Source organism: Gallinula chloropus (genome assembly GCF_964237585.1).
Source record: "Gallinula chloropus genome assembly, chromosome: 10".
NCBI classification, from domain to species: domain Eukaryota; kingdom Metazoa; phylum Chordata; class Aves; order Gruiformes; family Rallidae; genus Gallinula; species Gallinula chloropus.
In genome coordinates, this window is record NC_140095.1 from 11,452,651 (window position 1) to 11,596,829 (window position 144,179).

Consider the following 144,179-nt stretch of genomic DNA (forward strand, 5'->3'; position numbering starts at 1 on the left):
TTGGCTTTTCAGGCAATACTGGTGTTCTTTCTCCTCCTTTTCTCTAAAATTATCCTACTCAAACTTGGAAAACACTGTATTATGAGAGGAAGGGAAACCCCATGTGCTCTGCTAGGGCTTCCTATGCCTACAGTCTAATAGAATAAAGCATAAATTCACAGAGAGGTTTTCCAGCTGGATTTGCCCAAGTTAATAGTTTAGTACTGAAGCCCCTGCTAGTTGTGGAGGTGTGTTTGATTCCTCTCAATGGGCATGCTCAGTGGGATGGCTTTCAGCAGTGTTTACTGCCTGAGCCGCGAGACATCGGCACAAGGTCTGTCCAGCTGCGGAACGCTGGGAGGGTCTTGTTGGCTACTGCCACTGCGTCATGTTTCCTGACCTCACTCCTCAAACCTCCAGCAAAAAGCTTTCTGCAGGGAACATCCCTCCCCCATAGCACACAGCTTCACAGAGCCTGTGAGGGCTGAGCATCCACCCTGCCGTGCTGTGCGCCTCGCATAGGGACCACCTGCACATCCCAAAAAGCTTCAGCTCAGAGAAATATCACCTGGAACACAGTTTGTCCACTACACACCTAACCTGCATAAGTAAACTTTGTGCTAAAATGCAGCCTGAAGCAATAGCAATCATGTTAGTTATTTATTTTCCCAAATGCAATTTTTATTAACCATGAAATCAAGGCCAAGCTGGAAGTCTGTGAGCAACCCTCATGTATAGGAAAGATTATAGTGGTATGGCAGAAAAATAAAACTATTGGAAGCTCTTGAGGAATAAATTCAAGCCCTCATTAATCTCTGTGGGCTGAGATTCTCAAATCTGAATCTTTATAGAACGTGGGTGGTATTTTCAAAGTGAGTTGCTGGAATTGGTTGGCTTAGAGGGTTGACTTAGATGATAAGGATGTGTTTTTGAACCTCGGTCCTCTGCCTGAACAAGATGCAGAAGTTTATGCTGTGTATGTCACTGATACATAGATGTGGGGGTGGCTCCAGGTCCCCTCAGTTCTAGTGCTGGGGAGCAGAAGGGCTGTGGGGAAGCATTTGAAGGAGTGGAGCTGACACACAGAGTTGTTGATAGACTGGTTTTGGTTTTTCTGATATTCACTAATTCAGTTACAGCAGGTGTTTTATGTGTCTTTGCTTTATCCATTTTTTTTATTCCCCCAAGAACAGTTGAACTTTCTTATCTGGGACAACTCAGCATTTTTCACTGTGAAACCCCAATTAAAACTGAAGACTGTGGTGGATGTGTCATCCCTGTGATTCTGACAGGGTATCACTGGAGACCCAGATGTCAGGAATGAGGTTGCACTGGCTTCGGCACAGGAGAGGTGCACTTGACTCTCGAGCCTTTCCCTGTCTCTTAATTGCATCCAGGAGCATCAAATTCATCAGTTTAAGCTGTCATAATGCAAAGATTTCTGTCTGGCCCCTGCAAGAAGAATAGCAGGAAATAAACTATTGTACTCATGGAAGTTTAGGTTGGGGCTGAAGTGTTGTCTTCAATCAAAACCAGACAGACCTTGTGCCTAGAAAGAATGAAGGCTAAAGGGTAAATTCCAGCTTCAGGAAGGATGCATGCTGAGGGATTCCCCTGAAAAGCTCTCCTCATTTTGCTATCAAAAGTACCTTGGTACCTCAGATCCAGGTATTTTCCACATTTTGTTAGTGATGCTTCTGAAACTGGAACAACGGATCATAAAACCCTTTCTTGTGATGTGAGAGGGTAGCAGAAATATGGTTTTGTTTTCCAAACGGTTTGGTTTTGGCTTAAGTTTGGATTGGAGGAGAACATAAGCTTCATGTGTTTTATTGTTTAAAATAAGGGTAAGTAGCTGAATCCCCACTTTGGGGAAGCAGCAAGTGACAATGTGGCTACAGTAGGTCCTAAACATAAAATCCACCTGAAGGCAAAAATTTTTCTTATGGGTTTTTTTAACCTTTATTTTTTGCAGGTGTGGATGAGTGTGGGACACTGACAGGACATGGTCCCCTGGGGGCAAGGTACAGGTTAAATAATTAAAAAAATTAAAGCAAGCCAGACGTTACAAAGAAAAAAACCCTTATGTGAGTGCGTCAAGGTCAGCTGAAGAAATATTGTCCTTTTTTCTATCAAGAAAGCAACAGTTCAACATTACATTTGCTTTAATAACACAGTTTAATGTGGCTTTATGTGGAGGTAAAGCATGTAGGCAGGGCTCTGTAATGAGATGAAGAAAAACCCCGCAGAAAGAGGATTCTTTTCTCTCATTTTTCTTTTTCTTTCTTTCTTTTTCCCCCCTTTTTCTGCTCTGGCTTTGGTTTTACTTGGAGCATGAGAGGCAGAGCTGCGCATTGCTGGTTCGTGAGCACAGCCTGCTGGCTCCCGCCGCAGCAGCAGCCACGGGCTGGGTCCTCCTCCCCCCGCACCACCCACGCCGTGTGCGGGGTCGGGAATTCCTCCTCCTCTTTCCCTTTGGGAACGGACGTGGCCACAAGACACGCAGGCTTTTTACTCCTTAGCGTGAAGAATATACACGGAAACGCCGCGCAGCTCTCTGCAGGGACAAGAGGTTTGAACTTTTATAGAGCCAGGGAAATACTTTCTGAGCAGTGGGAAATGATTCCTCTCCTCTCAGACTGACAGGCTACTTGGGGTCTGTCTTAGGGACGGTGGGGTTATTGCAGGCTGAGGCATCAATTGACATAGCCAGCACTGAGAATCACAGAGTCACCAGGTTGGAAAAGACCTTTGAGATTACTGAGTCCAACTGTTCCTGTCCTGTGCTAAACAGGATCCCTAAGTACCTCATCTACCCATCTTTTAAACACATCCAGGGATGGTGACTCAACCCCCTCCCTGGGCAGCCTGTTCCATACCCTATAGGTATGTATATACCACGTTTAAATCCCTGAGCTATCTCTGAGCTAGCTAGTGTGCCTGCACAGCTTGGGGGGGGGGGGGGAGGTGTTCAGAGACTGCAGGTCATGCTATTTGGCTTTAACTCCAGCCAAGGAAGTGCTAACATTTTAATAATATAATTTAATTTTAATTAGTATAATTCATGCTGCTGGCATCCATCTGTAATGCTTTTCCTCTCGTTTCATTGTACTTCAAGTCACACCTTTTCCTCCTCCTCATTCTCCCCTTAGGATGGCTGAACAACAGGAACCCCACAATATTTTTTCACAAGTTTAAAAAAAACAAAAGCAAAAGAAGTGCAGGGGTTATAATTTATACAAAAGGGTGGTCAGGCACAGCCAGGTGATGTACACTGCAGTCTCTGTGCTGCCATGGGTGCAAATCTCCTGCCCTCATTCCCTTCACTTTCCTGTCTGCAGACTCCAGCTCTCCCTCCCCTGCTCTGAAAGCAAAACCTGCTGAAGGTTTGTGTTTCAGGTCCATAACACCATCTCCTCCTTCCTCTCCCATAGGAAAGCCATGGCTGATTTGCTCCAGGACCACATTCCTCTGCGATGAGCTACCTCTGCTGTTACGCCCGTTTCCAGCCACGATACCTATCGCAGCGTAAGCAGCAACTGTGCAGCACCATGAAAGGTGTGTGATGCCTGGATGATGTCAAGGATGGAGTTGGGTGTTATCAGGTACACAACATATGGTTAAGAGTGTTTAATAAGTATATTAAAGTATATTAAGTTAATAACTTATTAATAACATTAATTAAAACCTCATTAATAACTTTAATAAGTATATTAAAGACAAAAGTCTCCCTCAAGTTGTGTGTTACTCTGCAGTGGATGTTGCTTCTGATGAGGTGTCTGTTATTTGCTCACTGTTGTACTTCAATCTCAGTGACATTGCTTTGCAGAAATCAGATACTGCCAGAAAGCCATGATCTGCAGTCACTGCTCTTGGGTGTGCTCAGTGACTGCCCCTCAAACCAAATTGGTGGCTTCCCTTTAGCTAGAGGCTTGCCTAATGTTACTTCAACAGGCTTCAGGTTCATCTGGTGAATACGGTGTCACTGTGGATTTGGGGCAGGGGAAAAATGTCACTAAGCTGTGAGCTGCCTCGGCTGGCTGCACATGCAGAGCTGGGAGGGCGAGTGTGGTCTCGTGAGGAGCTTGCTGAAGGAGTGTCTGTTTGTCCTGGCAGGCTGCTGATAAAATCATTCAGTGTTGTTTCTAACCACATGTGCCCAACGACCTCCTGTATGGGGGGGATGCACCTTTGTTATTTGTGCTTGGGAAACAGTTTTGCATAAAATCAGCACTTCTTGCAGACAATCAGCTTTTTAAGTTGGCAGAAGGTCTCATTTTCAAATGAAAACTTGGGAATGAATTATCACAACCTCTGTTCCACAGTGATCAGAACTGATGCTGCATACCAGTATAACAAGACTGGGATACCCACTCTGATGAGAGAGCATGGGGGCAGTGCTCCATGCTGTGAGCTGCTGGGGTACAGGCAGATGTTTCCTTTGGGGATTTATTCTCTTGTTTTCAAAAGCAACTTGCTAGGGAGTCAGTGAGCTGCCTGAGGAAGATCTTGGCTGTTGGTCTTCTGCTTCCTGGTCAGCTGTGCACACTGTGACACCTGAAGCTGTGCCTGCTGCAGGGGTAGCTGCTGGAGAGCGTCTGGAGTCCGGGCCAGCAACTGCAGCAAGGAAATTCATCTCAGCACCAGTTCCCCCTGCACTCCTGCTGTGTAAGCCCTAATTAAACCCTTGCAGCAGAATAATTAATCATTAGTAAGGGAATTAAATATTAGTCTGTATGATAGTAAACATTAGTTATATATTAAACAAGCTCATTAGCTATTCATTAACCTTTTAATCCTTTTCAAATCCCCTTTACCATGCTGCAGGTTTGTGCTCAATATCCATCTCCAACGACCTTGCATGAGTGCCCTTTTCTTGCTATTAAAGGCATTGCAACTTCCAGAACCCCTTCAGTTATTTTGCCCCTTTGGTTATTATCTCCCTTTCTATTTGGCTTCATTTAAATTCAACTATAGCAGAGACATCTCATTATTGATATGGAGCCATTAAAAGCTCCTGGAGATTGAGGGAATCACTTCCCAAAATGATATATGATAAGTGAGGCAATGATTCTTTTTTTCCTGTTGTTGCCCTTGTGCTGCTTGCATCAGGCATTGGCAGATCTTACCCCTCACGTCAGACTATGTGCCTGTGAAGATGCAGAACAGGGACCAGGAGAGGGTGAAGTTAATGGGTCTATATAGACCTCAAAAATATTCAGAGCCACAGTTCCAGTTTTGGCCCCTGATTTCCATCTCATCTGAGGGGTGACCTTATTAATGTTTATAAATATTTAAAGGGTGAGAGTAAGGAGGATGGAGCCAGGCTCTTCTCAGAGGTGGCAGCAATAGGACAAGGGGCAGCAGGTGCAAGCTGGAGCAGAGGAAGTTCCATGGGAATGTAAGGAGGAACTTTGTCCCTGTGAGGGTGACAGAGCCCTGGGATAGGCTGCCCAGAGGGGCTGGGGAGTCTCCTTATCTGGAGACATTGAAACCCGCCTGGATGCACTCCTGTGGGATTGAGTCTGAGTGATCCTGCTCTGGCAGTGGGCTTTTGAGGTCCCTTCCAACTCCTAATGTTCTGTGGTTCTGTGATTCATTGAGGCAAGTAAATCTCTGAATTTCTCTGTGCCTCCTTTCCCTCACTGGAAGCTGGGACTATTTCTCCTGTGCCATCTCAGCCCTTTCACTAAAAATCCAAGTTCCTTAATGCTGTGGTTTGGGCAGGCTGGTGTCCAGCATCAGGTCTCCCACTCGCAGGGTTGAGTCCAGGCACTGGCCAGGTAAAATGGTGGGCGTGAACCAAGTGGGTGAAGGAGAGAGCAAGGGGACCTACTGATGGTAACATCTCTACCTCCATAGTGGTGGGAATTTTCTGGCCAAAGCAAGGGCAGAGCTGCTGTTAGGGGTTAGGCTGGGTCACAAGGAATGTATTTATAGTGTCTGGGTGGAGGAAACCTCTATCACCTCCCCATCTGAAAGCCATATTGCAGGACAGTCCTGGAAGCCTTGGCTGGGAAGTCCTGGCTGTTGTTTCCCTGCCTGTTTCCCTACCTGTTAGTGAAGGAGGCAAAGGCAGACCAAATTAGGAATGGAAAACTTGTTTGCCAGGTCCCTGCTCAGGACATGAGAGGCAGCAGAGGTGCTCATTGGGGTGGTGCTGCCCAGGATGCGGGACTCATGCTGCCTCCTCCCTCCCTACCTGCAGCACAGACCTGGCCCCTCATGCAGGCAGAGATCTGCTGTCGGCTGGAGATGTGATTGAAAACCTGTCCATGCTGCTCAGGTCTCCTGCTTTTGTGGTGATGGACTGTGTCCTGCCTTGTCCTTACTGAGTGATCCTTAATCTCTTATATCTTTTAATTAGGGCAATTTCTTTTGGCCTGCTGGAAATGCTTTTCTCATACAGATTAATTAAAAAAAAGCCTAGCTTTGCCAATTTAATGTGCTGTGAGCTCTGGTCAGGATGCAGGCAGTCTGCTAAGCCATTATTCATGACACAGTTCTTGCTTCTTATTTACCTTTAAACTATGTTTTGTGGGACCTGAGGACAGTTGTCGTTAGTCATCAGCTGTAAAGTTTCAGGCAGGATGAGTCCAGCGGTGAGAGCAAGGCTGTGTATGAAGTATCACCTCCACCCTGTGGGCTGCAAAGCCCATCCCTTGCTGCTGAAAGCAGTGAACATGATGCCAGGTACCCTGGGGAAGCCCCTTTGTGTCAGGATTTGCACCTCTGGTCAGCAGGGGTTCCTGCCTTAAAACCTTGCAGTCTGGCTTTTAAAAGGCATGTTAATGGTTTCTGCTGTTTGCTCCCTTTCTGTTAGCAGCAGCTGCCAGGTTTGGTCCTTGCCAGGAGTGAAACAGTTGCCTGAAGACTTGTGCAGTCAACAAATCAATATTGGCCAGTTAATGGCTTTGTTCTGACCTTCCTCAGGGTGTCTATTTATGTTCTAGTTTGAGTTCCCTGCGGGATTTGCAAAATTAGGACTGTCTCTTGGAGAATATTCATACTTGTGTGGATGAGTTTGGGTTTGTTTCATCTTTCCCTAACGTCTTTCCCATAAAGTAATCATAAATCTCTATTTACAAAGTGTTTGGGCAAAATTCCATTCCTTTGCACTATGAATTCATCAAAGGGATATTGAATTGTACATTTCAAAGCCAAAAGTGCAAACTCTTACAGGCTGATCCAGTCTAACCTATCAATCATGTGTGTTGAAGTGACCTGCCCTGCCATGGGGTGATGGGTGATGGGACAGGGGACCTGCACATCTCAGGTCTACTGTGATCTAGGACCTGGCTATTTTCAGTTTTCCTCTTTGAACTGCCTAAATCCTCTCAGGGAGCTTTTAGCAAGGCTTCTTAATTTTAATTTCTTATAAACAGAGCTTGGAGAATAAACCATGAATTTAACATTGTTTCTGCTGGTAGCACATTAATACATAGTGTGCAGCTTCCTCACATGTGTTCCTGAGGCCAGATGAGAAAAGCACTCTGATGAAGTGGGATTTTGCTGGTCATGAATATTTATATAAGAAACCTCAGTGCCTTGATAGTTCCCTGGAATGTAAATGCAAAAGGGGAGGAAGACTATTTTTTTTAACACTATTTTTTTAAAAAATACATCTTTTATTCTCTTTTAGAAGCCCTAGAAAATATTATGCTCCTTCACAGCAAATACCAGAAGGCAGAGCAGCGTGGTAACTATCTGTGGCAGGATGGCACAGATGCTGTAAGGGCAGCAGGCAGTAGCTGATGGGGCAGAGATGTTCCTTCCCCCAGGGCCCACAGAATTCAACAAGCCTGGTGTTATTTGTGCTGACCAGGACATGACTGCGATATTCAGTGGTAGGAGAACATACCCTTTGGAGCTGCTGGACTTTGGGATGGGCCTTTTGTTAAGTTGCACCTCAATATACAAAATGAAAAGGTATCATAGAGTTTCCCCTTTCTTGTGCCACATGACATGAGATGCCATAAGAAATGGGAAATCTGGTGGTTAGTGTATGTTCTGCCTAGAATAATTCTGCTTAAATTCCTAGGGGATGCTGGAAGACTGAATGGGAAGAGCAAAGCAATGAGGAGCCAGGAAATCAGGAGCCAGGTATAGAGCTGTCACGGAACATGTGCTGTGGCAACAGAGCTGGTTTGCCAAGGCTGAAGAAAGTTTTACGTGGTGACTGGGAAGACAGGTGAGAAAAAAAGGCAGTATTATGATGAAAGATATTCTTTTCTCTTATGGGGAGAACTGAATATGTGAAATCAGCAACATTTTCTGGTTTAAGCAGCCAGAGACAGCCCAAAGCCATGACTTATGCTTGCCACTATTATTTCTTGCAGTGTCTGCCTTACCTTGGCATTTGATACTCTCTGCTGAACATTGACATTTAAGTGAAGTGTTTTATCAATGATGCTACATTGCAGGAGCTATTGGATTTATTTCCCAGGTTTGCAAACAGCAGCTGTGGGAAGTGCTACCCTGTGCTGGAGCACTGTGAAGTACCACTTATCCAGGGGATAGTCCAGGGGCAAATACTACTTCAGTTGTCTGACCACCTAAAGCCTGTAAACTTCAATTTCACCCATTTCACTTTTGATTGAACACCAGTACGATGCTTGTCTGAAGCTAGCTGACATGAATTTCAGTTCTTAGAATGTAATTTTACAAACACCTTAATAAGGATGGACTGAAATTAAGTGCCACAAATAAGTAGTCATTTTTGCAGGCTATAGTTGGCCACGGAGACTTTAATTCCTTAGTTTTGCTCCTTTTAAATGTATCATAGTTTAAGTTTTGCTTTTTGACTCTTTCAGGCTTCAGAATTCCCATGGCAAAATTCCTTCATATAGTTTGTTGTCCACACGCCTCAGAAAAGTGAAAAAATTGTTCATGTATTGGCTAGTCAAAAGATCAGGCAAATATTTCACTCAATGTACAACAAAATATTATGAGGTAATTTTATTTTTCCCGACTGGTAGGTAAAAATATTACAGTATACAAGATAATCTTATTAAAGGTAAAAATACAGTATTTTGCTTTTTCTCTAAACAGATCTACGTACAGTACACTTTTTTATTTTATTTTTTTTTTTTTTTTACAAATATAACTATTATCTATTAGGCTATCTGTGTTCTCATCTGGCACTTAAGAACTGATCACAGGTCACCTTCTGGTTCTGCTTGTTTTTCTTAGCTGATACCTAAATGCAATATTCATCTTATAGGTGTCTCTTGTAAACAAACAGTACAGTTCAGTGGTTCCCAAGTAGTAAGGTGTGCTTTAAGTAGTTGAAATCATATAGCTAAATGTAAAAACCCAAGCAATCCAATTTTGCTGCTGTGTTGCACATACTCATCACTTCCCAGATGTAAAAGTGCAATCCAAGTACTTGTGTTAGACTTTAAATCAGCTTTATTCCCTTCCTCATCCTCTGTAAGAACCAAAGACATAAACCAATAATTTCTACAATGATTTTTTACCCCTTTTTTTGTTTGTCAGAACATTCTCACTGAAATTGAAGCCTTTTCATATTGATTTGGAGGTTTGAAACTACTGGGCTGTGTTCTTTGTGATTTATCTCACCTTATGGCTTGCTGTTTGGAATCCAAAATATCAGTCACATCACTGTCACTGGATTAAGGTTGTTCCTTGAACTGAACACATTAGCACAATATATATTACTTCTGGGTATTCCTAGGAAGTGAGTCTCACATCATTATCAATATTTCAGTACACTGTTGTTGAAGCTGGGGTCATCTAAGGATTGAAGAGAGGCTAGGTGCGTAACAAAGAGACCATATCCATCAGTGGACTAGCTAATACAGTCGGAAAAGGCGGAGAGAAGGTTTTGTCTGGGAATCCCTTTATCAGGTTTTAGGATAGAGGTGAAAAGATGCTTTACCCAACAACCTTGGTCCATGTTTTCCAACGCTGCCCTCCAGTCTAAAAGGAGATGACCTCTACCTGCCATACTTTGCCTTGTCATTTCAGCAGATGATTTCTCATTTGCTTAGTATCTCATTTACCACAGTGCTGCTCCAAGTTATCTTCGTGGATGCCCATGTAAACATAAAAGGAGAGTACACACCCAAGGATAGAAATCTTTAAAAAATTTTCAAGGAATATGCTTGGCACATTTTGCCTTCAGACTTCACCCCATTCTGATCAGAACAGTCCCAGTTGGTATAAACGAGCACAGTTGCATTGTCTTCTCTGGAGTCAGATGGGCGAGGAATCTGGCTTTTTTGCCTTTAATTAGAGGTGCCTTCCCTGTGGTGCATCTATTTCTGATGCCAAAGGGCATATAGTTTTACCAGTAAGTCACTTTTGTATCATAAAAGATTTAACTGGTAAGTCACCAAGCACTGGAGTAACACAAAGTGCTCCTACAATACTTACTAGTGGGCAAAAGATGAGTGTGCAGTACCCATCTTTTGCATGGTTTTTGCCCTCCTAAGATGCTGGTTGAGACTGAATAGTATTTAGAAAACCGGTTGCCTTTCTCTGTGCTCACCATCAAATGTCTTTATTTAAGTTCTTCCCAAATTTGTCACTCAGCTGTTGTATTAGTCTTGCCAGCTCACCAGTAGCTTGTGACTTTTCCTCTAAGAGTTCATAGCGGAGACTAGAAATATCTTGCTTAATCTCTTTAAGTTCTCCTAAAAAAGAGAAAAAGGCTCTTGTGAGCAATATTGAACCAAGTATTTAATGGCTGTGGTGTTAAGACCTGAGAAAGCATTAACTTTAATGTCCTTGGTAGTGAATGTCCATATGATGTCGTTGCATTTATGCACTTAATATTTGGCTTGTGAGAAACAACCTGTAGTAGCAGTGGTGGTACTGACAACAATAGCAAGTATGTACAGAAAGCTCATCTTTTCTCTTGAGCCTGTTCTCTCTCCATGTATCGATCTCCACCTACACAGGGTATGTGCAGGAGGGTAGCAGTTAAGAAGTGTTAGAATGAGGTTCTTTTCCATCTACATATAAATCCTACATCACAGCATGGCCTTAAAAATCCTCAAACAGCTCAAAAAAGGCTGTTGGGACAGGCATAGGCAGGACAGTGAGAATTTGCTTTACGTAGACCCCAAGGCAAGGTCAGGTGTTGGCAATGTCGTGGGTATTTTAAAGTGAGGAGAGGCAGAACTACAGGGCAGAGTAGGATAATGTTAAAAGACAGATCCTGTGATATATGTGTTCTGCTAAGGAAAATTAAGGACCCAGAATCTCAAGAGTATAAATTGGCTCAGTCACCACTGCTCACCTTATTGTGAGCATGAGCACGCTCTCCCTCCAGAGGATGTTATCTAAGCTCAGCCCTCTTAGTGGCTGTATCAATAACAATAACATGACATGCTCTAATCTGTGCCAATTATAAAAATCCACTTACCTTCATTGACCTCATCATTTTCTCGGTCAACCTGAGCCTTCAGCACGTATCTCTTAATCAGACGTTTCATTATTTTCTGAAAAGAGAACAGAAACACTTATCTTAACATGGCCTTGTCCCCACTGCCTTAATTCTAGACTCACACAAGTAATTCAAACCCCTGCTTTCACTATGGATAAGACCTGGCTTCAGAGAATGCAAAGAGAATCTTTTATTGATTTCCCATTTATTTTGTACTTTATATTATGAACTTTGTCCTATGATAGTTAATTGATTGACAGCCATTCCATAATAAGCCCACATATGAGGCACTTTGGTGTATTCTGTGGCATGCACATGAAAGTAGAGTATGTCCCATGGACAGAAAGAAAACACGGATGATCCAATAGCAAGGTAAGAAATGGGATCCAGAGCCTTCCTTTAGCATGATGCTGCTGAATGTATCAAGACAAAATACTTTACAGGAGAAAAAAGTGGTTATTTAATGACCATTTAATGTTACGACAAATTTAATGTTAGCAAATGACAAATTCAATGTTAGCAAACTCACTCATGATGATGAACTGAGTGTCTGACCCAAGGTTAATAGAAAAGACTCTGTTTGCTTTGGAATTGGGGTTTTAGGAGAGAAAATGAATTTGTTGAAGGACAAAGAGAATAGAGTTTGAACAGCAGTGCAGAACTTGTCTTAAGGGAGAGAAGGTTCTTAGGGAAATGGCAGACTTTAAGGGACAAGCACAGGGAAAGAAACAGAGCCATACAGACTTATAAAATGGGAGATGATTGTTATTGAACAGTGTATATGGTAATTGTAGAAGATGGCCATGGATAGGAGCGTGCAATGTGATATTGTTCCAAAAATGCTTTTAGTTACATTTAACTAGAAAGAAAGTAACTTTAGCTGCCTTGGACTACACATTGGATTACAGCTGAAGGCCCTCATCATTGTCAGTTCTTCACTACAGAGACACACTACTCAACAGGAAAGAAAAATCTCAACTATGATAAACATAAACAGGATTCCTCTACCAGGGATGATGGTCTAGGTGCATCCTCTGCAAACAGAGGAGAGCTCAGTGAGCACCCAAGAACAGATACACAAATGTCTTTCAGTGACCAGATGGTACTGTAAAGGGAGAAGCCTCTCCCAGCATGGGTCACCTGTTCACAGAGCAATCAGTCTCTGCTTTGAACATCACATCAATATGAATGAAGACATCAGTACACCTGCTCTCTTTTTTCAGAAGCCAAATACCGATTATAGCCATGCAAAAGGCAAGTGAACATCAAAGAAGTATCCAGTCATTTGTATATGTCATGCAGCCATGGAATATGGGATGTCTAAGACTGTCCTTGTTTCAAAGAGGCATCTGGCTAACCGGGTGAGTCATTAAGGCAACAGAGATGAGGCACAGCGCACGTACGGTGTGTTGAAGATGGCCAAGGTAGTAGAATCCAGAGGGAGGTAGGGTTGTCACCTGAGAAAACATAAATGAAGTAATGTTTGGGGAAAGTAGGGAAATCCTGGACCCAAAAATATTTTTTTTTTTTTTTCAGAACAGATGACAGAGGAAATTGAGACTAAGACAAGGAATCAAGCACATGGTGAACACTCTCATTACCTGGAAAATTATGGCAACATAACAGCTACCTACTCCAGTTTCCCTACAGCTTCTATTTTTGATGGACACTACTCAAATGCTATCCTGTATTAACTACTATGTGTGACAGAAGTCCAAAGCTTAAGGCTGCCTACTCCATCAAACTCGTGTTATAGTCAGATTTGTCTACAGCATCTGTACATTTATAAAAATGCGATCATGCTTTAACAAGAGTCTACTTTGCTATTTAGTAGATATTTCTGCCAATAGCTATGGGAAAGTAATTAATTTTTGCACCAATATTGCACTTTGTAAGCTTTGTTTCTCTCCTCCTCCCCAGTACTGTTCTTTGTAGCTGCAATGAGTGATGTTGCCTCTGATGGTATCAAGGCAACTAACTCCAGATGCCAGAGTATCTCATTTCTAACATCAATTTTTAGACACACCTCCACTCCTGGCACAAAAGCCTGTAAAACTTTTAAAACCAGTAAAAATTTATTATTGGCCTGCTGTACAGCCTGGGAGCCCATTGTTCCAGATGTGCCATTGCATTTCTGGTCCAATTTAACTATTACTTTCCTCAACTTTCTTTAATGTATCACTTGCCATTGGATTCCTTTTCACTTCATGTTAAAAAATAAGGAAAAAAATACTTGGGGAATGGCACATTTTCTTATTGTGTTACCCTTGGGTATTTCCTGTGCACGTGTTTGCATGAGAAATAATATATCTGCTGGTACGAACACTCCAGCTGAGACAGTTCCTGTGATGGCTGGGGTACCCTGTGCCACCACTGCAGCCACAGGTATTTTTGGACCATATCACATTGCGGATTGAGCTCAGGAAGACAGGTTGCTGCTGGAGAAAGCACATGCAAATGTTAATGCAAAGGCTGGAGAAATGGTGCTGTGTCATGAGAAATGAAACGCTGTCAATGCAAGACTGGAAGGTTAAAGAGTGAGTGATACTTCTGGTATTGAACTAAATCACAGAATCGTAGGGGTTGGAAGGGACCTCAAGAGATCATTGGGTCCAACCCCCTGCCAAAGCAGGGTCCCTAGGACAGGTCTTAAACATCTCCAGAGAAGGAGACTCCAAAACCCCCCTGGGCAGCCTGTCCCCGGGCTCTGTCACCCTAAAGTGGAGTTAATTCATGTGACAAACACTAAACCCATGGGTATTTCTAGGGTGACAGGCTGTGCTTGTCTCTGCAGTGCCCCAGCCCAATCCCATGCCTGTGCTAAGCCACAGCCTGGTACATCACAGGATGGCATCTACTGGAAAAAAGCAACCATGACCCTTGGAGATAAAAGTTGTTCACTGAGCCATCTCTTCCCCAGCTCCTGCTTTCATGCTGCCATTACCTGATATCTTGTGGGCTTATTATACGCATTCTTCCCAGAAAAATTTTCTATATTTCGAGTGCTCGAGTGAAAACGAACTTTCTGAAAGCATAAAACATGATATAGTTAAGCAATGATCACCCCAAGCTAAACAGAGCTTTATAGAAACAGTAGGAAATAGGTCAATGTATGAATAGACTAAAATGCTGCACATTCAGGCCTAAAAAAAGTAAACTTTTGAAAGGCTGAAAAAACACAAATTATTCAAAAATGTTGGAATCAGAATTATCTATGAAAAAATAGTGTTCACGCACAGGTTTGAGATAAGAAGGTGTTAGGAGGCACAAAGTATGTGCCTCTTAAACATTAATTTATAAATGTGATTTATAATCACATTGGTGATTATAAATTTTGACCACAATTTAAGAAAGGAAGAAAAATAAAAATTTGTGCTTAAAGAGAAGAAATCGATGTGGTATGAAAAATTTTGAAACAGAATTGATTTTCAGCAGTTGTTTTAAAAGAGTCACACCATTTGCTAACTTTTTAGCTCAATAAAAATATGGATTTTGTTTTTTTAAAAAAAACCCCAAAACATGATCCCAGCTGCTAATTTGGTGCTTTAGAAGCTTTGAAGGAGACTTTTCACAAAGAGATTACACAAAATATTTGTAAGGTATTTCTTTGACTCTATTTTCCACCTCTGAACATTTTGGTCCAAGTTCTAATGATAAAGAAATCACTTTTTCAAAGAAATTAATTCACATCACAGACTGAAAGGAACCAATATAAATCACAGACCTCTGAACTTATACGCAAGTGTATGTACAGGGAAGGCCCTGGGAAAGGAGTTTTTCTTCCCTGAATGGACTAGGGATGTGAGAAATAGATTATTTTGTTCAAATCAGGATGCTAAAATATGATTGGAGTAAATGCCTGAAGTAATCCTTTCATATTTTTTTTTATTTTTTAATTTCTCATTTATCAGGCATGCCATGGTCTTACAGAGGCTGTTTTGAAGATGATCCATGAACAAAATCAACAGGCAAGCAAGAAAGGGCTGATAGGCCTAATTGTTTATATCAAAGCCATGGAAACTAAATTTTGCATAAATTCCACAGAAAAGGGCAAACCAGACACTTTCACTCTTGTGGCCTGGGGAAGGAGAAGCTTAAAGAAAATGTTATCACTTTGTTTATGCTTTGAAGCAGAAATCCAATGTGGAATAAAGCAAGTTTCATGTGGTTAGGTTCAAATAAAGCTTTAACAATACTTTTTTAATCACTATTTGAGATAGTTAATGGACAAGCATTTCTTCCAAGACTCTGCTGTTCTAGTGAGTCTGTCAGTAATCAGTAGTAGTATTAAAGGCATTTGTAAAGTGCCCCCAAATGCTTGTCTATCTTGGTGGTGATTGCTATGTGGTGCAGGTTGGTTGATAATATGGAAGGCACCCCATGGATTTACATCTCACTCAATTAGGCTCTGGCAGAGACTGAATAAACATCAGCCCAGAGCAGCTCTCATAAATTCATGGTACCATGATGTCCTCCAAGTCTGTGGGCTTTGCTTGGGACTGGATGGCTCACCATGAGTTGCATTGGTCAGCTGTTTGCTGCTTCAGGGAGACCCAAGAGATCCAGGCAAAGCCCCAAAAGCAGGCTGCACGTCACAAAGGGAAACTCTGCAAAGCCTCCTCCAGTTTTCGTGTCCTTCTCCTCAGTGTCTCTTAAAACACCTTCTCCCTTCCTTGTGGTGGGGAAACATCTCTGCTGCCCTAGAGAGGCTGGCCAAGCTTGCCATGACCCACCTCAGCCTCTCACATGCAGTGACTGTATGAAATAATGACACATTTAAAGGGCTTTGCTTTTCCCCCAGAAATAGGTTCCTGGTGTTCTTCTGATTCAAACCCAGCCTGAGATGAGAAAATTAAATAAACAAATAAAACAAAGCTGCCTCCTTGCATCTTTGAATCCTCTGAATTTTGAATTTTGAATCCACAGCTCCTGTGACTGGTTTGGGCATTTTCTTCTCTGGTGTAAAGCAGGTGGACTTGCCCTCTGAGTGGGACTGTGTTTGTAGTAAATTTATGTGCTGGGAATGCTTCATCCCAGTGACACTCTGCACAGTGTTACAGTAAATAATTACTACGGGCAACACAATTTTCTCTCAATTTCTCTGGCATTTTCCCAAGGGAGAACAAAGCTGATTCTGTTGGGAAGGGTCTGGATGCTCACCATATTCCTGCATCCCTCTTGCTTTGTCATGTGAACACTCACTAGTGCTTAGAAGAGCATGCTGCTGTGTAACCAGTATTTCCAAAACAAATTTCTATTTCAAATGCCCAAAGGAGCTGTGGCTGGGGCAGGATCTGCCCATTAGTGGCTACACATTGCTGGGCAGATGTAAGTGGAGAGGTTCATAATCACAGCTGTAAGCATTTAGGAAGTGTTGTTAAACCCTGCTTGGAAATTTGTTCCCAAACTGGGAATGGTAGAAAATGTAATGATAGTAAAATTCATTTAGAAATCACTTAAAGGAAGGTGGATGTTTTGAAGAGCCATAAAGGCTTGAGGAATCAGACTAGCTGGGGGCCTATTTGTGCCTCTGCTTCTGCCCTTCATCTTTGACCTTATTTATTTGGACTTGGGAAACCCCCTTATAAAAATACCTGCTTTTATAAACATTGCTCTTTTCCCTGTGTCCTGACAGTGTCCTGTACAATGAGGCCACTGGGAGGACCCTCCAGGTGCAATGTGGTACAGCTAATACACGATGATGAAGCTAAGTAAGAGGCTGTGCTGTCCGTGGTCTACCTGTGCACCATGCAGCCCAAGGTCTCTGGCATAAATCCTTTCGACAAAGAGGGTGAAAAGATGCAACATACCCGTTGTTTGGAGTTCAGCATCCCCATCTCAAGATCATTTTCACAGTTTTTGGCCTTAGATTTGCAGAGTTTTATGAGGCACATTTTTATTCTCAGTATGAGATAATAAAATGATTTAGGGCTTGGCACTAGGTTAAAAGGAGCAGGTAAAGTCCTTCCTTCATCAAAGTAGGAGAGCCAGAGCTTGGCACGGGCAAACTTCCACTCCACATCTGCATCCTCCTTGGGAAGGGAAGAGAAAAGAAAACAAACACGACCCAAATACATAACAAGTAAGTAGGAAGCAATTTAGCTGTGACAAGGACAAACATGCAGGTAAGTAACTAGAACTGAATTTCAGTTTGCCAGCCCAAGGCCCCTGCAAACAATGTGTCTTTGTGGGCTTCTCTGTGGTGATCTCAAACTTAGGTAAATTTCAACAAAGCAATGGATTAACACAGAGTATAAATCCTCCAAATACTAGATTATTTCCTATTTCCTTGGACAGCAAAGGGTTTTCTTTCAGTAACAATCTGGTGCTTGTGCTACAATGATAAATGAATGTGTCAGAACATATACAAAATCATGGAAAGCAGAATAAACTTACATGCACAACAACAACAAAGACTGTCCCTGTTAAACTGCAATGCTATCTAGCTGCCAGCCAGCTGTTATCACTGAGTTTTGCCAGGAATACCCCACAGAAGAGGCTAGGCCACCAGTTTCTTCTACTATGGGCTGATTTTCTCGTTGATCCTGTTTGCATTCACCATTATGCATCCCCAGATCAATACACCTTAATTCTCTTACTGTTCACCTCTTGCCACTGATGGAGGTGCAGGATAAGTCCATTGCTCAGTGTCTGTGAATCTCCTGTGTGAACTGTCAAGGTTGGCCATGATCACTTCCAAGTACAAGGGCAAAGTTAACATGTACTCTATGGATCTTCCTGGCATTTGTATAGGAGGATGGTCAGGTCCATGTAGCAGAACCATTTATCAGGCAAAAGAAAGGATGAGATGCAGCTGCTCTACAGCTGTTTTCATTGTGGCTTACATGGATACCAGCAGCATCAACAGAATCAGGGGTGTGCCAACACCCTGTACTCATGTGCATCTGTGTTCTGCTGAAATTAATAACCTCTGATTACCCCATACCTCTGAAACCCAGTCAAAAAACAGGCATAACAGGAGTGAGATTAATTCTGTCAGTTACAGCAATATGTCTTCACCAATGAAGCAGCATTCACTTCTGCTGTTTGGCCTTCTCATTGCCTGGGGTTGAGCCTCACAGAAGCCTTAAGCTGAATTACAGTGCAAATCTCTTGAGAACTGTTTTAATGATTTTCTGTTAAGCAGCTCTTGTTTCTGTCTGGCAAAAGGATTCTTTCTTTCTATAAATGTGAAGTTGGCAGAAAACACTAATACTAGAGACATAAACAGAAGAAAAACAGAAGTAACTGAAGAGAGATACTCAATGGAAAGCACAAGAATATGGTCTTGTCAGCCCAGCTAACAGTCAAATACGTCCCCACTGACAACCATAATGAAATTAAATTCCCAAGTAATGACCATCCTCTGTCATTACTGACATTGCTGACATCAGATAAACATGTTGGCAAAGAGGACTTTCTCTGCAGTCAGTAGGATGACTCTGACTTTAATCTCCCTGCTACTGAGGAGTGCAAGGAACTGGTATGAGATTTACCAGTTTTTCCCAGTCCTCAGCTTGGAGGGTCTGGGCCAAATAGCTCAACTTGCTTTGCTTGCTGATAGTTACAAGTAGCCTGGAACAAATTTTGAAAATTTCTGTGCAATCTAGAACTCTGACAAAACATTTTGCCAAGAAAATAGTCACCTACAAAGTTTACACTAGATACTATAGGCCACCTATTCAGGTATTTTAAGAGATTTTTCCTCAGAAACTTCCAAGAATATCTCTACCTACCACAATAAACTATAAAAATGCAGTAAGAAGCTGAGACCCCTTCAGAAGTAAATATTGCTTAGAAGAGGATTCAGGAAGATGCTTGATCTTAAATGATTATAAATCTTTGGGGAAATAACTCTGCCTTCTGCATGCAGGAAAGCTTCTGGGGCAGAGAACATACATAAGGTCTCTCTGACATTTAGACTTAGTTACAGCACACACAAAATAGAGTTATATTTGCACTACAGTACATGGATGAATCAGACATTACAGCAAGAAATATTTTCAGCTCTGGCCTTTTGCAGTGTCAGGATCTGAGGTGGAGATTAAAACAAATAATTAATACAAGCCCAACTACAGAAACCTGACATTTAACAAGTCAGAAGAAAGAGGTGACTCAGCATTAACATTATCCAAATATATATATTCTTTTCTGTCTTTATTTACATTAGCAGGGAGTTGTTTACGTCCAAAGCATTTAAAATCCATCCTGCTAATAACAATACTACTGAGCAAGGTTGGGTAAACCCTGGGAACACCTCTCCATAGAAACCTATTCATATTCCTTGAGGGCTGTGCTTATATTCTTTAGAAGTTGCTTTTTGTTCAGACAATTATGTTTTGCAGACCTAGACACTCCTCAAAAACATCTGTATCAAGTTTGCATAACTTATACTTGGAAAATATAGAATTATTAAATATACACACATGAGTTTTAGATCTAGATGGGCTTGGGCTTTTAAGCAGTAGAGAAAAGAGCAAAAAGCCAGGTGAAATATTACTCAATCTATCATAATCAAACAATGCAGCTAAAGTAATGTGTGGATAAATTGTCTTAATCCAAGTAGTAAAAAAAATAATCAGAAACTGCTTTCATTAAATACATGTAAAGGAAATTGGGTTTGCTCACAGATGGTAACTACAAACAAGGAAGTTGAAGTTGTTATAGAAATGATTAATCGTCAATCATTAATTCAATCCTAATTTGGGGAGGACAGACCCAGGCTTAACCATTACAAAGTGAAACACCTTTCTTTCAACAGCACACTAACCTTGCATATAGAAAAAGCTACAACCTCCTTGGTATTTTTTTAACATTTTCATTATCAGTCATAATTAAGTGCATTGAGTTTGTGATCTAATTTCTTATCTTACCTCAATTTCCTGATAGGAGTTGTTGATCATGGCTATTAGCATATTAAGCAGCACCACCACCATAGTCACGTTATATACTCCATAGAGTACATATCCAATATTCTCAATGAATTTATGATCGTACTTCAGCACCACAGATATCACTTCAGATAAGCCAAATATTGACCAGAATAAGGTTTTAAAACTTTCTTCTACCCTAAAAAGAAAGCAAACAATCACATTATAGATTTAACATCAGGTTAGCCAGGCCAAATGCTAATAATAAAAGTATTGATCCACCAATGTAAATATGATGCCTTTGCACAGCCATTATCCATCACCCAGGGATGTGGCAAACCATATTTCCTGATTTGATAAAGAAATATAAATCCTGATTAATACTATAAAGTTACATGTCCTCTTATTTGCTCCATCTGCTCCTCTCAGCTGCAATATTTGTCACTTCGGTGTTTTGCCACAGAATGATAGGAGTTGGAAGGGACCTCTGGAGATTATCTAGTCCCCTATTAAGGGCATCTTGCAGTTTGAAACTTTTTGGTGCAGGACTTTTTACTTCTACTCTCTCACCCTTTCCTCATCCAAAGCAGACAGGCAGAGATTTTCTGGGAAGGGGAAGTAGTAACCTAGTTTGACCTCCTTATATGTGGCTTCCAAGGTAGAAGGGAAGCATCAGTTTTTACCCAAGAGGAGTGACTGAAAAACTCTGATTAGTGGCAGTGGTATATTGAGCACACAGTGCAAATATCCTCAGTCCATAGTCTGATTTTATTCCCATCCTGCTCTGGGACTGCAAAGAAGTCAGATGCTGAAACAAATGCAGCAAAAATATGAAGGTAAGGAATGGCAGAAGATGCTGCAGGGAGGCATTCTGATTTGACTATTTTTTTTTACCCTGGCCTGAAAGTAGAAAGGAATCAGAGGAAAATAAAAATGTTGAAGGACAGGAAAAATGAAGGGAATAAGCCAACACAAAGACAAGTGGGGCTGGACAGGGTGTGAATGGACTGTCAGGTCAAAAGGAGAATCTGATGCAGAGGAGTCAAAGCTGTGACAGGCAGAGGAAGAGCAGCCACAACTGAAAAGGAAGGAAGGAGGAGTATGGACACTGGTACATTTAGGAAACAGCTTACTTAATTTTTAATTTAGAAATAATTTTGCCTTCACTGAACAATCCATAGCATGTTAACCGTTAATAACCTCCCTTCTCCCCCTGCCTGCCAGGAGGTAAATGCCTTCTAAGAAAACAATGCCATTATTTTGATGAAATGTTTTTTTACTAGAGTGACAGCCTAATCCAGCTAAATCTGTTCATAAAAACAGAGTATAGACACAAGCTACGACATATCCTCAGGGAACAATAAGCTTTACATCAGCTCCAGTATCAATTACACTATGCATAAAAGCAAAAGGAATTCATTACAGCTCCTTGAAAGACTAATGCAGAGCACTGGGCAATTCCTTACAGCCACAGCAAACTGGTGTTTATCTCCCATTATAACTTCTGGCATTCCCTATTCCATTTACAAGTAGTAGCAGGACTGCAGCTAAGATTTAGGTTTTATTCTCAGCGTGTATAACAGCACTGACTTGTGGGGAGCGACCCTGAGTGGTGTTTCAAATAGTTGATGCACGATTTCATTTCAAACGTGGCTTTCTCTGATCTTCTTTGCGTGAGGTGGGGGCACCACACCAAGGTGCCTGTGTGGGATGAGCTGTGGCTGTGCTGCCAACAAGCACCATCACTTTTCCACTTGCTGGGTATTTCCCCTCCTCTAACACTCTGCTTCTGTCTCCCATCCTCATCTGCTGCAAAGGGTAGCTGGAATTAACCTGTCAGATGTGGTAGCAGTCTGGCTTATTCTATTAAATGTTGTATTTCCCACTTAAAGAACATCTAGAACATCAAAATTCTCTGGCTTTGAAACCTGCCACCTAAGTCACTTACCATACCAATAAACCCCATAACCCCCAGCCTTGATGTGAGCTGCACCCTGCTATTAACCTTCCTTTTTTAATTTGGAAAGGTTCCCTTAGTTTTCCACCCTGCCAGCAGATTTTAATACAACCTGTCAACTCTGCTCCTTTTCTCCAGCCTACCCATTAACCTTTGTTCTGGAGAGGTGCCAGATTTCCCTTCAAATGTTAATTAAGGATTTTGAGGGGCCCTGAGCGCTGCAGAGAAGGTGGGAAAGGGTCAGGGTGCCAGGCTCCAGTGCAAATGTCCAAAGTCCTTACTCCCAGGGTCATGTGAGGGACCAGTGCCCGCAGTGGTGGGACTGGGAGGGTGGTGTGAGAGGTGGCCCTGACCTATAACACCCCAAAACAGTGCTTGGCAATTCCCCCAGGCAAACACACATCTCCCTCTTGTAGACATAACATTTCTAGGGAGACCTCATACAAGTCCATCCCTACCTGCCAAAAAGGCTGGATGGCTCTTTCTCCCCTTTCAATTACTGCCAAACTGCACGAGATTTGGCATAGGTTGGTTTTTGGGTTCTTTTTTTTTTTTTTGAGAACATCTCACTAAAACACAAGCTGAGGATGTTTGGAGCCAAGTTCTCAAAGACTCCAGGATGCTGATGTGTCTCATTGTGCCAGCTAAGCTATTTACCCCCTTCCTGCAAGGTCAGCAGGTGTTTTATCCTTCTCAAAGGCAGACAAATGATGGAATGGAGGAAGATGGGAGTCCTGCCCAGACTGACAGATCCTGACAGCGGGAGGATCTGGCAGTGGCAGATTGAGTGATGCTCCTCGGGGAGGTGGGGATGCTGGGCTCTCTCTACTGTGGTAGAGCTGACTTGCAGTGGGAAGAGAGCTGAGAGATTTTTTTGTTTGTTTGTTTCAATACACACAGTCCTGTGAAAGTTAAGCAAAGATTTTGCATCAAGGAACAAACCAGACCAAAGGCAATCGTGTATTTGCAGATTTTCCTCCCTTTTGTAAACAGCAGTGTGCTGTTTATCAAAAAAGATCACGGCAAGGCTATGATTTCATGTCAGTCATGTGTCCTCCTCTCTAAGAAAGCTTAAGGCATCCTTTCACACTGAGTTATTTCCTGAAATTGATTGGCTGAGGTTTGACACTGCCAAAAAAAAAAAAAAAAAAAAAAGCAATGCAGTCAATAACCTACAAAACCATCAGATTTTGACAAAGCAAAATGAGAAGAAAAAAGCCTTCAAGCATGGAAGTAACATGGCACTGAACACTGAGTCATGCTTCCCTTTGGGGAGAAGGAGGCAGAGAACCTTGTGTGGCAGCCTTCGGCCTGATTTGTGATGCAGAAAGCAAGATGAACTCAATCAGTCTTGCTTCCATTTCGATTCTGTTTGCATAGCATGTTCTTAATTACAGGCTGTTTGGAGAGCTGTGTTCTGTACACAGCATACAATAAACAGATAAACATAGCTGGGGTCGGATGCAACTGCCGTGGAAATGGTCTGCTTTTCACATAGAAGAGCTTAAAGAAGGTTTTCAAAGGATACCATGGGTAGTTAAAAAATCTCTGTGTTTAACTGTGTGACATCCACTGCATCTGTATTTCTTTTGCACCCAGAACATTGAAATGGAAGAAATGACAGAAACTTTGCAATATACCTCAGCTCAGAGGCTACTGGGGTGCCACACGCTTGCTCTGGAGAAGGCAACACAAGCAAAACTGAGCATGAGCCCAAAAGTGAATTTTCAGTGAATGAACAGCTGAATTCTCTGCTACCAAAATCTTCCTTCTTTTCGGGAATAAGTTAATGGCAGCCAAAGTCCAGCATCTTCAGCAAGGCCCACAGGCAGCTCATGAAAAACAGTGAAGGAAACATTGCTGGAGCTGGTGGCTACCCAACTGCCAATATAACTTTGTCATCAGCTTACAAAAATTGTTTGAGACTGTATACCTCAGGGTTTCTAGCTTGCTGAATGAGATGTCTGAGAAGGATTTTCAGGCTGAGTGTTAATCTATTCTCTTTGTTTCATATGATGAAAGGGTTCATTTTCACTGATCATCATTTGACACTCCTGTATGTTTAAATAATCAGAGGAAAGTAAGTCTATTTGAAATCTCTCCCAAAATCTTAAAAGGAAAATTTATGCCTGTGGAAAATTTGCTTCATAAGAACAAGAGGTCCCACTAGGACAAGCAGTCACCTGGCTGAAGTTAAGGAGGACGAGCACTGCCTTTTAACAATACTTTCCCCAATCCAAACATCCCTTGAGCATTTAAGCAATCTTTACTCTGGTGAACAGTCATCATTTTTAGTCTATGTTTGCTCATTATTTCCATGAAAAGATAGTAAGTACTGAAAGATCCACTTAGCTAATGAGTGCTAATGAGACAATTACTGCACAGCATTGCATCAGAGACTAGAATTTGTCCGGTGACGTGCTCCAGTGACGTGCCTGGGGAAAAACCACAACTGAGGGTTATTGTGCCACTAGACAATCAAGGATGGTATTGACTCAACTTCTCATTAAGTCTTGTGCTTCAAGGGCATCTCCTTCTCTTCAAATAAGAAGCAAGTCACATCCCACACACTCAATTTTCTTCTACCCTTCTCCTAAGCACAGATAAATGTAATTGCATCTGGCCTCATGAATCCTTCCATTAAAATAGATCCTGAGGTTACAGGAGAGGTCTAGAAGGCATATGTGGCTCAATTATGGAAAGTAAACATTATGTTACAAGATCTATGTCACACGAGAGGGTCGTGTGTTAAAACTGGCTCCTGAGCATTTGGAAGGAAACAGCCACTTGCAGGACAGAAATGATGCTGTAAAGGTCATTTCTCCTTGGTGCAGCTACAGGCTAAGCCCCAGCTCACCGTGTATCACCTTAGAGAATGACATGTCAAATGCCAGCTGCTGCCTGCTCTGCCGTGGGCTCAGACATTACAAGTGTGGCATGATAGCCTGGAAATGAGATCACAGTGAGGGGACAACATTATGCCAAGCTTTCCCCTTCCCTCCCAGACAGGTGTGTGCGAAGGGACATCCCCACCGTGTCCCTAAGGCAAGTCAGGGTGGGTTTGAGACACAAAGCTGGATGCCACCGTGATGTGTGGGTGCCACATTGCAGTGCAAGAGAGGAGGCTTTCCTATGTGTGCATGGGACATGTCCCTCAGGGTGGGGTGCCAGACTGTCCCCTCCTCTGAAAGCTCTTTCAGGACCCCAGCTACTACCCATAGGGCTGGTGTTTAGGTTCCCAGGGTCCTGAAGAATCAAGACTGCATTTTGTCCTGCCTCCAAAGGGCTCTAAGCTTTCCCTTTTCCAAAGCAGCCTCAGTCTGAACCTCATCCCAGAAGCATTAGCGGTTGGACTTGATGATCTCTTGAGGTCCTTGCAACCCCTACAATTCTGTGATTTTGTGATTCCTGACATCCCTGACAAGGTAGAGACTGGGCCTGTGACAAAGTTTGGATATAACTGCCCCACATTGCTGGAGTAGAAACTATCTGAGCACACCTTGCAGCAACAGAATGGATTGAACACTACAAGAGGAGCCGCTTCTCCATAGGTACTCACGTTGTAAACGCAGGGTTGTATTTTGCACCAAGGTAGTAAGAGTAAAGGTTGAACATTCCAATCATGAAGGCCAGGAACACCATGATGAAGATGACCATGAACTTGAAGATATCCTTCACAGTCCTCCCCAGAGAGATCTGCAGGGGGCCGAAGCTTTCGTTGGCTGGAAGAATGTAAGCAATGCGGGAGAAGCTGAGTACCACAGCTATGGCATACAGTCCTTCTGAAATGATCTGAGGATCCGAGGGAAGCCACTTGTTCCTGGCTAAAACAATACACGTACAATAGGTATTAGTAATGAAAAGTGTTAGCTGGAAGTTATGATGATAAATGACCCCTTTTCAAGACTGAATCTTGGTTTTGGCCTGGAGTTTAAAAAAAAAAAAAAGGGAGGTGTTTTGAAAGAACTCATCACTGAAGTCCTCAGTATGCTCCTGACATATAGGTGAGAAGAAAGAGTTGTATTATTCATATGACAAAATTGAGAAATAAGGCAGTCACTGGGATTTACCAGAGTCACACAGCAAATAAAGATGTGGCTTTAAATAAATTTGATAATTTCAGTTTCCTTGTTGAACATCAGCTGTGCTGGGCCTTTTCCATCTGAAGACCTTCAGATGGAGAACCAAAACCACAGCACAGTGGAGGTTGGCTATGGATTTGGATACATGGCACTGTGTCAAAATTTGGAAAGGAAACATTAGGGACACAGATGTGTATCACTACCATTGGATAAGAAAGTTAGGATTTGTTCCAATAGACCAGATATAATCATCAAGTATATAATTTCATCTTTAAATTAAAACAAATTCTTGCAGTCTAGTCACTCTAGTATTTTTACTTTAGAAAGCTTCTTGTTGATACCAGATATGCATCATTTATTTAATGTACTGAAAATTTGAACATAATGTTTGAACATGTAAGTGTCCTTGCATCAAGTGAGATTCTTGATGAAAAGATTGTGACTCAGAACTAAAGCATGTGACATCTTTAAGGACACTACAGTAAATATAGTCGGTATTTCCAGTAATCTGAACCAAAGGAAAAGCAGCAGATGGAGGAATTCACAGGATCTGGTTGTGACATTCTGTTCAGGAACCTTTGCACCTTTATATCATGAACTCACTTTAAATGGGTCAGCGGTCAACCAGAGAGAGGAAAACCACAGCATCATCTGTGAGACCTCTGCTTGCCCCAGAAGGGAGAGGGAAGCTTACCTTCAGTGGGGGCACACAAGTGATAGGCTGAGCCAGTGTGATTAGCTCAAGGACCCTCCAGCAAGCCTGTGACTGTGCACCCTGGGATGGGCTCAGAGAACATGTCTGGTGCTGCATGGTGCATATCTGCTGCCCCACATCTTCCTCTCCAGCCCCAGCCCATTGCTGGAATTACAACCTTACAACCCCAGGGAGCAAGTGGTGCCCCTCTGTGCCCAGCTCTAGGTCCTCCAGATCATCCCTGAGCAAAAACACCCACAGATTTTACTCAGGGTTACAGCTAAAGCCTGCAGAGGCATGCAATGAACACAGTCCCCACGCTGGGGTGCAAAGCTCCGTTCATTTGTCAATATCAAAGCAAAACCATTTCAGCCATCAAAAATAAGATTGTCAAGGCTATGCTACCGTTTGCATTTCCAAACATTAGCACTTATGAATGATATAGGCTCTCCAAAATAAAGGTTATAGGTATAATTTGCATTTGTATTTCCATTATACAGGTGCTGGATGTAAGAGAGGTGCAGAGCACAGCACCAATTCCAAAGGCAGCTACAGATCCTGAGTGTGTTCACACACTTCCCCCCACTTTGCATTTGGAAAACCAAGCAAGTTCATTCATCTGTAATTTAAATTATACTCTGCTCACGCCTGGTTCCTGATTATTTGTTGCTCAAGCTATTTTGCTGGGATGTGATTGACCTGAATTTAGCCTTAGCACAAGATCAGAGACTGAATGAGGTTCAGACCTCAATTTCTTTCTGACTGTTCAGGAAGATGGCTGGAATGGGTAGATCCAAGAAGAATAACTTGATTTAATTAGAAAAAACCACCCTACATAAATATCACAAAAGAAAACCGCTTTCAGCACTGCCACATATTAGCCTGAAAGAACAGGAAGCATTAGGTAGCAAAAAGCATCTTACCATAAGTAAAGTAAGCAACTTCAGGGGGAAGGGTGACATTATTGAGGTCATCATCTTGAACGTACTGATCTACGTACTGTTGTGCTTCAGTCGCTTTGAGAAAAGCCATGAACCTGGCAGTGAACGATGCCACGAAGATGGACAGCATCCCGAAATCCAGCAGGTTCCAGAGATGCAGCACGTATTCGCGTGGACCCTCTTCCCAGATCTCCTTACACTCTGACCATATCATGCCTGTGGAAAGGCCAGGGCAAATTTAACCATCAAAGACAGAAGGTGTTTTTGATAGGCAGTCAGACCTGTTTCCTGGCTAACAGGAGCTTCTAAGACTGATGCAAGTAACTCTTCAGCCCTCCTGAATTTCTCAAGAGAATGCTTTGTGTCATTTCTTATTAAAAGCTTCAAGTTTTTGCATGACCCTTTGTGCACAAAGGAGAAGTTTTAATATGTGAGTCAATGTTAAAGTAGATTTCTGGTGATGCCAGAGAAAACACTGCTCAGAAATACTGAAGACACCAGAAAATCCAACAGCTGATTTATTTGGAAAAATCATGCATTTCCTCTTTTGCGCCCCAAATCTTCCTGCTAAACTCTGCAGGTGGCATCTTGTGATATTATCCTCCTTCTCTAATCCAATGGATGGGTCTTTCTTGAGAATGGAAACACACCTTTGTGAAAGGAAATCTGATCCAGGAGTAAACACAGTGTGGTGAGAGAAAAGGTGGGACAGAAGTTCTGCCCCTGCAGTACTTTTCATAAAATTTTATATATGAAATAATATGAATTTCAATACATTAAAGTCTGACCACTTTGAAAACCCTAGGGTTAGTCTGAATTTTTGACAGAGACTTAGAGATAAACCTAAATGCCAAACCCAGAAAACAGAAATGTTTTGACATCCACGTTCTACTAAGGAGTGCTGGGCAGGACAGGTGAATTCAGTGGGCAAACTGGCACCAAGAGCTTAGGTCAGATTCACCAACTTGCCCAATTTTCAATCACAGTGGGGTCCGGGGCCAAAATCTTGCTTCTGAATAGCTAAATTATTGGAATATTTAACCCACTGATAAATATTTCCTGCACTCTACCCAATTCTGTTTCCATAGCAGCAGCAAAATTCACGTTTAATCAAGCAGGAGCAGTGCCTGCCAAGTTCCATGTGGCCTCCTGCAACCTTGTCCTTTTTGTGAACTCTCCTTCATCCTCTTTGCTGGAAGCTTTCCTGGTGTGGCATGTCAATGTGTTTGCTCAGCTACTTCTGAGACTCCTGGAAGCTCGTGGTGTCCCAAGAGGTGCAGTGAAAGGCTGGGTTATAGGAAAGGAAACAAGGCAATGTGAATCTAGCTGGAGGCTGGAGGAATGAGGAGCTGTCACTGTCAGTCCTTGTTCATGGGGAAGGATCTGAGACAAAAAAGGAAAGCTAAGCTATCAATACCACTGGTGACCAAGGTACCACTATAGCCTGTAACCTCCATAGCCCTGGAATCTCCAGGCAGGTCCTGGGAGCCATATGCTGATATAGGTTATGCCTTGTATAAATCTATCTTGGGAGAGAGCCTGAGGTGTGCTGAGCACTCCCAGCTCATCTTCTTGAGTCTGCAGGTGCTCAGTGGACTAAAAGCAGGAGCTTCATCCCCAGCTGTCACTCATCATGAGTAAGATTAAATAATAAATAGCCTAAGGGAAAAGGTAGAAGAATTGTTTTCTCAGGAGCTGTCCTGGAGTGAGGATGAAATATTAAAGAAACATTTCTGGCTTAAAAAAAAAAAAAAGTATCCCAGAAGTGATAGACAGGAGGCATTAGCTCCATGCATTATGCATGTGTGTCATAGAAAGGTACTAAAGCACTTCAGGAAGTATCACATGCGTGGTAACTCTGCCCACCAGAGCACTTGTTCACTATGCCCAAAAATGTCTCTTCTAGTTTAAATATTAACTCTCCCATCCAAATTTATTTCTAATCTTGGTCACTTAATATACCTAAATCACAGATTAATGAAGTAAGAAATGTCTAAAACTGAGTAGACGGACTAAAATTAGAATCACTCTGTGAAAGTATCACACTATTGGCCTATAATTTAGATCATTCTTTTTGCCAACTGTATGGCAATCATTTTTTATCCATACATATGGAAAAGTGTCTATTCAGGACAAGTAGAATAGTTACAGTAATTATTCGGTCAGTACTGCAGGGTAATTGCATATACATTGTGAGAGAGTAATTCAAAGCTTCTCCTTAAGTAACAATACTGAGGAGAGAAAGAGCAGCTAAAATTCAGGGGATGGGAGTCAGGTGGGGTGTAAGAAGAGAAATAATGGCAGACAACTTGGGTAGAGCAGATTTGCCAAGAGGTGATTGCATTTCAATCTGGTGTTTCTAAGAGTCTGGGAGAGATTGTTTTCCTGAGTTCAATGCATGGAGAGGTGGGATAAGAGGAACTTCTGCTCTCCAGTTCCTGCAGATCTCTTGTGCCCATTCTCACACAGGAGGGATAACCAAAAATGTCACCTTGATGGTTGTTTCTGGTTTCAGCAGGGAAGGAGAGTCAAAGCTGCAGGCACAGGCTGTCCCACATGAAGAGACGCTTGCCAAAAAGGAGTAATTTGCCAGATTTCTATATCCACTGGCCTGGTACATAAACCATGAGCAACTGACATTGGAGAAATGTCTTTGAGCATTTCTGGGCCTGAAAAAAACTCTTGGATTAGGAGCACAGGTAGTGCTCAGATAACGTCTACCTAGAGTTTATCTGCTACCTTGTCTGCTTTTGCAGTGGGGATTTTATCTCCCTAAGTAAATCCTCCCTGCTTCTACTGCACACTTGTGTCCATACTGGTCATGAGGAAAATCCCAGCCTTGCTCACTTGATCCCTTGAAAGGAGATGGGAAGACCTGGCAGTGGGGGGAAAGATAGCCAAGGCATACAAAGTCACAGATGCACAAGCTGAAATAGCTGTGCCCTATGCATGAAGGGGCAAGTTCTCCTTTCAGAGCATTGCAGTACTTCTCTGTGCCAACAGGTTTATCACCTGCAGCCTTTGGATTCTCGTTCATAATAAAGAATAGTGAGACCAAAAAGCTGTTCTTCCACCTAAAACGCTCCTGTTTATCTAACTGTTCATGGGGATGTTAAATGGGCAACCAACACTACCTTAAAACATCTACACGTGGGACAATTTTCATATCTCTAGCAAGATTAATTGCAGAGTGCTGTTACAGACTGTGCTCACTCATGGCCACGCTATGCTATGCTAATGTAGCACATTAGCCTTGAAAAATGCTATTCTGAACATGCGTCATAATTTTACGGTTGACAGCCAGATAACTCAGCCAATTTTCTCCCCAAAAAAGAACCCAGATCAAGGACCTGTAAACTAATTTGTCAAAAATGGTCTGCTATGGTTGGAACAAGTAATGTGTCATCAGGATTCATCATTGGTGCCACGGTATGATGGAGAAAAGAGAAAGAACAGCAACAGAAAAAAGGGATTTACAATCTGAGGATAAGTAAAATTACACTTTCTGATTGTACTACAAATCAAAATGTAGGTAGCACACCTACACTGTTGAGTCTGAAGACAGCAACTGAATGTGTTGCCAAGCAGGATCAAATATAGTTATGTATAGTTAGTACATAAGAGTTAGAAGTTTTATACTTCAAGATATACTTCTGTCTACTTACATTTGGATCCTTAGAAAAACATGTCTTGGAAAATTTACCTGTGTTATTTCTATCTATAGCACTTTTAATTGATTATATTTCTACTTACATATACATATTTATAATACCTATGAGACTTTTGTGCCAAAAGGCTGGGCAGTCCATCACCCTCTGTGCTTTCCCAGTCCTTAAAGTTCAAGGTCACGTATGAGGCTTGGCAACTGCTCAAGGCCCCATGTCAGCTGTCTGCAGGCCACGTGCACCAAACTTTCACCTTGGTATTGCTGAAACATTATTTGAAGCTTTCTGTAGGCATACAGGTAAAATGGCCAGAGAAGGCTGTCAGTGCTGATGTAGGCAGTCATTAGAAAATCTCATTATATTCAGAACTCCGTACAATGAATCACTTTTCTTCTCCCAGAAAAGTGAAAACCTTCGCTTTAAATGAAATGTTTTCTTCTTCATCTCTCAGGAACTCACCAGGCAGACAGATACCTACTGCCTATAAGAAAAGAATACCTAGTCTCAAATCTAATCATCTTGTCCAACTGCTTTAATATCATTTTAAAAATATATCTTACAGGCTTACCCTATCCAGCCTGGCATCTATTCAGTTTTTTCTAGCCTAATATCCTGTATGGGATTCTGATTATTGAGGAGACAGGGAACAAAGAAATGGTGGCCAGGAAGTCATCAGATAGAGCAGCCCTATCCTATTTTTCAGGGGGGTTTAATGCCATCGGTACTTATGGAACTGTGGAATTATTTGCTGCAAGAAAGGAATCAAATTCATGATGACGAGTAAAAATAGATACAGAGGAGGTAGGCAAAGATTCTGTGGAGTTGATAAGCTCAATTTCCCAATAAATTCTTCTGAGCTTGTTTAGATTAATGGTTCAAGGTAGCTGACCTGCCAGGAATAAGTTGTGCCTACAGGAACAGTAATACATCTGAATTTGCCTAAAACTCCCTGGAAGTTTAACTTGCACACATGACATACTTTTGCACTTGAAGGGTTCACCCAGATGAAACCATACTTCATAACTGTTGGATAATTTAATGTCTTTTAAAAGATATGAGTGTTGTGCTGTCCTCCCACCACTAACAATTTCACAATATGAATTTTTGTAAAATCAAACTTCTATTTACTCTAGTTTTCATCACTAGAGCTCAGCATGCATTACAAGAACATAAATAACATTATACTCATTTTTTGGATCAAGAAACTGAGGTTCAGTGAATTATAATAAGATATACTAACAGGGTAATAAAATAGGCTGATGGCTACCCATGTCCCAGTGGACACAATTCTTTCTGCTCACTTTAAATGGAGTGAAGCTATAGGTTTCTATTATTAAGATACCTTTTTTTAAGATGCAATGATAAAGCAAGAGAGGCAAACAGACAACATCTATAGCATTCACTATGGAAAGCGGAAAATCAGAAAAGTGAGTACTTATTAAGCATCATTTAATATTTTGAAAAGGAGAGTCGAAAATAGAACTCTTTTTTGATCCTGTTTTAATCAAAATACTTCCATCTATTTCTAATTCAGACTCATAGTGGGGTTTTCTGGGTTTTTTGGTTGGTTTGGTCGATTTGTGGGTTTTTTTTCCTTTGTCTTGTCACTGCCTATCTTGCTATTCCTAGTCATGTTGAATTTCCCCAGAGGACTCATAGACATTTTGGTTTTGCTTACCCAATACCCACTTCATGATCAGCAATTCCGTCCACGAGAACTGAGTTGTTTTGACTCTAAATATTTGTTTTGGATGATCTATGATGGTCTCATTGGGGAGATTTTTTACTCCTTCAAATCGATCCGAAGCATTCACTACTAACAGCCCAAGGAAGATTGTGAAAGAGACTGCATGTGCCACAAACTTCATGAAAGGACTGCGGAGCGTCCGTCCCAACTGCAAGGAAACATACACAAAACATAAGAGATTTTCTTCCCCTTATCCACCTCCTGGAAGTTATTTTCCTATAAAAGTTTGAACAATTTGCTTAAGGTAAAAAGGATTCAGAACTTAAGTATAGATCATGAACTAAACGGGGGTTTGTTCAAGTTGTTCTTTGCTATTACTAGACATTAAGCATCGCTGTTCTAAGTATGCCCTTTGGATAATTTCCTAGGCATGGCAGTATCTTAGATTGCTCCTTTATACCCACATATAATATCTAACTGTCCTGGCCATATGGCAAGTGGAAAATGAAGAGATGGGACATTTATATGAGACATGCTTATATTTATAGGTGTTATATGAATGTACTCATGTGTGTCAATATAAGGCCCACTTCTCATCCTTACATCATTGTTATATATCAGAATCTTTTATTAATGGGGAATTCTTGGTTCCTTAATGATGCGTAGCATATAACCTTCTGTTTAAAGGTACTTCAATAATGCTTTTAATATGTTTTAGTGTGATAGTCTCCTCTCATAATTACTGCAAAAGCTGGAGATTCACTTCCCAGAACACAAGGATTCATTTCAGGCTGTTAAGCCAAGAATTGGAGCAGCAGATCTTTTTGCTATAGCTATTATTTGTTCAGTTCTTCTTGAAAAGCTTTGTTTGTGAATTAATTTAAATAACATCCTTCTCATTTCACATCATCTCTCATCCAAGAAAATATTAGTCCGGAGAGATGTCAGAGTAGGAACATTTTTAGGAGTGCAAGGACCGATGCCCGTAGCATTGGACACAACAGAGAGCAAGGCAAGTGCTGTCCTGTATGTGCCCTTTCCAAAACCCCCTCAGAGCAAATGGGATTTTCTTTGCAGTATATTACTCATCAATTAATTTCTCTGGATGACACTCTAGCCTCAAAATTTTCTTAATATCTACTAGCTTGACAATAATACTTTATAGGAAATAGGAAAAAGGACTAAACCAGAAAATTCCTTGTTTTCTTTCTTATCTGCAGTAGCAGCTTTGTTTGAAGGAGCCCAGGTCTCCAGTCATTGCAGAGCAAGAAATATTTTAATAGCAGGGCACTTTAGGTTTAGCAGAAATTCAAAGGAAGCTGTATGATTCTGGTTCTTATTTCTTTTTTCTCCTCTAAATTTTGAAAATGTCATATAAATCTTTTATGAAGTTGACAGAATAGTAAACCCTATTGGAAAATGTGCATGTCTCTAAACACCAGAAAGACTTCTAAATGAAGAAGATGAAAACAATCTGCTCTATCCGCAAGCCTTTAACATGCTTGCTTCTCTCTGAGGTCATTAAAGATCTGTTCAAGCAGGTAGATACTTCACTAAATCCAGATTCAGGTTTTCTTAATCTTGTCTAGGAATATTATGGCAGATCTGGGACTAAATGAAGCATGTTAAAACCAGTCCCAACACTTGTGATGCTAGTTCACCCCTCTGCTGTAAACGTGGTGTAGTGTTAGTTCTCAACAGCTTGTTATGGCTGGTAGCTTTCCATCTTGTAGCAGAATTTATATGGGTTGATGGGATGTTTGAGCAATGCCCCAAAAAGTAATAATCTCAGATGTTTTCCTCATGTGACCTGTCAGAGAGCTCAGAGAGCAAGACCAAAGTATAACAACAACTATGGGAATATGGGGCTTTACCAACAAGGTCTTAAGAAAGTGTATTTGCAGTCTGTAAAAGACTTAATTATACTCTGAATTCACTAAAAGAGAAAAAAGTACTTTCCATTGAACCATGAATTATCTCTGAATGATTAGCCTTTTTCTGCTGTCTATTGAAACTTAAAGAGACCTGAGATGAAAGTTGCACTGCCTTGGTTATCAGAGAAATAATCCCATGTATTACAGAACCAAATGAATTCTGTGGATAATTTAACTTAGCTCGCTACTGATTTAGCAGAAGTCTGCATTTACTCAGTGTTACATCAGCATTTTATCCCCCTTATTACTGTGGAAAGCTTACAGGTTTTTTTTCTTGAGCTGATGCTTTTCATATCTTCTCAAAAATCTGATTTTTAGCTAAAAAGCTATAGGAGGTGAAAGTGTTTGCTAGAATATTCTGCAGAAAATTAATGAAGTGTCAGTTCCTCCAGTCAGCATAATGCTTTATGACAAGATGATATGTTTTCCAAGCCACATGATACAGTTAAACTCAGGGTATGAAACTATTTGGATATATCAATTTCTCAATTACTATTTTAAATCAAAATATCATCTTTCATCAAATTGGGATATGGGGAAGTACATGGCTGACACTGTTAAGACAGAAACACTGACAGTGTGTGAATACAAAGGTTCATTCTTAAGGGAACAGCTCATTTCATGGCTTAGTATCCAGTCCATGTTACAGGAAAATAAAGAAGCATGAAGACATGTCAAAAATAAAAAAATATAAAATGTGATAGTGAAACAAAGTTTTCCAAATGCAAATTAATCTCTACTTTCTATTTGTTCTACCACTAACAAATAAAGATAGAAACATCATATATATATATATATAAATTCATTATTATTTTCAATCCTATGCTCACAGCAGAAACAAGTAGTATATTGTTGTAGAAATTTCATGCAGCTTAACAGGGGAGGAAAATAGGAAAAGACCCAGAGTAAAAAGGTACAGGTAGAGTAGTACTTTAAAGTTTCAGTCCTTAAAAGATGCTGAGTCTATCCCAGCAGGATCTATGCTTCATCAACTCCCAGCATGGCTACATGAAACCCAGAGAACAACCCTGGCAGAGAACTGTATAAATGATCTCTGTTAGTGTTGTAATACTTGAATGTGCATTTCAACTGACCAGAGAAGAAAGAAAATACTTCTTGAAGCTCTGCAGACAGTCCAAAGAGTCCTGCTTGCCCTTGTTATTATATTTTTGGGCAGTAGACTGTGCAGTTCCATTCTATCCCTTATCTTCTCTCTTCATCACCAGTGAAATAAGTTTTGGACAGCAACATATAAAGCAACAGTTCATTTCAGAGTCATGGCCTCCATGAGAGGGATGAGTCAACACAGATATTTCAGGATAGGATGGGCTTACAATCCAGGGGTCTCATAACAGGTTGCACATCCAGAGGTGAATGAATAACTGACACTAAAACTGATTTTAAGAAAGGCAGCTCTGCACAACTGAATGCAAAGGAAGACTCAGAAGAAGTTTGGCTGCAAACTCCAGTTAATACTATTTACTAACTTTCCAAGGGTGGTATTTGGTATGGTATATTCTAATTCCACAAAGCTTAATTAAAAAAAAACAACCTCTTTTAGAGAGTAAAGACTTGAGAACCCATTCCTTGTTAAGATACATCAGTGAAGGAATTATTTTGAGATATGAATTATTCTTTTACCCTATGTGAAATTAATTTGACTAATACTTCTTAAGAACGTGACACACAATAGCATCAGCCAGGACAGCCCCTCTAAGCAGTATTCCTCATAACAGGAATTTCATTCATTTTTCTCACTGTCTTAGCTCAGAAATGAGTTCCTGACTCATGCCTGGGCATCCATGTGTCTTTTAATTCAGGCCTGATTTGATTTAAGCTAATATCTTAGCTGATTGTTACTATGGAAAAATTCATTACCCAATTTTGTAACATTGTGTTTGCTTCTTAAAACCAAACACAACACCTGTAAAACTGACCAGAACAAAATTAGGCTGCTCACACATAAACCTTCTCTTAACACCACTGTCAGCAGGTATGCCGCCTATGTAAAACTGTCTGTGTTAACACTATGAGAGGATACAAGGTTTATGCATCACCCCTCAGCTCTTGAACCTGATAATGATGATTTTGAGCAAGGTACCAATTCATGGGAGAAAAAATGCATTCATTATTCAGTTATTTCTAGCCCAGATCCCAATCAAAAATCAAGACTACATTGTTCTGATCAATGCAAACCCATGCATTAAAAGACAATTCCTACCTGGAAGAACTTTCAATTTGACTTTATGATAGAAGCCTATGTATGGTTTTTCAGTCAAATGCACAAAAGTCTAATAAAATCTCAGTCAATGAAAAGTTGTCTGCCTCCATTTTTAAAATTTTAATATACTTAATATACTTCTGGAAATTAAAACCAAATAACTTTCTCAATTATTTTTATTTCTGCTGTAAAACTGACTTATTTAGATTTTTTTTTGCCTGTTTTTCCCCCTTAGTTTTTATGTTCTTTATTTCAAATCTCCACTGATTTCTAGCCTGATTGTTCTCCCCACCTATTGCTCTATTCAAACGCAACCTCTGTAATTCTGAGAACAGACTTCAAATATTGCTGTTGGCTGGTGTGCTGGCTTCCAGGACATTCAACAGAGGTGAAGGAAATTAAACAACTTTATAAAACCTCGCTTGATTGAGTTGTGACATAATGGAATCAACATGGTAATTCCCCACATGAATTCCCTCAACAACCTAACCAAAACCTCCTGCCACACAGAGTGGCTTTCACATGAACTTCTCTGGGTGAAACTTCAGAGTGCTGCCCAGTATTCATAATATCTGGGGAGTTTTGTGTTGATACAGACCTTGAGAGAATGTTAAGTTACATTCTCAATTACTCTAAGAGAAAGTCTTTTTCTTGGAAATATCTTGAAGGACACTAAGCTTTAAACATGTTTCATCAGATGATGTGGAAGGCTGTTTTTGGAAGGTTTGTCTGATTGTACCAACGGAAATCTTTTCAAATTGTAGTCTTCCCTTAATATCCATCCACGAAGCTATAATTTCTTGGGCTTGACAAATTTAGAAAGCCTCAATGACTTTTAAAGGAAATGGGAGAAGATGCTTTCAAGACAATTAATTACCAGTACCAGGGGTCATTTTATCAAATTTAGAGTACCTCTGATAAGCTTCCTGCTGAAGACCTCTAGCCTGTAATGGATGATGTTGCTGGCTATTGCTGAATGTGAAATTATCTTCTTCCATGCCACCCCATTCTTCTGTGGCAAGAGTAGTGAAAAAGCTATTTATCACTCAGCCACACACTTATTTATCTCCACTTGCTCAAGCAGACTCTTTCAGGATGGTAACCTCACTACAGATTTCATACCACAGGCAGTTCAAGCTTTCACCTGAGCTGATGGTTGGCTCTGGTCCTTTGACCTCTAGGTCTTGGCAAAGCTCTCCTCCTCTGATGCTGTGAGGCACAGCACAGACATATTTAGGTACACGGCAGTTTTCCAAGTTTCATCATCTGTTCCCTCAAAACCATAAAGATCATATGATAAAAATCTAGTCTTCTCTGCAACACTAAGCAGTTCTCTGGAGCTTGCCAGAGTTTCAGACCCATGTACCATAACACTCCACCCATTAAAAATACAGGATCACAGAGAAAGAAGAGGGGAGCCCTGACGAAGGAAGGAACCTGCTACTAAAAGTACATAAAAGGAATGAGAATTTAAACATCAGAGTTAACTAAAAGAGCAACAAAGATCTTCTCATTTAGTTATTCCCCATTTTGATGGTTCAATTCTTTCTTCGCCCCACTCCCATGTTATTATTTTCTATCCATTTCTTGTCCCTATGCTTTTCTTGTCACCCACCATCTCAGTGTTTCCTTTCCCCATCACCCCACTCCTATTACCTGTAAAGATAGAATCTCAAACCATTCCTATTAGCTTCATTTGTGTATATCAAGCCACACCTCACACTTGCTCTCCTCTGGGGCGATCTTAGAGGGTGGCATGAGTCACTTCCCAAAGGCATCACAGAAAAGTATGTGACCTCATTCCAGGCCCTGGATAGAAATGACCATAAAAAACATGCACCTTAATGAGTTTGTACCTTGCTGCAGGGAGCAATCCAGTAGGCTATGGCGAGGAACGGCAGGCCAATGGAGACCCCAAAGACAGCCAAGAACTTCACAGCTATAGATTGCTGCCGTAAGCCTGAGAGGTTTTCATACCACATAGTGAGCAATTGCTGCTGGCAGTTGGGGTGAGCAACAAACTGTAAGGGAAACAGAAATAGAATTATCAGCAGCATTGTCTGAGGAGGATGAGATTTCAGGGAATAACCTGCTGAACTTGTCAGTGGAACAAGACAGGGCACGTCTTCATTGTAGAACATAGCTTATGGTGTCACAACCAGAAAACTGCAAGCCAGACACCCCAAATCCCCAGGTACTGGCAGAACACGTTTCACTTCTGCTTCTTGTCTTCCCTACATACAAGTTTTGTTAGACAGCAGGCCATTGAGGCCAAAACCCAACAACCCTCTGTGGCCAGCACTGACTGAGCGCCTCTGTGGGGGTCAACATTTACATCTGACACAGCTTACAGTGAGATTCAGAAGAGATGCAGGGAAGGCACTTTGGTGCCAAGCTGAATAAAACCCACCTCAGGTAGCTTGGTGAAGACACAGGCTATTGATATCATAGCTCAACACAGCACTAATACTACATTGTTCTGCGTGCTACACGCAGACCCAAAGCAAACTATTCTGCACCGTTCTCCTTCTGCAAGCTACAAGAGGTCTGTCTGGTATTTTGCTACTTTAAATGCTTTATCTCAAATTAGCTTTTTACTTATAAAAAAAAATAACAGCTCATTCTTTACTGATGGGACAAAAAGACAAATTTAAAAGCAGAAGGAAAAGCTCTGGTGCTCTGGTACAGAAAGTACATGTTTTGTATCCTGTAACTGAAACTCTTCTTTCGTTTATTGTTCAGAGGAAAAAGAGAAGGCAAGCAGCAGACAACTGAAAAGGGCAATTTCTTAATGGTAAAATTACAACACCATTGGATCCCATGAAAGACTTTTATTATAAAAGATTAAATTTCTTTATTTCATATTGTTCTCCAGGATGATTGAATTTAGAATCTGACTATCTTTAATCACAAAGAGAGAAAATTAAAAGGCAAAATAATAAAAGAAAAGATGAAAAATAAATATGTTGCTAATGCAGCTGATTGTATTAGCAGAACAGAGCGTTTCATTTATGAGTTTTGTGGGTGAATAAATGTTCTTAGGAGGGAAATGTAAAAGGGTTTCAATAGGCAGAACTTTCTGGAGGTGATGAGGAGGATGAAGGGGGTAGAGTGGGAAAGAAAAGAGGAAAGCAACAGGTACTAGGGGGCTTCATGGCTGCTGTTGCCCCTGCCTGGCAGGGTGGACATGGACCATGTTTGGCAGCTCCTTTGTCACCCTACTTCAGCCCCTTTAGCTGCAACCAGCTGTGGGGATTTCAGTCTGGAGTTTTATTGGGACTGAAAAGTAAAGAAAAGTCTTGCTGTGCTTTCATCTTTACTATCTATGAAATGATGATCAAACTGGGAATTTAATGGGACTCTTTTCTAGATGTTTGCACAATAACAAAACCGTTACTGTGAGTTTAAGTGATCAGTTCATTACTAGTGCAGAATGAAATACAGTTGCACAGTAATTAGGATTGTTGTGGAATAGCACATTTCCTTCTTTAACAGCACATTAGCAGCTATTTAAAATGTGCTTCTTCAGATGAATCAGGCTTGGGGGCCTGCATTTCTCAAAAAGGAAAAGTAGAAAATAAGACTTTACCCCTTTCACTGAGTAAATCAGAGTGAAGAACTTTGAAAAGTACTTTTAAACTCCTTTTTCTTTAGATTTAATATTTCCAGGGGAGAAAAAAAAAATTAATATGCTTTCTTTTATGCTGCTTTCAAAAAAGAAAAAAAATTTCAGTCTTGATCATTCTGAGCATCTGAAGTTTAAGTTTTGGCTGATGACAACAGTATTGCAAGGAGGCATTTCCTAATAACACTCAGCCTTTACATTTGCACCTATGCTGCTAGGGCTTGTATCTTTCTGGCAAAGGGACAGAGAGATGGAATGGGAGGAAGTTCGACAGGGAGATGATTCCTTCTGTAAATTTTATTTTCAGATATGATGAATTCAACAGCAACTGTAGCAAATCGTGGAAAGGAAAATTACACTGGGAGATGGGCAGACTTCTGAGATGAAGAGCCAAAGCAAGAGCCAGGCTTCTTCCTGCTCTTGTAATTGTTCACTGCATTATGAGAATTGATTCAGACACAGAAACTCAGTTGTCCTTGGCAGTGAGACAGTCAAAGACTTTTGCTGGTTGGCATTTCAGAGAATTCATCAGACATTTTAATCTGTTCATTGTTTCACTCTGTCTGGGAACAGCTACAATGAAAATACAAATACAGGAAAATTGAGGAGGAATTGCCATAAAACCCAGTTCATTGGAACAGTTTATTTTGTACGAGGCAATAAAGATTGGCAGCACGCCATAGAGCCTTGATGGTTTCATCTGCCTCTGATTATTATAAAAATGAGGGAAAAATAGGATCAGGATAAGAAAAATAAGAGCACGAACGAGGTTTGAACTGTTATTTGCTTACAGCATGCACCAGCTTTTCATTATGTTTGCTCCATCAGATATTAATGAAACATGCGGTGACCCTTGGGCAGTGCCAGCCCTCACTCTGTCAAAACTTCAAAAATTGATCCTAGATCTCATCAGAGACGTTACAGAGGTGTTTGGCTTTCTCTCTTCTCTGGTAATGGGCGCTGACACCAAGTTAAAGGTTACACTAACGCTTTGCTTCGTGTCATAGGCCCAGAAAAGAACAAAGCTTGAGACAAGAGCTTCAGGGCAAGGTGCTTCAAAGTGTAGTGAAAAATAGTGCTATAGTATATTGAATTTCAGAGGTCTAAATTTGGCAAAGTGGATTTAAAGTTCCTGTTAAATGCTATTTCCCTTTCCTCAGTCCTGGGAAATGAGGATAGGAAGCTTTTAGGGACAATCTGTGGCTGTTCCTGTGCTGGTCACAGAAGAAGAGGAAGGCAGAAAGCTTTTGGAAAGGATCTGGGAGCTGAAGGGAAAGGTTTAGCAATGCTTCTACATTCAGAAACCAGTGATATCGTTTCTGGTCCTACAGCCCAGGGACCCCAGTAGATGGCAGTGGTTTGTCCTTAAGCCAGGCAAGCCTCTGAGTTAGGAAGAAAATCTTATCAGCCTATCAGTAAAATTAAAAAAAAAAAATAAAGGCTAAAAACCCAGAATAATAAAATCACACATCAATCTGAAGAGCTAGCTCAAGTAATGGAGACATTTTTGAGTGCCACTGAAAGCCACAGGGAAGCACTGACGCCTCTGAAAGCCACTGTTCTGTGCTACAGGGGGTTAAATGGAGATGAAGATTTGTCTACAATATTGAAAAAACAAATCTCTCTCAAAGCCTTCAGTAGGAATTCAAAGGGCCCAGAGGAGCTGTTTTACACACAGAAATAAAGGGAATGTTTTAGAGATCACTGTGGCTACCACACCGAAGGGTAACTTTCCCATGTTGCTATCTAATTTGAAGTGTGACAGCACTTTCTCATAGCTTATCATGTCTGTGCATTGTGGGAAATCACTTTACAGCTCTCACGACAGAATGAGATTTTTTCCCTCAACATACTTGTTCAAAAATGCATGAGTTTCACTACACAAACAATAAAGTACCTTTATAGCTCTATAACTGCAAAGGAAGCGACTTCTGATTGAAAGCACTGTAATAGAAATACTTTCATTTTTTTTTCTATTATATTGGACAGAGAAGGAGCCTGTGATGAGGGGCCCAGGAACAGGTACAGTTCAGTATTGGCACTGTGGTTGCCTAAGCTGTGGGTGTTTAGGTACAGTTTATATCCCCTGTACAAAACACTCTGTGGTCCAGACCTGAAAGGTCTCACTCTTACTCTGTGGCACGTAACAGATAAGCTACAGCCAGGTGAAAAGAAGCCAGGAAATTCTTGAGAGTGTCAGACAGGGCTCAGATAGCAAACAGGAAAAGAACAACAACAACAAAAAAAGAGCAATATCTATCCTGGACAGAAAATGCTGTCAGCAGAAATAAGGAAAGTTAAGGCAAGTGGCAGAGGTCAGCCTTGGATGCTCCAAATTAATCGTGCAGAAAAAAAGCCAGTTCTTTTTTTATTACTGAAATAACTCTAATTCCCTTATGAGCCCAGCAATCTACCCTCGAGGCAAAAGAATTAACTGCTCAGACAGGATCATCTTGCTTTGCTAGCGCACCCTACACTGAACAGCCAGGGGCTGATGTAGGAAGGAAAAAATTCATCAGTGGACCAGTGAGAATGCTTTAAAAACCTGCATCTCTGAACTAGGAATGCCAACTTGTGATTTTAACTTTCCTGCCCTCACTGAGACACTCCTGTCGTGTCCTCTCCAGCTCGTCCCTTCGCTGTGAGCGGTATAACAAACGCTGGCAAACCTCAGCAAACAAAAGCTGCAATTCAGGGGGGAAGCAGCATCTCATCAGTGAGCCAGAGCTGGAAAAGGAGCTGCATAAATAGGTTTTTCAGGAGAACATTGGTAATGTCAAGAGACACTGGCAGGGGCAGGGATGAGCCATTTTTCTTTCCATCAGGTAGCTGCATATGTGCCCTTCAAACAACCTTTTTGGGCTCGTTATCAAACATTTTTCATGTAGCTCATTACTTCTGCAAGCCTATGTTGATTAACACGTTTGAAGCTGCAGCACCAGCTCACAGGAACCCCTGGCTGGGTGCATGATGCTTCAGACACTGGAGATCCCAGCAAAAAAGCCAAAGCCTTTTTGATGGCTCGTTTGAGTCAACCAGCATGTCGTGCTGATCACTGAGTTACAAGGGAAAATGAGGGGGGGATCAAATGGCTTTTCCCATTTTGCCAGGGATGTCACCAGCGAGCAGAGCTGCTGCAGGGACCCACACGTGGGAAAACCCAGGTGAGGTCTGAACCACACACACACTGTGTCCTCTGGGAAGATCAAAGTACACAAGCATTATTAAGAAGACTGTATGACACACCTCAAAGACACTCCTCACAAACAAACACAGCCTGAACCCAGCTCTCCGGGCCCGTGTTCCCAGCAGGACTGGACCAGCCCTGCTCTGGAAGGTGAGTTGGTGTTTGCTGGGCAGCGGTGCTGGGCTTGAGCAAAACCAGAGGCAGGGAGGGATGGAGAGCTGGGCTTTCCCCACTCCACTCCTGTGTTTCTCCCAGTGAAACTCTCGTCAAAGGGGATACGAACACATCCCTTTTCACTGGGTTGCTGGAGATGCTCTGGGAGCATCAGCAAACATCAGCAGGGGTGGAAGAAACTCAGGCAAAGGTGGAAACAGGATATTGCTGCTGTTCCCTGAAGGGTAAAAGTTACACTGCCATTTCACCCAGGAGGATCAGATAAATTAAAAGGTAAACACATGCACACAACAGAAGAAAAAGGCAATGACAATATTAAACCAAAACACAATTACTTTGCTGTTAAACCACTTTGATACCTTAAGCATTTTTAAGTCTCAAAGCCTAAACAAAGAATCTGGATTTATACTGAACAAAATATTTTGCTTGAACTGAAACAGACCTTTTTTTTTTTTTTGGGGGGGGGGGGGGGGGGGAAGGGGGAGGGGGATTAAAAAACCCAAAAAGCTTGAAAAAATATGTCAGACCAGTTTTGATGTGGTGAAAGACCCACCTACTTGCAGGCTCCTTTCACCCAATGCAGAGCAGGAGATGACAGAGCTCAGTGGAAATTACGGAAGCTTGCTAGGAAATGCTCAGCACAGGAAAAAGGCAATATATGCTTATGCCTTCACTTATCTTCACCTTGTACTCTGTTCTGTGAGCCTCCAAGTGAACAAAAAGCCCTTTGTTTGGAAGAAACTATTCTGAGACACCTCAACAGAAGCAGATGGGATATAATGCATTTATTTCATGACCTGAAGCGCTGAAATAATCTGCCTTTAGCAAGTGCTTCTGCTATTAAACTATGACAAATGAGGTTGTCAGAGGGTAAATACAGCTGGAACTTGGCTCACTGTTTGCTGTTGTGCCTGATAAGGGGCGGAAGTAAAACTGTAGAAAGAAACAGAAAACTACTTTATCTATCATTTATGAATGAAAAATAATAAGTAACATTCCAGTCCAAATACCCATGCTGTGAGTCTGACATTTTCACAAAAGAGACCTGCTCTAACTATAGTTAAACACTGTGGACATGGGCCACACTTTGCACCAGAGTAGCCCTACAAGGGAGAGTAAAGTATTAAGTCCAAGTTCCTTCCTGCAGAAGCAATAAAGAATTTGGGGTTTGGACTCGATCTCTAGAGGTCCCTTCCAACCCCTAAAAGTCTGTGAATCTGTGAAAACTCTGTGAATTTCATTGAACCTTGCTCGAATTGGATGAAAGAAAATTTGACTGATCAGGACTCGTTTCAGTGGGATCTGGCATAAAAATAAACACTAAATGAGAAAATGTCCTCTCAGACACTGCAGCTCCTGCAGATCCTCTCAGAGAACATGAAGCAAGGAAACGCTCCTGCCCTGAGGATTTCTGCCGCTTTCCCTCCATCCCTGGGGTTCATTTGACTGTCTAATGGCATTGCACACATATTCATGAGGCTCTTGCTCATCCTGTAGATGAGCTTTATGACAGTCCTGGTGAATATTCAGACCTGATACCTGGAGTCTAACATCAGCGTTTATAAACCTGGCGGCAAAGGGACAGGGTTTGTATTTGTAGAGTCCAGATGAGCTGGAATTACAAGGGAAAAAAAAACACAAAACAAATTGTGCAGTCTCAGCCTCTGACTTACTTATAAGACATAAGCCCAAAAGTATTTATTATGGTTTTAGTAATAAATTACACCTTTTGTAAAACCTTTCGTGTGCACCTTTATGAACCAAAACATCTTTCTTATTAAAACCACTTGGCTCTTTTTCCTGTATTTGTTGAAATACTTGTTTGCACCAAACCCCAAGATACTCACAGCTTTCCCAGTTTTATGGAAATCCAATGTTTGGATCCACATGCTGGTTGACCTGAGTTTTCTAATCCAGAATTCTGTCTTTGCACACTTCAAACCTTAGCATTGTTACAGTTTACAACCCCATTTCTTTCCTATGACTCAGTCTGCTTTATAAAAGCAAATGTGTTGTTTGGGATAGATCTGCTCTCTCTCCTAAATCAGTGAGTACGTTAAAAAGATCAGGATCTCACTTTGCAAAGAGAGAGAACTGAGGCAGTAAAGATGATCCCAGCATCCCAGTGCTTGCATAATTGGCCTAACCCACCCGTGTGGCACAGCTCTCTAAAGGAGACGTCGTGGTCCCGTTAGAATGAGTAACGTGGATGGAAACAGGATTTGACCAGGCATAAGGATGGCAAACAGGCACAAAATAAAACCCAATAAAAACAAACTGGTCTAATAGAAAATAAAAGTAATGGGGTAAATAAAACTGCCAGGACCATTTCAAAGGCAATTCGCCTACTGGGAGAAACGCTCCCCAGTGCTGATCCTCTTAGTGGAGGGAAGGGAGAGGGATTTGTTGTTGTTGTGTTACAGTTTCAATTCATGTTCTATAAAATAAACTGTGCTTTATTGAAGGTGCACGGCTAGAAAATGCAGAGTTTACACAAATTCTTTAATTGGTTCAGTTTAAATCTTGTTCTCCCTAAAGTTTCCTTATAATTCTTCTTCTCTGAGGCAAGGATAGAGGTTATTTTTTGTTGCTAAGGACTCTTCTATAGCATAGTGAATAAGGTCGTTTGCTCTCAAGCAAACTTCAGTTTCATATTGTAGTAGGCTAATGCCTGGCTTGTCCTCTTTTTACATGTAAGGATAAATAATTCAGTTATAAGATTTATCCTTATAAGCAAATGAATTGGAAGTCCCAGCCTGTAATATTCTGGGGTTTTTATATCTGTGCAGAATCAAACCCACTTGGAAATCCTTATTATTGAATTATTCATCTAAAATCATGCCACAATAAAAAACTGCTAAACAATGAAGTCCCTTTGGTATCAATAAAAAAACAACCACGGTGGGCACAGAAGGAGAATTTAAAATCCTATAGCCTCTTCCTCCCCCAGGAGACTCAGTAAACTATTTTCCCTTGGCTGTGTGGTGAGGGAGGGCTGGGCTGGTGCTCAGACTCAGATGCCTCTGATACAGATGGCTTTACTCCCAGCAGTCCTAATGGAGAGTAATACTCCTTCATAGCATGAGACTCTCACCATGAGGTACAGAGTCCCAAAAACACACTCGGATGTAGACATCTGCAGAAGTCTGACAAGAACCCCACATAGGAGAGCTGCACCCAGAGTCAGTACCTATGCAGACACCCAAATCTGAACGCTGCTTAGGAAAATGCCCTCAATAACTTGAAATACTGAATTTTATTACTTATTTGATGGGTTGTACTCATCCCCATCTGAATTTCTATCCAAAATGCACATTAGCAGGTCTATTGCCTATGGGGAGATAGATGAAGCCAAAATTGGGGGCAACTAAGGTCAGGTTTATAGCAGGTCATAGTAATTGCTTTTTTCTGAGGGAATTTTATTATTAATAAAGGTAATTTTAAGTCCTTTCATCTGTGATGGGCATCCATGCAATGGATTTGATGTGTATCCGTGCTCTCTAGTCAATGTCTTGATGGACTTCTAAGACCCTGTGGCACTTTGCAAATGAAAATAATTAAGTCTGCATATTACAGTAAATTTGGAATATTGCAGACACTACTCAGGATGGAGAAATGATTCATTCAAGCCTTGAGAGGATGGATGTATGGGCAGGAAATAACAAAATGAGATTCATCTTGGAAAAGAAAAGAAATTAAAACATCTGGGCAAAAGGAAATCATCAGAACCACAGATTTTAGTGGGAGGAAGGAACCTTGCTAATGAAACGCTCAGAGACATAGAAACACTTTCTGTGAGGAAGGGAAGTAACTCCTTCCCTTTCCAATCTGACAAAATGTCTGTAATATGCAATTAAAAATCTAAAAAGAAAAATTACGTGGATAAGCTTAAGAGTCCAGAACGACCGGGGTGTTTCTGCTGTTCACAGAGAAATTAAATTACACTCGTATAACATCGACTGGCTCTCCAGTGATGGAGACAAGAAACACTTTTCTTCCCACCACCACAGTCCAAGCCATCAATGACTCCACAAGACCTCAGTTAAATATGCCTGAAGCTAAAGAGTGCAAACAAAATTAAGTAATACATTAAGCAGGGGTTACAGAAATGAGAAAAAAGAAAAAGCCAGCTTCCTGAAAGCCATTTTGCTTGAGGTGTTCTCCTCCTTGAGGCTTCATGTTTGGATAGTAAAACATGACCCTGTCCTTCTTCAAGGGATGCCTGTGCTCGCTACAACCACTGGGGTACAAAAAGATCAGCCTTCAGCCCCTGGGATCTTCCTAAATCTCATTTTCTTCTGAAGAAGTACAAACAGCCACAGGAGAGATTTCCCGTGACCTAGACAGCTCTGAGAACTCTGGAGCTGAACCTTTCTAGCAAGTAGCTTTCTGTCTGTGCTAAGGCCGATGCCCAGGCTGTGTGTGAGGTGGTGGGTGGTGTGCCCCAGTGCCCCCTCCCACCTTTACCCACAGCAGTCCCTCCCTGGGGCATGGCATCGCAGGATAACTGCAAACTGAGAGCACGTGGGGCTTGCAGAGCCATAGCTACCCGCCACAGCACGTGGCGTGGGTATACTTCTTGCTCTCCAGAAATTCTTCTTGTCCCTGGGCTTCTCCTGCCCTCTGTCCCCCACATTATTTTCTTGTGCTTCTCTTGCAAACACCGAGCTTTTCCAGTTAACCTTGAGAACGCGCTAGCTGAGCTCTGCCCCAGGCTGTGTTCCAGGCAGTGCCTGCCACTGCACATCTTGAGGGGCAGAGCTGTCTCCTCAGCAGATCAGGGCTGCTTCTTTTGCCCATCCAGGGACTACATATCTCCAGCTCCCATGCTGGGTGGAAATGCTGCAGGTGGGACCCTGTTCAAAGGTGAGAAAGACCCTGGAAATCATTTTGTGCACAAGATACCGTGCAGGGTAAAAACACATCTTCTGAGCAAATGAATGGGGAGCACAGGCTGCTGCAGCAGCTGACAAGAGCTGGGACTTCTCATGCCCTTGAGTATCCGAGTCGCGTGACCAATGCAGTGAAAAATTATAATCTAATGCAGCAATGAGTATTCTGTTCGGAGCATCCTCCATATGTTAATTATTAATAACACAGTTATGAGAAAAGTTCCTGTTCCAGCTCTCTATTAAATAGGATTTACACAGCCATCTGGTGTTCTGTTTAATTCTTATTAATTTTTTTTTTCAAACCCAATTTGTATGTCTTACTGTTAATTAAATTAAAACTTGCAAAAGAGAAAGGTACTCTGGCTTTGTGATGGCTATGGACTGCACTGCTGCTAAAACCGAGGTGGGCACTCAACATCTGAAATTAAAAGAACAGAGCAATGATGATTTGGACATTGGGAAAGGAGGAGAATGAACATCACCTCCTACAGAGAAGCAGGACTTCTTTAGACCTACAGGTAAACATGACATATAAGCCCCCTGCCAACATTAAAGGATGACAAGAAAGGACTGTAGTAGGGCAGACAAAAAAGAGAGGAAAAAATAGGAAGGGCTCTGTAAAACCAATATATACCAGTAAAATAATATTGTTGTGGTACATCAAAACCTGCATTTTCTCACTATTGACTGACCAAGGGGAAAGTCCAAGACAGAGTTTTCTTAGCCTTTGTACCTATGCCTCTCACAGGTAGAAATCACACACCCTGGCTTAATTAGAAATGAGTTCACTCACAGGGAAAGCCCAAGCTACCCTTGTATTTTCAGTATCTGATTCAAAACAAAATTGTTTAAGTGTTTCAAGGAAAGGAAAAACCTTGTTCTGCAATTTTTCAGTCAAGAACACAAAGGAAACTCTCACTTAGATGCTGTAAACCTGCATGAAGAGCAAGCTAAGGATGCTCTCAGGTAAGATCAGTTTTCTTTTCTTTCTGTGGGACCAGAACTCCAACTTAGTGACTCAAGCCACTCTTGGCTATCATCCACAAGAAACACTCAACCTAAATAATTCCTTTCACCTTCATGCTGTTTTTAATTTTGCCATTTCCATGAGGACTCCAGCATGGTGTCTCCTCTCACGCTGTTCTCCAGCCCTCCCTTAGAATAGTCAAAGAAAACACCTGAACAACCTCACTGCAGCATCAGCAGGATGCTCTGTTGCCCTTCCTGCACTCAACCATTCTCCTCCCTTTGCCCAAGGCCCTGCACAGCTGGAAGAGACAGAAGTCCAAGGGGAATGTGAAGCATAGCTAAATAATATGGGGGGAAACAACAGCAAATTTGCAGCAGTCCCGTAACTTGGGCTAAAAGTCCATTTCTTGGAAAGAATCCAGGACTCTGTAAATGCAAATTGTTTGTTTTGCTCTTGACAAACTGTTCCCATTGTAATACTTTTCAAGGAATTATGAATCATTAAGACTGCTAATTTGAAGGGAGAAATGACTCTGGAAAACTTGAATGGAGGAGAATTAAGTGCAGTTTTCCAAGAATCTTGGGGCACAGAGTGATTATTTAGTTCTTTCAGGAAGCATAAGGAATTAGAGTAACAGGGTATTTTCAAAGATCACTTTGTGTACTCCTGTAATTTTAGCTTTCTCCTTGCTGTGAAACGTGTTCAAGCAAGGTTAATGTAGAAAGTCATTTAAGAATTAAGGGAGAACTTAATATTAGAGCCTTAAACTCGGGGGTTTTTTTGCCAGCATTTCATATGTATTAGCAGCATGTGTTGTGGGGAAAAAAAAGAGGGGAAAAATATAAGTGAAGTCTGGAGTTTTTGAGGTTTTCTTGAGTAACTTTCCAAGATACACCTCAAATTTTGTAAATTAGGGAAAAAAAGATAACAATTAATAAAACCTATCCTTTTTCAGTTGCTTTTCTGGAGGATATATTTCCTAAAATTTTAGATGCAAATGCAAATATTTAGTCTGGATACTAAATTAAAAATCCCAACAAACTAACACCTCATTTTTTTTTCCTCAGACAATTATGAAGTCTCTAAAGTTGGCTTGCCTAAAATTCTTTGTTCATGTGAAACAATGAATATAAAATAGCTCAGGAGCTCTACAGTCATTTAAATATGCTCATCTTTATTTCCTTGGCTCATCTAGAGCTTGCTGAGCTGGATAATTAAAAACTGACCATCTAAATATTGATACTAATGAATAAAATGGGGAGGGTTTGGTAGCAGGGATGGCAGGCACAGCCATTAGCCCTACCCTGCCCACTGAACTTCCAGGGGGTGAAAAAATGAAAAAGAATAGAAAAAGAAAGAAGAGGGCAAACACAGCTATTCCTGTGTCATTCTACTTCTGGAGTGCAGTTAAAAAAATGAAAATGTCTTCATGTCCCTGGGCTTATTTCTGGGTGAGTTAGAGCCACCCACACCTCAGCACCCAGACTTGGCCTGGGCAGGCAGCTCCATCAGACCAAGTGATGGGGTTTGGGTGCTGCTGGTGAGAGGTCACTCAGTGCCCCTGCCTCAATCTGCCTTTCACACTTCCAGGCCACATGCGATCTCACTTACGCCTCTGAGTCATTGCATTAGCTTTGGAAAAGTGACTTGAAATGCACTGAATCTGTACAAGATTTGATTTATTGCATATGCATAATAATTCACCCTCCATCTCACCCTTCTGTATTATGGGAATTTCTTAAAATGAGGCTTTGCATATGGGGTTTGTATACCTAAGCCTAAATATCCCTCAGCTGAATCAAATCTTTTACCTGAAATCCACTGCCTCTTCAGGAAATCATTACTGTGTTATCATAACATAATTTCTTTGTTCAGAAAGTGTGATAAATATCAGTCTATTATCATAAGTCACTGGCAGTAACCAAAGCCGTTTATCTGAATGTTTCCCTGCATCACACAAATGAAACCATCTTACTTTCCAGTTAGCAGTTAAATGGTTGTTTTACACATAGATGTATATTACCTACTGGAAAGAATATTTGGAGAGGCGCGAACCTGAGCCATCAACATGAGGTTGACAAATGATTGTGTTTCTGTTCTGTAACAGTTACTATCAGTGATCAACAGGTTGCTGTGACCCAGAAAGGATGCTCAGCTTTCCTGGGTGTACAAAGATAGTTCGGAGTAAAAAGACTGACTGTATCTGACCTACGTGGATGCTTTAGGTCAGCATTCATACATGAGGAAAAGGTGAACATATATAAAATGTAAAACTTGGAGGAAACCCTCCTCAGATGCCAGTTAAATTAGGATGAATATGCTCAAAGCAGCACAATAACTAACAGCTACTCAGCTCTAGGTAATAGTCTTGGTTTCTAAAAGATAACACAAATATTTAGAAGAATAAACCAGCAAAATGGTGTAGAACACTTCATGTGTTGAAAACACTTGGGGTTCTGACCAACTTCACACAACAATTCTCAGACCATAGTTCATTTTCTGAAAGAGCACCAGAGCAAGTGTGGCTTCCAGTTACCAAAGCAACAACATCAACTACACAACTTGACCAGGTTTGTCAAAAGTCATCTAAATAAGAGTGGACTGAAGATGTTATGCTCAGTTTTGATGATGGAACAATACAGAGATATGACATCCTAGGCATAAATATTTGGCTCCATACCACATGCTCCTGCATGAAAGCAATTCATTTTGAATAAGAGTTTTAAGATTCTCTTTAATTAATGGCTTTCATAACAGGAAAAGACCTTCTCTGGCCAGCACAGTAACACAGTCAAGAGGCAAACCGAAGCAGGTGGTGTGTTTGGGAGGGGAAAGAGAGCAGATGTTAGCTTGAAAATTTGGAACACTCTCCCAGTCCTGTTGCAGCAGCCCATTTTCCATCAATGCATATTGTAGGAGCAATTAGTTGGGACCACCCAGGCCTAGGATTTGCCAGAATCAAATTTTCCATTCACAGAACATACTTCCGTAAAGCCAAATATTTGTTTAAAATACTTTTAAAAGTCATTCAGTCTTCATGTTTGTCCTTAAAATACGCATTTTGCTTCTGTTTTGTAGATTTGGTGGAAATCTGAATGCTCAGAACATTGACCTGGAGCTTTAAGAGAGTGGAAATTGGGAATCTATCACTTTATCAATGTTTAACTACTTTCACAGAAATAAAAATTCCAGGCTAAGAGGAAATTTGTTTTTGATGTGTTGATCTAATTCTGAATAAAAATTATTAACCTCTTTTTAAAATTCACCTCCCACTTTCCACCACACTGCAGTAAAAGGCCTTGACTATGACAAAGCTGCTACAGTTTGTCTATGTTCTTTCTGTAACTTTGCAGAGGAGGTAACGTTTTTGATGGGTAGAAGTAGCTTTGGAGACTAAACTGAGATGTGAATCAAAGATGAGTGGTCAGGGAGCATTTGAGAGCTGACAGGTGAGACTGGAGACTTGGTCTCTGGACTTCAATCAGACTGCAGACTCAAACTGTTTCCTTAGTCTAAGCATAGAATCTAGTTTGAAGGAAAGACAGGTGGCTGTGCAGTGGTGAGGAGCTGGATTCAATTCTCTGCTTTTATAATTTTTTTAATCCCTCACCTTTCTGTAAATCACAGTGAAGGAAGGAAATCTCTCAGTTTCATAGAATAACAACTTCTGGTCCAACCCAAGCTGTCCTAGGAGTTCTATATGTTCTATTATTTTCCAGGTAACATCAAGGAAGCACAATTTAGATTTGAAGATGTATGCACCAGTGACCCAAAGAAACAGCTTACCTTTTTGACCTCATATTTAATAGCAAGTTTAATCCTGCTCAGACTTGGCCGGTGGTGTTCAGGGCACAGATGTATATTCACATCTCCGTTGAGAATCGCCTCTACTTCTTCAGTATCTCTGCACAGGTCCAACACCCCCACAACAAAGTCCTTGCATTGCATAGATAGCTTCCTATAGTCATTCTAAAGGAAAAAGGGGAAACATGAGTTAGTTAGCTGTGCACTTGAAAGCACACCTCAAACAAACAAAATTAGTAAAAGAGAGCAATCACAAGCAAGGTTACCTCTGCAAAACTCCTGGCTGGGGTAGTAAGAAAGCATCTGATTCTACCCAGGACATCGCTCTCTTTCCTCTAATAAACATTAACTACTCCAGAGTTAATTAACAATTTTTAATCAGCAACAGAATTTATGTTACAATAGAACAACAAGTAAATAATTTATAAGGAAATTCAGATTTTAATCAATCACTTGACCTCTCTTCCCTGTGTGGTTTATCTTTCAAGGAGTTTCAGTCTAGGATGACAAGCTGTAGCATCACACACACAGATGTGTTCAAATTAATTATGTAATTGTAATACCAATTTCAGCTTCAAATTTATTACCTAACAATTTGGTTAAACAGTCCCAAAAGAACATCCAGAGGATAATTTTTTCATAACACTTTGGAGAAGTGTTATGAAATGGGACTTCAGAAACTCAACATGGTTTCCTATGAAATAATTCCACCTTGCAAACCCAAATTATACTTACAGGGAAAAAAGATAGCATGGTTCTGACTCAGTAGAGGGCTAGGAGAGCAACTTCACTGCCTTAAATTAAATCGTGATTGATTTTCACATGCTGACACTTAAAACCTGAGGAAAATGCCACCACCTGACTAAATGCAGTAAATTAGAACACAATTAAGGCTACCATTAATACCCCAACCAAATGGTGATACGAAAGACTCCATGCAACAAATAGAAATAATAAGCATAAGACAAGCTCTTAGTGACTTGAGAGATCTTTTCAAATTAGGTTTGATGAGTTAATTAAATTCAGCAGCTTATCTAATTAAGCAGGCAGCCAAAAAAAGAAGATAGTTAAACCTGGCTTTGATGAAATGATAAGAGTAACCTGGCTTTGTCCTCCTATATTTTCTAAATTATTAATTCTAACATTTGCACATAGCAACATATTAGCTTCCCTTGTTAGGCAAGATCTCAAAGCACTGTGCAAACATTCATTAGTTAGGTAGAGCAGCACTGTGAAAAATATGGTGTTATTAGAGGTGACTACATTTCTTTGAACAGGTTTTCCCCTTCAGAGCTGAGATGCTCTCGATAATGAATATTTTTTTAGATAAAACGGTTTAATGACTTTGTCATAGGTTTGAGGTTGCTTCTAGTCTATGTTTGTGTGTCACAACTTGGCTTACTATGCTGCAGGCTATGAAGAGCTGTTTCACTCAGCACAGGGAAATTCAATAGTCACAGAGAACCAGAAAGCCCTTCAGGGCTGGGACTAGAGTTTTCTCTCAGTGAAGGGGAGATGCCATTTCTGATAGGTGTTTAAGAGGGGGAGCTAAGGAGGAGAGCAGGGGAATAGCCAGGATTTTAGTGGTGAGACCTTCTGCAAGGTACATCTATGTTTACATCTTATCTAGCAAAAAGGTTGAAATCTGAGTTTCCTTTTCCTCCTTCAGTGCTGCAATCAGACTGCATCTTGTAATTGGGGTCTTCATAAAGGAGATCAGTACAAACTTCCAATCTTCATTAAAAGGAGACATAGTATAACAACCAGCAGGTGTTTATCTCTGGTAGAGCAGGTGCATACCCCATTGCAGAAACCAGGGCACCGAGACTTCTAGAAACATGCCAATTTACTGCACTTAGATTTAGAGATGTCCTTAAGGTTCAGGCAGAAAAAGATTGTACATTTGCATCTAAATCTAGCACCTAAATATTTTGTAGAGATAGGGTTTGTAGAGTGAATGTTATCAAACATGGGGTGAAGTAAGGCCTGAAATGTAAATGAAAGACAGATTGTACTATCTGGATTCAAAGCTCTCCTCTCTAATCAATTCTGTGCTTTAATCTTCACCATACCAAGATAATTTTCAATAAATAGTCTGTCAGTTCACTGAGAGAATAGATGCCCAAACAAAAATATCAGCCTGAAAATAACTGCAGGATTTGTGAGGGATGGCAAAAATAGATAGATCTGAAAATAGATGTAGGCTGGGAATGAAATACTTAGTTGTCACAGGTAATGGAGACTCATAATTAGCCCAGCAGGTTTAAAAAAAAAGAGGGTGAAAACCTTAATATAACTAAGCTTTAATACCATTCCCTATGTACTGTTTGCAAAGTTCACAAGCTTATCTCTTAGCCAGCACATTTTAAGTAATTCTCATCACCAGTTCCACGTCAGCTGAACAACTAATATGTATTAGCTCAGCTTATTTTTAACTCTTCTGATTTCTTTAAGGAAAGCAGTTTAGTTAGCAAAGAGGAAGGTGCTTCTAAAGCAACTGTAAATGGCAGGCTCCCAGTTGGCAAACTTCATCAGGACCCAACTTTATTCACATCTCTGAGCCTAATGTTTTCACTCATTCTGTACTTCTGCAGAGACTGTGAATAATTTTTCCGTTCAAAATTATTTATTCCCATGTTTAATTAGGCTCAAGCAGCAACAAAATCTACCCAAGATACACTCTGTATAAAAGGTAGAGTAAAATAATGTAATATAAGGTCAAATAAAGTAAAATAAAAGAAGTAAAAAAATGTAATATAAGGTCAAATAAAATAAAACAAATAAAATAGAGTAAAATAAGTAAAATAAAGTCAAATCTGCAGCCAGGCAGGAGAGCAGCTTTCTGCTCTCCGGAGATATTGCTCATGCATTAAGACAAGCCTCAATGATCACTGAACCTGCTGTGTCTTGTGACGATCCCTTTTACAGAAGCATTTGTTATCTTTGTTCTGGCTTCCTTAATGCTCACAGTCAGCACAGAAAATCCTGTGCAGTCTGAGGGTGAGAACACAGCCGCTCAGTGACCCTCCTCATGTCAGCATCCTTCCCTTCCCAAGCACAGGCTGTTGAAGGCATCTTTACTAAAACCTGAGGTTAGGAGGAGACTGACAGCCAAGTTTCTCCTGACCCTGCCTCACATAGCATAGCTTTGATGACACATGCAGAAATGACCTACCTGAGTATAAAACACTGAATTGCAAGTCATGACACATGGTAAAAAACCCTCAAGGAAGTCAAAAAAGATTTACAGCCAGCACATAAGCTGTATTGGCACACGTGCCAGTGTTGTATAAATTGCCTGTATTTCACACATGTGGAGGCACCTGAGACCCCACACCCCCTACACAAAGGTGTGCTGTGGCAGTGGTGGAGCTTGCTTTTGTGTAGGACAGAAGGCTGCAGCCCCAGGGCAAGGATTAACCAGGGGTTGAAGAGTTGGCAGGTGTAGGAGAACCAGGCCATTATACAGTTATTTTTTGCTAAACCTAGGTTTTTGAAGATCAGAGCCCTGAGGACTACTGGAGCAAACAGCCACTGTGCCTTGGGGTACAAAGAGCCAATCCCCACCCCAAAACTGGGTTCAACCCCCAGCCCACACACTGCATGGTCCTCCCAGTCTAAAAGCATTTCTGGGGGGAATCATCCTGGCTGCAAGCCTGTCCAGGCAGCGGGGTGCAAGCGGGGTTCCTCCCTCCCACCTGCAACAATAAACTCAGGGGTGGATAAACGAAATCCATCTCAGTCCTCTCAGCAGCATCACACAACCAGAAATGGGCAATGGCAATAACCCAAACCTTCCAGCATTGCCTGGTGAGCTACCACATTACACAAGTCTGAGGAGCATGAGTTTCATGAAACAGATGGATCTTTACAGAAATGAAGACTGCAAATCATACCTGAGGGATGCTGGGACCTCATCACAGAATCACAGAATCACAGAATCATAGGGGATTGTAAGGGGCCTCAAGTGCTCATCAGGTCCAACCCCCCTGCCAAAGCAGGGTCCCTAGGACAGGTCACACAGGGTCAGCGTCCAGACAGGGCTGGAATCTCTCCAGAGAAGGAGACTCCACAACTCCTCATCTTGACAAACTGAGCACTCATGCCTCAGGTAGGAAGATGAAGGCTACAACTAAGTACACAAAACAGCCAATCTGCCCCCAATAACACACAGAATGGTATTTTATTTCCTACAGGGACAGTGAGCAGGGAAGGATCAGGATAATGCTGGAGAATGTTACAATATCATTTTTTAAAAACTAGAACGTAATAAAAGGATTCCAAATTAGTCATTTCCTGCTTCTTCTAACACTGTTGTGCATGTGGAGTTAAAAATGTCTAATTTTGCTGTTTTGAAAAGGCTGATGGTACTTGTCATTCACTGCAATTTCTCTGAGTACCCTATTATTATCTGTTGATTATGTTCTAAATGAACTCTGTCATGTCTCCACATCTGTTCAAAACCACCCAGATTTCTTCAGAAAAGAGCTGTTTCATGTCAGAGGGATGCAGTCTGAGGAAAAAGTTAAATGAAATGAGAAAAAGTAAGGCCAGCAACCTATCTTAGCTAGTTAACAAAAAAAAAAAAATATAAAAAAATAACGATTTCAAAGCAATCAGGGTAAAGGATTGAAGAGGAGCTCCTTCATCCATGGTATCCTGCCTCTGAAACACCAGCAGTGCAGGTGCATTTTGGACAGCACATAGAGAAGCCTGGCCTCAATGCTGGAACAAATATTGAGCAAGTCTGAGATTTGCTGAATGCCTCAGCACAGGAGAGCTTCCACCAGAAACAGAAGTGGGGCCAATGGTTCAGAAAATGCAATTACAAACATCCTTTGGTTCAAAATCGCTTCTGCCCCCCTCCCCCCCCCCCACACCTGAGATTCAGGAGCACACTTGGGTTTGGGTTTAAGTCCTACCAATACCAATGAAATACGTGCAAGCACGTGTTTCAGTGAGGCACTGAGGCAATCTTCTGTCAAGCTTTGGGAAATTCAAAGCAGAATGAGTTTGTCAGTCAAGCTGCAGGTTTGTTGGCTGCAATCATTCTAGATTATTCACTGCACTGTCCTTACTGGAAAAGCAGCCATGGCCCCATGGGGCCATCCATGACACACGAATACAGAGCAACCTGCACAAAGGCACTATTGAAGAAAATCATTCCACAGATCACCATTTAGGATATGTAATTAAATCCACACTAATAATCGCTTCCAAACATCTATAAGGAGCAGGACAGGAATTGCAGCCCATCCCTAGATACTCCAGGTGGCAGTAGTCCCAAGATTGGAAGCTACTTTGACAGAGGGCTTGGACTTGATGATCTCTTGAGGCTCTTCCAACCCCTACAATTCTGTGATTCACTGGTTGTACTGCTTCTGTTAGCCTATACTAAAGTTTCAGGGTCAGAGTTATGATCAGAAAAGCTAGTATTGCAGAGAAGTTTCCCCTTGAATATATAGCCACATGTCTGCCTCAGAATTATTTAATTCACAGACCTTTTCTCCTGGGAAAAAATGGAGCCCTGTGCTACTTATCAATACACATATATTTTGCCAAATAAAAGAAGGAAAAGGGGAGCAGGCACAGGATGAAGGCTATATATTAAATCCACCATTTCCTAGGGGTTCTGTCCATGGTATATTGCCTCTTATAAATCTGCTGCACTGGAACTTGAGCACTTCCACACAAATCCAAGTCTTCTGAAGCCAACGGACATGAACATCCAGCATCTGTGACTGGGGCTATCGTAGCACCAGAAAACCTCCACGTGCTCTCAGAGTGTTCACAGATTAACTGCATGGCACAAATCTGCTGAATCCCACCTCTTGTCTGTGAGCAATGCAGGAGCTGTTTGCTCAGCAGTAAATCTGGCATTTCGGGGTAGCTTTAAATTTGCTGTGCAAATGAAAGCTGTGGGGACGCTGCACGGAGCCTCCCTTTACATTTCCTTGAAGCTCCTGGCTCTTTGTGTTTAATCTACATCACATATACACATATATCACGGAGAGAAATATTGCATTCCTTGTATTAGCATTTTGAATGTAAACAGGGGAAAAGAAGTAAACCAGAGAAATAATTCTGTAAAAATGAACAGAAAACTCCTCCAAATAAAAAAGCTGGTAGAAAGAAAACAAAGGTGGGAGAAAAGAGGGGAGGGCTGAAAGCCAGTAATATTACAGGCTAGATTTGGAACAAATTTCTTAAATAAACCATCATGTCAAACATTCAAAGTGCTTATAAATATTTACCAATTAGATTTCACATGAAATATGCACTAGGCAGTTTAGAAGCTGTTGGACAATTTTCCTTCTGGGCATTTCCACTGTCTGTGACTGGCCTTATGTTTAGGAAGGGAAAAAAATCCCCACAGAGTCTGTGGGAAGGAAAACAATGAGAAGAGATGCCACAAAAAGGCCCTGCACTGATCCCGCTCGTGTAACCCTGTTACTGTCTGAAGAGCACCGAACACCCCTTCCAAAGAGCTCTGTCGGCTGTTCACATCACTGCTGACATGTTTGAATACAGCTGAGTGTATCCCTTTTGTTTCCAGATGAAATGCCTCCACACACAGACCATGCCAAGCCTGTACAGTTCATTTTCCAGAAAGCCCAACATCCAGTTGGTTTATGTTCTCTTGCTTCTTAAGTGGCAGCACATCAGTGATTTCTTTGGAGCTCTGGGTATACTGTGTCATAGTCACTGGGCATGTTTCTGAAAAGAAAGCCAAGAGCTCATTTAAAACATTTCACCGCCCAGGTGCCTGTTGCTAAGTGTGTCTGGAGGTAGCGACAGATGCCGCTGGTTTGTTTTTTCAATGATGCAGACCTTGACTTCTTCACCCCCAGCGAGCATAATGTAATAAGCAATCTGTTCAAATACAAGAGGCTGACATTTCAGAAGAGTGTGTGTCTGTTGCTTTCCAAGCAATTTGGACCTTTCTAAATGAAGCCAAGACAAACATGGTGAGTGTTTGCTCTCCGAAGGGCGGCAGGCTGCAGCACGGTGGTGCAGAGGGACAGTGCCTCAGGCAAAGGGTGTTTTTAACTCCAGTGAGGAGACACCAAGAGATATGTCCAATGAAAGCACCCAAGGACAAAGCAGGCAGTGCTCTCAGTGTTGACATTCTTTTTTGGCCAAAGAAGCCCAGAAAACAACAGTATGTGTGGTTTCCAATGGGCCATGAAAATACCATCCCTTGCAACATTACATGGATTTCAATTGCAGTCAAATTGACTGATTTACCATAAGAAAAGAATTTTGGTGTCTCCTTTTTTTTCCTCCTTGGTTAGGCTTGCTAGCTGCAATTCATCTCTCCATACACACCACAGAAGTCCATCCCTGTAAACAGCATTTCCCTTTGACCAAGGGATAGAGCAGTTAGAAATCAATCAAACCACTGACTTAGGATTTCAACTTAACCTATTGACTGGTAGATATATCCATCATTTAAGAAATTAGCCAAGATGGTGTTAATGATTTCTGTGGTGGACTTTGAAAATCCCTTAAAATTCGTTACAGTGTTTTAAAGCATCCTTCACCAGTCCAGGCACATGCATAGCCTTCAAAAACAACATTCAAAGAGCTTTAAAGTAAGAAAAAAGGATAGTCTTGAACCTCCTGTTTTGTTTCCATTCTTTTGTGCCCTTTTGCTCTAGTTGTTATGTAGCTACCAACTCTACTGATAATTGCCTCTGGGCAATTGTTCGGATTTGTGATAAACACAGCTTCTGTGGGACAAAAACCAATGAATAAATTTTGCAAGCTCTTTCCATCCAATAAAAAGCAGTGGAAAATGCAAAATACTTTTCTTTGATATTCCCACAGAAATTTTAAGTTTAAAGAAAAATAGATTTTTAAAAAACCCCTAAAATTAATGGATGATTACTTGGGGAAATAAAGGCAGAAATCCATGCACATAATCCTAAGAGAAAGCTAAGGACGGAAACTGAACACATTTCTGGACTCTTTAGCCATTGTTTTAGGTTCCCTAGCATAAGAAATTTCAGAATCAGTACAATCTCAACTTTTTTTAATACTTACATTGTATTTTTTTTTCTATTTGAAATTTAAAATAAATTTCTTGTACATGTGAACTCTCTTTTCACTGAAATTAATGGATTACTTGATTTAACTAAAGGTCTCACCCTGAACTGACTGTAATTTTTTTTTTTAAACATACATCTAAGAAGTTGCCATAAGAACACCTCCATCTCCTCTGCTCTGTTCCCACAACCTCACTTTCTTTCTGACAAATACCATTACTGAGCACCTCTGTAGCATGCCTGTGTGCAGGAACACCAGGGCTGCTGGGTGCAGAACTAACACCCCATTCCAACTCTCTGAAGACATGTAAATACATTCAGAACAGAAATGATGTTGGTTGACAAATGTTTGAAATTAGAGTATTTAATATCTCGAGGCTGGCACAGCAGCTTTTCAGCATAAGATGGCATTTGGTGTTTGATGTACTTCCCTTTCATATCACTTCAGCTGGTTTTCAAACTCACGTCACAAGTAAGCCACATATTTTTGATTCCTCAACTAATTAAAAGGTGGGGGTTTTTTACCTTCTTGCAGATTTTCCCAAGCTCATTTGGATGTTTATGCTAAAACACCTGTTTTCAGAAGATAACCTGTGCAGTCTCTGGATGTCACATAATCAGGACAGGCAACACAGAGGTATTAACTAAATGCTTTAGCACACAAAGTGTAGGGGATGCACACATCCAGCAGTGTTCTGTCAACAGCTTCTCTTTACTAAATACAAACTACCCATTTCAAAAGGATAGTCTGCGGATGCTCTTGGTGAAGCAAGGCTTAGGATCTGTTAATGACAGTGGCAAAACTCAAAGTCAGGATGATGCAGTGCAAGGCTCAGGATCCTTCTCTGTTATTTTAAATGATTTGCTTGCTGCTTGTGGGGGAACATGACACTGAGAAAAACGGCTTTTCATATTTTTAACACCACAATCCCTCTCCCCTTGCATCACAGGAACATCTATCTCAATGCTACTTTTATCATCATGCAGACAGAATTCTCTGTCCCCCCTCAGACACGTTTGACAAGGGCAGGAGTCTGATGCAGTGCTGGGCGTAACTTCTTCTGCTTGTCACCTATTCTGCTTTCAGAGTCCTTACACTCAAGGCTACAGGACAGCAAATCTGCAGCTCTGATGTGATAGATGCATCAAAGCACGAAAGTTACCCCTGGGCCAAGCTCCTCATTTCACATGCCATCCATACTTCTTCTCTCTGGCATTTTCCCATGGTTATTACATTCCTGATCTGTCTGTTACAAGCTCCTCTGGGGAAGAGCCACATTTCCTATACAATTTGAAACTAAACAGATATTTTCCTTGCACTAAAAGCATTAGCATCTGTCCTTCAACTGTGTGGGTCTTTTTGGGTCTTCTGCTTGAAACCCCTATGTTTCCTGAAATCCAGAGAGGAAGAACAGGGAAAAAACAGTGCAATACAATTTAAAGCAATTGTTTGCTTAATGCAGCTGCATTTATCCCCTAAGCTGAGCTGACTTTGTCACTTTCAGCTTGCTTAAGGAACATATTTATATATTCAAAGGCATTATGAGTCTTCTCTCTCATGGGAATTTTGGCTACAAACTGTACTTGCATATCAGGGGAAAGATTCCCTCTACATCCAGTCTGCAAGTGAATGCTGGCTTAACAGAGAGCCATCATGCAACTTGCATCAGTAACTAAAGCAACCATATGTCTTCTAGATCTCAAACAGCCAGCTACCACAGTTCCCAATATCCAGCAACATCAGCTCCCTGGAAAACTAGATACAAGCATCAGAGTGGATGGAATTCTGGTTCTCACAACATGCAAGCAGCAAGCAAGCACTTGGGAAAAAATGTGATCCCTGTGCATGGTCCTGGCACAGGTTCTCTTGACCATACAGACACGTCATCCTCTCTCAAGAAGAGCAGACTTAGAAGTGATGCTGCAGCACTTTCTTAAGCAGAAATATAAATATAAAAAGCATGTAATTACATTTCTCTGTTCTGAATCTAAATCCTGGGGCTTGGATGGTGACAATGAAATGTCACACTTGGCAGTGAGCAATTTCCATACTGCGCTGGTGCAAAGTTCCCTTCAATAAGTTATATTCCAGGAAATTGCCATTTTTGATCACGTAAATGCCAAAAACCCCCATAGACACTAAAGTACCTAGTACTATTTTGTGGCAATTTAAAATTGTTTGTATACCATTCCTGTTTATCCACAATCCAGTGCATAGTCTGCCGAGACGCAGTGAAGATGAGTTCATTATAATTATCTACAATAACAACAATTAACAACACAATGAGGGATAAACTAAATCATTTCCCATCTGCATCCTCTTTAATGTTGGACTTGAGATCCTCAGAATGTGTTACTTCGTTTACATTCATTAATATGATATTAATTCCCTACAGTGCATTGGATAAACGTACCTGACTCCATTCTCCCATCTGCTGATCTGGTATTATTATTCTATTCAGAGCAATAGTCTTAATTATGTTCATTTGTAGTTCCAGTAGATATCCTTGCCCAACAGGAATAATGAGCAGCAGTCTTTGGAAAACAGTCATCCTGCTCAGAATAAACCACTCAGCTCTTAACTATTCCCTAAAAATCAATGCTGCTGTTAGCTGAATACTTGGGCATTTGGTGTTACTAATTAAACACAGAGCTTACCAATATTTTATTGGACTGATATTGCAATACTCATAGCATCATTTTATGTCTGTTTTCCTTGCCAATAATTTGATTTCATCTTTCTAAAAATGTCTTTGCCTTTGTCTCTCTGGAGTATACCCCCTCTTGGTATAATTTGTATTACGATGTCATTGTGTGTCAGATAGTGCTCTGAGAAAACTCTCTGAGATGAATGATGAGTGTGCTAGCAAGGGCAAGCTCAAACTCATCCAAGATCTGTACTCCTTGCAAAGAATCCAGGGACCAGGATGGAGAAGGCCAACACATCTTTCCTTTGAAGGCAGCCAGCTGCAAGGGGCCTGAGCCCTCTCTGCATTACCATCCTGTAGCTGCACCAGTTGAGTACCAGGACTTATTTTGCCTTGTACACTCAGTGGGTAAGAAAGGAAAACACCCCATCCCTGTTAACTAAACACAGGCAACTGGCCAAACCATTCCCCCTCTTTATCACAGCACTGCTGGCAGCAAACCCGGCAGAGAAGCGCAGCAGCGAGGGCCATGGCTCTTGTCTGCCTGCATGAGCAGAAGATCCCCTGGCACTGGGGCTGGGCAGCCAGCAGAACAATGAGATGCTGCATGGAGGAGTTTGTCTCCCCTTAATTGCTTAGAGACTGAAGGAGAAAGGCAAATTCCTGTGGGACAGCCCAGACAGTTGGGAAAGGTTGAGCATAAATCCTCCCTAGTCCACTAGCTTCACTTCACAAATTCCTTCCAGAGGTTCAGGATGAAATCATCATTTCAACAAATCCAAAGAGAATATGATGGTCAAACAAGCCACAATTTTGCCAAATAGAAGGGCTTTTCTCCCACATTGAAGCTGTTATAAAATACAAAATGTGAAAGTAATAACACTGTGGTAAGCTGAAGTTTTTATCACTTAATATATTTTGAAAGCATTTCTAAACCATTTGTTGCCTGTCTGCTGGGTTTGTGGCAGTCATTATTACTGTCAGATTCACCCTTCTGAGTTTTGTACTCAAAAATTAGAGGAGTAATGCTTGCACACAAAATACTAATACAATGCAGGCGAATCATCTTCATTCCTAAAAATCAAAGTAATCTCTAAAACCAAACAATTTTCTTAATTCCTTGTCTCTGAGGAGCAGAAACAGGGCGAGGAACAGGTATCACAGCATCACTCTTGCTAAAAGAACTCCCAAAAGCCAGTTAAATGCCACTTAAACCTTCACATCAGCTAACTGCTGATCTTTCCTCAGCTATATGTGGTGTATATGACTTCACAACACACATGGGCACTATATTCATTTAACTTAACCTTATTCCACCTGCTTTTGTATCACAGTAACTCGGGCTTAATACAACCCTGTATTTAACCTTGGCCTCATACAATCACACATCAAATTAACTCAAAACATCTATTGTTTTTTTCCTTCTACTTAGTCAAAACACTTTAAATTCCTGATTAACACGTTACAAGCTCTATTATACTTCACCCTGACTACAAAATATGCAGAGACTGCCTGTATCAAAGGCAAGTGATTCTCTCCTTGTATTCACTATTGAGGTTCAGGAAGGATGGAAAGGAGATGTCTCAACTCTAAAGCCCTTTCCTCTAAATACATTTAATATGCTTCAAGCTACCCTAGGTAAGATGCCACACACAGAGGAATATTTCTTGAAAACATGGCCCAATCAAATTAATTGCCATTAGGCCTTGGCAGTTCAGAATGATTTCTAAAAGTCACCTTACATAACAAAAAGTAATTCCTTCATCATACCCAGGGTCTTAGAACTAAATGGAAAAGCTGGAGTTAATATAATCATGACAGGAGGGCACAAGGGGAAGCAAAATTAAAGTCACCAGCCATTTATGCAGGGAGAAAACACGCTGACAGCCTCGTGCAAGCCTTTCATTGGAGTGCCACAGCTTTAGATTCAGAAATTTAATGTTGGATATTTTTGACTGGGGAGGAACAAATACATGCTACAATTTCCTCCCAGGACTATTTATGTGCATGTAAACTCTCTTACAACAACTCTGCTAGCCACCCTTATCAACTCCTGCCCTTCAGGTCCCTTAAAAACTTGTCCATTGATAAGCTTTTGCAATTCGACAGAAACACACTCTTAATAGAGGATGGGCTGCTCATTTGTAAGGAAAGACTAAAGCCCTACAAGCAAAATGACCTTAAAGCAACTGAAATTCCAAAAACTCAATTCCAACCGGTTCCAGATTTTGCACTTATCTTTCTACCTGGATAAAATGTCATATTGTTCAACTTAAAACTCATCTACATGAAAATGGTCCTGAAATGATTTATAGTGGTAAGGCAGCTGCTGTGCTGCTTTATTATGAGTCATTTCCCTCGCTCTCCCTTTCCCATCCAGCTCATGAATTTACCTGTTGTTTCCCCTTAATGATTTTAAGAGGATTCCATTTTATTTTCTATTTTTACTGTCACGACTGTTGCTCACCAAAACTGGGATCCTTCTCCAGTACTAGGCTGTTATTTGCAATCCAACTGGAAACAGTCAGCTGTAAGTGCTGCAGTTGCAATGCTTTCCATCCTTAACTGAGTAGGACTAGAAATTACTTCCCAAGGAGCTGTAAAGGGCAATAAACCCTGCACTGATGCTGTGCAAGCTGGCATTGCCAGAAGTCTCACTTGCAGTAGTACCACAGGAAACAGAAGTATCCCACCTATACTCTCTGGGAGATTCACATATTTCCAGCGTTGCTTCTGTCTTGCCATCTCCAAATGCCAAAATTTCCTCCAAATAATTTTATGAAGGGAACAAAACCCACTGGGTATTACTTAAAATATTACATTTTCATATCCATTGGAGGCATTGTCTCCAATCTGATGTGCTGAAAGAATCTGTTTTCCCTTCCACTCTCAAGAGAGAGACATGGGCTTGTTCCTCTGGACAAACAAAGAGAATATTTTCCTGCAGAAAGTATTGTGTCAGCTTTTCAAGAAGTTTTATTTTTGCTTTTTAAAAGTTTGGTAGGAGATTTTTAACAGCAATGTCGCTCAATCATCCATAAAGCAGGTTTGTGCTGGTTTGGACTGGGATATAATTCATTTTCTTCATAGTAACTGGTATGGGGGCTGGAGCACCTCCCCTACGAAGAGAGGCTGAGGGAGCTGGGCTTGTTCAGCCTGGAGAAGAGAAGGCTGCAGGGGGACCTCATTGCAGCCTTCCAGTCCCTGAAGGGAGCAGAGGAACAGGAGGGAAATCAGCTTTATAAAAGGGTAGGTAATGCCAGGACAAGGGAGAATGGATTAAAGCTAAAGGAAGGAAGGTTTAAATTGGATATTAGGAGGAGTGGTGAGGGGCTGGAACAGGTTGCCCAGAGGGGTGGTGGATGTCAAGTGGTGGATGTCAAGTGGTGTTCAAGGCCAGGTTGGATGGCGCCTTGGGCAACCTCGTGTAGATCCAGGTCTGAAGGTTGGTGGCCCTGCCTGTGGCAGGGTGGTTGGAACTCTCTGATCCTTGGGGTCCCTTCCAACCCAGACCAGTCTATGATTCTGTGATTCTATGATCCCTGCTGAGCAGGGTGGGGGGAAACCGAGTGCGTGGCTGCACGAGGCTTACTTGGAAGGTTAAATGACCTTGTAGGCAGTGGCCAGGATCCAAATTTTATGCTACTGCTCAGTGAGTGGTGCTGTCACTAGAGCTACGACTTTCAAGTAAAACAGTCTTATCTTTTCCAGTTGCAGATGTTGGTTGTAGAGGGCTGAGTTATACCCTTCACTATGAATCACAGCGTCTACTGCTCTGCTGTACTGTGAATAGACACAGACAGATGTTAACGTACCTGCATGTTGGCAGAGACAAAGATATATTTCTTTTTCCAAGACAGCTCCAGGCACCACAGCTTTGGCATTGGTTCTAAACCACGCTGAAAAGCTGTGGAGATTTTCTTCTCATGCAACATTTTAATACCATTTTGCTTGGGCAATGTGCCAGGCAGAAAATGATTTAATCACAGAACAGACATAGAAAGAGCACTTGCAATAACAGCTCTCAAAATATAGAGGATATTCCTTAGTTTATAAATATTTAAAGGGAACAATACAAGAGTCACAAATTTGGGTTTTTTTAGGGTCAGAGGGTTCCCCACATCTATTTTCCACAGTCTCTGCTACACATCCATGCAAAACATATCTGCAACTAATTAATTTAGCTCTCAAGACAAACCTAATATAGTATCTATTATTAGTGGATTTGTCTGTGAAAGGAACAGCACAGGGAATAAACGTTCCTCATGTACAGGAGGAGTCCCACTCAGTGAGCCAAACATAAATTTCACTACAAAGCTTAAATATATTCTCCTTCTCCTAGGCTATTTCCATGATCATTTTTAATTTCCTTTCTTATTTTAATACCTAATTTGTTCCGACACTGAGTTAAAATTTTAATAATAGGAAATTTGTTTTCCTGGTTTACTGGGAGTTGATTCTTATATTATTATAACAATCAATGTTATGAGTTGGGTAATTGGCTGTACCAGCTTATGTGTTTGCTTTGCACAAATGAAAATTGAAAAAACAGTTAAAAAATTAGCTTTTAAATATACCTATTTTCAAGGCAACCAAGAAAATTGGGGTATGGGTGAGAGGGCAGCCAAAAATGAATGAACAGCTCTTTTTTAAGGCTAAAAAAAACCCCTAAACCAAATGACTGACCCCATCTCTAAGAGAAAATAATGTTTTCATTAAAGGCTGACCTGGGAAAGTTCATATAAAAAAATTCTTCGGGAAAAAAAGATTACAGATCACTAGCATCTCTTTGGAAACAGCAGTATTCATTGTGGATGCAGAAGTGCCCTACTGTTTTGGCTGTGTGCTAGCTCTGTAAATGTATTTAGCAATGGACACATTTCTGTTCCTTCTCAGCTATCACACATATTTACTCTAAAAATCAGAACATGAGTCATCCTTTCGACTTCAAGTATCAAGATGGCTTCAAAGGCAGCAGGGATTTCCCTTAGAGAAGCCAAAGTTACTGAAGTACCACAGAGCAGAAAACAAGCTAATTAGAGCACAGAGACACAAAAAGGGTCTGAAAGGGATATTCTGACCCTGCTTCATCAAAGCCCACTGTCAGCAGGCATTAACTTGGGATAAAGCTGAATAACCCACTGTCCTGCTCTCCCAATTAGGGATATAGCAGTGAGAGTCAGAGGTGGTGAGAGAAGGAAAGGATGCAAGGGAAAAGGGTGGTTTTCACTCCCATGCAGATGTTTTTTGGAGAGGCTGGCAGAAAAGTTCAGGAGGAGAAAGAGCCATCGCTTCACAACTGTGTCCAGGACCTGGTGCAAGACACAGTCACTTGGGAATAATGACCATCCATATAATTAAAAGGTTTTTATAGTGGTGATGCTTATTTTTCAAAACAGGAATGAGGCAAGATTAATGTTGCTTTTACAAGAGAAAATAAAACCTGTATGAGAGGGAACAAATACATTTTGCCTACCAGGTCAGATTTCTGAAGTTCCCTCCTGTTTTCTCTACCTAAAACCCAGAAAAGGGAACTAACAGGGAGAAAAGGAAGTTGTACAAGCAAAAAGATATTGTTTTAAAAATTGCAAGTCCTGTCTAGAAGAAATAAAACAAAAAATAAAAAGAAAAGAACAGAAATTCTGGAAAATGAAATGAAAACCTAAAGAAAAGCCAGATAAAAAACCCCAAACAACTAAAGCAACAAAGAGCATCTTGATGAAATAATAAATACGAGTCACAAAATGCATTTCCTAACATGTCAGAAGCAAGATGTCTGCCAGAGAGTGTGATGAGGTGAGAGATTATGAAGGGATAAAAGGCTCACTCAAGGAAGAATAGGTCAGAGCAGAAAAACTAAGTGATTGATTTACAAGAGTGTTCGTCAGGCTAATAAGGGAGGTTCCCACAACAAGGTCTTTCTAATGGGAAATGAGTTTCAGCAGCTATCTCCAATCAGTCAGTCCTGAGAGCAAACAGCACTAAGCATTTGTTCAGCCTGGGTAGGATGCAGTTTCTAAGTGCAGTCTCACTGGTTTACAGTTGCAATGCTTTTTCTCTTTGAGTCCACTGCTATGCTCCATTCTCACAAAATATTTCCCCTGCCTACTAATTTCCTTCTGCACTTTCCTGCTTTATTTAATTGCTCATTTCCAAAAGCAATAGTGTAATAATTTTTTTTTTAACTTTAGCATGTATTTTTCATGTTAAAATGTCTCTCAGTTGGGACTGCAGAGTACAGCTTCAGCAGTCAGCTCTTCTTTCCAAGTTTTCCTAGACTTTCACACTCTTTTTATATCTTATTTTCCTGATATTCATTACATCTCCTCTTATTTTCTGACAAATTTATAAATACCCCCTCTATTTATTTTGTATTTGCATAGTGAGGCTTTCAATAAGTTAAGTTTTACCAAGTTTAGCAATCAATGTGAGGTAAGGAAGCAGATCAAGAGTCATCTTCAGTGCTGCAGAGCCACAAATCCCCAAAAGCTGAAGCATCTCAGCAAGATATAAACAGGTACATCAGTGCTGGTTGTATCTTGCTGATATGACAGTGTCATCCTCAAAGTGAGTCTGGTCCCAATTTCTCCTTTGCAGGGATAGAGCCAGAAATACTGAGAAAATCTACAAGGATATTTATCTTCAGAAGTGTAGGTGAAGCACACCCTGTGAAGTTAGCAATTTATATGTAGGTGGAAAAAAAGCAGGATTGACTTACTGGAGGAAGACTTGTGCTGCAGAAATGCCAGATCACCCTAACAGATACAAGTCATTGAGTCTCCAGGACTTCTTTTGCTGCTGAGGATTTAAGGATTTGAGCCTCAGCTGTTTTACATTACTGCAGCCCCAGTGAAACAACAAGCAGTTCCTAGCAGGCACATAACTGTAGGCATCCCCACACTTGACTTGTTGCCACACAAACCATTTCTCCCCACAAATAGCACAGCAGCCAGTTGCAGGCCACCATCCAGCTGAGCCTGGATGTGATGCTCACTTGCATGCTGGAGCAAGCTCACAGCTGATGTCAGCTCTTGGATCCCCCCATTTTTTAGAGAAAGGACAACAGTTTAAAGAAAAGTGACATCAAGAAGCATATAATTTAGAAACAAAACATGGTTTGCTCTAGCAAATGAACCCACAATGCTGGTAGGATTGATAAACAAAGACCACACACCATATGTCGTCCAGGTGGTGGTTTTGATCATGCCTTCAGTAACATTTTAATCAACAGGAGCTGAGATCTTATTTACCACTTAGGGTTGGTGAGATCTTTTCATAACCTCCTCTGCGATTCTTTAATTTAATTTGTCTGGATTGCTAAATGGAATGAATTGGCTGATTGTCTTCATCACAAGGACTTTTCCTGACATACACAGCCATGTAGTCTAATTAGAGAGCATGTAAGCCTGTAAACCAGACCTAGGTGTAGAGTGGGATCTTGGCAGAAACAAGAGTGCACAGTCTCAGCTTAAAAACTTAAATAGAGCTATTATTTGGTGTTTTACTCACTGTTTCCAGGACATAAATAGCAATATTAAGGCTAATACTACTGTTAAAGACAGTTACAAGGGAATTTCCTGCAGGGTGTTTGCTCAAATTGCAATCCCTATGGGGCTCAGTGGACATACAGAAATTATTCTGTTGATTCTGCTTTCACAGCTGGTAGCTGTGAAGACATCTGCATATGGTTTCGCATCAAGGTGACATGGGGAAGATCAATTTCTCTGGACCAAAGAAGAGAGCAGTTCTCATCAGCCTGCCTCATGGGTGATGACTCGCTCATATGGACAAATCCTGGCTATGTTATTCATCCTGGAAGTGACATTAAGCTTATTTACATGAGCAAAACAATCAGAATGCAGTGGAAGATGAGAGAAGGATTATTTGCTTTATGACTCAGGTCTGGGATCTGCCAACTTTGAAAGAAATGGGAATGTACACAGATTGATTTTTTTCTAAAGTTGATACAGATCAAGGGCGGAATCCAGAGAACTAAATCACATCCCCAGTCTGTATTGCCCTTGCTCCAGGGGATGTTAATTTTTAGTTTTTAATTTTTTTTCATTTTATTTTTTTAAACAGGGAAAGAAAACTGGGAAGAATGAGGAAGTCATCAACTGGTTCTTAATTTTGAACTTTCAAATGAGATCTACAGAAACAGCAGAGCACTGAATTTAGGGTGCTTTGTTTTCAACTCAGACTGCCCTCACTACAGAAGGGTATCAGGACCTGCAAACACACCCCGTGATGCTGATATTTACTCCTCTCTTTTCTAAAATTTAAAAAAATCCACCTCTGAGGGCTTTTTCCCCTCCTCATTTCTAGTTAATTGCCAGGACATTTAAAACAATCACATTGCCAGTATTTTCAGTAGAAAAAACCCAGTTCAGTATTTTCATCTTATTTTGGGGAAGGGAGAGTATTTATTTCTAGGCTTGTGGACTACATCTTTCAAAGTAGTTTGTTTTTTCCCATTAAAAAGAATTTCTTTTTTCAGTATTTTGACATTAGAGAATTTAAGGGAAAAACAAAATTACTGCTATGGGAATGTAACAGTATTCCACTTTTTTGCCTTCCCTCTTGAAAAAGCATTGCAAAGGCTGACATTTCCTTGAAATAATAGCACAGAAATATTGACCCAACCTATATATTTGTTCTAAATACTGTGTCAGATCCTTATCTAAGCCTTACCTAAGCTTTGCTGAAAGAGCACTGAATTACCCCAATAGAGTATCTGCTCCAGCAAACCCATCAGCATTGACTGTCTCCTACAGTTTCCCCCTTCCTTCCAGCTCCAAGTCTCCACTGTCATTATTTGCTTTCAGCATGTGGGAAGCCACATAGTAGCCGACTGTCTTGACCTTGTTATTGAGCATAAATGAAGGAGTTCAATAGGGCAGTATATCCACACCAGGCTGAGAGCCATAACATCTACTCTTGCTATTAAAGACCTATTGATCGCCCAACAGAAAGGCTGCCAAAGGCCAGCAGTGTGATCTAGCATATGTTCAGGCTCCCTTTTTCGCCTCAATAACGCTCCCATTCTACTTTGTGATGTGCAGTGCTTATGCAAAGACATTGCCTAAGAGCTGCAGTGTATGACAATCTCAGCCACTTAGGGTGACAATTATTCCCTTTCTGCCACCACAAAAAAGGATGGATAAAATGATTTTCTCCCAGTAATCTTTATTGGAGTTTCTCCTAAACCGTGGCCAGCCACAGCTAATGCAACTTCTCACCTTTAAATTGGTCCACGTGGCTGTTTTGCTTCACTTTTCATATCTCTACAAAGAGGCAGCTCAGCTAAAAAATATCATGTTCTCTAAAATCACAGCACATGGGCTGTCTCCTCACCCTGGTGGTGCTATTGTGTAAAAGATTTAGGGCAGCAAGCAGCAGGTGAGAGGCGCTGCATTTATATTTTAATTAGCTCATGCTAGGAGTTTCTTCAGAGGTTACTTAATTACTATTTGTCCACCTACGTTATTAAATCTTATTCATGTCCTTTGGTTTCAAGGACTTTTTGTACCTCCTGAAAACTGTATTGCTAAAATTGCATATAAATAACTATTCTGAAATAATCCCGAGTGATAGTTTTAGAAACGTGTTGAGCACCAATTGTAACTACAGGACTTTAATTTTTATTGCTAAAAAATTCTAAGAAAGTATTATTTTAGGCACAAAACACCTCCTCTGGAGCTTGTCTGATTTCATAAATTTTCATCATTTGTGGGCTTTTAAAATACATTTTCAGCAATCACATTCTTTTCTAGAAGTGAATTCTCAAAACATCGTTTTCTGTGCAAAGAAAACCTATTGTTTTATTAATACCCTATTGCACATCACACTGATTATGTTAATAAGAATAAATATTTTTGCATAAATACATATATCTGATATTTTTTTCTCTACAGTGAGAATTCATTATAATCTTGAGAAGCCTCTTCTTTCTGGAAGCATTAATATACTAAAGGAATGTGCTAACTTTGAAGTAAACTAGTAGTATGGGTACTTCTGAGGTATTTCATTAACATACATAGATGTGTGTTGCACAGGACCTTCCAATAAGGCAATGCAATTAGAAAGCCTTCCTGGAAATACATAATTTGGCAACAGGTTTCTAATGTTTTATTCCAGTATTGATTTACTCACATCTTTTTGCCAATGCTGGGGAGATATAACCACCATGAGACTATTTAATATCGGATTGCTTGTTTGCTCCTGGAGGACTCTTGTAGCTGCCAATGCCAGTCTAGACCACATTGGCAGCTCTACGAACAAAAGGAGGCATTCTCACAGAAATGAATTTACTTTCCTGCAGCAAGACACTTATCAGAACTGACAGGCACACAATACTGAGGCTGCTAATGGTCTACACAATATATATTTTTTCTACTGAAAAGAAGCTGGAACATTAATGGGATATAATGTTGTCAGCTGTAGGTGTGAGCACACTGCACTTTCACACTGGAGGAACCCTCACTCAAGCAGCCAGATCCACTGGAACCCTATGTGGTTGCTGCTTCTCTAGAACTGAATGCCTTGCAAGTAAAAATTCCCTTTTAAATTATTGCATCCTTGCAAATCTGATTCACATGAGTACAAAGCTTTTTGCCAAAAGAGCTCAGTGATTTGGGTATTTTTTCCTGTTAGAGACTTACTAGAGAATTTCAAAAGCAACAGCCTGAGAACGTGCTTTCTTCTCACTTTTAAATTGGAGATCATATAGCTACAAATCCTGAAATGGATGCTTTAACACTTGAATAGTTTTCTAAATTAAAAAGAATGGATTCCTGGCAGGCATCCTACCCCAGTTTACTCACAACACAGATTTTATTACCCCAGTGCCACTGATCTGCACAATAGTCATAAGTCAGAAAACAGTCTTGGGTTTGATAACTGAGCCACTGAAAATGGGTTTAGTCATGACTAATTTATTTTAGAAAGGAAGACAATGCTATTTATGTCATGGAAATGACTGAAAGAAATAATGCAAATGACATTGGACATTTACAAACTCATTATGATAATGGAAATCTTGAATAACTTGCTCAAGAGTTCTGCAAGTTCCACTGTTCTGTTTGGCATGGTGATAAACCTCATAACGATCTCTTGAGCATTTCTCTCCTCTTTTTTTCATGAAATTCATCAGATACAGATGCAGTAGCAAACCATTAAGATGCAATGCAATTTAAAGTATTTTACAGAGAACCAAAAGTGCTTAATTTATACCTCTTATCATTGTAACAGAACTAGATATACCGTGTTCTTAAACCATTAAACCCACTTCTAGACCTCTGCCTCCAAAATAGATTGCTCGATTACAAAGACTTACCTTTCTTACAAAAAAATGAGTCTCCATTTTTGTAATCATCTAATTTTTATTCCTGCTGCAAACTAAGGAGTCTAAGCAATCACAGCGTGCAACATAAAAACTCAAAGTAAGGATGTCTCTGCTATAATATGCAATGCTCAGTCCCAAATACTTATCAACCAGGGAACGCACAGTGATCCAAATCTGTGTGCGGTTAACACATCTGGCAGCTTCCATAGCTTCTCTTTCCTCCCCCACCCTCTGAAATTTGGCAAGCTAAGGCTTTATCAAACATGTAAAATATACAGCACCCTGAACACATTCAGCCCAAGTAAAAAGGCACAGTGATAAGTTACCTTAAATTCAGTTTCAATGTTGGCTAGTCTGGCCAATTCATTGCTTAGCTCTAAAGCAGTAAGGACAGGGTCTTCACTGGAAAGAGACAAATAAGCAGCACTGGCTAATCCTTTGTAGGCATTCATTCTCGATCGAGAGTGGCTAAAGGAATCTTTCCTCTGCTTCTCAATACATTCATTGCACTTGCAAAAATAGTCATGTGGCCTTTCAATCCGCGCGCCTTTTAGAAGTAAGATGTGAACAATTTCATACTCCTGGCAGTGGGCAGCAAGTATGATAGGGGTAATGTCATGGGAGAACCGAGTTCCATCTTCGTCGTAAGCGTAAAAATCATCATCCCTCAGTTCCTGCTCGAGGGGGCTGAGTGTGAGCCGCTGTCCTTGTGCAAAGGCTGGATGGTTCAATATTGCTTCTACAATGCGCACGTATCCTTTACTGATGGCTAACAAAAGGGCATCTCCAACTCGAGCGAGATTCTCCTTTTTGAGGAGGAGCTCCGTCACTTCCAGGTGCTCGTTCCCTACAGCTAACTGAAGGGCGTTTTGTCCCATATAATCAACACAATTAAAGTTCAAGGTTTTGGATTCCTCCAGCATTTTTCGCACAACAGGAATGTTGCCATATTCTGCAGAATCGAGAAAGCGTTCCTCTTCTGCAGTCAGGCTGGTCCCTTTCTCATTGAACATGTAGGCCGGGCCCCGGATGGCCTGCCTCCGGCCCTTCTCCCGAAGGGTTGTGTGCCTTCGATGCATGTTTTTAGAATTACTGTTTCTCAACCTGCAGAAAAGCAGAAAGGAAGGTTGGTTATATTCTCAGAGAGTCATCATTTCACATAAACTGCAATAAGGTTAGAAATCATAGAATCACAGACTGGTCTGGGTTGGAAGGGACCCCAAGGGTCACAGAGCTCCAACTCCCCTGCCACAGGCAGGGATACCAACCTCCAGGCCTGGAGCTACACAGGGTTGCCCTGGGCCCCATCCAACCCAGCCTTGAACACCTCCAGGGACAGGGCATCTACCACCTCCCTGGGCAGCCTGTTCCAGCACCTCACCACTCTATATGTAATTTAATTTCCACTCAAATGTCTCATTGTGATCAGATCTTGCTAGCTTTTTATGACCTGGACCAGTTGTTTAAAATCATTTAGGATTAATGTGGAATTAAGATTGTTTTTCCAGAACAACAGACAAGTTCCCTTCTGACTTGTGTGCAGCCTTCTGGATTTCAGGAAGGATACACAGCATATTCTTAACTCAAAAAATATAAAATATAAGTGTACTAACACATTGCTTTTCATTTATATATTTCAGAACTTCATTACAAACTATTTAGGAGTCATATCCACAACATAATATTTTTCCAAATTACTCTTCTTGAGTTTTATCCCTGAGGTCATGACCCTTAAAGAAAGCTAGCCGGACTTCCCATGTCCTTAGACCTTGGATCAGGCCAATAAACCACGTTCCATAAAGTTTAAAAACAGCTTCTAATTTTAAATACCCAGTAACAGGGATAAATATATTGCATATTCTGCTAAGATTTAGCTGGTACAAGCAAACCACCTTTTTATTCACTGCTTTTCTCATGCGACACAATAGCATTTTTCTGTTTCCCAATATAAAGCACTTTATAGTGAATGACTGTCTAATTTTCTCATTGAAATACAGTTGGCAGCTACTGTAAATACAAGTACCCAAAGCCAAGGGCCAGTCTTGAAAAACACAGGAATAACTTCTGACAGTGTTACATTGCTCCCCAGTAACCATCTTTCAGAGAGCTACTGCAGAATCATGGAATCATAGACTGGTCTGGGTTGGAAAGGACCCCAAGGATCAGAGAGTTCCAACACCCCTGCCACAGGCAGGGTCACCAACCTCCAGACCTGGAGCTACACAAGGTTGCCCAGGGCCCCATCCAACCTGGCCTTGAACACCCCCAGGGATGGAGCAACCACCATCCTAATATCTAATCTAAACCTTCCCTCCCCTTCAGCTTCAATCCATCCCCCTTGTCCTGCCAAAGACAAGAGCCTTGCAGAAAGACAAGAGTGCAGGTATCTGACCACAAACAGAGGGCAGATCAGAAACAGTCATTATCTATCCCAATGATTATGTGCCTGAAATGCTTTCACTTGGAGTTGTTGGGATGGAGACAAACTATTCTTATTCTGCCTTCACAGGAACCCCTAAAGAAAACTATGCTATGTGCCACCAGGCTTAAGGGCAAATAAACATGATGTTGTATGAAATGAACTGAAATCCTAAATCTATGCTTTAAACACTTGGCATTCAGTGTCATCCAAATGTTTCTTGTCTTTTTTAAATTTTAGTGAAGTTGCATACCAACAAAAACATAGTCCCTCTTTTAGAGTCTGAACACGTGGAGTTAATTGCCATCCTAGAATGTGCAGCTGAAGTAGAAAGGTAAAAACAACACCTCTTTCACAAAAAGCATTTGCAAGCTCTGAATCACTCAGGTAAAATATTAGGGAGGCTCTAAACTGCAGTGGGCAGATGTAACAAATAAACAGGTGTTAATGGTCAGTGGGTGGCAAAAGTTCATCCTTCCATCCTCCATCTGTTCTCCAAGTCAGGTTTGACCTTCAGACAATGAAAAGTTTAGGTGCTGCTCTGAAAAAATACTACTGGAGTTTGAAAGTGCTGTGATGAATGATGAGAGGGAAAGGTGCCAGGAGATAAAGTGGAGGACATACTTTGCCTTCAATAATATGTCAGAAAAGAGTAATGGAATCAAGCAAAAACCCAGGAAAACAAACGGTATCAAAACCCCCAAATACCTAAAGGGCCAGGATGCAGAAATTCTCCAGGTGGCTATTCTTGGGAAAGTAACTTACACATATGCATTTTACAGTTTAGTTCATCTCTTTTTTTACCAATCTAGAACAGAAAGCTGGTACTGAAGAGTCTCAAACAATTTTTACAGCAAATTTTTAGAAGTGCACAGAGAAGAGTGGCATAAGAATTATAAAGGAGAGATGGCTAAGTAAATTAATTCCTAAGGTTCCATTAAGTTTTCTAAAAGAGAAAATAATAACAGCTAAAAAATAGAACATGAACATCTCCAACACTGAGAGGGAGACAGAGGTCTCGGAAGCAGCAACATGCCTGGAGTAAGACTGGGGTCTCTTTGAAGTTAACAGTATAAGTTCCATTGATTTCAGTGGAGTCCAAATTTGCACATGCATGCACACAGTGCTGTCCCCAGCTATTAGCTTTCACCTCAGAAGCAGTCCCAGTGAGGCCAAGAGGACTAACATCGGCTTAAAATGAAGTATTTAACCATATGCAAAAGTGCTTACCTAAACTGGAGCTCATGACCTTAGCTATTTAGGACAGCATTTAACTTTTAAACTGGCATGAAGTCTTACTGAGTTCCAGTAAGGACTATACATATAAATAAACACTTAACTGAACTGTGGTTTTGTTAAAATGGAGACATCTAGTACCAGAAAGCACTTCACACATTTGCAGTCTTGGGATTTCCTAGATGTTAAATGAAACCTCTTAAAATACTTAGCAACTTGGAATGTTTTGCTTCTGATGGCTTAAGCAAGTGTTGCTGGGCTCAAATGGAAACCAATCCAGCCCCTGTAGCTGTGCAGTGATGACCCTGGAGTGTGGCAGGATTGCACATGCTTAAATATTTTAGGGCAATTAATTGCAATACCCACTACAAGCCAGAGGAATTCCACTGGGCTTTTCTGATCTTCAAAAACCACACAAGGTTAAGATATTGGCATCCTTGTAATTGTTGTTGTATTTAATGGTGAGTACTGGAAGCAACTCAGAAATATGGATCATTTCCAGCAGTCAGAAACCTATTAGATATTTTACCTGATATCCATTATAATTCTTGATACTTTGTTGGGTTTTTTTCTTAGAAAACTTTTCTTTCCTGGTGTGGTGTTACAAAGAGAGCCCACAAAGGTGGGATGGATAACCATATAATCACTCCCAAAGTAAACATGAAACTACATAAAGTATTATCATTGTCCTGGAGGTAATTCACACCTGTTTGTCATACATGCAATAACATGCCAAGAAAAGTACCTTCATTTCACTTTCTTCAATTCAGAGTGAGCACTGGTTTCATACTCTGTTTCTAACAAGAGAAACTGCATCAGAAAAAGAAGAAACAGAAAAGCAAACCTGCCCCCTGACAAGATAATTACTGCACAGTATTTATCTTATAATAAATGTTCTGCAGGGATGTCCCTGCAACACAGAACCACTCTTCCCTGCCTGCAGGTAAGGGCAAGAGCACCATAATTCAGAGGGCTTCACCTCAGATGAATTATGTCCCCCAGTCTCACTCGTGAGCAGAGAAGATCAATATCTCAGCTATCACACTTTATCATCTTTACAGAGAGCAGGAGATGAATAAAAAATGATACTTTTAACTTTGAATAATTTCATGAGAAATGCCCAACTATCAGCTCCTCTTCTGAGAAGAAAGTTATAATTATGTTTGACCTGAGCACTGAATCGTGATAGAGAAATGGTAGTGCAAATGGTAATATATGCAGTAGCTGAAGATCTTGGAGACTGAACCCTCCCTGTAATGTCATGACTGTACTCTGCACCTTTTTCTTTTCTGCTTTTCACTTATGCACAGGTAGTTTTAGAACTAATCATATTTACTGAGCGTGTGTAATGTGCCCTCTTAAAAGAAGCAATTGTAACTTGATTGCATTTATCTTACCATTTTTGTTTAAAGGTGCTTTGCATCGAAATGACTCTGCATTTGCATATTTTATTGAGACAGCTAGTGATCAAACTCATCAGGCACTGCAATTAAATATTGTGTTTTTCTAGGAAAGGATGCCAATATGTGCAGCATTGTTGGAGAGAAAATGTTCTGGGAAAAGAAAACCAAAAAATTTCAGGGGCCTAAGTGCTGCTTCCAGCAAGGCACATCCAGCTTTCTGCAGCCGAGGGAGCCATGAGACGTCTGGGCTCCTGTGGTGAGTGGAGAAGAATAGCAATTTCAGAAAGGTGATTTAGCTCTTCACAAATCATCCTCTGGGAGCATCTCAGCTGCTAATTAAAGAGGTTTAGAGTAGGGCCTTGCAACTTGCACTGATGGTGCCAGGCGCTGAGACACTCAACATCTGAAAGGGAAACATGGAGTAACGTGAAATCTCTTCTTACCAGGGTGTCACTGAAAACACTGTCGCAGCTGAAGCTCTCTGGCTTTGCAACCAGCACTCTCTTAGCTGGTCTGAGTACCAGAGATGGAGGACAAGGTAGACACAGGAAAAAAACAGGCCTGCTTTATCTTAAGCCTGCCCAGCAAATATCCTTTCTCCTTGATGCCCCTTTCCATAGCGCTCCAGATTATGCCACACAAGACCTTCTGCTGCCTTTCCAGTCCCACGCAAGAACTTACCACCCAGGGCTACCACCTAGGGACAATTGTCAAAGGCCTAAATGCCTTGAGAGGCTAAATTGGAGTTTTTACACATGACTTTGACCCAGCAGTTAAAAAGCGTGTAGGACAGGCTGAATAGTACCTGCCTGTGTTTTTAAAACACCTGAATAGGTACAGAAGCCAATACTGTGACAGCTCTAGAATTCTCAGGTGATGGCAACCTTTATTTATCTTAAAGCCTAAAAATTGACAGGGCATTTTCAAAGGCAGCTTTAAGAACTTATGGTCTCAGACTAATCTTTGAGTTCACTTTCATTTGGAGAAAGGTTGGCAGGAGTCTCCCTGTGCCCTTTCAATGGCCTCCTTTGTCCAGAAACTACAGAAGAAACTTAGGATAAGTAACCTATACTATGCCCCACACCGGGTAAAGCAACCATCAGAGTAGGCTTTGATGAGACATTGCCTCTGTATTGTTGAAAAGGAAATTTAAGTTTCTGAAAGCCATTTCAAAAGCATTACCCCTACTTCCTGCAGAGCCTCAGAAACTGCCAGATTGACACTTTACTTATTATTTTTCTTTCCACTTGCACCAATATTTCTGAAAAGAATCAGGGCTGCAGATTCCCTGAGGCTTCTTTGGAATTGCTACAGCTTTTATACATCTAATGGACCATTTTCCTCTATTGACCCTTGCTTCCAAAGGCATGCTACAAGCATGAATTAGAATTAAAGAAATTAAGTTCTACAAGCAGACAAAAATCAATACAGAAAGGAATCCTTTCAAAAGAGTAGTGTCAAATAGTTCACAGCAAGAATAGAATAGTAGGATGTTGCATCTTTTAGTTAAAAAATGGGCAATGTATTTTACAGCAAAGTCCAGACTTCGGATCAGGAGCACAGACTGAGCACAGACACATTCATTATCCTATATGCAGTAGGCTACTCTGGCATTCCAAATGCTGCATAGGCTTGTATTACTAGAGCTCTCTGATACCCTATTTTTTACCAATATCTTAAAGAGCCTTCTAAATCTTACATCACATCAAGATATTATCCTTTAAGACAAAAATTTTAAGTATAATTTTTCCCATTTTGCTGGCTTACTATGTATACAGTCCCAATATCATTTGGGGTGGTTGCTTTAATTAACAGCAGCTTCTTCCAAATATTTCTCTGCTTTAAAATGTTAAGTATCATTTAATTTAATCTTAGGATGTCCAAAACACTAATTCAGTACTGTAAGCAACAAAGTCCTTCTCCTACATGAAAAGCTGCACACGTATCTAGGGATCATTAATAGAATTTTGTAGCTCTATTCAAGAAGATATTCCTTCACTTCAAAATAGTTCTACAAAGCAGTTGCAGGAAGTAACATCCCCTTCCCACCACTGGTCAGATAGATAAAAGAAAAATGATATTTCAAGGTCGAAGTTTGAATACAGGTCTCTCTCCCTGTGGAGGTACAGGTGCAGTCACAAAAACCACACCTTTTCAAATCCATTTAACAAATTGCAGAGCAAGATAGATTCAGGAACACAAATCAGGCCTGTCATGTCATTAAAGGATGCTGGTGAACGACACACACTAACACTCCCATTGTCTTCTTGTCACGAAGCATAAGGTCTGAGACCAATCACCCAGAAACACTGAGGAGAGACCACCAAATCTTTACCAGCGTCTCCATTTTCACATCCTGCCTGATCTCTGTTGGAAATGAGGCAGCTCTGCTGCTCTGCCATGTGGTTTGGAAAACAGAAAAAAAACCAAAACGAAAAGGAAATGGAATTTGGCTTTCTACCAGCTATCTTTCACAAAACCCCATGCCCTGCTTCTCAGATGTCCCACCCTCTCCCTTCTTACAAACTACACATCAGCATTTTGCTTTGGAACAGGAAGGAATGTCATGCACCAATACATGCACTTTTATAGCAGGAGACACTGTAAAATAGTTGCCCCAGTTCCTATATTCCATTTCTAGTTGTTTTTCAATAAATATACTGGGTTGGGTTTTTTCCTTCCTGCCCTTTAACACGTGGTTGTGAGGATAGCTGATTATTACAGCAGCACCATAGGACACATGTGAGATAAAGATACCAAAGTTGAGACTATTTTTACATTCTCTACCATTGTCCGTTCATTAACACATTTGGCCACCAAACGATCTTAGTCTTATTTAGTCTTATTTATTTGCCTTATTTATTTATTTATTAATCTGGCCTTGGGAACTAGGACTAATTCACCCTCACTGCTGAAGCCCATCAAAAACTGGGGCTCAGATCACACCGAGAACACAACAGAGGAATACCTGTTCATTCATAAATTTTTACTACTGATCAGAGCAACGCAAACCATTTCTATGTGCGCAAGCAGGGGGCAGTGTAACGCTGATTTCCACAAACAGTTCTGTTCAAAAGAGAAGGAAAAAACCTCTGAAAAGAACTGGCAATCTCGGTTCTGGCTGTATTTAATTTTTCCCTATTGCTGCACCCTTTTCATTGCTTCCTTCGCAGTCATTTCAAGAGAATAAAAGAAAATAAACGTGGAGATAAGGAGTCCTGACAACCGGTAGACCCTACGAGCTGCAACAGGCATGACAAAGTGTCCTGTCTCTACACCTCTCACATTTTTCCTTATTTCGCCCTGGCCACACTGCTTCCAGAAAAAAAAACAAACCCCAAAACAAAACAAAACAACTCAAAAAAAACCCTTAGGAAATTCACCCAGCTACAAGAGAATGCATCATCGTGGCTTCAAACCATGTGGTGGGCAGACCATCAGCAAGCCCTGTGAGGTACACTGAGACCAAGACGGGGGCACAATGCCAGACCCCACAAAGCCCCCCCACGCCCCCCCCGCTCGCCCTTACTCGGGCTCGTAGGAGTCCGAGTCGCACCAAGACACCTCTAACCCCAAGAAAACTTCCCAGTGCGGAACTACGGGGCTGGAATTAAGAGCCCGGGTGCTTCTCAGAGGAGCCGGCTCCGGAAGAGGCAGAGCCCCGCGGCTGCCCGCCGCTCCCCGCAGGGGTAGCAGCTTACATGTGCGCGTCGGGGCCGGGTCCGCTTCGCTCTAGAGGCGCGGGGCGCTGCGCGGCGCTGCGCGGGCGCGGCCCCCCATGGCGCTGCCGCTGAGCTGAAGTGCCGCTGTCCGCGGTGCTGAAGGGCCGCTCAGCGCGGCCGGACGGGGCGGGCGCTGTCCGCGGTGTTGCAACCGCCGCCGGCGCAGTCGAGGCGGCGCCTCATCCTTATCCCCTCCGCGGCGCTGGGGCAGAGCTCCCCGGGAGCGCCGGGGGTTCGCTTCCTGGAGGAAGAGCGGGCTGCGAGGTTGGCATGTGAGTTGCGTTGTCCTCCCCGTCTTCCCTCCTCCTCTTCCCACGCCGTTGTTCTCCTCTAGGTGTGGATTTGATGGAGGAGGGCGGGGAGGAGGGATGGAGGGGATGGGTTCGGCGCGCCCTCTTCTCGGCCAGAGGTGAGCGAGTGCCCCCAAGCCCTTCCAAGGGCTCTCCCGGAGCAGGCGTGGCGAGAGAGCCTTCCCGGAGAGGGCAGGGCTGCCTGCAGGCTGCCCGGCGGGGCGCGGGGCTCCGCGGGGGCTCTTCCCCTCACACGCCGCACGTCTGCCTCACCCGGCCGTGCCGCCCCTCCGCTGGGAGTGGTTAGTGCCGCTTCTCCCCGTCCGCCGTGCCCAGGGTGAAGGGGTTTTCTGCCTTCCCTAGGAGAGCTTGTCTCTTCGGGGGTGTGGATGTGCGTGTGGCGGGAGCGGAGGGAGGGGAAAGGAAACCAACGTGCAAAGTAATCAGTCGATGCAGGCAATCCGCTCTCTTGCTTGGCAGGGGGGAGCTGCCAGAGCACCAACTTCAAAACGCACCCCGGGAGCACCGGTGCACCTTCTGCACTCTATCCCGAGTGCTAAGAACAGACTGTTCTTTCTGGGACACACACACCACCCCCCACCCCCCTCCAGCCACAAAGGGCTCTCAAAATGCATGACCTCACCTGTCCTTTCCCACCCCTGCCCATCCATTCCTCCTTACCTGGATCGCTGTCACATCACCCATCCCATTGCAATTACTAAATAGCACCAGCCCAGCTCACCTGGTGTGTCTGCAAAAGTTTAAGCCTGGAGGATGGCCTCTGCTTGGTGATGGTAGGATGCAGTACAGGGTGCTCTGAGCAGTACATGAGGATGGCAGGATGTTTATTTGTCCCAAAGTTCTTTGTCTCCCACCCCCTCACAGCACTGGGTGAAGTGAGAGCATTGATTAAGATGAGGTTTTTCACCAACTTTCAGACTCAAATCTGTGTAATTGACTCAGCTGAAGGTGTTATTTGATGGAAACACCCTAGGGAAATAATGGGTGCAGGCACCACTGCAATAATGTTAGCAGAGACCGTTGACATCTTGGTGTGACTTCTGCAGCAGTACTAAAAGAGCATCCCAGACTGTGCTGTTTAGAAAGCTTTAAAAACAGCTAGTGCAGGGTTTTGATCCTGCATTGGCAGACAGCAAAGTTGCCTTCACTGGCCTGAGCTTTACTCACACTTGTGAGGAGCATGAGCCTATTCTACAAAGACATTTTATGGCATGAATAAGGGAGAGAACATCTTAACCTCTGAGTATGGTGGGAGGCACCCATACCTGCAGGATTCATTGCACTCTGTTTTGACACTGTGCTGATACCACCCACCCTCTAAAATTCACTGGCTGCTTTGTTCTTGTCCACATTTATGGATTCTTGGAGTTCACAGAGAAAGTCAGGAGGGCCCAGATGGGTAAATATGAGAGAAGGATATGGATATTACCAGGCTCAGGGGAGGACAGCGTTCCATGCACAACAACAACAATGACACTCTGCAGCTATATAGTCAAACTGTTGAAATAAAATGCTACATTGCTGCACAGACACAACCCCCTGCTTGGGGTTAAGAGCAAGCCCTCTCTTTTGCTTTTAGACAACTTTTCTAAGCAAAAAAAAATTAAAAATCCCTCCAAGTATCTTGGTATTTGGCCCTTGGCTCTTCAGGGTTTTATTTTCTGCATTCAGTGGTGACATCTGTCACTAAAACAGGCTCATTAAGAATCAAATATGCTTACAGCCTTTTGTATTAAAAGTATTTATTTACATTTCCTTTCTAAGGCTTGGGAATACTTGCAAAAGGTCAAGTTCTTTTCTTTTTTTTTTTTTTTTTTTTTTAACTGGGCAGGTGAGAAGTGGAGATTAGATAAACCCAACATTATTTCATTTATTTTATTCATAGACATTATTGCCTGGTTATCTAAAAAAAATCATATGAAGTTTGAAGGTGTGATTGATTTTGCTAAATATTGGTAATCTATCTTGCATATATAGCCTGAAAAAAATTCAGATATGGAATCAATGTGCTGCATCACTGCTACTTATGTCTGTACAGCTGCAGTTATATCTCCTGCTTGTTCTCAGTTCTAACACCACTGCCAAATATTCACCACTTCTACTTTCATGCCCTTTTTCTGAAAAAAAAAAACAAACCAAACCCACCACCAAAACAACAACAAAAACCTTTGAAGCCCCAGAAATATCCAGCACTCAGAGTTATCAGGAGGACCTTCTTAATAATCCTAGTAATCAACAGCTTACTCACTCCATAAATCCGCAGCTGATAAAATACTGACAGCACTCCTAATTGCAAATAATTAAGTCAGATCAACATATGTGGAGCAAAAAAGTGGGAGGGGGGGAAAAGGGGACTGAGGAAGTATATAGTCTGGTATTATCAATGCACCTTAAAAATATTCAAACTACTGTTGTAGGTTTCTGGTAAGGCACATCCTCAGAATTAGTGGAAACCTATAGCTATGGAGCCAAGAGATCTTATACCCATGTCTCTCTACAAGTTGCCTTTCATCTCGATTAGCTTTGCATATTGCTATTGTGACAGTTTCTTATGAAAAGAATGTTATGAGAAGTCTCTTTCCAATATTATATTAAAAAATCCCCCTCTGACTAAAGTCTTAGTGACTAAAAAATTCCAGAAAGCTCTTTTTCCTGCACACGATCAATTATTTGCATTGTTGTACATTGGACCAAAAATGTGTTTATCTCACTGGGAGCAGGAATAACTCTTGTGTGAAAGAACTGAGTTGTTATTTGCTTCATATCATGTGTATCTTTAAAACTAGACAAAACACACAGTGAATGTCATGTCCTAGCAAAACCAAGCAAGCACAGGTTTCTCTGCAGGAACAAAAATGTGGAAAGAGCAAAGCAATTTAAGAGTTGTGGAATTGTACAGTTATGTCCTGACACTGAATGAATGAAATATGGAGACTTCAAATTCCTCTCAAGGTTTGTATTTCTGAGAGCTGTTCTTATTGTATTCTTTATCCTCAAGCATTATTGTGTTCCCAGACAAATTGCTGAAATAATTGCATGAGAAGGCCTTAAAAATAAATGTAAAGTTCTACCCTTGTTTGCTGAGGTCTGATGTTTTAGACCTATCCATATGTCACCAAAAAAGATTGAAGAAATGGTTTATTTCGGGGAAAGCTTAAATGAAATACAACAAAAGGACTCAGAAATCATGGTATTGGACTTCTGAATCATTTTCAGAGTAGTTAATTCTCCAGTTACACAGCAGAGTCCTCTCTGCTGTCTCTTAATAATCCCTACTGTTCAAACCCTTTACCACTGTCATAACCAAAATGAACCAGAACACAAGAGGAAATTCAGCAATGATTTGCCAGAAGAATTTTTCCTTCTATTGATAAACATTTTTTATTACAAAACCCTTTTATCCAGAGACTACTTTTTCATTGAGGCACTGGTAACCTTGACTTGATCCTTCCTTCAAACTCCCCCATATGTTAAGCACCAACTTTTCCAACTAACCATCTCAGATAAAATATAAACAACACAACAAAAGCATTAACAGTACAAGCAAGCTTGGTAGGGTTCCATCTTTTTCCAGTGTTCCTTGCTCCTGTTCCTCATACTTGAAATGACAAGCAAAGGATCAGGAGAAAAGCAGCAGAATTCTCATGGGCTTTTGGAGAAGCCAGTGCAAAAAAGGTGGAGAAGGAGGAAGGGCTGAAACCAGCCAGCACTTATAACTCGTGAGAGATGTGGGCAACCAAAAGTGTGTATTGTTTCCTACCAAGCCCACATAGAAATAGCTGTACCAATGTCCAACTGCTCATATCTAGATAATACACATATCTTGCATGATCTTTAAAAACTCAAGAAGATAACAACATATAGCACATATTTCTAACTGTTTCTGGAATGATACCCACCTCAACCAACTTTGACCCAGGGATGAAAGGCAAAATATTGCTTTACCTCTTTATATTACTTTTACAGTCTCATGAATTTTCCATTCTCCAGAGCTATTGGTGTTGATGACTGGCAGCTTACAAGGGTATCTATGAATAGTAACCCCGTTGGCTGTACAATCTCATCTAATATCCTTCCATATGAAAAAAGTGAAATAAATGCCAAAGTGTCCTCATATTAGAAAACATAAGTGGAATATATTACTCACTCTCTGTCTAGCTGGGAACCATTATATTTAAGACAGTTTTATTCACCTCAGTTACACTTTTTGCTCTTTTAACTACTTCTCTTACTGACCTCACTACTTCAGGATCACTCTACTAAGACTAGCAGCAATCTACCCCCAACAAAGATAAATTTGATCCTAAGTAAGTGATATCTTTCAGGTAAGAGAAGCAGCAGGGGAACAAAAGTGATGAGTTAAGATACCTCCAGCAATAAGATTTTTCAGACAAGTGCCTATTTCTTTTAACTGATTTTATTTCAAGAACAATTTATATGGTAATCAGATCTGCTGCAATTTTTCCCCATTAAGAGTAAACGATCCTTACACGTGAGAAAAGAGGTCTTCTGTTAATAAATTGGACAGTTAGCATTTGAATCAGAAGAAACTGGAACACAAAGAAATATTTTTAATTTCTTATAAACCCTCGTTCCCATTATATATTAAAGCTATATCAAAAAAATATTTAGAAGTTCAAAAGCTAGGGAAATTTAGGCTGGAAGGCTTCTATTCCTCTCTTTTAATATCATAACCTGTGCCACCCCTTGTATTACTGACTCATTTCCTTCTAAAAGGTGTGACTAGGCTTTGTCGAGTTCATAGACAGTATACACTCTTTGGTCAATATTGCTGCAGAGCACTGTACATAAAAAATAAGCAATTTTGATGCTTATTTTAGCAGCAGTGACTTGTTTGTTGCCTCTGTCAAACATGACCTGTTGCACTTCCTTCCCTACTTATAGAAGTGCATGTGCACTGTTTGCCATGAAACAGGATGATGCTGAACTTCTGCACATCATTGACAGCACGTTACCCCTCAAAGAAGCCCTTTCAATTCCTCCACATTTGCTTAGAATCTCATTCAACACAAACACTGAGTGGATGCTTAACTATAAGAGCCTGCTTAAACCTACACTCATCCATTATACCACTTTGAGCTCATGCCACACAGATGTACACAAGTGACTGCCACAACCATGAAGAACAGAGCTTTCCTCTGTACTAATATCAATTGTTTTTGTCTGGAACCAACACTGTACAAGACCTTTTCCTACATTTTCTTTCCAAACAGCAGCAGCTGGGGAGATTGCCCTGCAGCTTTGTTACAGTTTTCTGGACAGAAGCCTGTGAAAAGCTACAAACACCTTATCAACCCCTACCCTGGACAATAACCTTTCTGTTTTACAGTTTCATTGTTTATTCACGAACTTCATAAAAGCTTTTTAAAACCTTTCTCATTTTCTTTATCCTATTTCTATTTGTTAAGTAGCTGAATATTTTTGCTGATCTTTTCTGCATCTAAACCATTGCTTGCTTTCTCCCAAGAGTACAGGTTAGGGATGAGTTGCCAGATGGTCATTGCTTGGGCATATATATCAATTTAGCCTGAAACTCCTCCCATTTCCCTCCTGAATCCTTTCCCTTGCTACCTTTTTTAATCAGATTTTATGCAACACTTCCTGCATGCTTCTCAAATATATTTGGTTACAAACGCCATGGCCATTCTTCCCCATGATATCTTCTCTTTCTTGATGTCACTCTAATTGCATTTAAAAGTTGGAGCATGTGTCTTACCCTCACAATGATGTCCAATCTTAACATTTCTACTGATTATCCTAAGTTACTTATATCTCAATTAAATATTACTCACTCCAAGTATAACATATAACAGCAAAAATCTAGAAGGATTTAAACAAGCAAAGGTTTTGCTGTAGGAGGAAGATATAGAGACAGAAGAGCAATAGGATATCTGTCTCCAATATAAAAAAACCAACATTATTTTCTGTCCAGGTACAGTTAATTATGTATTTCATCTGTTTATTTCCCTCTCAGACCTCCTCAGTTTGTTTTTTCTTATAGCATTCTGTTAATTTTTCTGTTCCTCTGTTCACAGTATTGTAAAATTGGCGTAATTTCAAGGAAAAGGGATTTATTCTAATTGCATACACGAGAACTTGTACATCTGTTAATGCCAAGTCTTCCTCTAGTCTGTGAAATGAAATAACTACCTGTGGGAAAAGAACCTCAAAATTGCATATGACTGTGTGATTACTGCAGAGAGAATTCGTGGCAATCGTGTGATTTTTCTACATTTTTAATTCTGTTCAAGTATTCCCATGGACAAGATTATTGATAAGACTGTTCCTTAAACCACCCTACATACAGAGAAATGAACATAAAACTTACTGCTATTTCATTTTCACGAGAATCAATGCACACTTTGAACAGCCGAAAAGGAAGAATTTTTTTAATTATTGTTTGAAGTAAAATCTCTATACTCTGAATATTTGAGAGAGGGGGAAAAATAAGACATAAAACAAAACTAGAGACTCTATGTACCAATCAGAACATAATGGGAGAATTGTTTTTCACAAGAAATTGCTTTCTTGCAAAACAAAAATAGAGAATTACAAAGACAAGGTCCTGTGTGCTCCGAGACAGCTACACTTCACAATTCCTCTCTTTCATAGGGAAAATTCAATAACATTTTTGGGATAGCTTTTCCATTTTTTTCTCCAAGCATTTGGAAAAGCCAAGAAACAGAACCAAGATTAACTGGGTTTGTCTAAAAGATTTTCCACCTAAACGTTTGTGCACTGAAAAACACAGACAATGCAGGACAGAAGATGATCTGCTTCATTCAATCTTTGTCTAACTCAGAAGAGCCTTAGGTACTACCCCAAGCTACAAAATGAAAAAGCTCAGCCCCTGAAATCAGGTTTTCCATTAAAGTTCTACTTCAGTACTGGCAAATACAGAGGGTTCAGACCGTAGTGGTGACAGCTGAGTTAGTAGTCCTTCACACCAACGCTGTGAGCTTTTCTAGTTACCAGCCTGCCTGTCCTGAAGCATCCTACTGTGTCCTGGTCCTGAAAGACATCATCTGAAAAAGTGGTTCTGAATCTGACTTGATTTTGGCTTTTCTTCCACCCTGGAGTGTTACTGTAAACAGTGTTATCACCAGACCAAGCTTGTCTAAAGCACATCCACTTACGGATGCTGATGTGGTGCCAGTGCTCAGAGTTATCAGCTAAAGCAGACTAGCTGAAGGTGAACTTTCCAACAGTACTTAAAAATCTTCTAATCTAAAAAATAAAAAATAGAAAATATCCATTTAAGATATTTCAGAAACGAGAGTGCTATTAGAAACTTTTCCAGGACTGTCAGTAACCCTCCCAAAGCAGTTAATGCTGGAAATAGAATAGTGTGATCAGCAGGATTTGAGGGCAAGGATGTACAATGGCCTTTTGGGGCTTTAAGACAACAGTGAAGGATTGGGTCATACACACATCAATCTCTCTATCTGAAGGAAACAAGTCCCAAAATAACTAACACTTTCATATAGGAGACTGGAGTCCCCTTCAGCAGCCTCCAGAGTCAGTGGGAAGAGGTAGAAAGATTCAGATTTTGGGTAAGCACTCTACCAGCGAAAGCTGATAACAGGAAGATTTATTAAGTGCACCAAATTTAGCCTAGAGAAATCCCATGATTTTTCTGAAGTGCCTTACATAATACATCTACTCATTCATTGAACAAAAGAGAACATTAACAAGATGCCAGCTCAATTCACAAAACCACTAGTAAACTCCTTGTCCACAGTATACTGAAGTCAACAGGCTCCAGGCCCTGTATTTATTTAATTCGCTTCTTCTGCCTTTGATCTTTCATCCCAAATCCTTTCATCTTTAATAATAATTCTTTCCTTAAAATAAAATCCACAGAAGAAGGGCTACACCAAATAACTTTGTGTCATGTTCAGCAGGCAGCTGAGATTTGTTGATCCCTCATCTTATTCTGCATTTACAGCGTGGAAGAAAAGATGAAGAAAGAAAATATGAAACACAGACTTTCTGGTGAGACTCAGTACACAAGAAAAGTATCACCAGCCTGCAGTAGCTTCATTGGCTTCCCCTCCAACTTATAACAGAATCTATCACCAGCATCCTTCTTGTGCAAAGAAAAAAAATTAAATCTTGTGTGTATGTGTGACAGTTTCTTTTAGCAAAGTCTGAGTTAGTGTCATTCTTGTTGTGCTATGAAATGTGACTGGTGTATTAGCATCTCAAAAACACCCTCAAAACAAACTCTCAAAAGCATTTTTAAGTGTCGCCCAATTTGATAGCTGCATAAAATAAAATATTAGCAACCATAAATGCCAAAGGGGAACATACCTGTTGTTGAATCTTAGCAAAGTTGGGAGATTTCTTTCTCTTAGTAAGTACAAAAGAGAAATTGGAGGACCAAATCAAACATCCTAACTACAAAGAGGACAGTTTATGTTGTCACAAACACTACCAGCTTACCCACATATCATTGCGAAACAGGAATTAATAATCTGTAGGTGTTATTGAGGGCAGAACCCTCAACAAACCCCAGGACAAACTGAACAAATAAAATATCCAAAACTTGAAAAACTTCAGATTAACTTGTGTTATTAAGGAGTGAACACAGAGCATTTCCCTGTAAAGCTTCACTTATGAACATATCGACTTGGTGGTGAGAAGGTGGCTGAGGATCTCTCTTGTTGAAAAACAATTTCAAAAGATCTGAAATACTTAAGTAAAATATGGCAATGTTAGGAAATAATCAGAAGGGTTGAAGTGTATTTACAGTCACTGAGGATTCATTTCATGCAGTGGTTATCCTCTATAGGGTAAGTCTACTTTTGTCAGGAATTGTTTGCAGAAAATAGGCAATTTCTAGGCCTTCTGAAATTAATATATTGATTGATATTAATAAAGAATATCTATGTCAAGACAGCTGGAATGAGAGATTCAGATGTGCTTAACAAAGTCCTTATTTTCAGTGATAAAATATCAGCCCGAGACATACTTTACATAGATAGAGATCTTTCTAGGTGTATTTCCTAGTTTGCCAAATTTATTTTCCTCTGAAGATATTTATTTGTCCAGTAAGATAACCTCATATCTGTCTGAAAAACACTCACACAAGGAAGGTATTCCATAAACATTAATTTGGAGACTAATTTAAATAGCTATCAGTATTAGATATATGATAACCGTCTTCCAATATTAAATGCTATTATATTCTATAACTGAAATATTACAGATAATAAATGCACAATACATCTCTTTTTGAAGGCTAGCAGTCAATTGCTTGCCTTTCTCAAACATCTGTTTTTAGTTTGGCTACTACCTTTGCTTCCTCAATCTTGGATAAGATTGACTCTAGAAAGGAATAGAGCTCTTGGTTTTTGTACTGTGCACCAATACTTAAGTTGTATAAGATCTCTCCTACCACTCTCCATGCAGTCTCTGCTAAATGAAGGGAGCTCAGAGCTAGAAGTTTTAAGCTCACAGTGAGTTTTGGTATTTGGATTAAGAAGTTGCAACCTTAATCATGGCATTTTTTCCATCTGCTCTAAAGCAGGACTGTACCCAGCCACATAACACCCTGCAGCACAGATATGACCATCTGGTTCTCTCCCATCATTCATGGTTTCACCATGGATTCAACACAGGCAACGTGCAGGATGAACTTGAACCACGTATCCCAATATGCCACAGGATACTGTCAGGGATGGGAAGCATCCGGCTCAGAACAGAGTTATTTAACTCTGCCACAACGTCACAGTTCAGAAACCACATTGCACATCCTTACTGAGGAATGTTAAGTGAGAAATTTTACACATCTAAAAAGTCATGATGATTAGTATTCAGCCACACATTGGTATCTCTGGGATTTTGGTACCCAAGCAAACCAAACAGCTACTTAGCATCCCCTTTGCAAACGGGGCTCAATGGGTTAAATACCGTGCAAATTCCTTCAGCATCAGTTCACCAGGGACCAATGTAATCCAACTAATACTGCTAGGCTGGGGCAGTAAATCAGTGTGTATGTCAATCGACTTCAAATAAGTTTCTATTCTGTTGCATTTACTCTCCCAATCTACTCTGTTTTCCTTGTGTGCCTCAAGCACATATTTCTTGCTGTTTGCTATCCTGGAAAATGAGCTTTTTGAATTACTCCCTCAGAGCATTTGAAACACGCTTTATTTTAAAGGCAGCAGCATTTGGGCATCCTTGAGACCACATGCTTTGTTTCTTGATAAAAACGAAGTGTCAATACTGTCACCTTTGAGAGTCAGGGAAAATAGGTCTTTCATTCCACTGTGTCAAGTACAGCTGTAATTGACAAAGTTATACTTGGCATGCTCCTATTTTGCAAGGAAGGAAGCAAGAAAATCAGATTTATGAACAACAAAGACAGACCATTCATGCTACATTATCACAAGAAAATGGTAAAACCATTACATACCTTTCAAACAATGCTGAAAGACTGGGAGATCTCTCTGGCCTTTTACATTCTGGATTTCATGTCATATCTTTTGTGAACCTAACTGGTATGATAAATGCTTCATGCTTATATTCTCATTTTTAATCTATGTAATAATCACCTGTGACATTTAAAAATCCTGCATGAGATGACTAAGCTTGAGTACCTGTCTCTATTATTGATAGGTGAAAAATATGCAAATATTTTGAGCAAAAGAGGATTGACTATGACTCTAAAAAAAATTCCAAACATAATTCCTGAAGCGTATTTCATCCTGAGCATAAGGCAATCTAAAATATTACACACAGACCCCAAAACACAGAACACATCTTTCCAGAACACATCTGCGGTTATTTAATATCTCTGCTACATACAACCTTCCCTGCCCTTCAGAAAGGGATGATACCAGTTAGAGGGTAGAGATAGGAGAACATTTTTTTTTTTCATTTTAACTGGACTTTTGTTTGAGGGGGAAAATATCCCCAACCTGATCATTAAAACAGTGGTGAGAAGTGGGCTTTCTGTATCCCTACTTACTTTCCTTTCTTATCCTGTTCTGCCAGGACTCTGAGATCAGATAGACTATTTATTCTTCAAACTGTACCTGAACTACACAGTAGGTGAGCAGACTGACGCATATATGGTAAGAGAAGGAAATAATGAAAGAAGATTCCTTTAACTCAAACACAGGTCAGGCAGTTGACAGACTGATACTGTATGTGTTGGTTTGCAGGTGCAAACTTTTGAAATTACTATTTTTTAAACTTCAGTCCTCACTTTTAGCCAGTTTGGTTTATGCTGCTCTAACCTGTGTTGTTTTGACTATATGCCAGCCTTCTCATTAGATCCCAGGTTTTAATTTCTCCCCAATTTAAAGCAACAAGCCCAAATAGTGTCACATGTACTCCACTCTCACATTGCTTTACCCAAATCTGACTCACTTACCCCTAGCGTGGGAGCATCCTCCTGCTACACATTCTTTTCAAAAACCTTCAGATCACATTTTAAGCAGATTTTGACCCTTTCCTTTGTACTCAAAAACATGTGCCCCTCACCAGCCCATGCCTATTCCTTGGAAAGAACAGCCATGGTTCAGAGAAACAAAACCCTCTTTCCTCCTCAGCCTGACCTCACTGTTGACCGTATTACTGCACAGTTCACTCTCCCTAATGAGAATAGGGAACTTTCCTGGTAGAGTTTGCATTGCTTGCCTTCCCTCTCTATTTACTGTTCAAGACAAGCAAGCAAGACAAACTATGAATGATGAGGTTTAATTAAGCTGCAACTTCATTAACTGAGATCCTCTGGGAATTACCCAGCCATCATTCACCCATGCCAGGTCATCCTTCCTTCCACCTAGTGAAAGGAGCTTCCATTGATCCCCCACAAATCAGTTTGGGCTTTGCAGGAAGCTTGCTGCTCAAGCAAGTAACTACCTTCCTTCTGTTTCTTTTAAGGGTGGGGTTTTTCTTGTCTAGCTTTAGGGTTTTCAGAGCAGAGGGTGCAATGGCAAACCTTCACTGGACATACAGTCTCTCTCTGCCATCAAAGGAAAGAAACAACCATCCGTGGAGTGGGGGGAAGATATGCTTTGCTTAGCTGACTCAAATCTGTTCTCAGCATGCCTGTTCTCCTGGCAAGAAATCTATGTCTACGTTAATTTCAGGTATAGTTATAGACATTTGAGTCTGAAAGGGCAACTCCTACTTTCAGAGACTCAAGCTACTATTTATAAGTTATCTAAACCCCTAATAAATGATGCTCAGCTTGAACACATGCCATGAGATAGCTGTCCTGCATGCCTGCATCCATCCAGCAAATGTTCCTAAATCTAGAGAGTTAAAAACTGCCTAATATTAACCAGAAACAATTTTATTTACCAGATGTATATTTAAGGGAATTGGATCATTTTTAGACATCTTCCAAAAAAAAAAAAAGAGCACAAGATAATTCACAGCCTACCCATCCTATTGTCGTCTTGACCCAAATCAAGCCTGACAGTTCCTTTTTGCCACAGCTTTTGTCCAATTTAGAAGTCTTTCCCTGAAATATAGTAATCATAATCTCACCCTAAAACTTTCTTAGTCCTGAAACTGAACTTTAAACCTCAAACTGCTTTCAAGTCCTTCTTGTTAAAACCCACAGTCAGTGACCCATCACATTTAAGCTCCTATTTCAAGCTCAGCTAGAAAAACTGCTGTCTCAGGTCCAGAAAAGTGAGACCCATCTAACTGCATGAGCAGAAAACCTTGTTATTGCAAGTCTTGTTTTAACCCAGTCAGTGACAAGACAGTATTTTGCAAAGCAACTGCCCAGCTAGATCTCTGCTGTGCAAAAGTATTTCCTGAAAAAATATCCAAAATCCAATCGCTGTGGATTCTGCACTTGTGGTTAGCAACAGACTGTGGATTTGCATTGCTCAAGGAATAACATGATTGCTGCTGGTTTATCTCTTTTATGATTTCATGGTGGTGACTGGAATAAATCCTCTTTCCAATGATCATTTAAACAAGCAGGAGGGTCAGATTTTCCTGATCTTTACAAGGATTGTTTGTGCTTCTGCTGGAATGCAGAATGACAAGTGACAAGTTTTGTCAGAAAAGCCTTTGAGAATCTGTAAAGTGTCAAACAAAGCCAGAATAATTTCTCTACATCTTCTCACAAACATAAAACAAAGGAACTTTACAGGGGTGGCACAGATTAACCTGGTGGTATAAGACAGCTTTCAGTTCAGCAGACTAACATGGACAGTGTGCAAGCAGAGCTGATGCTTTCTGGAGGAAACAAAATGGACCTGTCTTGCTCTTCGAGTCATCCTCATAGACCCAAACCAAACCACCATTTGGAAAACAATGGCAACCACGTCAGTAACATCACTGTAAAAAGGCTGTTTTCATCAGTGGTGCAATTTGGATGAGGCAGTGAGGACTCACCCCACTCCTTAGGGGATGCTTCATGGTATTAAGACAAAGTTTGTGGCTGAGACTTGTAAATTATAGCATTAGGTAAATCATCTTTCTATGATTGGTTTTAGTTGTTTGTGCGTCTTAGAAGCTCAGCTAGAAAAAGGATATTCTGTAAATTTTTGCTGTGTTCAGCCAGCCCACAACCAATTTTCAAAGTCAGATAAAAAGACCTTATCTCCCCAAAACCCAGATAGATGGGCCTGTCAATAAGAGATGATTTATGAAAGCCATTTGTCTTTTACTGTTCTTCTGAGAAACTTGGAAGGGTAAGAAGGTGCATCTTAAAGAGATTTATCAAGGTGATAATGGGAGAAGAGAGAAACCTTTCTCTTGCAAAGTTTTAATGGATATCTAACATTATTTCCTCCAACCAGTTCAGAATTTTAAGAGAATGCTCAAGGGGCAGTGTGTGGGTTTGTCCATCTATCGCAGTACATAGGAAGCCCAGGGGACTATTTAGCAGTATCTCTGACTCAGTGGCACCAGGATATGACCAAAGGTCTAAAATAAACCTAAATCCAGGAGGTAGAAATACCAATGAGTTTACAGGGCTTCCCCCAGGGTTGATTATGAATGACCCCTTGAGACAGAGTGAATTATGAAGCTTTCCTGTCCATATTTTTCTCATAAATAAAGATGCTGAGTTGACAACTGGAGACAGATTTATGTACTTTGATTCACATTTCTCATCAGTGTGAATTCTTTTGAATGTTGGGGTTTTGTGGGGTTTTGTTTGATTATTTTGAAAGAGGCTAACCATAGCCAAAGAGTCCAATGTTTCCTCTGCAAACAGGCTTCCAGGGAAAGCTTTTGAAGGTAACACTGAAGATCCTGCTCAGGTTTGTGTAGGGGAAATACACCAACTTTTCAAAGTGGTTTTCTTTCAGGAAGAGGGAGCATTTTGACCTAAACCAAACTTGAGCAATTTGTACAGACAGAGGTCACTGCAGCAGCTTTGTACTTTCACATTTCTTTTAGCATTCAGAAATTGAGTGTGCTATCTGCTTCTCCAGCCTGCTGCTTTACCTGTGAGAAGGGCAAGAAACTTTTGCCCCTACTCACTCTGAATACTGAATCAAACAAGGAAGATTTCAGGGTTTTGTTCAGAGTAAGACCTTCAAATCATTCTGTTTAGGGTGCAGAAAAACAACAGAAGAGGAGAGATTACAAGATAGTTTCACTTTGTCAAAAACAAAACCAAAACCAAACGTGCTTCAAAGGGAGGTGTTTTTGCAGCATTGGCAAAATCCTTGTTGCATCAAATTTAGGGGTAGCTGCAAAGCCTGTTCCTGTCTCTAAACAGAAATCCTGAGTAAACGTGAAACCCACAGAGGCTCTGGCTCTTCTCCGCTGGAGAAGACTCAGGAGAGCCACTGTTTGGGGCTAAGCCACCACACCTCCCCAGCAGCTTGTCTGCATACTTCATCTTGTTACACAGCAAGGGGAGTCCAAAACATCACTACTAAGATCTCCCTACTTCCTGAGGCCAAAATCAATGCACTTCAGTACCTGCTGCGTTGGGTGTAGAACCAGCTCTTCAACTACAGTAAGGAAAATGGAGAGCCTGTGCCAGTAGACTTGCCATGCCCATGAGAGTGCTTAAAAAGACAAGGAGATGGCTTATACATACATGGAAAGTTCAGCTCAGTTCTTCACTGGGGCTGCCACTACATACAGAGATCAATGGAGGGATGCAGTTTCCAGATACGTCAACTCGCTGGTTTGTTTTGGGTGGTTATTTCCCCCCCCTCTTTAAACTGGTTTGCTAAAATGACCTGAATGCAAATGCAACACTGAAGTTTATTTTTGGGAGATTGAAGGGAAAGATACAGCTGCAGTCCCTTGTAAGCCTAATGGGAAAATATATTTCATATGAAATGAGGAGTGGATAATTATGTGTTGCCTAAGAAAGCGAAAACTGTTCCCTCCTAGAGCTTATTTTGTTTTGAACTTAAGTGCTGCTGGTGAATTTGTGTCTATGCAAAATAACTGAAGCAAAGGAGAGCAGTCAGGAGAAGCCACACAAGAAGTCTGCACACAGAAGCAAGCAAATGCTCTGAATGAATTTGGCTTTTTCATGTTGAAACATGGGTATTTTGGATAAGGTGAAGTAGTTGTTTAGTGTAAAAGAAAGCAGCATGTCTATTAAAAGAGGGATTTAGAACGTTCCATACATGCAAGTCAATTTTTTCCTTTAAGGAACAGAAACCCATTAAGTGCTTTAAAGGGAAAAAAAAAATACAGCCTGCAGTTTTCCAATCACGTTTCAAAAAAACCCACGTTGGTCATAGGAGGACACAATGATGCTTATAAACCAACAACAGGATCTACACAGGGAGATGTGGAAAAACTGCAGGAGGCTCCTTAATGGTGCTTGAAACTAAAAGAAGAAAAAAAATAACAGCAAAACAAAATGTCCCCTTTAAAATATCCCTTTCAAAACATGCAGAGATTGGAAGGAATATGCAATTCAGATTCCTCTTAAACTGTGATTACAGTGACAACAGGATTTTTTTCTAGGACACGCTGTCCCACAGTCTGCTCTGGAGCCACTCAGAAGCGTACAAGGCAGGCAGAGTTACAGAGAAGACAGAAACCAGCTGGCTTCAGGTATGAAAACCCTTGAGGTAGCTCAGGGCAAAAAACTCATATAAATAGTTCAGCATCAGCCTGGATGAAAAGCAAAAGAACTTCTTGGCAAAACAAAAAAAAAAAAAAAAAAAAAAAAGAAGAGACAAGACAGATAAACCCAAGGAAAACTACTCACAGGAACTATGCAATTAGTGAAATAGATTTTTACAAGGATTGCTATGTTCATTTTAGGTCAAATTTTTTGAATTCACAGAATCAAAGACTGATTGCAGGTGGAAGTGACCTCTGGCGGTCAATATGGTCCAACCTCCTACCCAAGCAGAGCCACCTACAGCCAGTTGCCTGGGACCACGTCCAGATGGCTTTTCAATATCTCCAAGGATGGAGACTGTACAGCCTCTCTGGGAAACCTGTGGCAGTGCTCAGTCATCCTCACAGCAAAAAGCATTTCCTTCTGCATAACCAGAGACTTGTAGACAAAAGTTTGGCATTTCATGTCTCTAATTCCAAAGGTGTGAAATATTACCTTCAGTCAGCTCAACAAGCATTTTTCTTCCAGAATTTAGTCTTCAAACATTCAGATCTCAGCAATGAGTACCACATACATCTTTAAAACTGGCTAGAGGGTAGGACCTGCTACTTTTAATTCTTTAACCTTTGCTGAGTTAATGCTTCAAAATGCTGCCACAGGCATTTAACTTCCTTCCCCATCACTAACAGCTGGTGGGATCATCTTTTGTTTGCATGTTTTGGACTTTTTAAAGATTATTGTTGCTTGGGGTTTTAATTGTTAGTTTAATTTTTTTCTTCTTTTTTGGAATTGGGAAAGATAACAGCCACCTCAGTGATGCATAACTAACAACAGGCACCAGCTCTGGTGATGTCATGGTATGTCACAGCAGGCAGGACGCTGGCAGTGGCTACATCACCAGGGGGGTGGTGATGCTGGCAGCCCATGACAGGTATAAAAAGAGTTGCTAAGACTGCTAATGTCACAAGAGCATCTGGACCACTACCTGCTCCAGCATAATGAGAGTGATGACAGACAACCACATAACACTGTGAAGTTGGGTGTGAGAATTTGTGCTTTTACAGATGAGGAACATAGTCCACAGCAGCCACTGCCCTGCATTTACAGCTGAAGAGGTACAGCTGGCCCTTGGGGAGTCAAGTATAGCCCAACAACACAGAAGGAGTCCCAGTCCCATGGACTGTGCCTTTTCAAATGATAAACTGAGCAGCAGCAGCTGCATGTGACAGGGTTTTATTTCCTGCTGCCACATGCAAGAAGCAAACAAGATCAATACTTAATTACCAAGAACTACCTATAATTGACAATACCCTTTACTTAAGATTAAATTAGACAAGTCTATAAGACTTTTGAGTGAAATAACTGCTTCTCAGTGACTAACAAAGCTTTTCCTTCCCCAGTTTCATTTAAGCAGTGTCCCCCCTCACTGCTCTCCCAGTTCCCAGCAAATGGATCAGCTGCTTTAAGACACAATTTCTGTTCAGAACTTAAAGAGTTTCGCTCTATTTACAATTTTAAGGCAAATTTATTTTCATTAGTACTAGACTTGCCTGTTTAGAGGTTTGACATTTTATTGACAGCCATACAAGTTAGGTTATGCAGATGGAAGAGATGCTGCCATTTTTAGGTATAATTAGCATTTCATTTCCTTTCAAACAATTTCCCCATCATGTTGAGCACCACCAGGGCAATGGGAATGTTCAAAAGAACACTCCACTGCAGTTTTATGCTATTAAAAAAAAAATCCATAGCAATTTCTGAACTAAGGTTTCTGGTGGGTTTTTTTGTTTGGGGTTTTCTTTTTTGTTTTGGTTTTGGGTTTTTTTTTTACAGTGACATTTTACCAAGTAGCTTTAGGAAGAGTTGAAGCTCATATCTTTTCTATTGTTATTTAATTTCTCTCATAGAATTAAAAAGTTATCTTATGAAAATTTTTCCTGCAGAAGGGAAGTTTTTAGTGAATAACATGATAGAGAGAAGACCAGGAATCTCCCTGACTTTGGCACAAATGACTGGGGCCAATTTCCCATCATCCCTGACTCCTAGCTTCATACCTACAGCATTCCCAATCGCAGTCCCAGTGACCTTCTGAGGGATGTGAATAGGGAGACAAATCCCTTGTTAGACCCACGCCAGGCTGCATTGGTATTTGGATTGGCTGCTGAGGGAAGGGATGAGGACCAGCAGTGCATCAGGTCACAGATCAAGCCCCAAGCATCTGAATCTCTCATGTCTCAAATAGACTGTTGCAGGCAGTGTTTAGCCATATCTCCTCTCTTTGAGAAACTTTCCAGAGGAAGTCACATCCAAATAGATGCATCTCCATAAGAAATTCAGGGTGTAGAAAGAGGTTTGCTCACACCTTCCCCATTGATTCCTCCTCTGTGAGCTGAGATCCTCCAAGCTCTGGCTGGATTGCAGACAGAAGATGAGACCTTCCTGTCACAAGGCTACATGATCATTACGGCACTTTCCCTGTTACTGGGATGCTCTCTGAAGACATTAACACCCAAACAGCCCAATTTCTGCTGAATCATAGCCTAAAATTCACTATCCACAGGACTTCTCAGCACAGCAAGTGAGACCAACATCTGACAGCGATTTACAAAGCTTCTCCCTGACAGGATTTAACTGTGGCTTGCCTCCAACGTCAGCCTCTGCTTTAATAGACCCGATGTGTCAGTTAAGCTATTCTTGCCTCCCACCCGTTTGCTGCAAAACATGGGGAATATTCATTTCGCTGTTCACTTCAGTGACAGCAGGAGAATGCCCCAAACACGACGTCTGGCGTGTATCAGTCTAGTCACGGAGAGAAATAAACTAAGAAAAGCAGCCTGGAGATTTAGATTTGGTAATGCTTGCCAGAGGTACACCACCAAGCAGTGGAACTACAGGATCCTCAATAAGTTACAAAGCAAAAAGCAGTGGTATTTCCTGCTCTAAAACAAAGTTTCTGGAAAGTCATTGTGAGACCTTGGCTTTACAGAGCATCTGCTGGGAAAAAAATAAAAAGTTTATGGTCTCTATTTTTTTTTTTCCTTTTTAAATGCTTTAAACAGTTTGCAATTTAGATTTTTCTAGTCATGCTTTCATTAGAATGGTGCTGAGTGGCAGCCGTCCCTTTGCAAAGGGAAATGCCCAGATCTGATACAGGGTGTTACAAAAATCACAGAATCACTGAATGTCAGGAGTTGGAAGGGACCTTGAAAGATCATCTAGTCCAAACCCCTCACCGGAGCAGGATCACCCAGACTAGGGAACACAGGAACGCATCCAGGCTGGTTTGAATGTCTCCAGAGGAGGAGACTCCCCAACCTCTCTGGACAGCCTGTCCCAGAGCTCTGGCACCCTCACAGGGACAAAGTTCCTCCTTATATTCACATGGAACTTCTCTGCTCCAGCTTGCACCAGGTGGGTGAGGGTCTCTAAGACACACTGTGCAGCTACTGTCACTTAGCAGGAAGTTCAGAAGGTTTATTTGCAGAGCAACCAGTTACTTTCTACTTTCGTAATATTATTTGCTGATTTTTGCTATTATTTCTGTGTGTGTCTTAATCTGGTAAGTGGTGGAAAGACGCTTTAAGGAAACAATTTAATACTTAAGGAGCAAGAGCTCACACATGCTGAGTATATTATTTTAAGTTGAACAGTGAACTGCGAAGTGCTCTAGCAGCAGGGTTTTGATTTTCATGGTAATCAGATGTACACAATAGGATTTTACTATGCAAGAAGTCATCTGTAGGATCCTGTTTTCTGTGCTAGATGCATGCCTGATACGCATGTAATTGTTCTTAAGCAGAACAACAACAACAAACATCAAAAAGCTTTCATGCTTACCTGTCACCTCGAGATAAATAGTGAACTAAAATAATTTCCAAGATGCCCTGACTGAGCCTGAAAGGAGCAGCAATAACATGAGGACCACTGGGCAAACATTCATATTTATTGAAAGTGTAAAAAAAGAGATTAATTTCTCTATAATCAAATCCACACCTAAGCACTGATTTCTACTATTGTAGTTCAATAAGAGTAAATTGGCTTTTCCTTGTGAGACAGATAACAGCCACGTGAGGCTGTGGAAATGAATCTGAGTGGAGTTCACGTTGTTTACAGGGAACAGGAAATCCCAGCAGACACGTAGGAACTGGCTACACAACAGCACTTGAACAAGCAGCAAACTTTGCTTCACTCCTCTTAGGCTAAAAAAAAAAAAAGCTTTAATTCTCTCCTTTATTTTTTTCTGAGTCTTAAAAAATTAGGAATGACAATGTCAACCAGTGGCAGCCAAAGAAAAGAGAAAAAAAATAAATCTCTCATGATAGGAAAGTTTCAAACATTGACAAATCTCTGCCAGCTCTGTATACAAAAGCTGTTTTAATCCAGGCTGTTTCTTTGTGCTGCGCTGCCAGATGAGTCACTGATAGCTGGAGGAGTTTGTAGTGCAGCAGACATGAAAACTGTTCCTTATTATAAACCAATATAGGAAATTGCATACAGAAAAGCCATATATAAAGACAGACTCACAGAAGAGTTTAACGAAGCAATGGTTCCTGCAATCTCACTTCAGCATCCCAGTGCCCAGACATTTCCTCACTCCTCCCAGCATCACAGCCAGCATCAGAAACACCCTTTGGGGCTCCACTCCCAATCACTGAACCCTAAGAGAAAACTTTTCTCTCTTTCTTTTAAACTTCCTGCCTTAATTACTATTCAAGCTGTATATGAGCAGAGGCAGGGATTTGTTCAAAGGCTGGATTACAGGGCTTGCACAGAATATGGTGTTGCCTCGAGGCATTTACTAAACACGCTGCTTGACTGTGCAACCCAGTGCTCTCAAACTGGAAGTTAATCATTGTTGCACCAGTTTTCCCAAAGAGAAAAACTTGTTAACACACACATGGCCCAGTCAGCTATCCAGCAGCTCCATAAAAAGAAATTAAATCCAAATTCTAGTCCAATCAGCAACAGACTCCACTTATTAAAGTCAGGCTTCATTTTGGACTTCAGTTCAAGGTCCTTCCCTGCAAGGATGTTGAAGAAACCAGGGGCAGCAGGGATTTGTGCCTCCCACAAGCACTATCTGCTACCCAGGGCAGCAGCAGCACACAGTCAACCAGCAGCTTCTACAGCTCTTGACCAGAGAGCAGAGAAGTTTGGAGACCTGTTCCTCTTTGGGATGAGGGCAGTGATGGTGCCCTGCAGAGCTGGCACCATATAGCTGCCCGAGTCCCCATAACATGGAAAGAAGGGCACCTGTTTGGGAGCAGGAGCCTGTGGACTTTGGCCAAAGCAATGTACTTGGTTAAGCCTGTGGAAAATTAAGGACTTGGACTCCAGACGTTGGTAATCCCATTCCAAGTATCTGTCCTTAATATTTGGCTCAGTAAAACATCCTGCAAAGGGCTCAGGAGGAGCAGTTGTCATCACAAGAGCCAAGGCCTGATGGAAACCCTGGTAGAGGGATGAAAGACATGAGCTGGTGCTGTCTCCCTCCAGCTGCCCACTGCTGGAACTCAAGGCAGGAAGAGAAAAACAAGATCACTTGGACATCCAGATATGTTAGGATAGTAGAATGAGATAAGCAATGTCAGTGTTATTAGTCGTATTTTCAGAAGGACTCGGTCCCTACACAAAGTTAGTTGACCTAATGTAAAACATGTGGCTGCATTGTTTGCTGTTCTGCTGTAGTGCTGGGAATAAGCAGCAGCAAAGGCAATCTCTCAAATTCTCTCAAAGTGTCTCAAATAACCTCAGAGATCTGCTACAAGGGTACTGCTTGTATTTTGGTTAGATAAGGGCTAGCCTGATTGCCCTTTTAGAGAACCTTTAAGCTTTGAAACACACCAGCATTTGCTTACCCCTTCCAAGACCTCTAATACAGAAGAATTTCTGACAAGGTTACTCTGGTTGTCAGACAAAAGAAACAGCAAGAGCTGAAGCTGAAATAAGGAGCCAAATAAAAACATAAATATATTTATGCAGAGCCAAAATACATGTTTCTCCTTAAATTGTTAATTCTCTCCCTTGCCAGTTGGAAGCTAACGCTGAATCCAATAAAGCAAAACATCTCACAATAAATTAGCTGCAAGTGAATCAGATCCAAAGGGTTTTTTTTCCTCCCCAATACAAATTAATAAAAAAAAGCTACACCAAGTAAAAAAGAGAAAATGTTTCTAATTTATGCAATGTTACAAAAGCTATATCCATCAAGTTACTCTGGAGAAATGGACCGTAGTAATAAATTCCCTTTAAATATAGCCAAGAAGGAAATCAAAACTGGCTTAAAATAGAAATTGAAACCCTCACTATAAAAATATATTGCTGAATGACAGTTTCCAGATCTAAAACTACCAACCCAATGAAGTCCCAGTAAGATAAATGTAAGACTGACATACCCAAACTATTTCAGAAATGTAATTATTAGAAGAACAGATCTATATGACACATGTGAGAACACCGTGGCCTCATGCAGCCCTTACCCTGAAACGCCTTTCTGAGTGTTGACGTGACAGATATCTCTCTCACTTCAAGGAATCATTGTATCAGTAGAACATATTACTATTCTTGATGCTTGACAGGACTAAAAGACACTCTCAAAGTCACAACCCAACTCTGTGGAGAAATGAGTCAAACTCTGCTAATATGAAGGCTGCCATAGCTAAATGAGGTGGTCCTTCCTTCCCAAGGACACCAAAGCTCTCAGCTGCTGAACATTCTGAAATGCATGGCATTAGTCCTCAGCATCCCAGAAGGCCGTGTCAGGTGTGGGCTGCAGAGTTAAGCCTGGGCATTGCAGCCATAGGTGGTACACAAACACAGAGAGGCCAATTCTTTCCAACACCTCAGCACATCCAGCTGTGACGACACTGAGAAGGGCAGCACCTTAAAAAGTTTAAAATGCTCTTTGCATGGCAGTCCAACAGAGAAAGATTTCTTCAATAGTAAGTTACTGAAACTGAGTGCTGAAAATACAGTCTTTGCAGTAGACAAGAATTAAGCACAATTACCCAGGCAATCTCTAATGCCTATAATTAATCTTTTGGATTTGGGCATAAAAGTCTATGTTTCACATTATAGCCCAAGATAAGCCCTTAGTAGTTACAGTCAAAAGTACACACAAAATACTAACTGTGGAAATTGCTTTAATTTTCCAACTTGTTATTTCCATACTTCACTATGAGCTGCTCCAAGTGATGGATAAGATTCTGGCTTCACCTCTCCAGGCCTAGTTAGTAGGTCTGAATCTCTTCACAGGCTCCAGGGACATAATTCATTTCATAAGAAAGGAAGTAATAATACAAGTAATAGAACTATTATGGGGGTGAAAAGGAACATTACCATTACTGCCAACAATATAGATTTTCTTCACACACTGAAGTCCTCCCAACTTCTCTACATACACAGAGGCATTTTTCATACTATGTTTTTAAGAAAACAGTTATGGATTACATAAACATTCTGGTTTTGTGTATGCTTGTTTGGACTTTGGAGAGATGGAAAGAAGAGAAAGGCAGCCTGTCTTGGGGGACCACTAGAGCTTGAGGCCTGATTTTTCAAATATATCATAAAAAAAGATTGTGGTTACAAGAAGTTGGGAGAAAGAGGACTGTGATCAGTGGCAAATGCTGTCCACAAATCTTGACCTGCTCAAAAACTGCCTGGAATTTTAAGAGATCTTGGTAAACACAGGCTTTTCACATTGTTTCTCCAACCATCTTATTACTAGTTAGTTTCATTAAATTGAAGATTTACTGTGTATATATCAGTTCAATCTCCTTGCTCAATTGATCCCACCAGTGGACTTCCATCTTCCACTCCTACATCACATCTGCCACACAGACATTTGCAAAACAAGCTAGGAAGAGTAACAAAGAGGATCACACCATGCCTCTGTATTCACATGGGATTTTGATTACACGCAGTAGAATTTTCAGCTCTAAAGTTTAGGGATTTTTACAATCCCCACAGATGTTGCATTCAGTGTGGACAGAACTTCTCACTGTTGTAAAACCGAACCCCTGCAAAGCTTCTGGAGACAAAAGCACTCAAAACCATATTGTTTTAACTTGCAACTGGGCTCCTGCATGTCTTTGCCTCAGGAGAAGAGGGATGCACTGCTATAGGGCAGCCCTGGCAGCTAGAGGCATGGTCCTGTGAGTGGAGGGACAATTTAGAAAGGAACCAGTTCATATTCTAACAGCTTCTACAGATTGCATCTGGAATTATACCATCCAGGCCAAACAACTGGATTGCTCATTAAAATCATCTGATTGCTGTGCACTTATCTTTGTGCTCACAACAAAAGAGAGAAAAAGAAAGAGGAGCTGCTTTTTTCAACCCTTTGTGCTACCATCTCTTTCTATTAGACTCTGCCTATTGGATGGAGATTTTGCCAGATTGGTTTCCCTGACATGTATTTCTACCTCTTTTCATCTGAAAGGAGAAGGTGGCTAGAAATTAAGAGAATTGTTCATTAAATAGCCACCCCTGCTTTGAGAAAAGGTTATTCTTTCTTTGGATTCTTTGATGCTGCGTTAACGATGCCTTTCCTTCCAGAGGCTTTGTGCATCAAAGGCAAGCTCTTGGAGAAACAATTGGAAAACAAACCTACTCCCCCCCTCCATCCTTTCTACGGTGGTAATTTAAAAGATAACTGTTTTGAAGATAAAGTTGATTTCTGATAACAAAAGACCCACTGTTTAAAATGAGAGCCTGCTACTTTTAGCAGATGATTGACATGAAAAATAGTCCAGCAGAAGGAATGGCCAGATTGGCTGCTGGTAACTTGTGACAACAATAAAAAATAAAGCAGCAATCACAAGACAAAGCGACTCCACTAAACTACTTCTGGGCTAGAACCATATTTTCTTTGTTTGTAGTTTTGTTTTAACTATTGGTGCATTTAGACCCAGCAGGAATGTAGGTCATCTCGCATGAAATTACATCTTCAGAGAGAAAGAGAAAAAAATCACCTAGCTCCTTGCTTCACCCATCCTCAGTCTGTTTGTAGTGCTGACATGCTGAATTGTGGGAGTGCAAGCTGTGTGGATTGTGTTGTGGGTTTTTTTTCCTTCTCTTTTTTTCTATTATTGCCAATACAATCAAGTTTACTTGTTCTTATGAAAAAAGAAATAGTTAGAGAAAAAAATGAAAGAGGACAACAAAAATAAAGATATGGTTGGGATAACCATCTATTATTTCTAGAACGCTGCCTTATTCACTCAGGAATGTATATATGAATTTGTTGGTGTAACATCAAGAACAGTTTCTCGGCCCATGAAAAATTTCCTGCTCCTTAGCCCTAACACAGAGACCAGCACACACATAAAAACCACTTAAGGTCACAGGAAGTTACTGGTGAAATTTAAGTGATGCATAAGCTTGTTATTTTGCCATGGGATACTTCCATGCTCAGCTAATTACTGTAATTACTGAAATCTACACAGGGAAAAATATTCACAACCACAAAACGTGATTGCATGGCAAATGTAAGAAAGATTATACATTCCTTGCCTTAAGAGAAAGAGCACATGCCAATTGTTTGGCTTTGTTGGGGTGTTTCTGTTGTTAATAACTCAGAGTATTGTTCATCAGCTATGAACATATCGTTACACACAATCTCCAAAGCCCACCAAGCACATTAAATATGCAGCCAGCAACACCAAGCAGGGTTCTACAGCTACACACCACAGACTCCAACACACTCCTAAGAGGCATTATAATGTTTTTATTCATCTCAATAGTTGTATCAATCTCCACAATAACACAGATATGAAAAAAGGCAGCCAGTTAAAGATCTTAATTATACAGAAGTAAGACATTTGAAAGACAGCAATGGAGAACTCCATTAATTATCATCCTGGTTTTTCTACTCAACTACTCTCACCCACAACATGTTCCTATCCTAACTGCAGGAGCCATTTCCATACCCTACCAGATCTGGGTGGGTGGGTGGAGAAAGAGGCTTGGTCAGGCCACCTGGAAACATCCCTTGCAGAAGAGCTTGGGTGCAGTGCAGCAGCACACTCATGCCACACACAAAATAAAGGGCTTGCAGTGCACTGCCTGGGGACCTGCTTAGCTGGTTTGCTGACCCTCATGCTGAGGGCATACGAGCTCTATTTGGTTTTTAATAATAAGTACAGGTTCAGCTGGCTTTGCAACAGATTCAAGAGAAGGTTTCCCATGGAATTCCTTCATTTTAGGAGTAAAGCTACCTTGGATTTTTCTTTCAGTTCCATATATAATTAAGCCCCAGAAAACTTCCCTCAAAAAGTAATTTTGGGGTTGGAAATCAAAAAGGGCTGAAGAACAGCATTAGGTGATGCTCAGTCACCTTCCTGTCAGGCTACAGCTAGCTACCTGTCAGATTTAAGGCCTCCAATACTCTGTTGAACTAATGTAAGGGATGTGCTTAGGGTCTCATGGTCACTGTGAGGACAAGTCTCTCCTTTATAAGTGTGGAACCTTCCAGTCTGCCTCAGTAACAGCAGGAGAGCAGCGAGCTGGTCAGTATGAGGAGGAGCTCCTGAACCACTGTTGTCCTTTTATCAGCATCTTCTTCTTCCAGAGCTGTGTGTAGCTGGCTGCTGCTCCACATATGCTTCTGTTTAAGTCCTGGGGACATCTGGAGACCACATCTGTTGCAGAAGACATGTGCAGCATATCAAAGCAAAGGAGCCCCCAGAGGTCTCAAATGTGTGTTGAAAAGCAGACCAGAAAGTCCAGTACTCATGAGGGTCCATATGTCAGGGCCACAAGGGACAAGAGCAGCAGATGTTTCTCATGCTCCTGGGGCAGCTCCCAGTCTTTCTTTCTTCCTCTCCTTCCTTCCAATCTACTGACACTGCTGAAGTGACACAGGATGTACAGCTGAGTGTTTTCTGGAGTTTTTGTGGATTATGGTCAGTCAACATTGATTTAAGCTTTTTCTCCAAAATCAGTTGGTCATCTTGTTCTGATCATCCTTCCCTCCAGCTGTTAGTGCCAGCTCTGGTAGCACCCTTAGCAGTAGCCAGGACTGTCCAGAAGAAAATAGTCATTTCCAAGCCAGTTGGCAACCCTCAACTTTTTTGGAAGTAGGGGATGCCTTTACAATTGCCTGCCTTGAACTGGGAGGCCAGCACCATATAAATGCTTCCATCTGCCTATTGATGAATTCTAGAGATGTCTGAAAAATTAAAGCTTCGAAGTGAACCTGAAGCATAATTCTGAGAGGTCTTTGCAGAAATAATCAGCAAAGATAAGAACTTTTAAATGATGACATCTTTTTACTTACAGAAATAAAATAAAGGGAGCAAAATTCAGCAGAACTAGAGAGATAAATCAATACAGCACCTGGAAACAACAGGAAGATTATCAGCAAATCTCTTGCTCTTTTGTGCTGCAAAGTGATGTTAAAAAAACAGAGAGAAGCTTGAATGTGGAAATACAGTTCAAGTTTTAGTAATCCTAAAATTTATTCTCAATTCCAGAAGTCACTTGTGCTGCATTATTTTTAAGCAGAAAGCTTTACAACCCATCCTCACTATAATTTTAATTTCATAAATATTTCTTATTTTCATCCCACAGGCTCTCCTGAAACATGGTAGAGACCGAAAAGTTCAACTTTCTCCCAACTTTGCTACTGTTCAACCTCGATGCACAGCGTGATGAGCTTTGCTGCAGATGTCACTGTACAGCTGTTCAGCCTGGGAGAGACGTGGGGGAGAAAGATGAGTTACTGCAGCTCACAGACCGGGTTATTTATGGTGAGAGAGTCTAGAGGCAGCCTTGATTATGAAGAACTGCATCCAATTGAGTGCATTTTTCTGCAATTACAATCAATTAAAAAAAAAAAGAGGGTTCCTGTGTCTTAATAAAATGCTTTCCTTCTGCTGTCATAGTCTAAGCAGTGCAACTAAAATAAGAATGGTAACAGAATATATCTAAAAACAAATAAGAATGAGGAAAAAAAAAAAAAGAGCATTTTAATTCTTTCAAAATAGGAGCACACTGAGGTGTGTTAGGTTGAGGCCATCCTCTTCACAGAGTTTCATCACATGAACTCCGGGAACAGAGAACAGAGAAAGACACTCCAGAAATTTCACAAGGGATAAGGTATGGATCTATCAGATACACATCAGTATAGAAAAATAAATCGATATATTCAGATGTATAAACTGGAATATTTCTTGGCAAACAAAAAGCAGCAACCGGTCCATTTTACCCAGCTTTAACCAGGCCTTACAGTACCAGTTTCCATCGATTGCAACTCAATGTTTCATTGCTTCCAACTCTTTCAGATTAAAATGATGGACAACCATAGGTGTAGAAAAAATGACATGCAGTGAGCATTTGAAGGAATTGGAATCAACTAGCCTGGACTAGGGGACACCTGAAGGGAAACAATAGTAAATCTCAGATAAAAAATGGAAATCATATATCATGGCAAGCTCTGCAGCAATGGGTTCTTATGACATTTTTTCCATATGATTACAATAACTTTTATCAACATAAAGAAACTAACACTTGGGACAGAAAGAGAGGAGGAAATCCATTAGCCATATCTCATCTTCTCCCAAATTTATGGATTTAAGAATCAGATGCTGAATACAGCACAATGATGACACATACGTTGAGAAATTATCTTGTAACGGCTCATCTCACCTTAGGTTGGTAGAGGATAGAGTCTGTCACTTAATCATGTTTACAAAACATCATTCAAAAAGGCAGCAAAGATGGAGTAGAAGCAAGAATATGTCATGAAGCAAAGGGAGTAAGCTGCAGAAGCACAATGCTGATTACAGACCCTGTGCTGCTAACAGCACCCCAGAGGGACCTCTTTTGAGGTCAGTGAATTCTCAGTAGCTTAAGTATGGTGCTGCACACAAGTCAGCCCTATCACTCTAAATAAGCTTTGTTACCTACTAAATAACACCCATTTTTGAGTGTCTATAGGGCTTCAAACAGGAAAGAAAAGAAACAGACCAAGTTTCAATATGCTCACTGTCAGTAAGTATCTCATGCATCTCAGGCATTTATCTTCACCCCCATACAAAGGTCCATTTTCAGTAGATTTTTTGCCATTCTAAGGATCCATAGAAAAACACATGGCCATTAAAGACACACCTTCCATCTGAGACAGCAAGACACACAGCAAACCTTCTTTGAACCAATTGATCACATGTCACAGTAAAGAACTTCATCATTCCTACAGCGTCTTAAAACTATTCGATTTCAGGGTACTGTTCCTCAAGTGCTTTTCAAGGAATAAATCTAACATACTCATAACTTAGATAAAGAAGACAGATTACTACCTGGAACTTTGTGGGATTGCTTTTGTTGTTTGAAAACAAGGTTTTGCAAACCCTGACATAGGCTTGAAACCCCCCCAAAATCATGTTACTTTATTCATCACAGCTGCATAAACATTTAGAAGGTTTTTTCATCTGAGGAAAAAAAAAACCCAAAAGCAACAAAGGAAGACTAAGTGAATCAGCCTTTTTAACCTTAAAAATTGGAAGTTAGGAAGTTACCTTGAGCAAAACTGCATACTTGCACGTGTCCGTCGAGCTGTTTAACTTTGGAAGAAAAAACCCCTCACACTGATATTCTCAAAACTCTTGCAAAGAAAAGCAAGAACACTACTTCACCACCATAAAACCAGCAGCATTTCAGTTACTCAGGAAGTACCAGCAGAGTCAAGGGCAGTTAGGCTAATAGTTAAGCAGAGCATAAGAAATAGCTGGGATCTACCCAACCCTTTTGTTATTCCTGAAGAAATTCAGCTGCGGCAGGGGAAGGTTACATGCCTTTCAGCCAGCAATCTGTGTGAGGAGTAATAAGGCTGTTCGTTGACTTCCATCAACTGTGGTTTTACAGGAAAACATGCATTGTTTTGGGGAAGGTTACCCAATTTTCACTAAAGGTTCAAGGAAATAAGGAAAACAGAAGATTTCTCAGCTCTAAAAACTCCCCAACAATCCCAAATTAAAACCCAAAACCCTACACCAAAAAACCTCAAAGAAACAAACTACACAAAACTGAACATCCCTAAATGTATGGTGGAGCTGCCTGCTGTGTTACAGCCAGGAACTGAGACTTAAGGGATAGAATGCCAGCTGATATTCATATGATTTGCTCGATGCTTGTCCTGTCTGCAGCTGCAGAATGATGCCAGGATTTGTCTCCTTACCTGACAGGTGTCAGTGTGTGACAGACATAAAGGTAGATCCCAGGCTGCTTTCTGCTTATCTCACGTCTAGTACAGGACTGAGCATGCACAGCAAGTTCGATTACTTTCTATTTTCAGCAATGATACAGCCTTTGCCAAAGGAGCTTGCTTCAGTCATTTGCACATGAGCACATATCCACACATCTGCTCCCTCAAAGGCATCCACACTTCAGCTCTGCACCTTGCTCTGGCTGGTTGATGCTGTACAGTCTTTGCTTCCCTCCAGTGTGTTGCACAAGTAAAAGGAAAATGCAGGAGTGGGAAGGATATTCCCTCAGTGGTTCAAGGTGGATCATGTTTTTGTAACTGATTAGTATTGCTGTGCCGTTGCATTTCTCATTAAAATCCCTTTCTCGACACTAGGTACAGTTTGCACCATGTTTTCCACTTGTTTAAGCTTCAAGCTGTCGCTCAAAAAATTAATTTTAGCTGGGTTCATCTTTCCATCACAATCTTTTTGTCACAGTGGTTGATTAATTCTATGTCATTGTTTGCTCTTTTACAAGATTAATTGCAGGATGAGAGAATATATGACATGCTGGTGAAGGAATATATCAAGTTATTGTAATTCCATAATGCAGGAAAGCTACTTTTTTTCCTCACCAACTAAATTCAGGCAACAAGCAAATAATGTAGTGAAACTGGTTTAGTCTGTTATTGGACAAATGACATTGCCAGAAGCAAAGGTCTTTTGTAGTTGTTTGCAACTAGAGCACTTGTTTCTTCCAGGTCCATTCCAGCAAAGCCCTCAAGGTCTGAAGCAAATCTCACAGAATCCCCAGGTTGGAAAAGGCCTTTGAGATTATCAAGTCCAACCATACCTGTCCTCTAAACAATATCCCTGAGCACCTCATCTACCTGTCTTTTAAATACATCCAGGGTTGGTGACTCCTGAACTCTTGAAGGAGGGAAGCCACTTTCACAGTCCAGAATGACAGTGGACAGCTGTAGGAAAAGGTCCAGCATTGAAACAAACTATTTCCTCTAGAATTTTGTGCAAACCCTGAAAACAGCAAGTTCAAACAGATTTACCAAACTGCAACAGAAGAAGGAACATAGGAACCCCATTCTCATGTTGGCTTTTGTAACATCACGTTGGTTCAGGAGAGACTAACCTGTGCTCAGTGCAATGATCCTGAGCTCTTACTCACAGCTTGGGCATCCCACAGGTCCCTACCCTGAATATGGTTTGCTTTTTAGGATTTTTACTCAAAGATAAGCACCACAGAAAAATCACAGTGGTCACTCATAAGCTGCAATTTTCCTGCTGGGAAGAGCTGTGACAGAGGTTTTCCCTAGGGAAGGCTTGTCCAGTTCCAGTCTAGGTGAACTGACACCTCCAGTTTTAATGCCAGAGTTCTTAATGTGAAATGAGGGCAGGGAAGGGCCTATGGACACTCTTTAGTCTGTAAAGGCATAAGATAAACAGTACTTTGTGTTCAGTCAACCTTCTCTTGCCTTCCTGCAGTATACATTTATTTCGCCACAGAACTGCTTTGGATATTGCATGATGCAGTCATACAGATTTTTTTCCTATAAACTTCATTTATTGAGCTTTTATTCCATTTATTCTGCTTACAGATTGCTTGAAAGAAACACCATCCACTAGTTACACGACCAAATTGATATTTCTCTACCAGTTTTAATTTGAAACTTGAACATATTCTTTCTGTTCCTCATTTACCCCACTGTATAGAGAAGTTTTTCCAGAAATGTCTATGGTCTCCAGACACAAAAAGGCTTGTTCCTTCCTGTATTGAAGCCAAGGAGAATATTCTCTCCAATTTCTATGAGTGCAGGTTTAGGCACTGCTTGCATAAATTACTTGCATTAGGAAAGCAAAACTAATTGCTCCATAATAAATTTAGGCATCTACACCCAAATTTCCTAACACTACATAAATGCAATAATATTGTCCATAATCTGTAAGAATTTTGCTGATTGAATTAAATCAATAAATAAACATAGATGGAGAATGAGTTTTCACAGTATATAACATAACCATGCAAGAAAAAAATGCTTTGTTTTACCTTTTATTGTCTTTCCCCATTCAGCTCTGCTTTTTGTATGAACAAAGTGGGATTTTTAGTATGATGGTGTTTAGTATGATGGTGATAGTGCTCTCATGACATCATCACACTGGATGTTCAGTGTTTTCTTCTCATTCTCTTTTATGGGTTTTCTACTTGCACTTCTCTCCCCCTTCTTGTGAACCAGCTGAGCACATTCCACTCATTCAAATTCCCCTTTGAATTTTAAGTTGGCTTCAGATGTATCAGCATCAATAAAGACAATTGCAGTACAAATTAACTTGGTTTGAGTATTGCCTGCGTATGGGTCAGCTGTGTATCAAAGTCCTGTTGACCTTTGGGCTGGGTGCATGATGTCAGAAATACTGGGGGTGCTGTAAGAAGTCCTGCTGAGAGCAATGGGGACTATTCACTTAAGGAAAGGTAGGAAGGCATATCAGTTAGTTGGTGTTAACCTCTGTACCAGAACTAACTGACAACCCCAAAATCTACTCCAGAGTCTTGATCTGCATGAACACAGGCTGAACATTAATCTGAATTTCACAACTACTTTTGCAGTAGATCATGGGCACTGAAAATACCTCCACTTCCACAAGGAGATAAATACAGCTTTATTGCTTGAATATATTAATTCTTAATTCTACTTTTGTCTGACTTTACCCACAGTATTAAAAAAATATAATATTGTATAGGAAAGCACTTCAATGAAATCTGTACATTTTTAGTCAGTGAAAGCTGTGCTGTCTAATTTTTCCAGGACAAAAATAACCCCCAAAACCCCAAGCCCACTCTAGTTTTTGTTATCTAAGAAAATTAGGCTGCAATGTTGGAAATACATACTTGCCTGCTCTAATTATGGCTGTCTAGAAACAAAACCCACCTCTCCCCAAAGAAAGGATATAATAAAGCATTTAGAATTCCTGCAAATTGCATTAAGCTTTTCATGAAATGTTGCAGCAGTAAGGGAATCTTACTGGAGTGACTGGATTTCAGGGAAGTCTACTGGAGTGACTGGTTTCAGCTACTGAAACAAGTTTCAAGCTTTTGGTTGCTACAGGTATCTGCTGTATTTAAAGTCTTCCCATAATGAATCCTGCTTGTAAGGGATTATTACTGCACAGAGTGAATACATAACTGACCACCTGAAACTGCTGTGTCTAGAAACCAGGGGGAATAAAATCCTACAAACAAGCATTGTAAACAGGTTGTCACCATAACAGCATACAATTGCTCCTTGATTTATACATTGGTATTGCTTTAGGAATAGGGAATAAATGCTCAAGACCAAAACCCACCAGACCCTCCACTTTCTTCTGTTTACTGCTTTCAATATTCACACTGCTCCAATGTGTCATGTCATATCTTGTGAGGCAAATCTGCCTTCTAGAATGCAGCCCACAGAGGGAAGTAAAACTGATTTGCATTTTCCAGGTAAGAAAAATGTTCACTGTATGGGGAACCAATGTACCAAACGGAGTGAAACCATTATGGGTATTAGAGCATCAAGGCTGTGGTTTTGAAAGTCGCCCAGTGACTTTGGGGACTTTGTAATTTAGCAGGAACTATGTGAGTAAATCCCAGGAGTAACTTGGAAAATTTCAGTATAAAAATTGAAACTCATTGAATTAATCTGGGGGGGGGGGGGGGGAAATCTTGTGTTCCTTCTATCCAGGTAGCAATCGTGAAGAAATGCCCTGTGAGGAAGAAGCAAAAGAAACATGTGAGATTTAGTGAGTTATGAAGAATAAGCCCTTTCTAAACCTTTTTTCCCCACAGGAATATTCAATATATCCCTTCATCATGATCACTCTGATGCTGCACTGCAATGTTCAGGACGGTCAAGCAATTTCTACAATTCCTCTCCAGTCTCAGCTCTTTCAGCCTTCCTGCCCTGGTTACACATTTAGGGGAGAATTTGCAATTTGGAATTGTCACAAGGCAGCATCTGATAATCAAAATGTCATCTGTGAGGTAGCCTGCAAGTAAGGAGAGGAATTAATGAGCCACAACATATACACGAAGAGAAATGTGTACTTCATTTTAAAAACCTCACATTTGTCTTGTCGATGAAAAGCTTTTCTTAAGGATTTACCAAAGCATGAGGATTAAACCAGGATTATTCAGATGCCAGAAGCTTGCTATTTGTTTAAAATATCTCATAGTGTGAGGAAAATAAAGTGAATATATGTATTGCTCTCATATTCACAACATGCAATCTTTCCTTGTCTTGTGGCTCTTGGGTATTATACTGCACAACATAAGAGAGCTATAAAAATTTGGTAGAATTACATCCAGAAAGCATATCTGGACATATAAAGCAGTGTAGGTTTTTACAATATGTTTTTTTTTCTCCCTTCAGGCCATAATGCTCATTTAGCTAAAATGTGCAGAAGTGAAATACACATCAGGAAATCTGATGCGTAAATTAGAGAAGTCTCAAAACAATTTACATTTTATATACCTCCAAGGGAGTAAGGCACTTTTATTAGCTACTGTCAGGTAGCACATAAATAACTGCAGATCCAATTGCCTGAATTTCTGGAACTTGTCAAAGGGCTTAATAGAAAGATTTATGAGAACTTCAAGCCTTAGATTTCAAATCCTCGGTATCTGTCAAGCTCCAGTTTTAATACTAAATTTCTCACACCCAAAATTGTCTGTAAATTCAAAATGAAGCTATAGAGAGTTGTTAAAGGCTTTTATTTTTCATCTTAAATTCTATTCTTTTGTTCTCTTCATTATTGCTGGGAAGTCCTTTGTGCTGCAAAGTAATCTTACAGCTCATACCAGACCAACCTGCCTTGCTTTTCCCTGAATATGTTGGTAATTTCTTTTTTTCCCCAGCAGAATGATACTGACATTTAATTGTGTTATTTAATGTCAGTAATTGGAATGAATAGATTTTTTTTTCTTTCTTTCTGAAAAGGTTTATTAAGAATTTTTCATTCCTGTATCAGTTTACTTAACAGGAGAGGCATCACCTACTTTCGATGCTATAGCTTGATAGGAGACAGCAAATTCCTCTTCTTGCTGCTAACACTAGAATTACATAAATAACATGGATACATTAGTCTCCTTTGAAGAAATCAGTATGTGTATATATGCATACACATATACACACGTACACTACATATACCTGCCTTTGCAATGAGCACCTTGCATATATGTAATCGAATTTAAGAAAAGGCAAATGTCTAAATAAGAAAATCCAGATCTGCAGGAACCAAACCTTTGCCCTGCATGACCACAATATTTGAAACCACTGCAGGATACGTTTTCAGACATTCCATCATCCAGAACGTTGCTCTTTGACTTAGAGGTTTTTAGTCATAGCTTTATTATTATTTTTTATTTTAATTGAAAAGACATCATTGCTTATAGACTAAAAAGGAAAAGATTCCTGGGATGAGTTATTGCTGAAATAATCTCATTTCTGAGGATGTCCAGGAAGGAAAGACTTAAGGAAACCAGAGGTGGTCTATATCTTTTTCTGGATAGATTTTGCATGTTAAGGTTTTTGCTGGTTGGCCCTGCACAAATTTACAGTATTTCTAAATTTTGTCATCAGGACCAACGTAACATTACATAGAAAATTTATGTTAATAAATGATGTTCATAATCATTTAATACACAATATTCCTACCTCAAAGTTACTATCAATTTTATTTATGGCTAAGAATTCACAGAAAATAAAGACTGTTAGCTGTGCCTGTTCGGAATGTATATTTTACTAAACAAAGAAATTCTTCTATATTATACAAAGTTTTATTTTGGGGATTTATATTAGAAAAAAATATTTCTAGATTTTCATGGCAATATTGAAAGGTCAGCATCCAATATCCAGGAACAAAGCAGGAATTAAGATTCCGGATTAATTCCTAGTAACCACTTTGTGAAATTCTTTGATTTGGCAAATGAGAAAACCGCTGGGTTTCAAGATGGTTCTAAAAGCTTTTTTTCTAAAAGAAAAGGGAAGTATATCTTTATAATACTGTGTATAATGGCATTTGCAAGGAATTATACAGAATACTTGAGAAACAGCATACCAAGGAATGAACACAAGGAACTCAGGCAATTGGCATTGTGGTACCTCGAATAGCATTTTCCAGGCAATGAAACATTCTTGTCATATTTTTGGAGGTTGCACTCTGTCATCGGATATAATTGAAGTAAAATGATACCCATCACACCAGAAAACATTTAAACTTCTTTCAGTATCAAGTTTGCAGCTTCAGTAGGCTTCTCCTGAAGTACCACGTAGTGACGGATTGCATAGCACAGCATTTTGTCTTTGTGGGGGTTGGTTGGTTTGTTTTTTCCCCCAAATCACCCAGATTCTTCTTGAGGTTAAATGTAAAGTCAACAGAAATGCTTAGCTCATAAAGAGGCTTTTGTAAGTGTCTAGAACAATCTTTGAAGTATTGTTGAGACTCGGCACAGCATCCTGTCAGAATAGAAACCAAAGGTTCTGCGATCAGAGACTGAGATTTCCAGCCTGAACTTGAGTGCAAACTTCCCGCTGCTGAGCAGAGGTAACTTCACAATGCTTAAGTCAGAGGGAGCTGTATTTGAAGCTCAAAGTTGATAAAGTGAAAACACAAAGGTTTAGTAAATTAAAGTATGGCAACTGGCTTCAATATACAAGAGAACAACCATTCCCCAAAGCGGAAGTCTGCACTTACTCGGGATACCCTTAGATCGGCCCCTTTCCCTTCTATATATCCCACTTTCATAATTATGGTCCCAAGATTTAAGAATTTTTTAATTTTGTTTTTAAACCTCAGAACACCTTAGAAATAACTAGATGTGTCTCTGGCAACTTTGGGGAAAAAAAAGAAGTAAAGACAAGCCAAAGAGAGAACACCAAGATTTCAAGTTTTATAAATAACTTCCAGTATTTGTTTAGAAATTCCAAAAGTCTTTTAAAGTAGAAACTGGTTTATAATACTAGCAAAATATATTCTCTTAATGGCATCAGGGGTTTTTTAATGCTATTTATCTTTTGTCCAGAAGGTGGCTTTTCTCTACAGCCATCCTTCCCCCCAAAACATGCTCTGTGCACACTGATCATCTCCCCAGTATGGGTTTTGAGAAGGAGCTGCACCCCCTTTAGCTACAGCAATGTAAATACAAACTCACTCCCACCTACTTGGGCTGGAAACAAAAGACATCTGCAGGTATAGCCAAGATTTTGATAAATAAAGTCTTACCAGCCACTGATGAAGTAGTATGAGGACAGTAGTGCTATTGCTGCTTTGGTCAAGTCTTCCCAGAGCTTTCCTTGGTGAATCAAACATCTTCCCTGGAGCACGAGCCAGCCATGTCTCCACAGCTCATCAGATCAGCGCTGGCAACAGTTCTCATTATTTCCTCCTTTGGAGGAAATTTTACAATGAAACTCTAAACTGTGGAAGAAATATGAGCACTGGACTCCTTTGTCCTACTCTTGTTACCCAGTTGGTTTTCCCCTGCAAACACCTGCAGGCAACACCTATTAGTAGTCGTGATTTGGTTTTCTTAGAAGAATAACAGCTCAAACAGCTCTTTATCAAATCATTTAAGAACAGGGACTTTTCCCAAAGCTTTTGCTTTTTCATACCTGCATGTAATTACCCACATACTCAGATCAATCTATTACTCTGTGCATAAGCACATCCTCTCTGGGTTTTCTTTCCCTTAGGGACCTTTACATTAAGATGACTACCCCGACTGCTCCAATCACTCAATTGCAAATGCACTTTGATCAAATGATGACTCAAGGTGACTCAAAGATTACTTCTGCAGGGAAAGACAAGGCAAATTGATCAGTGCTGTCACTGGTGAGAGACAACTCCTGAAGGAATAGTTCTAAAATGCGTTATCTTTAATGTAATCAAAGGAACATTGCCTTTCAGTTTAAAATGCCTTGCAATATTTGTTAGTGCCATCGTTTCAGGGGATCACGGGCACAAAAGTTAATCACACTGACTAGAAAAAACCTAAATTGTTTAATTAAGGCTATCCTAGTTTATGTAAAGTTTTTCTAACTTGGTGCATGCACAGTTAGGTTTAAAATAGTAAAACCATAGGGGCAATAATCTTTTGGGGCAGAGATGTGGAAACTAAAGATACAAGAGGGTTTGTGGTGTAGGAAAGTAAAGAATAAAAAGATGTTTTTCCTACCACCTCAGGACACATTTTTGATTGAAATGAGAAGAGACTAGACATGCCCATGGCATAGTTTTTCCAGAAGGCATGAAGCAGATCATAATCCATCCATGGATTACCCAGGCAGCATGAATGACAGTTTGGTGTATTGCCTAGACACTGCTCCCAGAGCCAGTGATGAGTTTGTTGCCTTCTGCTTATTTTTCTATTGCAGCTTTGCATTTCAATGGGAAGAGGAGGTAGCTGCAGGAGCAACGGAGCAGGAGAAGGTGTCCAGAAGCAAAACCTTTCCCCCACCAAGCAACAAGAAGTGCTGCTAATAGAGGAGCTGAAAGCCCCGAAATCCAGGCAATTCCATATGACTTTCATTCCTGTGGCAGTGATTCATTATCCTTCTCTTTTATCCACTCTGAGATGATGATGGCTTTCACTTGTTAAAGAAAAAGAGAAGTTTATCAGCCAGGGGAAAGTGGACAGCTGGATTAAAATAGCTAAGAGATACAGCAGGAAAGAGAAGAAAAAATAGGTGGAAAGGATGTCCTAAAGCAGAAGATAGTGGGTAAAAACAACGTTATTTTTAGGGATCTTCCAACGGATACTCCTTACATAATAATTCACAGGCATAAAAAGAAAATAAACCCTTTGATAAACTTTAAAAGGGGAAGGAATGGAGCGTGAAGAGCTTTTCTACATTCCTTTTACCACAGGACATTAGACATAAATCAGGACCCAGTCATTTCCCTACAATAGCTGGAGAAAAGATCAGAATAAATACAGATGAAAACCAGGACTGCACCAAAGGAAAAAGGACCTGAGCATGAGAGAGGCTGGACCATTAAAGCCAGGCGAACTGCCTCTAAACCCAGTAAGAACATGTCCCTGCTGCCCATCTGTGCTGCCCCAGGAAAAGGACTGGCCTCTGTATTCTCCCTTTCAACACCAGCACATGAAATCTCCTGTCCTAGTATAAAACCAGAATAAGCCCAGGGAGTTTTGCAGGGAGGTTTTAGATTTGTAGGTGCTGTAAGTGAAAAAATATCAGTGTGATTCCCACCCTCCACCCTCCCCATATCCCCAATTTTTCATACGTGCTCTTTTCTTCAAGAATCTGTGCTGTCAATGATTTGTTCTCAGCCCTGTGACTCTGAGCTCTGCAGCAAGGAAGTTTGGGTTAGAGTCAGGTTTTACCCTCTTCTGATTCATCTTCTGTAAAATCCGTGCAGTTTCCATCCCTCCACCTGAACCAAACTTCAGGAGAAGTAAATTTTAGTGGGGAAAAAAACCCAGTTAAATAGAGCTAGCAGAACAGTATAAAACCATCAGCCAGACACAGGGTTTAGGTGACTGATATAAATATTTTCTGGTGGTTATATCTTTGTTTTCTTACAATAATACTGTGTTTGAAAAGTTTTCTCTTCAGTAACATGGGCAAAGAAATAGGTATTTTTTCAAGATGTCAACCCTCGTTCCGCCACTGCTCACCTTCACACAGTCATCTTCTCACTCAAGCAGAAAAGTGAAAATGGAAGTAGCACTTCAAGTCAACAGAATAAAAAAAAACCACCCCAAAGCACCAGCTCTGAACGTGGCAATTTCAATAAAAGCATTTCTGTGCATCCTCACTCTTTGTTGCAGCTACAGCTGTGGGTGCAGCTGCAAACATGAGCTGCTCCCAGGGATAGTACTTACCCAGGATGGAGAGCAGGAGAGGTGTCATTTTGGGATAAATCACAAACCAAAAGTGAAGTGAAATAAAGCAGGCTAAAATTCACATGGAAACACATCAGGTGAAAATACAATCTCTAAGGTTGAGTAAATAGCAATTGCAACATTGAGTTCCCACCTCTTTGCTCCCATTGTCCACTTGCAACAAAAACTAACCACATTACATGATATATTTCCATGGGAAGGTATGACAAAGTTATGGGAAGTGCTCACTGTTACATCATTTGGTTCACAACAATACTATTTAATGAGCTGTAATTCTACTGCTGAAAATATATAATTAGACTCTGGCATATGTGCAGTAATAGTGCCCCAGTTATAAGCCTGTTATTAAGAAGTATTTAGTCCACTCCCCAAATCTGTTACTGCTTTTCCTGATTCACCTGAGTGTAAATCTTTCTTGGGAAGCTAAGCTTCAATGGATCTCTTCTGTCAAACAGCACTAAGCAGGTTCAATCTGAACCGATTCTTGGGGTCACTGAGGTGGAAAACATATAGGTCTGCTTTAATAGTCTAGAGCTTGATTATGGGTTTGTAACTAATCATGCCTCTTACTTGACTTGCAATGCAATTCTCTTCCACTGCATAGTCTACATAATGAAAAAGGGATTGAATTTTCTATTTCAAATAGCTGTATAATGAGAAAATCTGGTTTGCAGAAAAAAAGTGAGGGCATGCTTACACTAATTTCCCTTCAAGATTTCATTAAATTCAACAACAGCAGCTGCATTTGCAAACAAACCATCACTTCCCCAGGACAGTTACTCCAAATCAGACCATATACGTGTAACAGCATCATGATCCTTTTGTGTGCACACTGATTTTGGGGATCCTCTTCCTCAGATGGAAGGTAAACAAGAAGGAGCATACCCAAAGAACTTTTTTGGTCTGCTCTTTTAAATGTAGCAAAGCATCTTAACCTTTGCCAAGGTCTTTTTTGAATATCTTGTACCTGATGAAAAAAAAAAAGCAGGAAGAGAAAAAAAAGCAAGAATTTAATCCAGTTTGTACAGGGTGCAGTCAGGGACAAGTAATAAACATCCAGATTCCGGGATTGGTTTGCAACAATCCTGCTATCTGCACTCTGTATTTCATGTATTTCCTACTCAGAGCTAGTATATTGCTGCTTGTTTGAAACAGCACCTGTTAAGTCAGGCTGAAAAGGGAACCAGAGGAAATAACTCCTGGAAGCTGGTGATTTACAGGTGAGCAGCAGCCAGGGAATGGAAACAAGAAATGAGCTGAGGACTTTGAGACAGAGAAAGTAAAAGGTAAGGAGAGGGAAACAGAACGTGTCCTCGACGGGGAATAGAGAGAGTTTCAGCAAAAGTGCTCTCATATGTGCTACTAAGAAAAGACATTGTCAGAGCAAAGCAACAAGACCCAAAGGCATATAAATTTCTGGCTACGGTCCCATCACTAACTCCCTCCACAGCCTGGAGCAAGTCACTCCAGATGAGGGGAGCAGCACAAGCTCAAATCACCTGGCAGCAGGCCTATAAAACTAGGCATGGGGTCATTTCCCCTGCTTCTTATGGAGAGGTTTCAGTCCACACCACAGTTAGATTTAATGCTCAAGTTGGCTGGTTAAGGCTTATGGCATAGGTCACAGACCTGCTCCCTGCCACCAAGTCGCCCAGGCACCATTAGACGCTTCTGAAGAACAAGAGGGATGGAAGCAGTTCAGGAACAGGCAAGCCAGTGCTGAAATGGGAGTAAAAGAAGAGGTAATGTAAGTGTCTCTTGCACCATGCTGATTAACCTTTACTCAGAAGAACCTAGTTCTTCTAAGACTTCTGTAAGTTCTTCTATAAGTTAGACCTTATAGAAGTCAGATTGGAGGAATTTACATGGAGTTCTTCCCAAATAAATGCAGGTTATTGGAAGAAAAATAAAAGGTATTGTGGTTGACAGGACAAAGGGAACAGTGAAAAAAGGAGTTTAATGAGTCCCAGGCAAGTAAAATATTTCTTCAATACTGAACTGTTTTATACTGTGGTATCTTGGACTGCTCCTGAGCACCCCTGGCTATACTGAGCAGCAGAGCCTCTGAGAGCTCAGAAATTTGGCCTCTGGATGTTTGCAACATTGAGAATAGAAATAAAATAAATGGTGAAAAAAAAGTGAGGGAACCTTCCTTCAGATACACAAGTACTTTCCCATTCAATATAACTGATAATCTTCCAAACAGCACCCAACAGACACTTCTGTGAGATGAATCATTGAAACAAGGGGTTGCTTCTGCAACACAGACTGGTCCCCTTTACATGTCAAGAGTTACAGTTCAGGGTTAAAGCAACCATTAAGCTCTTTCTGCTTGTTTTACACACATTTTCTACCAGAACATCATCAAAATTTAGGATGCTTAAAGTTTATTCCAGCTTTAATTTTTGTCACAAATTCTTCATCTCCGTAGCAAACTAAAGGAGCAGATGCATCCCTGGGAAGGTTTCCAGACGGATTTTGAAGAGAGCGAGGTATCCAAAAACTTCCTGAGCTGAGCTGGGGTTTCTGATCAATGATAATGCCACAAAACAGGATCAAAGAAAAGCTCAGAGTAAATACCTGACGTGGAGAGTTTAGTAAAATGGTTAGGATGCAGATGGTTTCCCTACCTTCCCATGGATGCCTGCTGAAGAAATAAACCACCCATCCCCATCTTTGCTTATCACTCAGATCAACTACATCACTTTATCCTTTGATGCAGCTGGATGTTCTGCTTTCCTATATGGGTAGCTATTATGTTTATGCTTATTTTCAAAGATTAGAGAATGCAGCTCAAAAGAATAAATATGCATATAAATGTTCCATGACTGATATAATTTTCTAGTATGGTACGACCCAAAGTCTTCTCTTTTTTATGGCATCTGAATAGCATATCCCGATGCTTCATTGCTGCTTCCTTGGGCACTTGAACAAAGGAAAATATCAGCTCTTTTGCTCTCAGTGCAGGCCCAAACTGACCATTGCAGAGCATTTCAAACACTACATTAATCATTTGGTCAGTTTATTTTACGTTAACTCCCACTAATTTTCATGGGGTTAATGAGCAAAGAAAACGCTTTGGAGAAAATTCAATTACAAATTAAGCTGACCATGGTACATCTGACTCTGTAAAGTAAATTTAATCCTTTATGCATAGACAAACAAGAGTTTCAGGCAGAGATGTAGACTAATCTCAGAGGGGGTGTGTGTAAGGTGATGGGGATGGCAGAGTTTTTCCTGATACACCTCCTCATAACTGCAGGTTTTAGAATGGAGTGTCACTGAATTAAGTACATCAGGTAGAATACTAAAAACAAATGCTTCAACTGCTACTAAATGACTGTTTAACTAATGCAAACAAGCAGAAACTTAGAATAAGAAGCCAAAAAATCCCTCTGTAATTTCTAACACACACAGTAATATCTTACCTCAGCGGCCAATTGCCCTTTTCTCAACACGAATCCTTGTCATTTATTGGAAAAATGCATTGCTTGAGAAGATTACTTTGTTTTTAATCATGTGGATAAAGCCTGTGAAGAAATTGCAATATAAGCTGTAATTCACTCATTTGCTTCTAGCTTTAGAATTTATTCTGGCTGAGAGATTGGCCTGGACAGCTTTCATTTCATGCTTATAACTTTATATTTCCCCTAGTATGGAATAAAGCACCTTTTTTGTTGCTCTTGAAGTTCTTATTCCTGTTTTAAGATCAAAATTGCAAATACAAAGAGAATGGATTCATTTATAATAAAAGGAACATTAAAAACATTTTTCTCTGAATTATGATGTTTGAAATGTGTGTTCTTTCCCTCAGAAGTACAGTTCATTATACGATATAAAGCAATATTACTGAACTACATAACTAGAGCCTTCAGCAGAACCCTGAAGGCCAGATCTTGCAGCTCTACCACATAGCTGCTGAATAAAATAAAAAATAAGAAAAAAAAAGAGAAATAAAGAAAATAAAATAAGAGATTACTAGGCTCTTTTCTGCTAAATATGTATCCAGAAATTCTAAGTTCATACCCTGTGAAATGTGATCAACACTGGCTTTTGGAAACAGCTATCAACTAATGAGGTTAGTGTGCAAAAAAGAGGTGGAGCTCTCCTACTTATTACAGAGGACCCTGATGCTAATGGTAGTGGAGGTTTATATTTCAATACCACAGGACTTCCCCATTTCACCAGCGAACAAAAACAAAAGCCTCAGGCATTGAAAATCCATGCAAAAAATAAAAGATTTGTCCCAAAATATATATCACAGATGGACATCAAGGAATTTGACTGGTTTTGGGATAGAAAAAAAAGTATAAGGTTAAGGATGTAGACCCTGAAGTTCCTAGTTGTCCATCTCTCTCTAGTTTTGACCATCTCCAAAATGAGAAATGCCCAAATTTAATTCCCAATTAAATTACTTCACACAGAATCACTACATTGGAAAAGACCTTTAAGATCTTCAAGTCCAACTGTTCCTGTCCTATGCTAATCCATATCCCTAAGTACCTCATCTACCCTTTTTTTAAACACATCCAGAGATGGTAACTAAACCCCCTCCCTGGGCAGCCTGTTCCACATCCTGGAAAAAACAAGTATACTTCTACTATATGTTTTAGTTCAGACAACAACTGTTTCTAGTTCTATGTGGATAATTTCCTACTAAACACTTGAAAGTTTACAGTTTGGAAAGCTGCTGAAACTAGATTTTATCAGGGAAAGTGCTGGCAGCTACAGCTAGCACTGCATGAACTGCCTAGAATGCTTATTAGTGATGGCATCCTACTATGGAGAAAGAAATTAATAGACTACAAGTAGTTCTTATCACAGTTAATATTTCTGCAGTGATTAAAATTAAATTCCTCATGGAAGGAGAAGGGTGATACAACCTTAAACTGACTGCGTGGCTGCACGCTGTTAAAGTGACAGATAAGGTGGAGTAGAGCATGGGAAACACTGCAGAACCTTTAGCTGAAAGGCTGGCTGCTCTGCTCCTTATTAAAGTCTTTCAGTGCATGGTTTCCTATCTGACTGATGCCCTTAATTCAACGACTTAAAGGGAAATCTTTGAAGGAAAAGTCTCCGCATTGTTTGACTTTGTTTTATTAAGTTAAGCTTCTTCTCCTGCAACGTCCTCAGGGAAGCAGTCTCATTGCAAATGCCTTCCCATGTTAAGACCAGAGGGAAAGGTCTGTCACCATTGCTCATTCTATGCAAGGTGAAGAAAATAAACAAGAAATATTGTGGCCATGTGTCTACTAGTTACTGAAACCAACGTAAAAGCAGATTTTGTCCTGGTATTCTATGTTTTGCTTCCAATAATTGGGGGATAAGAATGATATTTCCCTTCAGATTGTTTTTGCCCAAAGTTTTTTCAAGTTTGGTTTGGGTTTGTTGAGCTTTGAGCTTCAAGATGCCAAGTGCTCTCTCAGGTAAGCTCTCACCCCCCAGAAATCAACCTGTGGGAAGCACCTATGGTTCATACAAAGCAGTGTCATTCCCACAAAAGCTTCCCCTTCCCAGAGAGCGAGAGCACCTCTTAATGCTGTTCCTCACAAACCAGCATCCTACTTTTGTTAGGCAAGGAATAACAAACCTGTTTCTGGAAAAATAGTCTTTCTGCTTTTGAAACCATGGCTGGACATTCATAGCATGTTTCAACACCTTAATAAACTCACAGTATTTCCAAAAATACTCCAGAAACATCCTGTAATGAGCTAAGGCAAAGTCCAGCGACACGAGCAGTGTTTGCTGTTTGCATTCTGAGCAACAAGATAACGGCTCAGGAGGCACAAAGATTCTCCTCTCACATCATTGCTGTGATACTCTTTGCAGATAATCTCTTCAGTAGAGATTATTTTCCTTCAGAGTTGCAATCTCACAGGAAAAAAACCCCACCCTGTATTTCCCTTTTAATCCTCCTGTATGTATTCATTCACCAAAGACTAAGTAAGAAATTATTCTTCAGGCAGAGTCATGGCTAGACAGAGGGCCAGAGTAAGTGCTCTCTGGCAGCTACCTGAAGACAGGATAAAAAAAGATCCTTGTAGGGGTACTGCCACAATAAACATTAGGGATATCTTTCAAATCATGTGTATTCAGAGCTGCTTTTACAGGTCAAAGCCCATCACATGCAGTTGGAGCATTTAGATTTCTCATTTCCCTATTGCATTTGTAGTCTATACACAGCAGATTTTGAGCTAGCTGCCTTTATTTCTAGTTGTTCAGTAGCACAAATCTGGACAGCAAGGAAAAGATAAAAAAGGTGGTGTTGTGGAGTTTTTTATTACTATTATTTTTAATATTGCACATAATGCTCAGTCTGCATTAGAGATGCCAGCGTGGGAAGGCTTGGAATGGTAGAATAAGAGAAGCTGCTTTTTCAGGGCAGCTGAGAGCAACTTCATTTTAAAAGAAGGGAGATGGATACCCATTGAAAGATATCATAGCTTTGGTTCTGAAAGGAAAGGTTTTATAGTCTCCCATGGGTTCAAAAAGCTGTGTTTCACAAGCCTCTAGCTGAAAACATTTTAAAATTTGAACCCATGAAATAAAAAGAAGAAAAAGGAAAAGAAAAAAGGTCAAAATACTTCAACACCACCAAAGTAAAACTCGAACAAGTGATTCAGCTTGTCTCCAAATTGAATTTTTGGGGAAGAAGGAGTTTAGCTAAATGCAAACAAAATAGTAACAACAACAACAATAAAAAAGAACAATCTCAAGTTAATTTTGTCCATAAAAAAAGTAGTTTTTTTCCATTTTCATGTTCCTCTTGGACCCACTTTTTTCATTTGGCATCTGAACTGACACATCTGTTTAGCCCTGGAGGGGAGGGAGTATAAAACGGGGATGGATGAGAAGCAGAAGGACACAGCACAGCCAAGAAATCCCATTACTTACTGCAGGGCCACAAACTGATGCCAAAGGGGTACAAAATCTGTCCACTAATAAATCCCTGCCTATCCTGTCAGCTCTAAAGCACTTCCTAAAACATTATCCACTGCCATTGCCACACCATATGCAGGACTTGGGATAGTCAAGGGAACGTGGGTGTTCAATTAGAGTAAAATCACGGTGTCCTCCTGAAGCTCATTTTATATGTTATTTGGAAGAAGACTTAATGAAGAGCTTTCCATCCACACAGAAGACCAGGAGGTACTTTCAGAAGTGCACTTCATCTCCGAGCTTGTATACTGAGCCCCAACTAAAATTTCATCTCAGTTCCACGTCTATTTATTTATTTATTTTCCTCATAGGTTTTACAAGATTATCTCTAAGCAGCTATACTTATCTTCATCTTAATGGCATCACTGATGCCCTTCCAAGGAAATACAAGCTATTTGTTCAGCACTAGTGAAGCAGAACTCAAGAATGCCTCACCCCTCCCCTCCCAGAAGGGATCCCTGGCTCTGGGGACCGTGTCTCACGCTACCTCGTCCCTGGCTGCACCGAGGAGCTGCCGCCTTCCCCAGCTCTCAGCCATCTGCTCTCCCACTGCTCTGGCAGCAGTGGAAAATTCCTTTTTGTCTGAAAGGTGAATTGCATGCTAAATCTAGATGACAGGATCAGGAAACATCTTAAAACAAATTAGCAAAACAGCAAAGCAGAGGGAGCAAGTTATAAATTGCATTAGCCGTTCTGAGTGTCCCTCTGGCCTTGACTCTTGGTCTTTGCTTTTAATCTTGCAAAAGAACAGTTACAGCATTAGTTTCCTAATGCTCTTTCTGTCTCTTTTAGGACCAGTGGATTTTAAGCAGTGATATCTCCAACCAGATTCAGTGACGTGACCCATTCAAACCTCCAGTAGGACCCAGAGTAGTAAAATTATATAAATCCAGGTACAGTTACCAACCCTGTGTAGCAGTGTCTTACAGAAAAACACACCTGCCAGGAGACAGATATCTAAGTCCTTTGCAATCCTGGAGGGAACAGTAACACAAGCAGACATTACTTGCAGCTCTTTCCAACATGCATGTGATGTTGCTTCTGTTTGCTCCAATGCCTCCTCCTTTCCTGCCTTCCTCTAATTATTTTTCTTAGTTAGCTTGCTGGGCACAAATACCCTTCCTGTTATATTGTAACAAAAGAAAAATCCATCATGTATTTAATACAATGTGATGACATGAAGACAAGAACTTCATTTACAATCACTGCTCAACACCAGATCATCAGCATCACAACAGGAGAGCAATGCATCACCTAACAAAATCTGTCATAAAAATTAAATTCTTTGTAAGGTATAAACTTTGTCACATGAATTGGGAGCTGGCAATTTGATCTTTTACTGCCATCCTGAACATAAGGAGTTTTTGAGATTTTTCCTATCCTGGGATCACAGTGGGACTTGTGTGATCTGCTTCCCCCTAACTCAGGCATTACTGCAAGAAGAACATTGTTGAAAAGATTCAAAGACACTTCTTGTCACTTGAGCTTAACTTGCACTTTGTCAGCAGCTATATAAAGGCATCAAGGACACTTTGTTCATGAAAGAAAATAATCCCAAACTGCATCTATCAGTGTATTTGAAATTATTTTCTAGGGGCTTTTTTTGGCTTGAAATGCTATTTTTCAACTAAACTTTAAAAGGATTTTGTCAGGAATCTTCCTGATAGTCTTGCAATCATAAGGCCTGAAGTCTTAACTCAAAGAGAAAGTTCTTGGAAATCTGAGAACACAAAATGGTGTTACATAGAGGACATTCTCCATTTCTCACCAATGAAGTATCCATTAGCTGTGCATGCAGAAGTAAAAACAATACAATTATTCTGTACCTTTAATCTGCATAAGGATGTGGTTCAGTGCAGGATAAATATGGAACTTCAGTGTTAAACCCCATACAAGACTTCAAGAAATTTTCCAAGACTCCCCTACAACCATATGTACCATCCAAACTTCCTAAGGAATTACATCCTAGCACCTTTTAAACAACAGAATGGATTTCAGAGCTGTACATAACCTGGAAATGGCCATTAGAATAACAATAAAATAATCATGTACTGCTCAGAAACAATCTCCTTCCTCACCTAGCTCACTTTGAAATACTGAGATTCCATACCAAGGATTACAGTATCGTCCTGTGGGATTGACTGTCAGAACTGCTTAATGCTAGCAGTGAAATACAGAAATATATCTCCTAGTCTACAAGAAAATCTCCTGTTAGAGTTAAGCACCCTCTAAGTTTAAAATCCCATATATTTTCATGCTCCAGTTGCTCAGCTGTGCTTGTATGAACACTGCATTGACATGAGCGCTAGGAGTTTATCCTCTGATTTTCACTATAGATCTATTTAATGAAACCTAATGAAGCATGACTGATAGCACAAACATTTTCTTGTCAGGAGTTTCTTCTTGTGACTATGGCTTTCAGAGGTTATGGACATTTCCAGTTGCTCCAGAGGTTTCTCACACACAGACTCAAAGTCTTTCAGTCCATTTTGACAAAGATGGAGAAAATGATTAAAAATTCTACATGCCCCAGGAACCTTGAAAGAAATAAACAGGCAAGCAAAAGACCTCAGGTTCTTACCTGCCTTCATAGCTGCAAATACTGTAGAAGGAAGTTTGTAAGCCCACACGATGGAATAAAGAAGAAATGCCAGAATAATGAATGACTAAGCTGAAACAGCCAGAGAATTCAGCATCCATGCAGCAGAACACAGTAAATAGAAGCAAGGGACATTCCTTAAACTTCTGAGTTAAACTGGTGTTGAAAAATATACAACTCCTGATTTGCTTTCTATATTGTCATGCGTGGTAGTCTGGCCCTGGCTGGAGGCCAGATGCCCACCAAAGTTGCTCTCTCACTCCCCTTTTCAGTTGGACAGGGGAGAAAATACAGAATGATGCTGGTGAGCACCTCTGCAGCACCCCCCTTCTCCACCAGAACCCAGCCACACGAGACTGCATCATACTATACAGCTATGAATGCGGTGGGACTAACAAGTAAGAGGCACAACTAGCTGGACCTTTTTCTTAAGGATCAATTTTTCATTGGAAAAATGTGAGCTCACACTGAAAATGAAGCGTATTACCAACATATGCCATTCAATGATTTCCTTTGACCTGTTCCCACCTCCTCTGCAAGTACATATTATACAGCTTCTGCCCAATGTTCACGTGCGTTCAGGATGACTGAGGTTTTCATCTTATGAAGCCATAAATAATCCCTGTACAGATAACTACACCATGACCATGGTTAAACATTCTAACAAATTACAGCAGATCTGCTACAGAGGAATCTTATATACATCCTGTATCATTGATCTGAACTCACGTCCATCCCAATGTGACTGAAAATGCATCATCAGGTGCCCTGCGTTTGAGCGGTGGGCTCATTTATCCACCCCTGTCATCTCTGCTTTCTGAATAGGCTTCTCCTTCCTCAACATTAGGCAGGCTGAGTGATAGCACACTGCAGCTTCTGAAGCTGCGCCTGCCATCTATAAATTATCTTCTGTCAAAAACTTCAATTTAACTCAGGATGCTGATAGCCAGCTCGACAGACTAGGCCAAATTTAAAAGGTAGATAGGGAAGAAAAGACCGCAGTGTCTCCTTAGTTCTTACATATGGATTGCAGAGACTAAACATTTCAAAGCTTCTTTCCTTTGATATGATGGTTAAAGGGATTTGAACTGTAGTTTTTACTGTTGACAGTTATATTCACTGCTAAAGGGGAGTAGTATAGATTTGTTTCTTCTCAAATACAATTTTTACATGAAGACAAACCCAGCTTTATTTATGGCTGCCTGAACCCACAGCAGCTCTCAAAACCTTGTCCCTCCTTCAGCATGTGCCTCACTCCATTGCCCGGGAGCAGTGCTTAAGGACACAGGTTGCAAAGGCACGAGGGTTTGCAAGGGCACAGAACAAAAAAAGGCAACTGGTTCTTGTTCCAAAAGGTGTCCAACCATTTCTGTTGCCAGCACAGACCCATGCAGAGTTTGAGAGTAAACACAAATAGATAGATTAGAATGACTTTGACTTAATTTTAAAGAAACCCCCTTATTTTACATTGAAAAAGAGCTGGAAGAGAGAGGAAATGTGAGTTTACCTTGAGAACAGCAGCAGTGCTTTGCAGTTGTAAATAGGGGAAGACATGATTATTCAAAACCACACCAGGAAAATGCATGAAAAGAACTGTGAAAAAAAGAGAGAAGTGCAGGTAAGGTAGGAAAGCCAGCTCTTGGAGATATGCTGAAGATCTTTGCTGGAGTTCAAGACAGTGTCCAGATTACCCACAGTTGGGGTTTGAGATGCAACCTGACCCTGGAGTGAAAGCTAGACCATATGCAGAGTTGTTAGGGGTGAAGTTTTTGGTCTGGACCAGAGCAAGGAGCTAGAGAGAGGCACTGCTAGCTCACACTGAAGAGCAGACCACTAGAACATGGTTCATGGGCCATGTCCACCAAGACGCTGTCTTTCTCATCTCCTAAATGCACAGTACAACACTGCTCAGCATCATCCATAAGAAACACGTTAGTAATTCAGCTTCCATATATCCACAGTGGCTAATTCAGCTGAGGCTGTTCTCTGGGGCAAAAAGCTAGTCTCCTTACGGTATACTTGCCTTCCTCCTGTGCAAATTGCTTTAAAATTTAATGTTTAAAACAAGACCTCTCTTTTCAGAAACACACCCACACAGCACACACTGAGTTTGCCAACAATTAACCAGTCAATCTGTCTAAAACATATTTCATTATTTTATAAAGCAAAAAAGATATTTCTTTTTAAATTAAAAAATTACAGACTAAACAGCATGATTGTTTCACCACGGACCATACAGCCTTTTTCAGAGACAACACGACCTGCTCCTTGGAGGATCAATTGTACAAAAGCTGTGGCAAAGACTTAACAGCAAGGACCTTGCTCTCAGTCAATTCTTATATATGCCAGGAAGTAAAATTCTTTTTCAAGGTCCTTGGCAAGGTTGAACAATCTCATGCTTCTGTTGACAGCAACCCAAAACACTGGAGCTTTCAGCTGTAACAGACCTGTTGCGTTCTGATGTTGTCCATTCACTTTTGAGCAAATCTCACACATATATAACTTTAAGGACTCAATCAAATCAGATTCCATCTCAATCATTGCACACCCCAGGCCAAGACATTTCCCTAAATATATTCTGCATTGTAGGTTTTATTTGCAACACAGCTAGAGAGAAACAGCTTATGGATCCATATCAAATCCGAGGAGGTATCATCACACAGGATGGTGTTTGCAGAATACATGGTACTGTAAACTTGTTACCATGGCTGCTCTCTTTTGGATTGTTCTTACATTTAGTTTCTTCAACTTCTTTTTTGACATTTGCACTTCTTGAATCCATGCCTGAATAAATCTCCATGCCCTTTCCAGTTGCTATAACTAATCACCTTCCTGCAGAACTGCAGAAGAAACCCTGAAAGCATTGAAAAAACCTTCAAAACTAGACATTCTGAGGAAACCAAAGGTCATCTTAAAAAAAAACCCAAAACAACCACCAAGCAAACAGTTGCAACATGCTTGCAGTTCTGCACTGTAGGTATCTGTGGGATGAAGGACTTGGTCCCTCCAGGTGCTAAGCAGTCTGACTATCATTTAGCTAATAAGCAGTCGCAGAGAGTCAGTCTCACTTACCCCCAGCACTGCACACATGCTCAGGAGTTGGGTTGGATTGGATAAGGATTACAAGATCCTTATGTTATTCATCAGTATCAGCTCAAATTATTCTTAAAAAAATGTATAAAACAGCAATTGTATTTTTTAGCAGTTCTTATATTCTGGATGGCAAAATGCCACCCTGGTCTTTCCAGCATACAGAACAAACCTATTGTACAGCTTGGACACCTCAGAATCAATTCAAATAAAAGTAATTTCTGTTTACTGCAATTCCTGAATTATCAACAACTGGTTTATTCAAAGAACATTTTAAGTGCTCCTACACCATATGGCTACAAGTGTGCAAGACAGAATATGCCTGCATCGTTGCCAAGCAGAATTTTGCCTGGTACAGCACATTTTCTTTTTGAAGACCGAGATGTACTACTCTAAGAGAAGAACAGATCCAGTTCCAAAATGTAGGATAACATCACATCATAAATTAATGATCTGTAATATCATACCAATAGTGCTTCATTTCTCTTCTTTCTCCCACCACATGATATCTATCTGGTTAAAAAGAACAATGCAAGAAGAATAAATGGAAGCTGAGTGGAGAGCTGTATATTTTGACAAACTGTCATGACCTTTCCCATTGAAATTTACATATAAATTTTTCCAAGACTTTTTATTCAACTGAGAAAATGAATTAGCATTTTGAAGGTAAACATAACCTTTCTGGAAAAAGACCACCCCAAAGAAAGGGAAAAATGCTGTTAAAATTATATAATCAAGATTACACGTGGAATACAATTTCCCTTTATGTAGTTTACCCCAGCTGAAAGTCAGGTGTTATATATCACAAATACAGGCAACATAACCAATGAGACAAGAGATGTAAATCCAGTATGCAGCAAAGTTCTCCACTGAGGTACCCTTAATTCTGAACAAAGGCAATTTGCACATCCTGTAAATAAATATTACACAGACCCATCTGCAGAAATAAAAGGTGGAAAATAAATGAGGCAGAGGGTGCTCAGCCCCTGTTTTAGCTATTATTCAGAAGAATTTAAATGTCTCAAGTAAATTAGATAGAGTTTAATACCATTATATTATTACCTGCTGGTGCTAGGGTACTCAGGAGATCCTACACTGAGCTTCTAATTAAGTGCTGCCCCACATCTGAAGTTTTCTCAGGTTTGTTTTTTTTTTTAAAGACAACGTTCCTGTTTAAATCCCACTTTCCTCCTGCCAGAAGAGATTAAAAATTTCTCAACTAGGTGCAAAATACACTGATCTGCCTAAAGTTTATGCCAGTTCCATGCAACCAATAGCAGTCCAAGGTACGTGGGCAGGAGAAAGCTGCAGTGGAGAAATGAGCAACTTTCATATTGATTTAAAGAATCTCACAACACTTACCAAAGACATCACTTTGCTTTTCCTTGAAAACACAGATCTTTTTGAGCTTCCACAATCTAGATATACTTGTGTTCTGATTTTCCTCAAGTTCTGAGGAAGAAACCTCCAGTTTGGTGGATTTCAGCTCAACTTTCAGATTCTTAAGAGCTTTGATGAATTCTCCATGCCTTATTGATACCAGTAGGAGGCAAAGTCTTTAGCAGGTCTAAGCAGTCATGATTGAATTCTGAAGAGCATACCCCACTAACATGCCCACCTTGCAGGCAGCATGATGAAACCTGATTATCATCTGTGCATATTGCTTTAGGAACACGAGGTGGAAGTGTCTTTGATCAAAAACGTAGCCAGAGCATGGTTTTCAAAATATTCAGGTCCCACTGAAATCCAAACTGTACCCACCAGCTTTAAAGAAAACACATTCCGGCCAGCACCTTCTAAAATCCAAATCTGAAGTGGAATAACTGTGTGGGCACCACTTCTTAAATGCAAAAAGATGTAGGCAAATCAGGTCTGACTAAATGCAGAACTACTGGAATTTACCTAAAACCACACATGACCCCTTGTAGAGGTTTAAACAGCTTGTTTTCAATTAATTTACCATTTTTCCTTACCTCCCAAACACTGAGTTCTGGTAGCAGCCGGGGAGCTGGACTGCCACAAGTGTTGTTTCCATGGCATTTCCAGTCTGACTGGAAGCCAGAAACACTAGAAAGCTCATGAGACAGCCTGTTTTCAAGAGTTCTCGAGCAAATTTTGGCTGATCCAGGATGTTTTGATGACTTTAGAAAAACATCCAAACTGGGGCACATCTCATAGCCAAGTTAAGCCCAAACCTTAGAGAAGTCTGCATGCAACAAGATGTGACTTGAGGAAGACAGGGTTGAGCACGTGCTTTCTGTTGTTTGTTAGAAGGGCTTAAAGGCAGGCAGAGAAGAGATGATAAAACCCAAGAGATCTCTGGAAATACAAAATCAACCCATTGTTTTCCAACTCAAGTTTTCAAACTTTATTAAAATCCAACTCTCCTGCCACACAAAAAGATTAAGCTCAGTGAAATGGATTTTGCTGCAGTTTCAAGATGGGGACGTGCCTGCTGGATCTGGAGCTGTACCCTGGACAGGGTATATTTCTATATAGAGAGAATTGTTGTTTTCCCTATTTTCTCCAAGACAAGCAGGGGCTCTAAGGTCCTGACAAGATGCCAATGTAATTTGCAGTAGGATAGGCTTTTCCACCCAGATACTAGTGAGAGCACAGTTGAAACTCTACAGTCAGGCTTTGCATCTGCAATTCACATTTTCATTGCTGTGACCCTTCCCTTCAGCAAGCTGGATATTAGCTCGTTATCAAGTTTTCCTTGAGTGCCAAATTGAAACCACAAAAAAATAATAGTTCATTCCTCCTGAACACTTGTAGCTGAGGTGCCAAGTTAAGAAAAATTTGTTATGGTGATAGCTTCTGGCTTGAGCAGTCAGGTAAGTAATGAATTTTCCTGGAGTTGAAATAAAGTTGGAGAAGCCCATAACCTGACCCGAAAGAGATGAGTTCATAGAAAACTTTAACTTGGTTCAACTTAACTTGGCTGTTGTGAAGTCATGCACACGTTTTGCTGGAAGCAATTTAGAGCCTCAGCTGTCTCTTTATCAGCCAGAGGCAAATATTGAAACGTGCTCATTTCATGCCCTCTCCTGCTGGACACACAGCCTGATTTACTTGTACCTCCTGACCAAGTTTTCCCTACCACCTCCTCATGCATTTAATCATTTAAAAGGCTCACTATAACCCAGCACCAACGCTGCTAGAAATACCCCCAAACAGCAGTAACGCATTCAGGGGAGAGCATACTAATATCCCTTCCGCCCAACAGACCTTGCAGAGACTCCAGGCTGGCAGAAGAACTTGGGTGCTGACCCAACAGGTAGGCTGCAGCTTCTCCTTTCATGAAGGCTTCAAGATGCTGCTCATCACCTATTCCTGAACAGCTGCATTATCCTAAAGATGAATGTTTCTGATTTGGCTCAACTGCATGGTGCGGACAGAGTGTCTTCCTGGAGAGACTAAACACCCCATTCAGTGCTTTACTCATTTCATGGTCAGCCAAGCAGGAGCCAAGAGATATCAGAGGACAGCACAAGGGCCCAGCATGGGCATTCTGTTTACTTTGGAGTGTGGTTAGACATATTGCTGCTCATCTGGCTGCCTGGCTCAGGGGTGTGCAGAGACCTGGCAGGAACATGTAGCCTGCAGCTCCTCCTCAAATCCCTAAAACACCTGATGTCTTAATATAACATCTACCCTACTTTTCTGACCCCCAAGACTGTTTGCTTCCTCAGGGAAGACATCCTCTTTCTGAACAGAAAGCAAACAACTTCAAATACAGATTTTCCTGCATGTTCTTGGTGGAAGCAGAACCACTTGCTGTAGCTGGTGCCTCGATAAACAGGAAGAAAAAGCCCCAAACTGAATACATTCATTTACTCTTCTCTCCATGAAGTACTGAGTTCATCATTTTCTGTAAATCAAAAAGAAGATGAATACTAAATGTGATTCCAACATCTCAGTGCAGATATAACAAACTATTTCCTGGCTCCCAATCTCAATCAGCTACCATGCAAGAAAATACATATGCATGTTTGTATTTCTTATTTGATCAATGTCGAGATTGCTTCCAGCTTTTATTTCAAAAGAAACTAAGAAAACACATTTTTAAAATTTGCTGCCAAGACTAGATTCAGCATGAAGATCAAACTCCCCATTGATTGCACTATTCAGGGTCAGTGTTGTAAATTCACAGTATCAACTGTTTTAGTTCCTTCTGTAGAAATCAGACACAGCATATTACCAGATCTTCAGTTTTATTAGCTGCACCACAGATCCCAAAGAGACCTCAGCCTGGTTTGTTTTTCTTTCTGCTGCATATAATGCCCCTGGCTTCTGCTGTATGTGCTACTTCACTCTGCATTTGAATTTCTTATTTTGGGTTCAGAAACACAGCTCTCTTCCCTGAATGGACTTCAAAGCCCACTAAACAGGCCAATCCTTTCACATGAATATATTGATTTTAAGAACATGCTTGTAGTTTAGCAGCATGGTTTGGCTTTAGAGCAATATTCTTTGCTAATGTCTCAAGATCTGAGCAGCAAGATTAATTTTGCTGAATCTAATACGTAGTTACTCATCACAAGGTATAGCTGCAAATTCCACACAGCAGGACTCCTTTGTCCGAGCAATCCTCTGCTGCAAGTCTCTTCTGCAGGAGCTCCACGGGGCTCCGAGTACTTTGACATTTCAATCCAGTTCTCTGGGTTCACAACTTGCTTTCAGGTCTCTGCGTTAAGCAGGGAAGCTCTGGAACTGCACACAGGAGCGTTCGTTACTGCTCCACCAGCCGACACAGGCTGCTGCGGTTCTCCATTCCCTAGCAGTGTGCTCCATGGGAAATATTAAGGAGATCAGTGCAGAACCAAAGGCAGCGTGGAAGGTATTTCCAGGGCACAATCTGACATTTGGCCTGACCCTTCTTTCTTTTCTTAAAAATATCAATTATATATATACACACACAGAGAGCACATTTGATGCTTAACAATCTGTGTGCAAAAATTCCTGAGAAAATGCATTTTCAGCATGAAATCTAGCTCATTCATCAGTGTCACACAAGGGGACATTTCTATTTACTCTTATTCTTTTTTTCTCCTTCCTGACACGTTACTACATCCTAAACTGGATGAACTAGCTATTTGTTTCTTAATTTTTAGTTAAAACTATGTCAAACCATAGAATTGGGCTATCATCATTTCCCAAAAAAGCTCCAGAAAATCCTCTCCGAGATCCATCCAATCGAGTCTCCCTTTTCTTGTCCCTGCAGATCAGTGTTTCTAATATACCTTTCTCACTTTGAAAACTATGCTCTGGTTGAAGCAGGGTAAGAAATGAGTGTGCCATTTCCAAGCACAGAAGTTCAGTGACTAGCTATAGAGCCATGCTCTTCGAAATAAGCTGTTATTAACATAAGACTAGTAACATTTATTAAACATAGAAAGGAAAAATTAAGTTTTCAGTGCTATTTCTAGATGCAGAAGGAACTATAACAGTTACTTCTACAAGGCAAAAGAAAATTCTTTAATCTCATGGATATATGCAATGTCATAGCAGAAGTAAGGCTAGGAATACAGATCACTGCCTGGAAAATATATTCTAATGAGTTTCTTTTGGAAAGGAGAGTATTGGAAGTGACAGAGAGATTCTGCAATAACTTGGTTCAACAGAAAATGTGGAGATCATGCCACAATGTCTGGCTATCAGGATCCTTAACTTCACCCAATGAAGGCAACCTGTATAATTATGCTCTATGTTTTTTAACACAAAGAGTAATCAAGCCAAATACCCCCAAACAAAATACCATACTTTCAAGAGAAAGAAAATAAGCTTTCATTTTTAAAGCTTTTTAAAAATATGTTGCCATGAAAAGGTTGAAGGTTACATCAGACGTTGAGATTTTATTGCAATCCCTGGAAAGTATTTCTGCAAGAGGGCAATCTAGCAACACAAGGGTGGATTTAGGTGGGGAGAATCCAAAAGAAAAATTGACCAGGAACAAGAAAACAACTGATGTTTTCACCTCTGTTTCATGAGAAATATAATTTCTGAAAACTCACAGAGTTCATGAGAACAAATTGGTCCAAGGATGGCAACAGATATTTTCTTATTCAAAGGTGTTAATAACTTGTGAGGCCCAATAATACTAAATAAAAAAAAGCCTAATCATTGGTTTGTCTAGTAGACTGATAACACATAGAGTTAATAACTAATGAGT

General features: G+C 40.6%; 2 protein-coding genes across 4 annotated transcripts; one reads left to right on the plus strand and one right to left on the minus strand.

Annotated features, from left to right (window-relative positions):
• The first annotated feature begins 2,802 nt into the window (after nucleotides 1–2,802).
• Nucleotides 2,803–13,182, plus strand: LOC311195445 (uncharacterized protein). Of its 2 annotated transcripts, XM_084268848.1 has the most exons (5): nucleotides 2,803–2,865; nucleotides 3,414–3,584; nucleotides 8,021–8,170; nucleotides 12,616–12,753; nucleotides 12,929–13,182. In XM_084268848.1, the coding sequence occupies exons 2-5, from the start codon at nucleotides 3,553–3,555 to the stop codon at nucleotides 12,948–12,950; spliced, it is 342 nt and encodes a 113-aa protein (XP_084124974.1). In that variant the 5' UTR covers nucleotides 2,803–2,865; nucleotides 3,414–3,552; the 3' UTR covers nucleotides 12,951–13,182. The 2 variants fall into 2 exon arrangements, 1 of the variants encoding a protein (XP_084124974.1); XR_014617504.1 differs by lacking the exon at nucleotides 2,803–2,865 and having other exon boundaries at nucleotides 3,252–3,584; nucleotides 12,934–13,182.
• Nucleotides 10,495–77,214, minus strand: TRPC7 (transient receptor potential cation channel subfamily C member 7; the record flags this gene model as incomplete). Of its 2 annotated transcripts, XM_084268845.1 has the most annotated exons (12): nucleotides 10,495–10,637; nucleotides 11,372–11,447; nucleotides 12,796–12,849; nucleotides 14,337–14,417; nucleotides 17,203–17,424; nucleotides 20,266–20,461; nucleotides 25,779–26,043; nucleotides 27,919–28,152; nucleotides 33,280–33,496; nucleotides 39,300–39,464; nucleotides 54,078–54,260; nucleotides 76,462–77,214. In XM_084268845.1, 12 exons carry the CDS (start codon nucleotides 77,212–77,214, stop codon nucleotides 10,495–10,497), a joined length of 2,589 nt encoding a protein of 862 aa, XP_084124971.1. The 2 variants fall into 2 exon arrangements, with proteins under 2 accessions (XP_084124971.1, XP_084124972.1); XM_084268846.1 differs by lacking the exon at nucleotides 12,796–12,849.
• Nucleotides 77,215–144,179: the final 66,965 nt, after the last annotated feature.

Bases quoted from the DNA above. Each gene is read 5' to 3' on its own strand.
- LOC311195445 (XM_084268848.1), top strand. From the start codon at position 3,553: ATGATGTCAAGGATGGAGTTGGGTGTTATCAG. The intron at 8,171-12,615 runs GTGAGAAAAAAA...CTCTTTTTTCAG, and splicing joins CGTGGTGACTGGGAAGACAG to AAGCCAAATACCGATTATAG. The intron at 12,754-12,928 runs GTGAGTCATTAA...TTTTTTTTTCAG, and splicing joins AGAGGCATCTGGCTAACCGG to AACAGATGACAGAGGAAATT.